Here is a 144,179-nt window from a genome sequence, read left to right on the forward strand (position 1 = left end):
GGAAAAAAGCATCTCATTTCAAGAAACTGTCATTGTGTTTCATGGGATTCAGACTCGGAGACATTTTATTTCTTATGCTTACTTGATTACCACCAATTTCCTGAGGTTTTCTCAGCATGTCTTTGAAACCACTTAAGTATTTATGTGTCAAGAAGGATGATAAATGATCTAGGTTATAGAGTACTGGTGTTCTGGATCCCATCCTTCCTTCAGCTGAACCTGATGCTTGGGGAAAAACATGGCATAGTAATAATATATAGAAGTACAAGTTCCACAGTTGCTGGTGATAATGGAAAAAGCTTTAGCCATGTGTTGGGTTTCCATAGCTGGAAAAAGAAACACTGTTAGAATTCACAAGATGAATCACAAGAATGGCTTAGCAACATCCAGAAGAAAAGATATTCTTTATTTGGATTTATTGAATATGTAAAAATTGATTCCAGAGACGTTTAGATGATAAAATACAAGTCTGAGTAGATCTAAGATGGAAGTAGATATAAGATGTAAAAGTATGACACACATCATTTTTACATGACATGGAACTGATGTTCTAAATCTTGTAACCCTACTTCTGTTAGTCTGCAATAATGCTTGCAAGATGGCTTTTCATAGTGAGAACATTATAGAGTTTTGCAGCACCTTGAAGACCAAAATATCTATTATGACATAAGCTACTTCATCCACTGCAGCATTCTGACTAGGGAGGTTCAAATTCAAATGGAATTTGGTAGGTCAATAAAGAGGCATTTTTAAAAATAACACTCTTTGAATAATTGTAAAGAATCAAGTGGTAAAGAGGCATGTTTTGCTGATCTCTGAAGACACTGTTGAAGTTAATTTTGAGATTAGATATCAGTAATGGTGCTTGAAACATAATCCTATATTTTAATTCCTCCCTCCAAAAAAAAAAAAAAAAAAAAAAGCCAAATGTGACTAATTTGGAAATAATACATTTCTCAGAGCTCCCTGTGCATGCTGCTGTAACAACACATTTCAGGGAAAATGAGAGAGTGGGAGATGGAGGGAAGATGAGAAACCTTCTTTCCAGCCATCCTCACTACTGCTTGTTTGTATCCAAAGTTGAAATTTATGAGTGTCAGCATCATCTTTAAATATTTAATAAGCCCCTAAGAACTTCAGAAGTTCAGCGAGCATAAGCTGATGGATTTGAATTATTTTTGCTGAGCAATATTCAGAAATAAACAGACACTAATAGGCATTTTATGTTATTCACTGAATGACGTAAATAACTTCACTGAGTTGAAGTTGCTTTTAGTTACCTCTTCTCTCTTTCCAATTTTCTTCTGTAAGCTGTTCCATAAGTTCTGAGGATCAGTCCTAAGAGCAGGCCAGAACAGCACTTTGTCTGCAGTTCAGCCAATTCCTGAAGTTCCTATATAGGGGAGATTTCATCCACCAGTGATTCCCTACTCATCCATATGGCTGATAGAAATGACTGCAGCCACATCATGTTTTCAGCTGTCAGGGCCAAACTACACATTACACATAAACATGTATACAGTGGTACCTCGGGTTACATATGCTTCAGGTTACATACGCTTCAGGTTACAGACTCCACTAACCCAGAAATATTACCTCGGGTTAAGAACTTTGCTTCAGGATGAGAACAGAAATCGTGCTCCGGCGACACGGCGGCAGCAGGAGGCCCCATTAGCTAAAGTAGTGCTTCAGGTTAAGAACAGTTTCAGGTTAAGAACGGACCTCCGGAACGAATAAAGTACTTTCCCGAGGTACTACTTCAGGACGGAGCAATGCTGTGTACATGCTATGAAGCACATTTGAAATGCATTTTTCACCTCAAATAATTCTGGGTGCTGTAGTTTGTTAAGGGTTGCTGGGAATTGTAACACTGTGAGGGGTAGACCACAATCCCCAGAATTCTTTGAGAAAAATAATGTGCTTTGAATGTGCTTTAAAGGTATACTGTGCATGCTTCCTCAGCAGAAGGAACAATGAGGTGTCTTACCTGTTCTTCACCTTCTACTTCCCTAGTTCAAATGGTCTCCTCAAATGGCATTTCCTCTGTGGTGTTCCAAACATGGGCTTGTCTAAAAGAACAAAGGAAAACACACTTTCTGGGGAAACAGAGGCTGGGAAAAAGAATTTCCCTTCTCCCAGCTGCTTCTCCAATCCCAATTACACCCCCCCCCCAAGTGTTGTGTTTATTTAAAGTATAAAAATACAGCAAAGGACTTAGGTTGCTGTATATAGCATTTCAGGCAGAACAAAGTTGAAGAGGGAGTCTCATTGTGTGTCCACTAATTCAGTTTGGTTGCTGGTGGCATCTTGCCAGCTATGTCCTGCCACCACATCTTCTCCTCCACAGACAGAAGAACAGATGAGACGTGTTCTGCATGAAGCAACACAATAAACCTGCCAATTTGGCATGGCGCTTCTTACGTTATTATATTTGACTTGCGGTTGGGAATGGAAGAAACTAAACTCCTGTAATTTAAACCTGAGTAGGACATTGTGCGCTCTTTCAAATGTTGCATAGCTCTTGGAAGATTTCAGCGGCTGCACACCATTATGGAAAGCGATGTAAGGCAAAAAGAGAAGAATGCTTTGAGTACTGCCTTTAAGTCACGATCAGAATCCTTGGGAGCATCTCTGAAATGTCACCACCAGCAGAATACTGAGACCTATAGTTTCATACAGATAAGAAAGGGAACAGGGGTAGCAGCAAACAGCTTAAACAGAACAGACGGAGGTAAAACTGTAACAAAAATGTTTTTGCACTGTTGTAATGATAAAGCCTTCTTGATTTAGGAAAAAAATGTAAAAGAGGTCCTCAGAGTGATTTGAATCCTGAACTCCTGACCTAGGACGCCAAGAGGGAAAGACACCCTTTACCCATTACCCATTTGCCAATACAGCGCCTGTAAAACATCAGGCAGGGACTGAGCTGAGACTGGCTAAGGGCAGTGGGCTGAATCTGACCAAGTGTTGTAACAAAAGCAAATGTTTCCTCTAACTGTGAGGTCAGATTTTAGCACAATTGCAGTGATTAAGTGATACTTTGGGGGTAGTTAAGGTTGAGAAAAAAGAAAGGGAAAAAGGATAAACCATGCCCCAAAAGCTAATAAAAAGAACAGAATTCTGAAGGAACTCAACCTGGGGAATCATAATTACTTGACATTTTCACTGAAAACCAAGCAGTATATTAACAAATGGGAGCATGTTTACTGAGAAGCAAATGCATTGTGAAATATTCTCAACTAGCAATCTATCCCAGGTATTTTTGCTGGATGAAACCATTGGATTTGTGTGCCATTTTTAGAGGTCTGCAGTGCACCAATGTTAATAGAGTTTTGTTATACTTCTGGTTTAATTTGTTCTGGACTTTATTAGCTTCCCCTTAACACATATGCTGTATTAATCTCTACTTATAAGTGACACTCAGGGCATTTATAGTGGACATTCTAGATATACTGGGAAAAGGCACAGGGAGCAGGATAAATAACATATAAAACAAATTCCAAAAGCTTGTCTTCTTTCAAGCTATAATTCCATAAAAACAAACTTGGTCAAAGAAAGTACAAGTATCTCACATGTGGTTATGGCTTGGGGATGCTTCTATGTAACAATATATCAGGATATTATTAAATATGCCTGTCTAGAAGATCTGGAATCCTCTCTATCACTCAGACCTCCCAAATTGTACTGAAAACCCAGAGATAATGCAAAGCAAAAACTACAAATCTTTTGGCTTTAAAATTGCACTAGTCTCTTAATAGGTAAAATATTTTCTGCACATCTTCCTTGGCCTTGATACTCTGTCCCTGGGAGATAGATGTCAGCTTTACTGATAGCAGATATATTTTCTTATTTTGCTCATTAATTACCTTTTTTGCTGTGTACCAAGGATACAGAATGATGTAGTGCAGAGATTTGCTACTGCTATCAGCTTCTGGAAAATAGGGTTACCTGTACCCAGGTGTACCTATTGTTGACAGTGTTGCACCATCTGTGATTTTTTTTAAGCCTATGTCACAGAGACGATCTGACATATGTCACTTATTTAGATAAGAGATATATAATCCATGCGGCTCATTGATCCAACAGGAGTATGAATCCCCAGGGCTCCTCCTTTGTGCAATTGCACAGTAGTGGAAAACAGCAGCTCTTTCATGACCAATGACGGACCCCTATGGCACCATGGTATGGCAATAGTCTGTTCCTCCCCAACTAGCCCACAGCTGCATAAAGTTCTTTTAGTGTCAACAAACAGCCTCATTGTGTTCCTTTTCTTTTCCTATCCTCTCTCATACAAAACCACAAGATGGTTTAGAGCATTCAACTAAAGGACCCCCCTAAAAAAAACACCTGGGAGGATACTAACAAGATTACTGTCCAGCTTTAAACACACTCAGTACCACCTTATCATCAATCATTAAAATATTTGCCAAGTTGGATAAGAAGCTCTTGCTTTTTGGAAAATGTTTGGCTGTGGCAGAAGTCCAAGGGCGAAAAGTTCCACTGTTAGTTGCCGTCTTGTGCAGATAAGATAGTCAAGCTGTCTTGGTTCATTGTAATGATCCCTATCTAACATAGTCATAGAAGCAGTCTCATTGACAAGTAGGGTATGATATATGCCTGCTTATTTACACTACGTGTAATTTAGATCCCACTGAAATCAGTTGGGCAAGTTAGTCATTCTTTAACTTAATTCTACTAAGTTCTACTAACTTAGTCTGGACCTAACCCTCTGTTCTGAAATTCTTTTTGATGTAAGCCACCGTATCTCATGTAGGCGATTCTGCCTGCCTCTCCTCAAGGAGATCTAAGGTACCTTGCACAATTATATGCCCAAGGAATAAATAATTTGTTTTATGCTATCACTCCCCACTGCACATGTTTGACTTGTGAGATTGATTTTCCTCATTTTAAATTTTCTTCACCTCCACACTTTGGAACCTTTGGTTCCAGACCATTAAATAAAAAGTTCATGCTTTGTAGAAATCCAAAAGAAAGAAAATGGCTGGGGAGGCAATTTCCGCTATCCTTTGTTATCCGTCAAGAAAAAGAAAAAAGAAAGAAAGGCCTCACACAGGGAAACATTCTGCCTTATACCCCAGTGTATTTTGTAACCACTTCTACAGAGAACACAGTTTTTAAACAAAAGAAAGTGCAAAGCAAATGCTTATTAGGCTGGTGTGGTTGTGCAGTTTATTAAAGGCTAAACCAAAAATAACATTGAGCCACCTCACAGAAAGGTAATGAGATCCAATTGAAACTGTTACTTTTGGCATTTCATTTAATCACTTATGCATAAGTCTGATGTCAATGTTTCTGGCATATTTTATTTTCTTTATTTTTGGAGTCTTAAAAAAAGAAGAAAAGAGCATGAATTATCTACTGGAACTCAAGCTAGTAGTTTGCCCCTGAGTGAGGGGCTGCAGGAACATTGGCCAGATATGGCACATTGGGCTTCCCTAACCAGCACACAACCTCCTCATCTTCCTTATATCTGTTATTTAGGTTTAGAAACAGCATTCAGTTAACACCAATAGACAACTACAGTGGTGCCCCGCAAGACGAATGTCTCGCAAGACGAAAGAGTTTTCCGTTTTGGAGGTGCTTCGCAAAAGGAATTTCCTATGGGCTTGCTTCGCAAGACGAAAATGTCTTGCGAGTTCCTGCGGGTTTTTTTCCCCTCCCCCCCTTTTTCTAAGCCGCTAAGCCGCTTATCCGCTAAGCCGATAAGCCGCTAAAAGCCGCTAAAAGCCACTAAACCGCTAATAGCTCTAATCCGCTAAGCCGTCAATGGGCTTGCTTCACAAGACGAATGAACCGCTAGATGAAGAGACTCGCGGAACGGATTCTTTCTCTCTTGCGAGGCACCACTGTATTTGCAAGCCTAATTCCAGTGTGGACGGGGTAGTGCAGCTGAAAAGGGAAGGGGGTACTCCTTCCCTCACTGCCCCCCCAACTCATTCTGCCCTTGCCCCAAGACTCTCCACCTGTGCTGGAATGGGGCTTAAAATTATGCTGGAGTTAGGCTACTGGTGTCAATAGAAGGCTGTTTTCAATGGGGAGAGGGTACAGTCTTCATGTACATGACAGCTGGGGAGAGAAAGGTCAGTTTGGCTCATCCTATTTCACTGCCGAAGTGGGGGGTTGTGCAGCTACAGTGTTGGCTTCTACGTTCTGGCAATGGCAGCGCCCTCTACCTCATGGGAGAAGCAGTAGTGGCCTCTGGTTTCCAGCAACATCTCACCAGAACCCAGAAGCCGCTGCCAATTCTCCTTGCATCTTCGGAGATGCGGGGGGGGGGAGGTGCCCACAGTGGTGCTAGGGAACCTATCCAGTGGCACCCCAAGTGTCCCCCGCTGCAGGAGAAGTGAGGGGAAGCACCATCACCACTTCTTGTTTTTCTGGTGGCGGCAGCAGCAGGTGGGTCACTCATGGGGTTCCACTGCCTGAGGCAGCTGCCTCCGTTTGCCTTAGGGGTAGACGGGCCCTGAGTTTACGGTCTAACATCTTTTAATTTTCCTCTGAACTTACTGTTCAGAAACACCCCAGCATCCAATAACACATCTGATGAAGTGCACTACAGTCCCCAAAAGGTGATGCCATAATGAATGCGTATGATTTTGAAGTTTCACAATGCTCTTTTTAAATTTTTGCTGCACAGCTACCTGTTTCAGAAGTATTCTGGTTACTTTTGTTTTTTTGTTTTTAAATGAGAAAAGCCAGACACAGTTCTCACTTGCACCTGTCCACTCCCAAGGCAAGGATTCATATTTTACTGGGTACATTAATGTGTGCTGACACTTTGCATCAACCATCGTTTCCCAAATTGATGCACTCCCTGCAATGGATGAGGGGATTAGGTAATGGCCAGCCGTAAATACCTGGGCACCTGGTTTTGGATTTGGATATGATGTGTCAGCCTATAGATAGTGTTGGGTTCCTTTTATCTGAGGGCAGTACATGTGTCCATTATCCTATATTTCGTTTATAACAACCCAGTGTGTTATTAGGCTGAGAAGTGGAACCTGACTCAGGATCACCACAGTCACCTAAGCGGGGATGTGAAGCCAGCTTTCTGCAGTCTAAGGTCATCACTATGCTCACTGCACCTCACTGGATGGAGCTCTGTCTCTTTTTCTTTGTCTGTCTCCCTCCTACATTCTAGCTAGTCCACCTTTTATCTACAACTGTCTGCTTACTTGGCATACCTAAAGGGCCATCAGAAGTGTATCTTTCACTTCAGTGGGCTGACCCTAGACAAGTAAAGCCTTGTGGTGATGGCCTGGGCAGAACTGCAACTTTCTTGGCCCTTTTGCAGCTTTGCAATTGGTGCAAGTTCATATAAATGCCCCTGCCCCTTGAAATAAAATTGATATACATCTATAGGAAATGCAATGGAAATATTTAGTGGTTGTATTTTAAGGCACCACCATAAAGCCAATAGGAAACTAATTATACAGTATATCTCTGTCTTGGTGGTTGCTACATATGCTAACTGATTTTTATTTATTATATTTATTTATTAATTTTGCTATTTTTGTCAGCTACAGGGAGGTTTTCCTTAGTATCTACAAGGAACGGAACATGCTAACAGGAACAGCTGCTTAATCTGGAAGTATCATCCAGCATTTTCTCCCCAGATTGTTCGGCTCTTCCTTGCTATGCATGGACTAACTGTGATTGTGAGTGTGCAAGGCTGGGAGGTCTGCAGAAAGGACGGGTGATTTCCTGGTATGACATACCTGATATGTATAGAGACTGGGTATGTTAAGATCTTGCAAGTGTACAAAAGTTAAAACTAGCTCCCCCGCACTCTGCACTTTATTAGGAGATGGTATGAATAGCGTCTGCTTCTGAAGGGGAAAATTTGTATGGAGAGATGGCAGGAAGCTGTTCTGATTTTTGATTAGTTTGTATCTCTTGCTGTATGCTGTGACCTCCCTGTTTGATATCTGTATTGATTGCTGATAGGTTGCGCCGAGCTATGTTATGAGTGGATTGTGTTTTAAGTGAGAAAGGTTCTGAGGTTTTGTTGATATTTCTGTGTTGCTTTTATGCTGTAAACTGCTCTGAACTGTCTCTTTGGAGGAAGGGCAAGGTTTAAATTTGACAAATAGAACAATAATAAAAAAAAATTAAAGAAAGCAGCCTGGGCCACTCCTCTCTCTGATTTGTAGGGAAGATCCAGGCTCTGTGCTGGAGTACATTCCACCAGCTGCAGACCAAATTCCCCAAGGGAGCCCAAGCAGGTGGTTTGAATTCCACTGACAGGTGTTGCTAGTTCCTGTGTTAAGGATAGCTGGCTTTCTACCTCTTGCTCAAATTCTGGAAGGAACATTTCAAAGCTAAGCAAATTTGTGTCTGTCACTGTCAACATTCTTATTCCCACCGTGGTGCTCATAATAGTTGTAATGACACTGTGGTGTTTTTGGTTTCTTTCTTTTTTTTAAATGCTAGTTCAGCAGCTCACATTGTACTTGTGGGATAATTAGATTTGTTTTGGCTTCCTTGCACTCGCTTGCTCAATAGTTCAAAAGTTGGCACTGAAAAGTGAGTTTGAGTTCAAACACATATCAGTTGGAGTTCACTATTCAAGCACATATGGAAGGCTTGCATCTGTGCGATATTTTTGAGGTTGCTATTAAAGAATGTTGTTAAAATAGCCCTGGCTAGAAATAGCTTTGCCTTTAATTTTAACTTCATTAAAATGGGATTGAAGAAAGAGGGGCAATAAATTATAAAGTTGTACAATGCTTTCTGGGAAGATGTACAGAATGCAGCTCATTTTTTGTTTTCCATTTATATAATAAGGACATTTTCACGCCCTTGGCAGCAGCAACTAAATGCACCGCTGTAGCCCAAACTACATTTTATGGGATTATGTGTGGGAGCTGCTGGCTCACATCTCCTTGGTAATGTTGAGTTGAAAAAAATGCACAACGTGATGTCATTGCGTTAGATTTCACCCGCCCATTCCCCTGCTCTGGTTCATTGGCTGCCACACTTCTTTTATTCTACAAGTTACCAGGGAGATATGGCAGTTGTTTTGGCTGAAGTAAGTGTGGTCACGTAGAATTAGGGCAGAACTATGTTTTATGAGCAAGGCCGGGATGCTGATGAAATGGCATCTCTGTTTTGAGCTGCCTTCTTTCCCATGTAATGTTTGGAAATGCCAACCTATGTTGTGGCACTGCCACACTGTGCCTTTTGCTATCCCTGCTCAGTATCATCCCCCCTCTCCCCCCTTTTAGGGAAGACAGACTAAAGGATTCTGCCCAAGGCCTAAAACCGCCAAAGCTGCGACAATTGCTATGGGGAAGGCAAAACCTGTGCGGCAGGGAAAATTCCTTCCCGGTTCTTTAACAGCAACCATCATAAGACTGTAGCAATGCCCTCTGACACGGAAGGAAAAAAGGTTAACCTGTAATCAAAGCATTAAACAGAGAGAGGGTTGGGTGGGTGAAGCTCTGAAGCCAACTGCACGCTCCCAGGTTGACGCCACCCCTCTCTTTATACCCCTAAAGTGGACTGGAGTGAAGCCTGCTCACTCTCGGTCCACTTGGTTGGCCCCACCTCCACCATCACCATGGGTTGGCTCATTTGAACTGGGGTTTAGCTGAAGCCCCAACGGTTGTGATGTGGGAAGGTGGGCCAGTGTGACCATCCAGTGAGTTCCAGCGGATCGGTGGTGCTGCATGCGGCCCCGCAAAGGGCGCCCACTGACGGATAGGTGAGCGATCATTATTGGTGGGGTGAAAGGCTCAGGATGATGATGTCACAAGTTGGGTAAGTGCATACCTTTTAAGTGTCCCGATTTGCCCAGGACATCCCTGGAATTACAGAAGTCATCTCAGCTTCTTATTTGACCCTGGAATGTCCCATTTCCCCTCTCTACCACCACCGCCACTGAACTCAGAGAGGAGGATGAGCCAGACAGGAGGATGAGGTTTGCGCTTGCAGTGGAACCATCATGAAGTGGAACCCTTGTGTGTGGGGGAGGCAGTTCCTTACTGAAGCAGAGGTGGAGGGCGGGTGCAGCGCTCTTGCCAATCCCTCTCTGCCACTGCCAAAGCTGCTACTGCTGTCAGGTGGCATGAGGTGCAGTGTGGGTGAAGGAAGCAAGGGAGGAGGGAAGGGAGTGGGCAGCTGCCAGGCAGAGTCTGTGGCAGAAGAGGCAGCCAGCAGATTTGCACAGCACCAAAAGACCCTCATCCTGTTTTTCAGCTGAAGAATGTTGGAGGGTATGTAAGTGTTATTACACATTATACAGAGGAGAGAGAGAGCTCAGCTCAGCATCCCTATGAAAATACATTATCAAAATTTTCTGGATTTTGTTTACCAAACAGAGCACTCAGTACCACTGCTTTGAATTACACTTCCCCTAAAAACTAGACCTGAATGAAAGAAGTGGGATAGCACTATCATACATAGACTGAGCATTATATCATGCGTATGATATCATACATATATTGAACAGCTGAGCAGTCTTAATAAATGCCGCTTTTATTAATATTGCTTGTGTAATATATTTCTGATCCAGTTTACTATTGAGTGTTGCAGCTTCACAGCCAAGTTGAAAATGTGTGGTAATATATGGTGATCTTACTCTTTAAAAATGCGAAAAGGATTTGTCACACTTTCCATCTCAAATAGGATTATATGAATTAAACCCTGTCCAGCATTTCCTCTTCCAGACTATATGCCTTGCGTAAGTAATTCAGAATTGCCTTTATCTCATATTTTGTTTGTAAAAGTCTGAAAGAAATAAAGATATTATCTTAAACCTTCCCCTGATGGACTATTTTCCAGTGTAAAGTTCTTTAGAGCTGCTGGAAATGTAAAATGAAAATGATGAGAAATTGTAATAAATCTCAGAAATACAATATCTCCATGGGAATAATAAAAAAGCAGAGACATGATTACACCAAATATCAGTCAATGAGAGTTCAAGTAAATCTCATATATGTTTGCCATAATGTTCCTTTCTTTTCATGTGGTAGTTAGTATGGCTGAATGTGTGGTGGCATCTATGAATATCTGTAAGTCTGATGAAGCCCAGTGAATATCCTTAGGTCAATCATTATCTCTCAGCCCATGATACATCACAGGGTTGTTGTGAGGAAAAAATAGAGAAGGGGAGAAGCATGTTCAGGAAATGTGATGATCATTATTCTTGTTCTCTTCTGAGTATCATGTAAAGTCTCATATTGTGGATAATGCACCCCATGAATTGAACTTCAGGGAAGAAATGAAATTCTCCCTTTCATACAAGACCTAGAAGCATGGGAGGAAAATGATTGACTCCCTTTAGAAAAGATGACAACGCTATCTTGATGAAAACCACCAAGCTGCTGTAAAAGATTTTAATAATGATTTTAAAGCAGTACATACACTTACACATTCAGAGGTCACCTTTGCTTGTTTAAACATGCCTTTTTGCTATCATTAGCATAATATACATTAACAAAACCTGAGAAACCACTGCGAATATCATTCAAATTACTGCCAACTTTCCTTTTGCTAGAGAAAGTGATCTTGGAGAAAGGTGACTTTGAGAAGTGAACTGGGGGGTACAGGGCAGTGAGGTAAAGTTTCACCCCATTGCTCCTGAAGGAGGGATGAGAACCTTCAGATGATGGACATCCATCATGCCTGACCACTGGCTGGGGCTGATGGGAGTTGTAGTTTAACAACAACTGAAGGGCCACTGGTTCCCCATCCCTGAACTAAAGGGTCTGTTGACAAGTTGTGTCACCATGGGTACATGGGACCAGATATCCCTTCTGCTTCTTAGTAAATATGAAGAGCCAAACCTAATAATAATAATAATAATACCCCGCTTTTCCCACTGATGGGACTCAAGGTAACTTACAGATAAAAACAATAAATGCTGAAAACATAGAGCAATAATTCAAATGCAATTAACCATTAAAATAGCCCTACTATTCAAGCATCCTGAAATCACAGACATAAAACTCCATTGAATTAATGTAACACTGACAGAACCTGACACACAGCCTGGAAATTCAGAGCTGTGGTTGGCATCCCCTTCTGAACTCAAGCCACTGTGCCTTTTATTTTCCACAGGAGCATTATTGCAGCTTTAAGTGTGGATTTCCTGGTTATTATTATTTTTATTTTCATCTGCATGTGTTTTCTGCCTTTATATTATTTAAATAATATAAATAATATAAAGGCACATCTACCACAAAAGAGAATGCATTGAAGTCTGACTCAGTGTTTGTATTGATAAAGCCGGTGTATAGATCAAGAAGCAAGACTAATATTGATCCAAACTAGGCCAAATCTTTCTAGATGGAAGGAAATCAAGGTAATTTGTTGTGCCGACATATAACACCAGTCAAAACCTTGAACACTATGTTCTGAGAAGCACAAGAAAGACATTTCCCACATCTTTATTTAGTATTGACTTCTACAAATGCAGACAATTTGGAAAGTTCAGTTAGGCATACCTTGGGTTCCATTCCAATATGCCCAGGTTATTGTTGTTGTTTTTTAGCTCTGAATTCTACATTGAATCTACCACCGAATCTCAGTAAACACAAGGCAAAATTAAGACCATCGTTCCCAATATGAATGCCGTTAGCTTTCATCTCCGCTATACAAAACTACCATGCTTCTTAGCAGCTAACAGATGAAGTACCAATATGATTGAGCAGGTTCACATAGATTATTTTCAAGGCCTCTTCCAGCTCAGAAAATCTGACTGTTCTGAAGTCTGATAGCCACAATTATTCCATAGTTATTCTTTTGAATACGCCTCACTGTCTCAAATTGAGACTTTTCTAATGATTAATCAGGTCCTCCCTTAAAGAGGGCACATATTGCAGTGAGACCTGGACAACCGACACCCTGTTTTGTGGGTGGGTTCAATTGGTTAGCCACAACACCCGATTGGTAGGTCCTTCAAAGCTGGGTACAATCTGGCCAATGGGACGCAGTCTAAACGGTTCGAGGGACCTATTTATGCCCATGCACGTGACCCAGAGCTTCCTCTTTCGGTGCGTGCATTCGGAACACCCACCCACCTCTCCCTACTTTTAGGGCTTGTTGCGCTTGACCTTGCTATGCCGTCGTGTGTCGTCTGTCGTTGGGACAGGGGCACGGCAGGAATTTTCCCCACTTGGCTGATAGGCTGTTGCCATTTGGGTTTCACCTGCCGCATAGCAAATTGTCACAACTTGTAAGGTTGCAGATAGGCTCTGATTCAGGTGATAGGGATGGGAGAAAGCTTTCACCATCCCTATGTGAAGGGTATACTGTTAAAGGAATCCAGGGACTCGATGGTTTGGTCAATCCCTGAGAGGGGGTTGGGCCCATGCCTGAGTCCAGGGGGACATTTGGGTGGCGGAGTTAGCCTGTGCCCGGCTTTCTGCTTACCCAGGTGTTCACCCTTGGCTGACCTATGCTGGTGCCCTGGGTCAGCGCTACCTGCATGCCAGGGAGCTAGTCAAACCAGAACCTATGCAACCAGTCACTTTCTGTAATCAATAAAATTGTGGCCTAAATTCTGCCAAAAACCAAACCAAAATTTTGAGTCAAGTGTGAATTTATTTAGGGGGGAGGTTTCTGGGTCTGAACACGCAATAATGGAAATACCTGAGTGCATAAGTGAGTATTTTACAACAGCTCTGTGTAATCATGGAAATCTGGCCACCATGAATTCCAGAATTAGTGAATGAGATGAATACATTTGCTGGGAGGCAACTCACCCTCATATCACACAATCATGCCCATATCATACTTCAGAATTGTTTGAATATTTATAAATCAATATTTACCCAATGCTTAACAAACTTCCTGACCCTCATAAATATACATTTCAGCTTTCCTTTAACTTACCCTTCCATTTTGAGTGAATTTTCTCCTTTTGAGATTAAATATGATTATGTTGAGTTTAATTGAGCAATTCCCTACTCACAGATATTGAATTTCGTAAAGCTGAGGCCACAAACAAGATCCTGGACACTATTTAAAACCAAGATCCTTCTATTTGTTTATATGGTTACTCAGGGCATATTATTTACACCACCTTGGTGGAGATGATAAAATCAGTGATACTTCCACTTCTAGAGGAACAGAGGAACTGAATGAACTGGTGAAGGCTGTTGGAACACGTTGTGTCTCTGAAGGCTATTTGCATCTTGAATTTTATATTTGTGCAAGTGTCTTTATATGTGACCTGTGTCTTTTACGTGATGACTTCCCATTTCCCATCCTTACCGTATCGGGTTGTATCTCACTGCTCAGCGGGTATTGTGTCAAGCTCAGAAATGCCTTAGGTTACGGGTTCTCTAGTCTCACTGATGACAATAAAATAAACTGTTGAGTTCGGAGCGCTGTGCATCCTGTCTGCTGAAGCCTTCTTCCTGTCTGTAGGAAGGCATTGTCTATCCCATGGGGAAAGTGTTTCTTGCCAGACAATGCAAAGCAGCTTCTCACCTTCCCCTTAGAACGAAAGAAAGGAAACCAGAGTGCTGCCAGCCAGAGATGAAGAGGAAAAACATGCCACATCATTTAGTGCTAATAATGACCAGAAATTCTTGATAGCTGCAAGGTATTCAGGGTATTCTCAGTTTTAAAAGAAGAAGGCGAATACTATGGTCAGATGGCTGCAAGTTTTAACACCCCTTTCCACTAGTGCTAATGTGGGACTTTTGATAGAAATTAGAATTCATAATAAATGCTTTGGGGATGTAGAACACTTCCTGAGCAAATAAATGAAGCTAGGGAGATGTAAAAATAATAGGATTGCTTTAAGAAAATGTTTTGTTTTGTATTTCTGTAGGATACAAAAAATGTCTCCGCTGCATCATACTAGCTTATTAGTTGTCTGCCATTGGATCCATTTCCTATGTCTTAGAGAAGAAAACAAGGAAAAGAGCAGATAATATTAAGATTTCAGATAGTATGCTGCTAATGTGAAAATATCCTAAGACCATTCATCATTATACTCCACCATTCAGTGGAAATGGGATAGAAACAATATTGAATGGGCTGATACCTAGGAAGACCATTGGTGATTTTATAATGGTGGATGATATTGGTTGCAAAGGCCAAATGGATCACAAGACCATCAGTCTAAATAAATGTATTTTCTTCTTTGTCTTTCCTCTGGCTAATAACTCTACAGAATTGGGAAATGGTTAGAAAGACTAAACTCTGCTAAGTGTTCTGATTGGTTATTCTTAGTGTCATACGGATGCCAATGAAGTCCGGTAAATCCACGGGCCTGTTTTCATTATTATGTAGAAATTCCATTTCATGACAGAAATAATATATTCCAGACAGAGAATTTCAGGGTGATAATTATACTTCTTGGGTGGTTAAAGTAACTCCACCTTAGTTGAGTGAGTAGATTTGCCTGCTGGCAAAAATGGCAAACCGTTTTTTGGTTTCAGCTGATTTTTTCTTTTAAGGAGAAAGGGAGGGAGTTTTGGTAATATATTTCAACATTATTGGCCAGATAAGAATAAAGTGATATTAGACCCTAGTATAAAAACTACATTTTTACTGACAATGTCAGCCTGCCCTTTACTTATAGAAATATCAGTCTTCCCTTTACGTAAAGGAGTTATACCTCCATAATGTCTGAACAATGGCTTGTGATGTAATCCAAAGTGGAAGTCAGCACTTTGGATGCAAAGTAAGCACTATAAATTATTGAGCTGCCATGAAAAGAAAAACCAAAACAGTTGTTGAAAATTTCCAAATCTCATTAATTTCCTATGCAATAAGAGGCATCATTCTGTATTTGTATTTAGAAGAAACAGGGGAAAGTGTGACAAATATATGAATTTAGTTTTACAACGGCATTTCTGATAAACTTTCTTAAGAATGCAAGAAGACCCAGCTGGATGAGGTCATCTGGTCCTGCATCCTGTTCTCACAGTGGCCAATCAGAAGCCTGCAGGAAACCCACAAGCAGGACCCAAGCACAAGAGCACTCGGCCCTCCTGCAGCTTCCAGCAACTTGTATTCAGAAGCATTATGACACCTGAGCAGGCAGGCAGAGCATAGCCATCATGGCTAGTACCTGTTGATGGCCTCCTCTTCCACGAGTTTCTCTAATTCTCTTTTAAAGTCATCTAACTTTTGCATTTAATGCTGCACAATATGCTGCCTTAACATGGACTCCACACAGCTGTGCACATGCATGTAATTAGGATATAGATAATCTCTGTCATGCAAAATGGTATACATTCCTCAACCCTTTTAAGTTAATAGGGGAACTCACATGGATTTAAATGAAGGAATCAAGATTGCATCCAAGGCCTTACATATCCTGGGCTGGCTTGGGGGCATATAAATTGCCCCATCAGCTGAGTTCTCTTCACGTGGTCCCAATCCTGATGTAGCACAACTTCCCACCCCATCCAGTGCATGGATGTGCACTGGTCAATGATGTCTCTATACATGAGCAGGCTTTCATGTGTTCTGGAACCCCAGTTGTGCAGGTTCCCACCAGAAAAGCTCTATGCCTAAGCTTTAGGTATGCAGGTTTCCCTTATGCAGAGGAAAATAGAACAGTGGTTTGCATACAATGGTTGATCTAACTTTTGCCAACCCTCTGCACCCTCAAACTGATTGCAGCCCTCTATATCATATCCTATATTATTCCAGAGGGTCCCTCTGTGTCACAGAGGGGCCAGGAAACTGCACGACACCTGGAGTGGGGCCAACAGCACAAGCCTACTGATGCTTATCTACACATGAATAAAATGTGAAAGGACTTTGGGCTGGATGGAAAAGTGGATTTCAGCACTTCAGAATTCTTCTAATCAAGAGTTAATTTCCCTCCCTTGTCCTCAAACACTCTGTGTTTCTCCTTTTTAGAGTTTCCTTCTTCAAGCTTTTAAGTCCAATGTTGAGAGTGATTAATGAGGGCAAAGATTACAATGAATGTAAAGTTCAAGAGTAAGGATGCTTATTTCTTTAAGATGGTTGTTTTTGAAGTGTTTTTCTCTATATTCAGCCCCATGGTTGGGCTGAAATACTACAGTACAGTCACTGGCCTATATGAATATTGTTTTGACAGGAAAGAATGCTTACAAACTGCAGAGCCAACTAATCAAAAGGTTCATGTTCTCAAAAGTAATTCCACATTTAGATAAACCATGCTCATAGTCCTGACTGTGGGGAGGGTGGTGGGGTGTGTACAGTTTTGTAGCCAGATTTAGATAGCAATGGGTGAGAAGCCCCAGAGGAATTTGCTTTGATTGCTGCTTTTAAATGTTTAGCAAAGTGACCAAGATGCTCTGCGTGTTCTGCATATTTTCCATCCTTTTTGTGATACGTACCGTATTTTTCGCTCTATAACATGCACCCGACCATAACACGCACATAGTTTTTAGAGGAGGAAAATCAGTAGGCATGTCACCCGTAGGCATTCCCTCCATAACACGCACAGACATTTCCCCTTACTTTTTAGGAGGAAAAAAGTGAGTGTTATGGTGCAAAAAATACGGTATTTCCTTCAAAAGTCACACTCTTTGCAATGTGCTAATTAGATTCACCTTTAAATGTGAACTGAAACAAATTTCTTCCCCATCCCTAACAACAGAACACAAGTTCTAAGAATAATGTAATATAGCATACACTGAGGAAATATATTTGGGAACCTTAGATCCGGTAAATAAAATCCCCTTAAAGTAGTGATGAGTGGGACCGGCAACAAAATGTTGCAGTGTGAAGTGCTCCTTGTTAGTGTTTCAGTCATCCAGTTATACCCTCTGCCATGATGTGTTAATCCGTTCCCCTTTCCACTCAGTTTTGCTTTCTTTGTTCCTAATGGTCAATTAGTGTTTCATGGCCACTGTATTTGCACAGTCCTCATTGTGCTATTTTGGGGGTTTCCACCCATTAGGCTTCTTTTCCTAAAGATCTTTTCTACTTTTGCAAACCTTGAGCTTCCCTGCCCCAAGACCACTGAAACCTCCTTCTTGGAAACAGATACTGTCATTTTGGCTACATAGTACTCACCTCTGAAAATTGGAAATAGAAGGAATGATATGATATGTGGTCCACCTCTGGCTCACATCGCCCTGCTCCCATCAAGCTCAAAGGTGTGTTTTTTTAAGCATTCTTGTTGGTTGAGGCTTAATTGGTTGAAACATGCTCCCACTTTCTGCCCCACCCCCTTTGCCTTCCTTGAGCAAAACTGGCCTTACCTTGAGGAAGGGGTAGTAAATGGTGGTGGTGGGAGCAGAGATAGGATGGTGATAGAAGGTGAGTACCATTTTGAGTTGAGCCTAGCTCAAAGTGGACTGAGACCAAGTCAGAATGAGGCTGGCTTATTTTGTGCCATGAGGAGATCGGTTTCCAAGCTTCTACTAACCAAGGGCTCACACCATCACTGTGATTAGTAACAGAGTCTTAAGCTACATTGCGTTGCGTTAAGCTGCCCCTGCCCAAATAGTTGCCTTGTAATTCTGCAGCAATCCTTCTAGAAAGGAATATAAAGTGATTCTTCACTTTCTTTTCTAGCAACTCAGTTCTCCACAGCGAATGCATTTACTTTGTGGAAATAATTGTTTAGACATAATGGTGTTGTTCTGTTTTCTTTCACTGGAAAACAGTTGTAATTGAAAATAAATTGTTATTCATCATTTCTGTATCCCCTCACATAATATATTGCTTCCTCTATTCTTTTCCAAACAGGCTAATTTAAATCAGGTTCCCTTCCCCATTTCAGTGCTTATTCAAATCACTGTCAGTGATTAGCTAAGGAAAGATTGTTTGGATGCTTCCAAATATAACTCTTTCTTCTTCTTCTTTTTTAAAAAGTTAGAATTCTTGTTCTTTTAATGGGTTGGTTGCCAGATTTCTTCAAAATTATAGCAGTTGCTTCCTGTTTTCAAAGGCTATCCCAAACCAGACGTGGAGACAGGCTAGCAAAACAAGATGCCTATATTAGGCTAAGCAATAATAGTTTTGTCCGACTGCAGGTGTCACAATGATTAGACACCCACCCACAGACAGCAAAGCAGGAGGCAGTTTCATTCAACCCTAAAGGGAGCTTATTGACCAGAGTTCATGCATCTGAGCTCATAAGGTCAGATTATACAAAAGAAGGCAAAGCTGCACTATTGAAGGCTGATAAACACCTTCCTTGCTTGATATTGTTCACTGTAACCATAAGAAAAGCAAAATACAAGTTGTTTTTTTGTTTTGTTTTAATGAGAGCTTTAATTTAAAAGTGATTGGGTTGTACCAGGTCAGTGCACATGTGCTTTTACAAAATAGGCACCCAATTTTTGCTCCCCTCCCTTGCAAGCTGCCCATAAGAGCCGAGGGACCCTCTGAAATAATATAGAATATGATATAGAGGGCTGCAATGGGTTTGAGGGTTCAGAGGGTTGGCAAAAGTTAGATCAACCATTGTATGCAAGCCACTGTTCTATTTTCCTCAACATGCACATGCCCGCACACACGCAGCTTTTCTGTGTCTTTCTTGGATAATATGATTGGATAGCCAATGTAGTGCTTTCCTGATTTCATTGGCCCACCAGCCCTAGTCAACATGGCCAACACTCAGTGCTGATAGGAGTTGTAGTCCAATAACATGGACTTTTGTACTTTCTAAATGTTCTGATGCAGTTCTCAGCTCAATGTATACACAAATACACAGTGAAGTGCATTTAAAAGTGAGTAATATTTTGAGAAGAAAATATATAGAGACATGCCCATTTTGGCAGAAAATATGTTTTTAAATACACATTTAAATGTGAATTTTCATATTTCTTTTTAAAAGGTTGGTCAAAGCAGAAATGAGACAGAATGTCCTTATGTGTACACACATGCCAAAATAACCTGTCGGGGAACAGATTAATATGCCTATCCCTTGATCCAGACTGATATAGTCAGTCATATAGTCATATAGTCAATACTGAAATAATTGTAAAACAATGGTTTTAGCAAATGCAGCTTGAGGAGGGGGCTAGACTTCTCAAAGGACCAACTGCTGTTTGTCAGGTGTACTGTAGAGAGGGTGTGTGGCTTTGAGAGAATCATGCCAAGCTTCAGCAATGATTTTTTTTTTTTTACAATCAACTCCTAAATATAAAGGTTGGTAATGAAGTTTTCACAGGATTCTTAATTCCAATGATGTCTTGATAATATTTATACTTATATTGTGCTCTTTATAAATGTATATGAATATTTCTTACTTGTCTTTTTCTATTTCTGTTCTAATGGGGCCCTTGATAAATGGGACCCACCCAAAAAGATGGGTTTTCTTCTGGCTACCAAATCTGATCAATCTGTTACTATTCTGTTAAAACAGCTCTTGACCCTTCTCTTCCCCTCACATCCAAAATAGCCCTCACTGCATTTGATGCAGTACAAGTTCTTTACAATGCAAAAAACTGTTCTTTTTTCATCTTCTTGAAATTAGCAACATTGTGTACTTACTGTTTTTAGGGGAGGTAAACCCTTTAAAAAGCCAATTTAAGCCTTAAAGGCAGCTTGTGGCAGCTGCCCTTACAGGTTTTGACAATTTAGTCCACTCCAAATAAACAGAGGAAAAGAAGAAACGTGTTTATTTAAGAACACTTGCAACACCAACAGCTTGTGTCAACCTGCTGATGAAAGTTCCCAAGGAAAGTGATTGCATAATTGTGATGGGGATTGACAGGGACTTCCTAGCCTTCCATTAAAGTCTCAAAGCATGGTGGCTCTACTAGCAGAACATGCTTACACTCATGCAAGATGGTCTCAAACATGCCTGGGACCATTTATCATTTTGACAGATATTGTCAATAGCCTGTGCAGGCCACTTGAAGGCATATGGAGTGAAACTTGGGTTTTTTTATGTGATATGATGGATTGGGCACATAATGTCCTCATTGTCTGAAATATTTACCATGAAGGATTTTTTTCTTTTTCTTTGCAGTGAAGCCTCAAAGTTCAAGGCAGGTTGGCGCTGTGAACTTACTTATACATATAGGCAGTGGCCATTTTTGGAGTGTCTGATATGTGCATGACCACATCTTTGCAGGGTTTTTCAATGGGTGTTCCTAGGGCATTGTGTTTATTGGCTTTACTGTGGTTCAGTAATGGTTGCTGTTTTCGGAGTCAGGAAGGATTTTGCCTGAAAACAGATTGGCCCTGTTTGCAGGTTTTGCTTTCCCCATAGCAATAGTCACAACTCTGGCGAATTGGGTGGAATACTTCTACTTTAACATCAGGCAGCAGGGTGTGGGGTGGGTGTGGGTGAAGTGGTTCATCCCCCCACCTCTGAACAGTGTGCTAACAGGGTACACCATTAGAGGGGTCTCACTGGAATTCTCTGCCCTAAAGCCAAGGTGTATGGCAGATGGGCCATAGAGCTTCCTTCAGAGGCTTGGATGGGTCATCTGTGTAGACCTGTGTCTTGCAGAGGAGCCATTAATCCTGGGTTTAACCCTGTCATGTGAGAGTGCTCCACCAGCAGGGCTGTGAGAGATATATACCCAATGCCTAAGCCAAGTCCAACCAACATCTGGAATCAATAAAGTTGCGGCCAATTTTAATCCCAGAACATTGTCCTGTCCAGTTTGTTCTCCTTCACAGGCTGGGCCTTGCTTCTGAGGGAGGGGACACCAAGAGAGGGTCTGCAATGGGCCCAAGTCCCTCATCCACCATCAAATACTACCCCCTCCACCTCTCAACCCTGGAAGGCTCCAGTTACTGAAGGTACTGTATGCTTTCACTGGGTGGGGTGGAGTTATAAAACTATTTCAGTAACTCCCATCCACAGATTCTTATCATAAACAGTATTGAACAACCCTGACAAATAACCAATGTCAATATTAGTAGTAACTAGAAATAGGCACAGACAGATATGATAGCAGATGCAAAACAAACACCAACCTCACTCTAGTGGTGTCCCCAAAGATATTTCAATATTCATGCACTTAAAAATTTTCTGTTTCCACTAAACTGAAATCTCATTTATTTAGTAAAGATGATGCATGTTGAGCTACCTGTTTTGTTATAAATGACAATCTCTCAGTCATCAGTTGTATCATGATATAGAATGGTTTTTCAGAAAATGTTGGCACACAGAATGCTCTGACATTTGGCCATTACTTTCTGACACGCCATTATGGGTTATTCTATAAATTGGTTATAGTTTCTCTCAGTCGTTCTTTCTTTTATACATTTGTATTATCTCTGGATTGTTATTGTATGTTTTCCCATTAAAGCCAAATACAGTATGTGGGAGTGAAGGATTTGGCAGCGAGTGGTCCAGTCCTATATGGTGCCGTGCTCACCTGAAGGCACTTGAGATGTTAGCTTCCTCTAGAGACACACTAGAACTTGATTTCTTGGCTTGCTTTTGTGTTTTTGTGCACACACGAAGTGTGTGTGTATGTGTGCACCTTAGCATGTTTAGGACACAAAAGCATTTCCAGATGAATGGATAATGTCCAAATGTTTGCTTTTTGACAGTTAACATTGAAAACAAGGAGGGTTTTTTTTTGTCACGGTCAGTCTCCTTTAATTATTTGCACCAAAAAGCTACAACAGTATTTGTTTTCCAACAAATCACAACCTTGTGATAACCAGTGGACCAGTGGAGCCTGAGGATACCAAGGTTCATCATTCTAGCACCTCTGTGAAATGTATAGGGTGAATCTTTGGATATTTCCCACCCTTTCAGGATTGCTGTACAGCTGTTTTTTATCATATGTCTACCATGCTATGTTGTTGTTGTTAAGAAAGAGAAAATCCAAATGGCTCACAAATTAAAAGAAAACATTAAAAACAATAACATGCAATAAAACAATATTAAAATATACAAGCTAAACAGCATGGAGACTACAAAATGGAAGAACCCAATAGGGGGATGCGAAGCACCAACCCTCTCTCTGCAAAGCCTTTTCAAGCAAAAGTGTCTTTTTTTTTATTTAATTTTTATTGATTTTCAATACATGTTGAAAAACAAAACAACACACCCATATAAACCAACGCATACATATCAACCAACAAAAACAGAAAACAAACAAACAAACAAAAAAAAAGAAAAAGAAAAAGAAAAAGAAAGAACAAAACACACCAATACAACATTACATTAAGGACTTCCCTCCATCACGGTTTGAGCTCTATTTTAACCTTATCTCCCTGCGGTTTGTTTTTACCATCTGTATCAATACCTCTCAGGCTTTATATTGTACCTACTGCAAAAGTGTCTTAATATAATGACATAAAGGTGTGAAGGGGCCACATAAAGGTGTGAAGGGGCAGGTGTGAAGGGGCCACATAGACATCCCAGGGGAGGCACAGGTGAGATAACAATTGCAATGCATTCTCTGCTCAGAAAAAATTCAATAGAAAGGAATAAAAATGTTAATAAGACCAAGTGTTAATAAGACCAAGTGTTTTAATACAGTACCTTTACTAATAGTTTCAAAATTCCAGATGGCCATTATAGCCAATTACCTGTTGATAGGCTAAGGAAGCAAATCTCATCATGAGCTCACTTCCTTCCGTGGGCATTGTTTCATACAAAAATAAATCTACATGTGCCCGTACAAATGTTCTTGCAAAGTCTGGCAAGTAAGTGTTAACAGGATAACTTTTGGAATGTTGCCTAACTTTAAAAAACAAAGTGCAATAATTTGTGAGTAGTGGCCAACAGAACAACCAGTTCTTACTGCACAAAGGCAAAGTATTGGAACCAGCATGGGCTGTGGAATCTGAATGGCTATATATCTGGTGTTGGTGGGAAGAAAAGAGAGTGCTTACTTTATGGTCACCAGTGGCAGGCTGCTGAAAGTGACCCATGCTTGGCTCATAATCTTTGGGAGTACTCGTGTGATCCTCCCTATGATATTTTGAGTCTGCAGGGACTCCCCCAGATGATCTGATTATGGGGCATTCATCTTCATTTTGCTTGCAAAAAACTTATGTGGCTATTATACAATACTGTCTCTTTACTGAGAATTCGTTTGGGTTTGTTCACAGGGAAGTTAGAGAACAATGACCATCCATCTTGATGTGCATGGGAGGAGATTGTCAAAGAGGAGGAACTTGTGGTGAGTCAGACCAAGGGATCCAGGGCCTTCAGGGGAAATGGCAATCTAGCCTTCCCTGGACAATACAGGCAGTTGCTTCTTAGACCATGAGGCAGATGCTACCAAGGCTGAAATGTTCCATATTGGTTGGGATGAACTCAGACTCGCCTTTGAATGTGGAGCGCTCGTAAAAATATGAAACTCAGCAATAATTCCCCCAAAGAGAATTGGTTTGTTGACATTTTCTAATGTTTTCAATGAACTTCTTTCTGTAGCATCTTATGCTGTTTTAATAGAGCTAATATAAAAAGAGGGGGGTGCACTACATTTCATATGTAATGCACACATACTGAAGAAATAGAAGCAGATGGCCAACAATTGCAATCAAAAAGAAATTAAGATGGTTGTCAAAACATTGTGCAAATGAGTGATCTTTTCTGGGCAAGCATACAAGAGGAAAATCTATTTAGACAAGCAATGCTTCTTAAAAATGGCTATAACATGAGGCCCTAAAAGCCAACCACTTTATAGCGTTCTTCTAATTTTGCACCTTTTTTCTGTCCTTTTTTCTTCTTACACTTGGCATAATCTGCACCATACACCACATGATTTTTCTCACCCCATTTAAATCTCAGTTTAACACAAATAGCACCAAAATGAAGCCACTCCCTACAACCATAGCACATGCATGCCAAGGCCTACCTATTTTCATGTGGATAAACAGGATTCAGCACAGAGTTTTGTTTTAAATCAAGACCTTCAGACATGGTATAATGTAAGAATCAGCAACCATAGAGCATCATGTCCCATAAATGCCTTATTTATTGTGCAGGGATTTCTTGCAGATTTACAGGAGGTCACCTTTTTTCTGATGGGAGCTGCATTTCCTCAGGGACATTCTGCTGGGGACTGCATATTGGAAATCAGCAGAACAGGAGCCCCAAGTGGGTGGGGCCCGGACCAAATATGGGTGGTGCCATTCCCTTTTATTTATTTCTGCCACTCCTTTGTTTTCCACTCTTTCTCTTTCTGCTAGCTACTTTCCCCTTCCTCCTCCTCCTTGCCAGACCTATGGCTCACTAAAACTGTGATAAGGGTTATGTGTTGTCCACCTGTCACCTACAGCATCAATCAAAGCGCCCTCTAAGTTCAGTGGATCTTATTCCACTCCTAAGCAAGTTTCCACAGGATTTCATGAACATAGGAAGTAGCCTTGTACTAAGTCAGACCATTGGCACATCTCACTTAGTACTGTCTACACTGACTGGTAGTGGCTTTCCAGGTTTCAGACAAGAGCCTACTGGGAGAGGCTGTATAATTGATAGACAAGAAATGCTTGAGAGGAGCACAGTTGCTCTTGGAAACCTAGCTCCAGGTTCTCAAAAGGTCCATTACCAAACTGGATATGGAACATAAACCAGTTTCCATAGTAGTAGTTAGCAATGTTTCAGCCAACAAGTCAAGGAGAGAAGAGATCAAATAAGCACCACATCTAGTATAAGGCTTACGTATTGGTCCTAGGAACCAGGCAAACAAAATCAAGAGGCATTTGTTCTTCAAAAACACAAAATGCCAACAGACAAAAGCAATCCTACAAGTCTAGGAATTAAGGAACAGCTTGTCCTCTATGCAACGCCTGTATTTTGCTTCCAGACATTTGTGAACATCTTTGAGGAAGTGCCAAATATTCCGGAAGTGGAGGAGTTATAGTCATCTCTGAAATATTGTGGGGAAAATAGGGGGGAGGGGAGGAGACTCTGGCTCAGATGAACAGGGAAAAACAGTTTTGTGGCAGGTCACTCTGGCTCTCGTTGACCTTGGCCCAGTTGCAAGAGTCATATTTCAGATACATTAGCTGCCCTTGAACAATTTCTCTAGTGTCTTATAGCTACAAACATCTTTTCTTCTGCATGAAATGTGCTGGTCTGTTTCTTCTTTCCTTCTCTACCTCTCCATCCTCTGCCAAGGTAATCCAGAGAATAATTCATGCTCCACTCACTGGATTTTCATTTCTGAGGATTCAGGAGACTTTAGAAAGGATTTTACTCTCCCCTGTAGGAAAGTAAGTGAAACATAAGACAATGGGTTGATGTTTATACCTTCTATCTGAGTTCCTGAAGAAGATGGCTGTCATTAACACACAATAATAGCTCAGTGGTCAAACATCTGCTTTGCATGTGGAAGGTCCCTGGTCCACTACCATGTTCATGTAGGCCTGGGAATATTCCCTGGCTGAAACCCTGTAGACAATACTGAGATAGATGGACCAATGGTCTGTCTCACTATAAGGCAATATCAGATGTTCCTATGTTACTACGACATCACAATATGTGTTGGAAATTCCCATATGTACACAATAATTCAGGGAGAAGAGAGAATTAATGTAATTTTACCCCCCTTCTCTGACAGGAGTGTTCTGTGAATAGAATTCCACTTACAGGAAATCTGGATCCAACACAAACACACAAATAAACTTTGAATTTTTTTTTTATAGAATATTTATTAAAGTTTTCAGAAATAATACAATAAAAAGCCAGAAAGAAAAAACAACAAAAATTCAAAAATACAAAAATAAAAACAACAAAAAACAACAACACATAAAGTTTCCATTCCTTATTTTCTTTTAACTTATTTTCCAGACCTCCTCATACCTCCCTTTCTTGTATTCCAATTGAAATTGTTAGTTCAGCAAATCCTCACCATTAGTTTTTATCTCTTAAACATTACAGCTGGAAACCACTTAATTTCTGTCCAACATCATTCTAACATTCATCAATTTTACAATATTTCTGTAAGTAATCTTTAAATTTCTTCCAGTCTTCTTCCGCCGACTCTTTTCCCTGGTCTCGGATTCTGCCGGTCATTTCTGCCAGTCCCATATAGTCCCATTATCTGATAATAATGAAGCCAATCTCGCACTTTGTTTTTTAGTTTCTCAAAGCTCTGCAATTTCAGTTTATTAAAGTTTGAAAATTTATGTCCCACAAAAGGTTCTGTGCCTCCCCTACCAGGCTTTGACATGGTGCCCCTTCAGCTCAGCACCCAGGGTGTGACTTTTGAGCCGAAGAGTGATATATACATAAATAAAAGCAATAACAGCAACATCAATGTAATGAACAAATTTCAAGAAAAATATAGTTAGTGATGGAAAAAAGAAAAGGCACATGAAATCTGCATGGCCAAGTCAATTTTATTTGCAGAATTCTAATTTGGGTCCAGTAGGTAGCTAATTTTAACCTGCCGGAGGTTAGTTATTTTGATTTCTCCCCCCTCCTAAAATACCAAAAAGGATTAAGCTGTAACATGGATTAAGCACTTGTCAAGAATAATTTTGTTAAGTGAAACAGTATGTATGAGGACTAGATGGCTCAGTGCTCTGGTGATGGGATAGCTTTCTAGGTCAGCGGTTCACAAATGTCCTAGTTCAGCTGCAAATCAAGTTAATCAGTACATTTTAAAAAGTCCCCTGCCCAGTGGTGTAAGCTGAATGAATTAGTGACCACAGTATGTTGCTAGCAGAATCCCCACATAAATGTATATCTGCCAAATGACCAGTTTCTTTTTTCTAGATAGATAGTAGAGATCAGATAGAACTTTTTTGCTTTTTATTAATAAGTCTTTATGTGCCCCTATCTGGCATTCATTAAAAGTGCATTATGGGAACATCTCCTCTGCTGCTAGATATGCCATGTGGTTCTGTGGCTGGGATCCTAAGAACTGTGCATGTACACTGCTATAAGTTTGCCTCCTCATTTTCCTGCAGCTGCTTCTACTGCAGAAGAGGCAACGGGTTTTTCAAACGGAAAAGTGGCTTGTCGCTTCGGCAATGATAACTGCTGCAGAAAAACCAGAAAGCAGATTTTTAGTTGTGCCTGTGGTTCTCTTCCAGGCACACACACCCTTCCAATGGATAATGTACATTTGGTATTGATATCATTCTAATTCTGAAATGAGAAATCTTTCTCAATGCAATTTAACATCAAGAGAAAAAGTGAAGCTGGATTTAAGGAAGCAAATTCAGATTCAAAGAAAAGCTGAACCTCTAGCTTTAACAAAAGCCTGCTGGGCAGTATCATGTTTCCTATGCTGAATCTCAACCAAAGATTATACATTGTTGGATAAAATGTGAGTTTTGTTTTGCTGTTGCTGATTTTTTTTTTAAATTTTAAAAAAACAACAACATTTGCGCTATTCTGGGTACATGGAAATCCTCTGGCCAAAACAGCTTTCCACCCATATCAGTGGAGGTAGCCAATATATATGTGCATTCTTCTGTGAAGGCAGATGGACTTCTTCTGTTGACATGAAGCAGGTTTTCTGCACACATAATATTAGTGCACTATGTGCATGTAAGTTTATATGCATATGCCGTATTGACCCAAATATAAACCGCACCTTTAAAATTGGAGGGGGGGGGGGAGGAGAAAAAAACCTGAAAATAAGCCGCTCCATTCCTCGCTGCTCCTGGCTGCATACTGGCAGTGGGGGGAGGGAGCAGTGCTGCGTTGCCAGCGGCCTTTCCTATTCCTTGCTCTCTCCCTTCCTGGCCTTGGGGGAGAGGATGGGGGACTATGTGTGGGGCAGGCACCACTTTGCTGCGCTTCTGGCGCCAGCCGTAAGGTCACAAATATAAGCTGCACTTTAACTTTTCACAGTCAGAATTTGGGGGAAAAGTAAGGCTTCTATTCAGACCAATACGGTAAGTGCGTATAAGTTTACATGGCTTTTGGGATTGGGAACTCTGATTCCTACATCCAAAAAGAAAGGATGGGGGGGGGAAAGAAACCACATCAGTTTCCTGCAACTGAGAAAAAGAAACAGAAATACAATTTAGCTGTTTGGCTGTACAAATCTAACTAGTTGGAAATTGCAAGGCTTAGCACAGCTTCTCCTTTAGAGCCATCTTCTGCTAGTAAAGCATGGGCATTAGAAGTCAGGGTCTGTTTTCTTGAAGAATTATTCATATCTCATTACATTTAATAGACAACATGCTTGCAAAATCCTAGGTAAAGGTAAAGGTAAAGGTACCCCTGCCCGTACGGGCCAGTCTTGACAGACTCTGGGGTTGTGCGCCCATCTCACTTAAGAGGCCGGGGGCCAGCGCTGTCCGGAGACACTTCCGGGTCACGTGGCCAGCGTGACATTGCTGCTCTGGCGAGCCAGAGCCGCACACGGAAATGCCGTTTACCTTCCCGCTGGTAAGCGGTCCCTATTTATCTACTTGCACCCGAAGGTGCTTTCGAACTGCTAGGTTGGCAGGCGCTGGGACCGAGCAGCGGGAGCGCACCCCGCCGCAGGGATTCAAACCGCCGACCTTTCGATCGGCAAGTCTTAGGCGCTGAGGCTTTAACCCACAGCGCCACCTGCGTCCCCGTGCAAAATCCTAGCCTTGCTAAAAAAGGTGTACATCAGATGTTCCTTCTCCATTCACATTGCTGCTGCATTACAGTGAGGCATAAAAAGGCAGACACTGTTTCAATATCAGGAATTGGGAAAGTGGTCCATGGATTTTAAGGAACAGGGCTACACACACACAAAGAGAGAGAGTCCTTGGATCTGGCTGAACTTCTCCTGGCACTGCAATTATTTTAAACAGGCAGTTGCTCTCAAAGGCCAGGTGTTGGCAACTCTATACAGGCGGGAATATTGTACTGGAATCAATGCATTCCTTGAAAGTGGAACTAGCGATGAGATGCAACCTCAGCTGAACTTGAACTAAGCAGGGAGAAGCCAGATTAATTCGGGTATTGTCATTTTATATACGAAGCTCACACACCTCAAAGCCGTCGCGAGACAATACTAACAGTAAACAAACCATAATGAATTCATTGCCGAGTGTCTAAACCTGGCTTTTAACAGCATTGTTAAAGCTCCAGTCTCAGACACTGTGAAGAGCTTTGTTGCTTCGTTCCCATGTTTCTAGGGGGATTTCCAGCTTTACTTTACCAAGAGTGATCCTGACAGCTTACTGTAATTGCTTTGCCAGTATGGCACAGTGAAGCTACTTGCTACAAAACCTGGTGCTTCTTGCAGAAACAGGTTATTTGTGTGAGTGCAACAAGTGTCTCCTTTCCTCCCTGAAAGAAGATTGAAGAGTGCCACAGGGGGGCACTCTTAAGAACAGATGTAGGTCATCTTTCAGGTGTGCTCCTTACCTGCGAACCAATCACATAGCACTTCAATGCATTTAGGTAGCAAAAGGGATGTACTGTCTGTACTATATGCCTTAATTTGGTGATTGGATTTCGGATAGGCTTTTTTTTTTAAAGGAAAAATAAAAAGATTAGGGTTTGACTCTCTGGTAGAGCTGCAGAAAATGCGTCATTGGAAAGGCAAAGCTCTTTCGGCTGTTCATCCCAAAGGGCAATGCCTGAGCTGTCCCCTGAGTCTGAGGCTGCCCCAGAGGTTTGATAGAACTCATCAAGGCTGAACAGTCAGTGCTTTGCAAAAGTTTATCTGTCATGTGATTCCAAATAATCCTTGAGTCTTGAGGGCTAATTGCAGGAAATGGTTTTTTGGCAGAGTTTTGGAATTTTTCCCTCACCCCCCAAACTACTAATCTAAGCTTTAGCTGGAAGTTTTTCCTTCCACCCCCTTAACAAATTTTGCATTATTAAATGTGGTAGGTAATATATCAAGGAGGAAAGAAATAGAGTAGGAACTAGGATCTGCAGCCAGGTTCTAATTAGATGGATTTTATGTGTTTGCATTGTGCAGATTTGAAAAGAGCATTTGTCTAACAGGAACTTATGGACCTACTTAAACTGCAATGGTGAAAAATAGAGGTGTGTGCCAATGCTGTTGAAATGTAGTTCTGTTTCTGAAAAGTGGGCAGAGCTAGGTTGGTTGACTTGTTTGAGCCACTCTGATAGAAAGTTTAATCCCTTCCCTTATGATTAGGAATGATCATGTTCATAGTCCACTGACTGCCCTGCCCTGATGTCACAGTGGGGCTAGGCAGGGAGAAATCATTGGCTCATCAGCTCTGATCTCACAGCAGGGCTAGGCAGCTAAGTGCTGAGGCATCATTTCATTGCTTAATCACATGAACTACTTAAAAACAACAACAGTTATGTATTTGGGGAGGGGACATAGCCTAGTGACATGCTTTGTATGTAGAGGGACCCAGGTTCAATCCTTGACGTCTTCACATAAAAAGGTTAGCAGGTACTCTGCGAGTCAGAGTAGACAACACTGGGCTAAATGGACAAGTAGTCTGCCATGGCTCAAAGCAGTTTCCTATGTATTGTCCTCAGGCTGTGGGCTTCTTGAACTATTGGTTCAAATTGTTCAAGCAGGTCTGGCACTATATAATGAACAGCTATTGGCCATATATACAAGCAGCAAACGATGTCTGTCTGTGATTGCCAGTGCAGATTTCTCAGGGATCCATCTTGTATGATCCACACACAAAATCACAGTTGCAAAGATGAGTATCATTTGAAAATAACCAATCCTTTATTCAACACCACGTTATAATGCGGTTGCAGATATTTGGTGCTGAAATTAAAATAGTAGTGACCAGCTAAGTTCCCACTATTTCTTTAATGTAATACATTTATATACCTGTTTTCTATTTTCAGAGCACTCTGATTGGCTTGTGTTAGTAAAAATGGCAATGCAACAATGGTCACCGTAAATGTATTTATATACCATATTTTGTACAAATATATCTGTGTTCAAAGTGGTTCACAAAAAAATTAAAACTGTCTAAATACAGTACTGCAACAATATGTAATAGAAAATATAATATCATTGCTATTAACCCTGCAACAATTAACAGTTCATTTAACATACATCCATATTTAAGTGAGCATAAGGTAAAAGGTAAAGGTACCCCTGCCTGTACGGGCCAGTCTTGACAGACTCTGGGGTTGTGCGCCCATCTCACTTAAGAGGCCAGGGGCCAGCGCTGTCCGGAGACACTTCCGGGTCACGTGGCCAGCGTGACATCGCTGCTCTGGCCAGAGCCAGAGCCAGAGCCAGAGCCGCACACGGAAACGCCGTTTACCTTCCCGCTGGTAAGCGGTCCCTATTTATCTACTTGCACCCGGAGGTGCTTTCGAACTGCTAGGTTGGCAGGCGCTGGGACCGAGCAGCGGGAGCGCACCCCGCCGCAGGGATTCGAACCGCCGACCTTTCGATCGGCAAGCCCTAGGCGCTGAGGCTTTAACCCACAGCGCCACCAGATTGCCAATAAATCAAGTAATATATAGATATATTCACATTCAAAAGTACCCCCAAAGCTAATGTCATTAGTATCTAGCACACATACAGACACCTTCATCATTTATCTTCAACCCCAAAGGGAAGAATGCTCCTTCAGAGCTTGTCTGGAACTAGCCCCCTTACAAAGGCTTCAGAGTGGAGCAAGGCAGGTGGAGACAGGTGGACTCAGAAATGTTGTAACTTCAGTTTAAAAGAGAGCATTGATGGAGTCAACTAGATTTAATTCAGGAGGCTGCTCCAGAGTGGTAGAACCACCACTGAGGAGTCCCTGTTGTTCATGTAAAATGAGCACTGTCTCCAAGTAGAATAATAGAATTTTAGCGTTGGAAGGAATGCTGAGGGTCATTTTGTCCAATACTCTGCAATGCATGACAGGAGACCATCTAACCTCTGGTTCAAAGCCTTCCTGATGTTTAGTTGGCATCTCCTTTCTTGTTACTTGAATTCATTGGTTCAGGCCCTACATTCTGGAGCAGGAGAAAACAAGCTTGCTCCATCTTCCACGTGACAGCCCTTTAGATATTTGAATGTATTTTAATATTCTGTTGGAATATGTTGGAATATGTGGCTGTGGAAACCCTATCAGATGGGCGGGGTATAAATATGATGATGATAATGATGATGGCTATCATATCTCCTAGTAAGAGCCTAAAGTCCAGGCAGATCCTTCTCTTACATTGCATTTCAGGGGGTTGGACTAGATTACCCTTGAGATCCCTTCCAGCTCTATGGCTGCTAAAGTCTGGTTGTTGGGTGTTTGGAAAGTGCTGCACAAGGGACTCTGACAGGTGTCAATCACATGTTGTCATCAGAAGATTGGCAGATATGTTATGTCTCAACTACCTGTCAAAATTGGCCCATTGGGGTGGAAGATCTCCACTCTTGCACTACAATGATGTTATGATCAAGTTAAAACTCATTGCTGATTTTAGGAGATAAAAGTTACAATGGATCCCCCCTCCCCCGCAATATTACACAGAGCTTTGATACAAGGGATATCTCTGCCTGGTTCATCTAGGGAGGTATGAAGATCCTATGGGTGTGTTTGAGAAATGGAATAGATTGGGATAATGCAGTTGCTTTCAGATCCTTGGTCAGTAGAAACCTTGCTGAAAGTATACAGTGGCTGCTCTTGCTTAAGATGGGTAGAGTTCATTGCTGGGTATCAGAAACTGGGCTTCCTGTCCATAAATTTGTAAGAAATTAGGAATTGCACAGGATTTCTGAAGTGGGGAATATGAAAAAATGAAAAGTGTAGAACGCTCTACTATAAAGAGCTTGGGATCACATCTTTAGCTGACATATATGAAGATAGAGCTTTGCAGCACATTACTTGCACTTGCAGAAAAGAGTGATCTCAGAGTATGCCAGTGTGCCGTCAAGACTTCAAAGGAGCAGGCAACATCATGTGATCTTTGCATGGTTTTGAAAAACATGGTTTACTTTACTGTGGTGGGTAAGGGCTGCAGCTCAGGGGCAGAGTATTCGCTTTCTATGCAGAAGCTCCTAGCTTCAATCCCTGGCATCTCCTTAGAGAGTAGCTGCCAGTCAGTGAATACAATATGAACTGGATGGACATATCAGGCAGTTTTCCCTTGTTCCTATTAGCTCTGAATCATGGTGCATCTGAAGACAAGACGTTTTCAAAAAAACGTCAGTAGAGTCCTAATGTGGTTTCCTATTTTGTCTACTTTTCCTTTAAGTCATCTTGTTTGCTTAGTCATTTCACTTGTCTATGTGTGTGAGCACAAGTACTTCTTCTTGACTCGCTTTGTCTGTCTCCCTGATTCCTGGAGTCAGCCAGCAACATGACAGGACTTGCTTGTTTACATAGCTCGGAGGGCTATGACAACATATCAGAATGTACAGGTGCCATGCAGTGATGCAGGATCCAATTATGATCAGCCAAACAGACAGTTTAATAGGGAATTTCTTAGCATTCAAACTCTTGCATCTCTCATTATGCTCAATGTAATAACCTGCTTACTTTGTGCCTTTTGTCTATTCCAAATGAATACTTTTTGTTGAAAAAAGCAAATGCGAAACAGTTGTGTTAATTGAGGAGAGAATAAAATTCATAAAACATGTGGTTAAGTGCAATTTCCTCATAATTGCAGCAAATGTGCTGCCAAGGCAATTGCAAAACACGTTTGTTTTGGTTTGGCCCATTCAGGGGCATTTCAGCCCAGCCTTGTTAACATCAGAAGTGGCCCCGGAAGGTATTGTTCAAATTCAGACGTGATTGAAGAATCCAGTAACACTTGTGACATAGACCCATTGTGAAAATTGCAGTATGTGCAGCTTCTAAGTAAGAATCAAAACAATCTTTCAGCTGGCAGCTTTATATGAAACAGGTGCAAGCAGATGGGATGGAGGAGGTGAACTGGTTATATAATAAGGAGATTAGAATAAGAGTACAAGTGTTTTGATTTGGTAGGGAACAAAATGTGCTTTTTATTGGTATAACTATAGCATGTTTAAGTATCAAATAACATTTTATTCTTACAGCAATTGATTCTCACAAAAGATAGGTTCAGCTGAGCTATAGAAAGCAGTCTGAATTGCTATCAGCCTGAACTGGCAAGTGGGGTGCGTGTGTGTAGGGTGCCAGGGCTATGTCTGCTGACACCACCCCCTCCAAAACCTATTATGTTTAGCACAAATATCTGAAACAGGCTTCTAAACACATTGGGCTGAAGCCTTCAAGCAGTATGGAACCCTGTGCTATTACAACATTAGAAGTGGTATGTGTGCCCCCAGCCCCCTTCCCACTCTTTGCCCTAGTGAACTCAGGGTTCACCTGTGAGCTTCAGTGTCAAAGAGGGTTTTGAAGGTGGGAATGGCATCTAAGGGCGTCTCTAGACTGGCGGATTTCTGTGAGTGTATTCTGCAACACGTTATTGATGCTATGGTTGCTATATGTCTGGTAATTCCTGGACATTTCCTCTTTTGGGGGTCCTACATACCCATCCAGGGGGAATTTTACATTTTAAGGCAAATGTCCTGGATTTTGGTTTTATTTTTATTTTTGTGTGTTTGTTCGTGGACGGTTCTGGTTCAGGCTCTGGGTCTGGCACAGGTGACCTGGCTTTGACATGGGTGGCTCAGGTTTGGTGGCGGCGGTGGAGGGGCTATCGGGTGATTGATGCAATAATTGTGTGTTAGTAGCGGCTTTGTACTGCACCGTCCACACATCATTCCACTTCATTAGTTCTGCAAAGCTTTCCCAACGTTACCCCATCACTGCCATCTGGAGGGACACTTTTGTGCAATAGCGCAACAAAAGCGTGACAAAACAACAAGACTCAGGACATTGGTGGGATAAAAAGCTGCAGGATTTCAGCAGGAAGCTACAGGACACACACCAACTGGAAACAAAGCAGCCTCAAAACTTTTGCAGGAGTAAACAGTATTAAAAACACAACAGTGTCTAACTGCCCCAATACCATCATTGACACATATGATCATGAATGCACAATACAACGGATGTCTAGGGGCAGGGGTGAAGGAAGACTAACTGTCCCCTGGTGTGGAGTGTCTGGGGCAGGTCAAACCGTTTGGCGCCACATACGTGTGCGCCGCATGTACAGCGCATGCTCACGCGCCGTATGTAGAGGTGGCGCACATGTGCCGCTGGGTGGTTTGCTGATGGCACTGGGATCTTCTGCTCACGGCTGCAGCGGTGGTGGAGGGATCCTTTGCATAGCTGTCAGCGTTTTCCCTTTTTAAAGGTAAATTCACTTATTACAAATAGGATTCCTCGCAGGAAAAGGGAAAAGTTGACAGCTATGATCCTCTGCACGCAGCTGCGGTGGCGCGATGGTGGCGGCTCGTGCCACCGTGCCTGGGGTCGGCAGGTCAAGCCCCCCGCGGGATGCCTACTTGTCACCCCCCTCAGAGATGGTACCCAGGGCGAACCGCCCCCTTCCTCCACCACTGTTTAGGGGGTCCCTTAGTGCAGTATCCTAACTACTTTGCTACTGAGAGGCTGTCTTGTGGCCAAGGAGAGAAAAAGTAAAAATGGCTTAAAATGTATAAGTGTCTTACTCCACATAGCTTCAGTGACAGAACGGTCTGTCTCTCTCTCTCTCTCTCTCTCTCTCTCTCTCTCTCTCTCTCTCACACACACACACACACACACACACACACACACTCTTGGAACCTGCTGCTGCAAATACTGGTGTGTTTGTGTGTGTGTGAGAGAAAAACAAGTGTCTTCATAGGAAGTGCAAAAAGAAGGGATGTGAGAAGAGGCTGAACAAACTGTAACATCACGAGGGGATTTTTACTCCAGGAAAGCACATGAAGAAGTTGCGTTGGGTGACATGCATGACCTCAATCTCCTCCCAGCTTGCTAAGATGTTTTATCAGGACATAGCATTCTAAACATTCAGCAGCTTTCAGATAGTAACGACTCAGCCGCATTTCAAATCATCTGACCCTTTTATTGAAATAAAATATAAAATAAAAAGCCTGACTGTTACTCATACCAGCAAGGGCAGGTACTGAAAAAATGTGTGCAGGTCAGTGCCTGTCTCAAGGTGCTGCTGAGCTTGAGCAATAATATGCAAGACGAATTTGGCTACTTCTGTCTTTTTTTCAGGTAGGTGGTGGCAAACTTGTTCCTGGGTACACTCAGTGCTGAGCAAAAAAATAAAGAAAGAAACTAACGTGCCTCTTGCAAGCTGGATTTCTCCTCCTGATCCACTCTGTCTTCTACGTTTGTGTACAGTGGTACCTCGGGTTACATATGCTTCAGGTTACATATGCTTCAGGTTACAGACTCCGCTAACCCAGAAATAGTGCTTCAGGTTAAGAACTTTGCTTCAGAAGTGGAATACAAGAAAGGGAGGTGGGTGGAAGTCAGGAAAATAAGTTTATGAATGATAAGAATTTGAAAAGAGGTTTTTTTTTTGTTAAATTTCTTAATTTTTTTGCTTCTGTTATATTTTTTCTTTTTTGTTGTGTTTTAACTGTTTGTATTCGTTGGTGTTTTGATGTCTGCTGTATGTTTGATATGTATTGTTTCTTTTTTGTATTGCTTTTCTCTTGTAAAACTTAATAAAATATTATTCCAAAAAAAAAAAAAAGAACTTTGCTTGAGGATGAGAACAGAAATCGTGCTCCGGCAGCGCAGCGGTAGCAGGAGGCCCCATTAGCTAAAGTGGTGCTTCAGGTTAAGAACAGTTTCAGGTTAAGAACGGACCTCTGGAACGAATTAAGTACTTAACCTGAGGTAGCACTGTATGTATATTTGCGTGCATATGTGTGTGTCTGCTACAGTAATTTATATAGCTGCCGCTTTTGAACCCCACTGGACAACGTTGCAAGATCTGTCACCACTCTGAATCAGGTAGCTAACAGGGAACAGTTTATTACTTTGCTGATAGGTGTCATTAATAAAACTGCACTTGTTAGTCTCTGCAGGCCAAAACTGGATATGACTTCCCCACCCCTGCCCCATTTAACCACGCAGATTTTAAAACACAAAAAACCACCAACTGAGAGAACTGATAAATGATCAGGGTTCCACAAAGTTTGGAGGCAAGGGGAGCGATTTGTTTAACCCCTTTCCTCCCCTGCTGCATTTGAGGAAAATCGCTGCCCTGAAGCCACTCTTTGTTCTGTGGGGTGGAAAATCTCCTCTTGTAGCTAATATGGAATTTGCTCTCAAATGTATGCTGCATCTTCCAAGGAGGAATTTTCCTAAGGACTGTAGTGGGGGAGGAAAGGGCAAGATAAATCTCACTTTCATGCCTGCTGCAAACCTGATAAAAAGCCACTCCCAGCTGATGCTGCTTGTATTTTTTTTTTTAATACATTTTCAGTGAGTGAAAAGCCTCTAGTTGTCCATAGCTCTGACACAGCAATGCATTCTACATATTTTTATGCCCTTTGGCAGTTTTCTGTCATTTATAAAATTTCAGCAGAACTTCCTTCGTGCTAAAGCTGGGGTGGGGTGGGGATAACTAAGCTTCTAACATGCTCTGAGGCACCAATATGGGGTGCACAGCAGGTGCATTTTTTAACTGTCTGCTTCCCCTTTCTTCCTCCACCTGTTGTGGGGCAAACCTACCGGTCACATCTTATTTTCATACCAAATCTGTAATGTCAGTTCAGCTATGGATGGATGGATCAGTCCTGGTCTGGTCTGTGACAATTTCACATGTGCACATTCATAAATCAGTTCTACACTGACTACACTCAAACCCTCCAAGTGTCCCTATTTTACAGGGACAGTCCCGGATTTACAGAAGCTGTCCCAGTTTCTGATTTGATTCCGGAATGTCCCGCTTTTCCTTAGGACGTCCCTATTTTCATTAGTGAAATGTTGGAGGGTATGGAATAGGACCTCCAGAGCACACTTGGGTGGTACATAGTCAGAAGAGAGGAAAGGGAAGTCCCATTGGCTGAGTGGGTCTCTATGCACACGGCATTGGAAGCAGCCCATTGTATGGGATTATCTGTGTGGTAAAGCTAAAGGTAAAGAAAGGTAAAGGGACCCCTGTCCATTAGGTCCAGTCGTGGGCGACTCTGGGGTTGCAGCGCTCATCTTGCTTTATTGGCCAAGGGAGCCGGCGTACAGCTTTCGGGTCATGTGGCCAGCATGACTAAGCCGCTTCTGGAGAACCAGAGCAGCGCACAGAAACACTGTTTACCTTCCCACCGGAGCGGTACCTATTTATCTACTTGCACTTTGCCGTGCTTTTGAACTGCTAGGTTGGCAGTAACAGGGACCGAGCAATGGGAGCTCATCCCGTTGCGGGGATTCGAACTGCCGACCTTCTGATCAGTAAGCCCTAGGCTCTGTGGTTTAACCCACAGTGCCACCTGCGTCCCCTTTTATCTGTGTGATAGTTACATGTTAAGAAAAGCAGTAACATTTGTGTAAAATAAATAAATAAGTAAGTAAATAACCCTTGGAGCTTGCATCTGTGTGAAGATCAAGCAGAATCTTTTCTTCTTCCTGCCTTTAAGTTATGCTGTGATGATACGAGACCACCCTTTAGAGGGGAATACAGATGCTTCTTAAAACTGTGCAGGCAACCTATTTAAAATTCAGAGTTGTGGCCAACTGTCTTCCCTTGTTAACTCAGTGTGCCAAGTTAGGTAGATGAATACATTTCCCAGACGTGTTTTTTTTAAAAGCTCCTTTGCCATAATATCACTGATTTTGGAGCTTTTATAAAGCTTCTAGTTTTATACAGTCTCTTTGTTCTTTATCACCGGCACTCAAATCCTTGCAAACCACAGCCTTGCTTACAGGCAAAGAAAAGGCGGAACCTTAAGCATTTGGGTGGAAGGGAGTGAGCAGGCAAGATGGTGGCGCTGGTGCTGGTGCTGGGGAGGGAAGGCAATGAATAATTGTTGAGAAGATTTAAAACATGTCCCAACAGTTTCTGCAGATTCCCCCCCCCCTTTCTCGAGGCAATCAGAGCACTGCCTGAATTTTGCACCTGCCATAGGCAAGTGTCTGTGTCTTTCAGTGAAATAACTGGGTGAATGCATTTCAGTGCAGGCCCTGGCCTGCTCCGTATCCTGCTTTACGCAAATGATTATATCTTCTTTACTTCTCAATAGCCTTTGAAAAGAAAAGCTGTCACTCGGATATCTGCCATTCGATATCTGGCAATCCTATTAGGACAAACAGAAAAGAAAGCACTCAGCCCCCCATTCCTGAATGCCAGTTGGCATGATTCCACTTGTTTCTCTCCAGGACATGATATTCAAAATCCTTTCCTTATTAAGGTTATTTGAATTGCAGCCTAACTAACCTGACCCAGATGACGGCACTGTCCATGTTGTTTATCGGGCATGGAGGAAGCTGTTTAATGAATACAGCCACAAGATTACGACTTTTATACATGTGCTTTGAAGCCAACCACCATGCAGAGAGCTATCAATACGTTTGGAATTGGGTTATGGAGAACAAAATCATTGCAATTTCAGGGTTGGAAGATATAGTTGGATAAGAAGGGTTCTGCCACCAAAGAGAAGCTTGTGCTATACTGTGAAAAGAACCTACTCACATCAAATTTTCCCAAGATCAGAAGTCAGGGCTGGTGGTGAAAATGATCTAGACTCCAGTTCATTGAATAAATCTCAATGCATTAATTTGGGCTTACTATTAAGTACAGGTTTATAGGATTACACCCTTGCAGTGCAGTCTTATGGATATCTACCCTCACATTAGACCCTCTGTGTTCCGTGGAACTCATTCTCAGGAAAGCGTGCATATGATTGCAGCTTTAAGTCGCTGCCTTTAGGCTTCCCTTTTAAAAACTTGGCCCAAGGCTTTCAAGGGCATGGAGCAATTCTTTTTCACAGTTCACTGTCAGAACCTGTTTTAAGTTGGTGGTAAAAGTTTTCATTTGGCCTCCCAAAGAGTGGCCCTACCAACAGTATAAAACACTCCCAGTTCTATAATCTTGGCATTAATTATCCTAATCTTTTCCTTCTCCTTCTTCTAATGTTCAAGCTGTTAATTTAATGATGTTGTCTAAACTTGTATTGGAAATGGGGCTGGATTTGTTTCTTTGCAAGAGCAGGCAAAAAAAGAGCTGAAGGTTACCTATCAAAGGGAGTTCAAGATAACAGAAGCATGCCTGTGTAAAATTAGCAGATATTTACGATCTACTTTCCCAGATTGGCAAAGATATACCTTAAAGGCAGGTGTAACTGTTACGAAGATCTTCAAAACCAATACAAGATGAAGTATTCTGACATATGTCTCTTAGCCTGTGCTTAAACCTATCTGACATTTAAAAAGCATGCTGTAGACTGCATGTAGCTCTGTACAGAGGTTGTACTTCTATAAGCCCCAGCCAGCATGCTCAATGGTCAGGGATGATGGAGCTGCAGTCCCAGGTATCTGGAGGGCATCACATGGGTTACTGTAGTATTTTTAAAGAGCATACTAATCTGCTGAGTTCTGTTTTTATTGATTCTTCCAAAAGACCCAGCTATAATTATGGGAAAGCTCAGCTTGATTTGAGCATGGCTCAGTGTTCAAACTTCAGAGTCAGAGAAGAAAATATCTAAAAAATGATCCCTGGATTTGTAATACAGCCAGACCTTGTGAGCTTGGCAGCTTCAACCATCAAATCAAGTAGTTATGAATTTCAACACCAGTCAGAACCCTCTCGGGCCCAGAAATTGGGTGTCTGTGAGGAACCATTCATACTCAACTGAAGTATGTGACCCTGAAGAAGGTACTGTGGCTTCTCCATGACAAGTTACTTGAATGCATTGCTGCCTACCTCCTGCTCCTTGTCTTGTCTTACTGGACTCTCCATTGCTATGTTGTATCCTCCAACACATTGGTTGCTACCTCCACCTGTAGATGGTAGCTAAGGAGATGCCCAGCCTTGGGAAGGAGGCACAGGGGCTCTAGGACCCTGACAGAGCGTCATGCCTCCTTCCCAAAGCCCAGTGTTTTGCTTACTAGGCTTTTAGATGGCACCCCCTTGGCTCAGCACCCCATGCGTGTGCACCACTCACATCCACTTAATCCACCTCTGCTACCTTCTTACCTACAGCCAGTCATTGGCTCTGGATCCACGTTCTGTTGCTATCCCTGCCTTCTGCCCTACCAGTCCCAGTGGGCCCAACCAGTCCCCACTGTCTATCCTACATATTTTGCAGCAGCCTGTATCTTCTGCCCCAGAAGCTCTCCACCATCTCCAAAGCCTGATTCTGCAAAAGCTTAGGCATCAAGGACCAGACAAAAACATGAGTGGATTTATTATAATTTTTTACTTTAGCCCATGGAATAAGATACAGGTGGTTTCTACTGCCTATTTCTGTAGTGCTTTGGTGACCTTAAGTTCCCCCAAAAAGTTGCTGGAGGAAGGAATTCATAGACCAACAGTGTGCACATGAGGGGATATACACCATGGCACCCTCCTTTAGTAAGAAGATCCATGTTGCTGATTTCAGTTAATGTTTAAGGTATTCTAGCTGGACTTCCTGATGCCAGGAAGATGTCAGGTGGGGGGTAACAGATGAACAACAAAATCAAATGGGATTGGCGGAGGGGGGGGGAGGCAGTGATTTTATGCCACTGTCTCCTTTCATACATAAAGTCTGTGTTTCTGCTCTAAGTGTTGCTGTTGGCGGCTGTTCCAGTACAAATGAAAGAAAGAATGTGGCTCCCAACGCCTACACCCAGGAGCTTTCAAAACAGGAGGCTGCTACACCTGTGGGGATAGAACAAGTGTATCAGTGTCCCGGGCTCTGCCTCAGCTCGTCCGCCTTTGTTAGCTGGAATGTGCCGATGAGACAATCAGGTGCAGCAGGCGCGTGGCAGCCTGCTCCAAGGCTGCGTCTCTGGAGACAGGGAGGGGCCTGTGACTCATGGAGCCAGGTAAGCTCATGATAACCATTTCCAACTGCTGCAGTGATTTAGGGCAGAAGGGAACGTTTTGTGGCATTAGATGGGATTGGTCTGCTGCTGCACTGCTCTCTTGTACCAAAACACGGAGGAAGGGAAGAGGTGCATGCAGGATAAAAGTAGGAGAAGACTTGGGGTGGGGAAAAAAGAATTTGGGGTGTGTCAGAGATTTCGTGGCTGCCAAAAGATAATGCACTGGAAAATTACTTGGGCTACCTTTATTATTTATTTCATTATGACATTTATACCCTGCCCTTTCCTCTGAGGGAGGCATACATAATTCTCTCCCTCCCCATTTTATCCTCCCAACTACCCTGTGTGGTACTGTAGGTTAGGCTAAGAGATGGTGGCTGACACAAGGTCACCCAGTTAGCTTCATGGCTTAGTGGGGATTCGAACCCTTATTTCCCATGTCCTAGTTCAACACTCTAACCACTACACCATACCCTTGGGAACTTGTGACTGGGCTTTTTGAAATGGTTGCATAGTTCCCATTCATTTTGATGCAGCTTGCTTGGGAGAACGTCCCATATTATTGTGCTCCATCTGTGTCTGGTACAATTTGGCTCCAGGTGATTCTGTTTTAAGGTTGATCGTATCTCCTTGTCTAGACATCCTCCTTGTGAATCCTTCATTGTATCGTCCTTCACAACTGTTGACAAACTTTAGGTTCTATAAAATAAGAAACTGTACAACATTCATATCCCTACATTCTCAATATCTTCATGAGCACATGCACACACACACACAATTTGTACAAAGGAAGTATATCTTAATGGTACCCAACTACCTAGCATTAAAATTTAGCAGAGCATGCTCTTTCTCTCTCCTGATAATGTAGATGCAGCTAATTCAGAAGTAAAATGTAAATAAATTTAAATATATAAGAATGGGAGAAGGAAAAAAGGTAGACAGAAAGATTCAAATGGTTCTCAGAGCACAGAGAAGCAGTAATTTTACCCCCAAAAGAAAGGGGACCTGATTAAAAAATTGAGGCATGATTATAGAAGGAGAGAAACAGCAGCAGAAATGGGCAATTTAGCAGAGCAATTTGATATGTCATAATCAGGGCAACAATCTGCTTTTATGAAGGCAGGGCAGATTCCCAATAATTCCTGGATTTAGTAAAAGTTAAAATTAACCAAGGTTTGATTAAACCCCCTGGATTTAGTTACAGATAGGTAGCCGTGTTGGTCTGCCATAGTCAAAACAAAATAAAAAAATAAAAAAAATAAAAAAATTCCTTCCAGTAGCACCTTAAAGACCAACTAAGTTAGTTCTTGGTATGAGCTTTCGTGTGCATGCACACTTCTTCAGATACACTGAAGAATCTGAAGTATCTGAAGAAGTGTGCATGCACACGAAAGCTCATACCAAGAACTAACTTAGTTGGGCTTTAAGGTGCCCCTGGATTTAGTGATACTAAAAGCAGCTCAGCAGAGCTAGCTGGATGGGCCATTAGCACGGGACAAAGGCCAGTGATGGACCATCAAGGAAACCATCAGAGGGCAAGACTGCTAGGCAAGGGGGAGCAGGGCCCCTTCTTTGCTGAGTACTAGCAGGCAGAGCCAAAGGCCAGGTTTAGGCGTAGGCTAGGGGAAGGTCCTTGGAGTCAGCAGCGAGACTGAGAAAGAGGGGCAGAACTCCATGTGAGCTGAGTGTGGCAGGCTGGAACTGAGAGACACAGAGGATGGCTTATTGCTGTCCTCTGAATCCAATGCTGCCCTTAAGAGCGAAGCCAGACCCTTGTAGGATGTGAATGCTCTGCAATCCCTCCATCTAGGTGCAGGCTGTATATATGTGTAAATAAAACTATATTTCATTAAGACACCACAGTCTCCTCTGTGCCACATTGTCCCCAAAGGGAAAACAGACCCTGGTAAGCAAGCCTGCACACCTTGGAATCTTGCACTGCTCATGGAGATTGAGGTGTCGTGTATCACTACTTTTACACAATTTATGGTCCTGCCCTGTTGGCTTTCTGAAGTTTTTCTTTTTTAAACAAACAAACAAACATTGCTCTCTGAGTACAGTGTGAGCGCTTTCCTTTAATGTGCAAACAGGATCAGCAGACGGGTTATTAGATCACTTAAATTGTTTTCCTTGCAAGAAAAGTGCCCCAAAGCAGTAGTATTCTTTCGGTATCAGAAGCCATGCTTGCGGTGGCCAAATTACATGTTAGCTACAAAAAAATATATCCTCAAAGCGTGGGTAGAAAAGTGCTCCTGATTAACATGAAAAGGATGAATGGGACAGATTTCTGTTAATGTGTAGCAGAGACTTCACAGTTCAGTGGCTCCATGGTTCCATTGGTCTGATTCAGTTATAAGGCAGTTGCATAAGTAAACTTGGCACCAGCGCCAGAAATACAGCCCCAGTGCCAGAATCATCCTTGACATAAACCAGGCTCCTCTGTGCATCAAGTACCCCTTGGAAAGCCACTGTCACTGTATCAGGCTGCAATAGAGGAGGGGAGAGAAGTGATGCAGGGCCACTTTCCTCTCCACTAAAAAGCCAGGATCCGCCTCCAAGTGTCACTTGGAAGCTGCAGCACAGGAAAAGGGAAAAGGGATGCGGGACTACTCTGCTGATGCAGCCAACAGACCAGAAATTTTTGGTGCCTCCTCTCCTTGAACTTTTCCATCTCAGCTGGTTAAGAAAACAACTTGTAACTCAGAATTTGAACCTAAGCTTGCTTATTTCCTCCTCCTTCCCTTTTTAGATTATATGTCTCTGGGTAGGAACTACTTCTTTTTAATGGATATGTAACCTTACAAGCTTCTTTGGGAGTCTTTTTTGGCTGAAAGGAAGGAGAACAAATAAAAATAATAGATAAATAATCTACTCCTGTGCTAGTTCTGTTGAAATGAACAAACAAGTCACAGAAGTTACTAGGTGTGATGTCCCATATTCTGGCAGAGAATGTCATAAATAAACCTGGAGTGTTAGTTTTTCACACTAACACTCCAATTCAAATTATTTTGGTTGAATGGGGCATTTGAATATGCATACAACAATAGAAATAGATTAGCCTCTGAACTGCAAATGACCAGTTCTTTTTTTTAAAGGAGGAGGTGAATGGGATGATAACAAAAACACAAACTCACTGGAATCTTGAATGCAACTTAAATCATTTCACTAGGGTGGGGAGTGGGAAATCTTGTAACGACTGTATATAAAAATATGGGCAGCTGTTGGTGCAGATGGAAACCCCTTCCAGGCTTTACATGCTTTGCTTGTGCCAATTTATTTAAGTACCACCTTTTCCAGCATGCTGAGTATATATTACTGTCAAGCCCTAGTATTAGGAGAAGGAGCATGCAAGCCTGCACTAGCAGTTAGCAGCAAGTTTATAAGAAGAGTCAACAGCTCTGAGCAAGGATGGTCCATAGGCATCTTTCTGTAAGTTTGCTTAGGCACATACGCATCATATGATGTAATGTGTTCTCATTTTACAAGCTGAAAATGGAGGGCCAATCAGATGCACCTCCAAGAAATAGAAACTATGATACAGAAAGGATATACTAGACAGCTACACACAGATCTGGATAAATTCACTCATCTGAGATAACAGAGGTAGAGCAAGCTCAGAATAATATTTCTTCAGAAAATGAATGTGGGAGGGAATCATGTTCTTCACTACCTTTTGCTGCAGTTATAGAGCAAAAATAGTATTTTACAACCATTTACTTTCCTTCATTATAGCAGTGTTCATGGCTATATTATCCTACCAGTGAACTCATAGCTTTGTTTTCCTTCTTACAAATTAATGTTTATTACTCTTACTTGAAAAAAGAGGGATTGTGCTGTAGTTGTTAGAGTGTTGGACCTGGGAGACCAGAGTTTGAATCCTGACTCAGCCATGAAACTCACTGGGTGACCTTGGGCCAGTCATTGCTTCTCAGTCTAACCTACCTCGCAGGATTGGTGTTGGGATTAATTGGGAGGGGAAGATGCATGGATGCTACCTTGAGCCACTTGGAGAAAAAGGTGGGATTATAAATGCAATGAATAATAAAAAAGGGTTTTAATCAAGATATTGGAATTCTGGATAAGCTTTGCTAATTAACACCCCAATATTCTATTACATGAAAACACACATTTTAACTCTTTCAATTTTCTACCTCCTGCTATTTTTGTTAAAATTAATGTATAGCATTTTCTCCAGGCCTCAATCCACAATTGTGCATCCTCTCAACATCATTAACCTCCAGCAATTCCCAAGTAAATGAATGGAAAAGTTGTGCAGACTCTGAGCATTTATATGCCAGATTGGGGCATATAAGTCTATTCATGCATTAACCCACATATTTCATTATTTTCAATTAGTACAGCTGCACCGGGTGCGCCTACAAAAATGGCCCACTTATTCATGTTACTTAATTAACATAATAGGAAACCCAGGCTGGTCCATTGTTCCCTGGTGAAAGACGCCATAGTTCAGGGTGTGATGTAGAAATGAAGCTGCATCTTTCTGCCACAGCTCAGTGGTAAACCATCTACTTTGAATTCAGAAGGTCTGAGGTTCAAGGTCTCCAGATAGAGTAGAGCTGCTACTAGTCAGTGCAGACCAGAGGTAGCCAACTCAGTGCCCTCCAGATGTTGTGAACTACAACTCCCATCAGCTCCAGCCAGCATGGCCAATGATCAGGGATAATGGGAGTTGGAGTTCAAAACATCTGGAGAGCACCACATTGGCTAACTCTGGTGTAGACACTACTGAACTAAAGGGACCAATGGCCTGACTCAGTATAAGCTAGTTCTTATTAAGGTACCCAAAAAAAGAAAAAGAAGAATCAAAATGTTTTCATCAAGTAACAGCAGCTAAATAGCAAGAGAAATCAAGCTGCTAATTTTTTTCCATATGAAGAGAATTAATTTTGTTTAGAAATCCAGAGTTCCCCTTTCTATTTATTCTGTGTATCTATGAGAGTGACATTGGATTAATTTTACTCTCTCGATATAGAATTGTTTGGGATGAATCTACAGAAAGGCAATTAGCAGCCTAAGTGAGCACACTATTTAAATATTTTAAAACATTGCTCTACAGGGCAAAGGAAAGTTTGGCTTTGGTGTAGAATTACATGGCAGTAATGACAGAGGTTTTCTGTTGAGTCACCCTTGATTCAGGTACTAAACCCCCTCAATTAAGAGACAGTGTAATTATTCCTGAATCACGTTAGCAGGTGGCTCCAATTAGTTCAGCAAAATAAAATGGAAAAGGAGGAAAGTTGAGATGGACTTTAGCTTTGTACAAGAGGCGTCTTGGACCATGGACATTCATGTATCAACCTCTACAACGCTCATGCAAAAACAGAAGCAAGCACAGTAGATATTTATTCTGTTGTGGACCAACTTGCAATGACCCCCACAAAGGCCTAGACAATGATAGGGTAACAAACTGCACAATACAACATTCTGGGATTTAAAATTGGACACAAGTTTTATTGATTACAGTTGTAGGTAAGCTTTGGCTCAGGCATTGGGTGTATATCCATTGTCAGCCTCTAGTTAAATGGCTGATGCATGAGCCAGGTTGTGCTTGTGAGTAGGGGACCTCCTCAAAATGTGGGTCTACCTAGTTGGCCCCCTGAGGCCACTGCCAGAAGCTCTATGGCCTGTCCGCCCCCATGCTTGGCTTCTGGACAGAGTCTTCCCACTAGACCCCTTTAATGGGGTACCGTGTCATCGCAGCTGGTTGCATAGGGGTGATGCACCACTTCACCCCAACCCGATATTAGACTAATGATTGCACCTAATGCCTTATCCACCAAAAGTTGTGAATATTTGCTATGAGGAAGGCAAAACATCCAAACGGGGCCAATCTGTTTGCAGGAAAATTCCTTTCTGGCTCTGAATACGGCAAACATTAATGAACCACAGCAAGGTCAATTAGTGGTGCAAGGAAGAAAAAAGGTCAGCATACAAATAACCACAGCATAGAGGGCGGATAGGCGAGTTTTACCTGTAGATATATTGTGTGCTTCGAGATTGTCACTATTTTTGGGTAGGATCCAATCACATATCAGCAAATTCAGCTTGCACAATTAAAGAGCTCTTGTGCATCAAGCTCACTTCTTCCACCCCCGCCCTCCATTCAAAATGGACTCTTTGCGATACGGAAAGCAGTGGGGCAATAATATCCTGCAAAGTGTTAAATAGTGCTTGGTGCCACTTCCTATAACTGCCCCATAAATCAGAATGAAGGCTCAATAAATAACTGGTGTTGTCTAATCTACCCATAACCACTATGCACAAGCCAATCAGGATCAGTGCTCAATGAACAGGTTGTCTAGAAGTGGACATGGTCTTTTTTCCTTGTTTCCCTTGTTCTGCTTTGCTACGTTTCAAAACCAAGGCATCTACTGCAACTCTGCCAGGCTATGCCATTTCCTAACGTAGTTTCCTGAGGAAATATTTTGCATAGCCATTAAAGCATCAGCCATAAAATACTGCAGATGTATAACCTAGTCTTTCATTAAAATGAATAATTCTCAGCTGCTGAAAGTACACACTGTCCTCGCACTATCAATGTGTTATCTGAGGCTCCTTGAGAGATGTCTGTAAATAGTAATGCCTAATATTTGTTGTTAAGAGACAGGCAGCGAGGGCTCAATGGAGCTTAAATGGCAGTAGAAATCAGATACATTCTTGTTCAGAGCTACGTATCGAACCTCCATCAGACACACTCAACATTTTACTGTTTCCTCTCTCGCCCCTTCTTAAATTTCATCACCTCGAGTGCTGTTCTTAGATACCATGCCTTACACAAAAGAACTGTCATAAGATGAATCTATGAAATTTTGTCAGCCTTTGTCATCGGACAAGTCCGACATTTGTCTGAATCTGTGGACAATTTTCTTTTACACATTTCATAACTCTTTGTCATTGTTCTTGTTAAAGGATTCTGTGATTCAACTGCGATTCAGGTATGACCATTCACAAAAATGCACAGCTTTTCCAGATGAAAAGCAGGGTGTAAATGCCATAAATAAGTAAATGAATGCATGCATCAAACATGCTGGATTGCCTACACTTCTGTGTTGGAAAAAGCTTACAGGCATACAGAAGACAGTTACATTCCACAACATCAGAAGGGTCAATTTTGCTATGTAATTAGTTGTTGTAAATGTGGTAGCCACCTCCAATAGCCACCTCCAGTAGCAGTTTCCAGCCCAGGTTTTCAGTGAAAAGGACTATGTGTGATCATCACATGATAATCTACACATGACACGCTTGCTATGTCTTGTGCATGTAGGAAGTGGATCATGTCTGAAGTATCCCTAAAAGCCAGTACAGTTGACATTTACTCTTATTGGTCAGAGGGGGAGCTCTCTGTGGAACCCCAGAATTATGACATCAGTATTACATAAAAGCTTACACTGGTTAGTTATTGGGCAATCAGTTATATGTGAATTACACAAAATCTATAATTGTCATAGAGCCTATCATGGTTAGTTTGCCCTGAAGAATACTTGAGGGCATATTTGGTTGCTGAAAAAACCATAGCTGCCCTTGGGACAAGGCAAATGCAGAGTGAGATGAAGAATGTCTTATCTGTACAACAGTATTTCTTCACTGCCTCTATTGCATCTGCAGAAAACAGCAGCAGGAGACTTTTTCAGGTGGTTCACAATTTAGCGGAACCACCTGCAACATCGGGGCCCAGTACGGGCCACATGATCTCCTGCAATGATTTTGCAAAGTTTTTTGCAGATAAAATCGCTCAGATTCGGGAAGAAATAGACTCCACCATGGGAGCAGGGCCGGGGCGGGAGAGTGCTAGAGTTTTGTCTTGTCAAGTTGCGTGGGATCAATTCCAATCTGTTACCTCCGAGGATGTGGACAGGCTGCTTGGACGAGTGAAACCAACCACCTGTCTACTGGATCCTTGCCCATCCTGGCTTATAAAAGCTAGCCGGGAAGGACTGGGCGATGGGCTTCGTGAGGTGGTGAATGCTTCCCTCCGTGAGGGAGCCTTCCCAGACCCGCTGAAAGAGGCGGTTATAAAACCGCTTCTTAAAAAACCATCTTTAGATGCGGCCACGATGGCCAGTTATCGCCCAGTCTCAAATCTTCCATTCTTGGGCAAGGTGATTGAGCGAGTGGTTGCTAAACAACTCCAGGCACGCCTGGAAGAAGCGGACCATTTGGATCCCTTCCAGTCGGGATTCAGGCCTCATCATGGGACTGAAACTGCCTTGGTCGCACTGGTTGATGATCTCCAGCGGGCTAGGGACAAAGGTGAGAGCTGTTTCCTAGTTCTGCTGGATCTCTCAGCGGCATTTGATACCATCGACCATAACATCCTTCTGGACCGTCTTGAGGGGCTGGGAGCTGGGGGCACTGTCATACAGTGGTTCCGCTCCTTCCTCCTGGGCCGTGTTCAGAAAGTGGTGGTGGGGGATGAATGTTCAGACCCCTGGGCTCTCACTTGTGGGGTGCCTCAGGGTTCTGTCCTCTCTCCCATGCTTTTCAACATTTACATGCAGCCGCTGGGAGAGATCATCAGGAGGTTTGGGCTGGGTGTTCATCAGTATGCGGATGATACCCAGCTCTACCTCTCTTTTAAATCAGAACCAGTGAAGGCGGTGAAGGTCCTGTGTGAATGTCTGGAGGCGGTTGGAGGATGGATGGCGGCTAACAGATTGAGGCTGAATCCTGACAAGACAGAAGTACTGTTTTTGGGGGACAGGAGGCGGGCAGGTGTGGAGGATTCCCTGGTCCTGAATGGGGTAACTGTGCCCCTGAAGGACCAGGTGTGCAGCCTGGGAGTCATTTTGGACTCACAGCTGTCCATGGAGGCACAGGTCAAATCTGTGTCCAGGGCAGCTGTTTACCAGCTCCATCTGGTACGTAGGCTGAGACCCTATCTGCCTGCGGACTGTCTTGCCAGAGTGGTGCATGCTCTGGTTATCTCCCACTTGGACTACTGCAATGCACTCTACGTGGGGCTACCTTTGAAGGTGACTCGGAAACTACAACTAATCCAGCATGCGGCAGCTAGACTGGTGACTGGGAGCAGCCGCCGAGACCATATAACACCGCTCTTGAAAGACCTACATTGGCTCCCAGTACGTTTCCGAGCACCAAAGTGTTGGTGCTGACCTTTAAAGCCCTAAACGGCCTTGGTCCAGTATACCTGAAGGAGCGTCTCCACCCCCATCGTTCTGCCCGGACGCTGAGGTCCAGCGTCGAGGGCCTTCTGGCGGTTTCCTCATTGAGAGAAGCAAAGCTACAGGGAACCAGGCAGAGGGCCTTCTTGGTAGTGGCACCCGCCCTGTGGAATGCCCTTCCAGCAGATGTCAAAGTGATAAACAACTACCTGACATTCAGAAGACATCTTAAGGCAGCCCTGTTCAGGGAAATTTTAAACGTGTGATATTTTAGTGTATTTTTGGTTTCTATGGAAGCCGCCCAGAGTTGCTGGGGAGGCCCAGCCAGATGGGCGGGGTATAAATAATAAATTATTATTATTATTATTATTAGTAGTAGTAGTAGTAGTAGTAGTAGTATGTTTCTTAGCTTTATGCGACAATGGATTCCTGGGTGTATATTTTCATGTGATGATAGGCAACCCAAAATAATTTGCTTGGGTGATGTTCCATGCAGCCAGGGCACAGTCCCATAGCAAAGTTATGCTCAGAAATGAGTCTCACTGAGATCAATGGGGCTTACTTCTAGATAGGTGTGTATGGGATTACTGCCTAAGGCAGCCTTTTCTACATCATTGTTATGAATAGTTTAGGAACATAGGACACAAGTCAGATCAAACTTTACATTGATTTTTATGGCACTGGATCGCCATCTTAGATTTATAACCTTCCTTATATATGTATAATTGTAACCAGATAAAGATTCACTTGTTTGAATCAAAACTACTCTTCATGCAATGGAACTGGTTCATGTGTTTTGCTTTTGGAGGAGGTGGAATAATACACTTCACAGCATTGCTCTGGAGAACTGACAAGCTCAGCATGGAAGGGAAGCAAGTTTTATTTTATTTTTTTAAGGCTTAGCTGCCTAAAAAAAAAAATTAAAAAAAAAAATTCAACTCCCAGCCATTATAACAGCACCAATTCTTTCAGGGGTTACCATAGGCACTAGATCAAAAAAAGACGTCTGCTCTGGTGATCCTGAATAGGAACACACTTCACGCTAAATGGAAATACATAGTAAAGGATTTGTCACTTGACCATACTCTCTTAACATCTCTTGAAAATTGTTATTTAATAAGGAAACTCTCCAAAAGGAAATATAAGCCACAGTTTTTTCCATAAAGGATATATCTGTTCCAGGCCAGTTGGATTTTCTGTGGGTACTGCCATTACAAAAAGGCTGCAAATATCATTACAGTGTTTGCATGTCAGAAAGTCAGCAATTGTCAGTGCTAGTTGCTGCTTCCATTTCTTTTTTTGCAGAAGAAGAATTGTTTTATTTTGGTATGAGCACAATCTTATTATCGTACAGACTATGCTCTGCCTGATTCTTCCAATAAAATTTCCTGTGCATGAAAAACTCACTGTTGCTGCTGTTCTAACCTCACTCAAGAGTAAGCCCCCTTGAGAGAATTCATGGGGTTGTATCCTTGTGCCTGATTAAGTGGGATTTAGTTTTAAGTAAATATTCATAGGATCAGGCTGTAAATAACATGTAACCTAAACCCCATCGGTTTCAATGGGACTTGCAACCAATTAGTATTTCCTAGGTTGTGCTTTCTGTACCTTAAGAAATGCTGAATAACTGAGATCTGTCATTTGCGGTTTCACTCAATTTCTCATTTCCCCAATCTTAAAAACAAGTTGTGCACATTTCCACATCAGCTTGTGATTTATTCTTTTTTTTTCAGTTCTCATGAAAATTCACCAGCAGATTTTCCTTAATATATACATTATTGCAAGCACTTTTCACTAAAACAATGCATTTTTATGCTATTTTTGTAAACATAAATGCATTTTTATGCACACTTTAGCCCCAATGTGTGCATTTTTGTACACTTTACTTGGCTGTGGAACTGCATTGCAAAATTCAGAGTACTGTGAATTTTGAAGATTGGCTGCATTTTTGTTTGTTTTAGGAAATGCAAATTTCATAGGTTCTCCTGTAAATGAGAACTGAAATAAATTTATCCCCATCCTTAATACTCAATGAGAGATGCTGTAGTTTTGAAAATTAACTTGCTGGGCTTCCGGGTTGGCGCCATCGCCGAATGGCGGACTCCCTCCGAGCTCCGGAGGGAGCCTGCTCGGCAGGGGCTGGGTCCTACCGCGCCGGCGACGCGGGGACCCTCAAAAACCATGGGCGCTGAAACCCATGGACATGGTGACTCAGCTGGCACCTTTTGCGCCCCCCGACCCGCGAAGGAGCCTTTTTAAAGGCTGCGGAGCGGGTGACGGGGGGTGGTGCTTTGAGTCCTCCGCTTCCCCTGCTGAGCGAAGCCGCATGCCATTCGATGGAGAGCGCTGACTTCTTCTATTGAAAATCTGGACTTAAAAGAATAACCCGTGAGTAATCGGAACCTGGACTAAAAAGGGGGATAAATTTTTTTAAAAATTTGGAGCGAGCGGGGGAGGCGCAAAAGGGAAGTCAGCCCCCCCCTGTTGTAGAAGAGTTAAAGCAAAGGATTTGACAACTAAGATCGAGTGCAACTCTACTTTGACAAAGTTATTAACTTCGCGAGGGAAAATTATAAGACTGAGCTGGAGGAGAAAAGTGGAATTGAATTGAATTAAAAAGCAACCCCCCCCCCCGGAACCCTGGGAGCGATTTGTGAGAGCGCCGGGAGAAGAGAAATAGAGGTTTTGACAGCTGTCAAAGAGCTGTCAAAGCGGAAGAATAAAATAGAGAACTTTGTTACGAGGACTTTGCCGGTTACATTTGTTACAAATTGGATACAAATTGTTTTAAATAAGGAATAACAAGTTATTTTGACTGGTGGACGTGATCTGGAAGGGAATTCGGTTATTGCAAACCACCTAGAGGAGCTGAGGGATATTACAAGTATTGTTGGCGTGGAATTTGACCAGAACTTTCTATCTCCTGGGAAACTGCAGAAATGGAACACTATTTTGTCTACAGAGGTCTACACACTAAAGGAGACAATAGATTTATCTATTGAAGAATGAAAGGGACTTGACGTAATGTTTTGTTCCTGAATAACAAGCCTCTGCAGAGGAATTAGAAGCTTTTGGAATTAGAACATTTGTGCAGGAGAGCAGGAAAAAAAAAAAAAAGGGAGGAGTGAGATCAACAAGAATAACAAAAATAATAAGAACTGGACAAAGCTGGAAGTGGGAACATTTGAGACATCCAGATTTGACAGGCTTAAAGAAATAAAATTGGAGTTTTTACTCCTAGATATAAAAATCTGGATGGAAGAAATGGGCCTTTTTTGAGACAGATTCCTTCCAAGATTGGACATTCAAAATTAAAGATGACTGGTAAAGGACTATGGCTTAGAGAGATGTGGGAACTCCAGGAAGACATCAGACGTTGAGGAACATTGGGAACGCAACCAGGAAAGGGGGGAGGGAAATTTGGAATCCAAAGGGTGTAAAATTATTTTTTTACCTTTTTCTATTTTAATCTGTATTGCATATTAAAGGGGGGAACTCGTGGAAGGGAACAGGTCGATTTTAGGGGATGGGAAAATATTTTTAAAATTGGGTCAATGATAATAAGTTTAAATTTGGGATGAGAACTTGTTGAATTTATTTGTTTATTTGTAAGAATTGGAATACAAGAGGGGGAGGGGAGGGGAAGTCCCGGAAAGATGTTATTGGGAAAAAGATTTTAAAATTGGATGTTTTGTTTTTTTTTGTTTTTTTTGTTGTAATTGGAAAACCTTAATAAATATCATTTAAAAAAAAATAAAATGTGAAATTGCACGTGCAAAAAAAAAAGAAAAGAAAATTAACTTGCTAACAGTAATTCTTTGCTTTTATAATCTTCTGTGACAAGACTAGTTCATGGATATACAGTTGTGGGAGGGGGAGTACACCCTCTTTGAATTCTGTAGTTATACATTTGAGCACATAATAACAATCATCTGTTCCTTAGCAAGTCTTAAAACTAGGTAAATACAACCTCAGATCAGATGAACATTCTTTTGCAACTAACTTTATGCTCTGCATAGCTGTGAGATAGCAGCTACCTTTCTTGATGAGATGAAAGAAAAATCCAAATTCCCATTCCCAGATGTGATGGCTAATACATGTTCTGATTTTTTTTTTTTAAGGGTTCATTATACATTGTCAATCCACTCTGATCTTGTTTCAGTGACCTGGCTATGGATATCAAGCTTGTAGAGATTACGGTAATATCCGATCTGGCTCTCAGATACATTTTGTTTCACAAAATACCCTTAGTCTCAGCTAATTTGTATTGCACACACATCCGCTTCTCCCTTTTAAGGAAATAAAGTCCTTATGTTTTATGCCAGGGGAGGGTACTTTAGAAAATTTTCATTTCTCCATGGTGTGTGTGTGTGTGTGTCTGTTGTGTACATTTTCCTTGGTGGCAATGAACAAAGTCCTCTTCTGTGGCGGCTCCTCTCCTGTCTCCTTCAGCAGACTCAGTGTCTGTACAGGGAATTCCTGTTCCTCGACCAAACCCACAGGCCCTCGGCACTGAAGAACGAGGTCAGGCATCTCACACATACACTCTTCTCCTGCTGCTGATAGCCGATCTGTGCTCCTGAGACATATGGTAATGAAACATACACATAACAAGTGTGTGCACGCACGTGCAAAAATGCACACACATACAACAGAGCCATTGCCTCCTTGAATGGAAGGTGGAGTTGCTTTTTAAAGCAAACTCTCTTTATTCAATAAAAATGCATGCCAAATTGTGATAGCTACATTTCTATTGAGCCAAATAATGTGTCGAAACCTTGCATCATTTTACTGCTTCTAATAGAAGCAGTTGGATTCCAATACTGATTTCAGACCTTTCTCTGTACTTTGTTTTGTAATTCCTTACTGAAAGAAGACGATGCTGGCAGAGAGCGTGGCTTATGTATACTTCAGTCAAAACACTCAAGCACTGTATTTTAGAGTTATTTGTTTTATGTTGTCAGAGGAATGCAGGTGCTTTCATAAAAATCAATTGTATCCTTAAATGCACCCCAGTTAGTCAGTAGTTCAGGAAATATCCGCAGGTCTTTAGAGTTTTGGCGTAGCTTTAGGAAGAGCCACAATCACATTTTTCTTGCATTGGATGCCCAAATCTAAAGCCAGTGATTTATGTTCACAATTAATGGAATAGTATCAAAGAATCCAGTACATGAAGCATGATAGGATATAATGTCACAACCATTTCTTTTGAGTTTCTCTTCAGCTCATTGTTACTATTCACAAGTGCTGAAAAATAATTAAAAATCATGGTTAGTTTTCAGCTAAATAACTGCACTAATATGACTTTCATTTGCATAACAGGACGCCATACTCTCCCCTCTCTACCATGATTATATTGAAATATATATTTACAAACATACTTAGGTATGCATTTTATCACAAAATAAGTATTTAAATAAGTACCTTATCTCAATGTGCTTTGTGTTTTTATGTTGTATTTTTATATTGTGAACCGCCCTGGAATCTATGGATGAAGGGTATACAAATTTAATCAATCAATCAATAATAATTCTACATACATTTGATCCCAAAATCCACATTTTAAAATCCACTTTGGTACATTTTTTGAACCAAGAAGTGTTTCACAAAATTTGGAAATGTGCAAAATCTGAAGGATAATTATGTTCTGATTCATATATTAGTGCAGAAGGTTTGAATTAGATCACATCACTTAAAAATACAGACCAAATAAAATTTTCTTCCATTCCTGCTGAGCAAATGTGTGCTCCCAACCCACAATTAATACCATTGCAATCAGAAAGAAGTGAAGAGCTGGTGGTCAGGGTTGCTTCGTTCATTCCATGCCCATCAATTCTTCCCAGAAATGACTCCTATGACCATTTTCTCTCTTGCCAGTCATACTTCTGGTTTCAGAGATTGGAAAGGATTTTAAAATGGGGGCATTTCCCCTGGGGAGAATCAGTGGGTAAGGCAGAAATAAGTTTGCCTTCCCAACTGCTGTTTCTCTTCTCTGTCCACATTTGCCTTGTGTAATGTGCAGTTCTCCTTTGAGGGATTTTAACTTGTCCAAGGCCACCCAGCGAGCAGCATGGCTGACCAAGGACATGAACCTCGGTCTCACATGTCCCCATCTAAACCTTTCTGCCTGACCATAAGGCTGTAAATAATTTGAGAGCTGTGTACAGTTGTTGTTAGTCCCTGCATCTCAATGACACACTATGTTCAAGCTTGGCTGGTAGAAAGTCAAATAAGCCTTCAACATTTTTTGAACCTTTAGCTTTATAAAGAATGCCGAAAGACACACACAAAGTGTGAAATTGGCTTATTGTATTTAATCTCACTGGTGGTGACTTACTTTACATGTAAAGTAAGATAATGGCACACGTATCTTTCCACCAGAGCAGAATGACCAAAGGCTGCTGCTTTTGCCCCTGCATCCCAGTATCTGCCACCTGAGGCAGTCTCTTCACTTTGTCTAATTGTAGGGCCAGGTCTTACTGCTCTTGAAGATTTGATGTGAACCTCTGCCCTATTCCACTGCAGCAGGTTGAAAGTGTTTTTACTTTTCTCCCATAACGTTCTTGTTCTGAGCAATCTCCTCTGTTTCTGAGCTGGAACATCCAAACAGCAGACAGGTCCAGTACTGCAACTGTGCTTCCAAGATTTGCTAACCTGGACGATTAGTGGCGGAACTGAATTATTTCATATTTATAAATCAGGCCCTTTTGATTCTCGCTCCTCATCATCAGCTTAAGGTGCCAGAAACATTCTAGCCCTTTTGCAGCAAGAGGAGTTGCTCTGTCCTTTTGTGTTTGTTTTGCTAATGTTGCTAGTTAGGAATATCTTCTGCTATAACAGAACATGAAGCCGGCTGTCTGATGAGCTATCACTCCACAAAATGCTGATTGTAATCAGATGGCTTGCCGAAGGCCTTGGCTCTGCATGTTTGTGTGTGTGCACACATGCGTCATTCTGTGTGAATGCATATTCAGGGTGGTAATTTCCTGTACTTGGCTCTTTAGCACTCTGCACGTAGTAATGTATCTGTGTGCACCCAAGCACTCATGCTATATGCTTCTTCCTGATAACACAATCTGCAAAAGCTGCAAGTAGGAGTAGTGAGTGACGAATTAGAGTGAAGAAATTAGGGGGGGGGTGTTTTGGTGGGGAAGGGGTTGTGGATTGTGCCCCTGTTAAAATCAAAGGGGGCTTTGCTACTGATCTCACTGGAAGAAGAGCTGCATATTTGGTGCAATATGAGCAACCAGAGAAGGATTTAGTTTGATTGGTCTGTTGCAGAAGCTCAGAAAGCTGTTTGGCCCACTCAGAACAATACTGCAAAGACCCAGACCTAAAGCATTAATGACTGGCTGTCCAACTGAAGGCAGAGAACTCTTGATTGGCAAGGCATGTGCTAAACAGGAGCATGCTGCTGACAACGCCAATGTTGCAGGTTCAATTCCCTTAAAGGACAGCTGCATATTCCTGCACTGCAGGAGGTTGGACTAGATGATCCTCAGGGTCCCTTCCAACTCTATGATTCTATGAGATAGCCCCTCTACTTCTATGAGTGATATCAGATGATGAACATACAGTATGAAGCTGCCTTCCACTGAGTTGGACCATTGATCAATCTACTCTGCCTTATTGTAGCTCCTGGGAGGAGTCTTAGATTCTTCCAAAATCATCTCCCTAAGATCCTTTTAACTTGTTATATGACAGGTAACTTCTGCTGGGGTCCATGTTTCCATGCATGGATCAGCAGGGCTGTCCCAATATAGCTTGCTGTCAGAAGTGAAGGACAAGATGGCACCTCTTACCATTCCATATATACAGTGGTACCTCGGGTTAAGAACTTTGCTTCAGGATGAGAACAGAAATCGTGCGGCGGCAGAGGTAGCGGGAGGCCCCATTAGCTAAAGTGGTACCTCAGGTTAAGAAGTTTCAGGTTAAGAACGGACCTCCAGAACGAATTAAGTTCTTAACCCGAGGTACCACTGTAGAAGCCAACTGGACTGGCAGTTCAATTTGACGGGCAAGAGGATAGTGTCCTCCAATGCTTGTTTGGGGTGCCAGAGTATGTGGCATACACAAATCCGTCCTTCACTATAAGGGAATAGCTGGAGGTTCAGGAGGAACGGCCAGGGAGCTGTCTTACCTACCCCTAGCGTCTGCTCCCTGAGGCAATCATCTTGCTCTGGCCTAATGGTAGGGCTGGCCCTGCCTGCAGGGCTAAACCAGAACTATGCTAGCGAAGCTGCCAGACATTCTCTTCATCTCTTTCCCACTCTTTAGCATAGTAAAGTGCCATATTGTATTAGACAGTTTTAATCATTGCTCCTTCTAATTGTAATTATGGTGGTTCCTCAGTCTCTCTAACATCTAATAAAATATTTCTTCATGAAAATTCAGAATATTGTGTTTGGGATTGCTAGTGTAGACACTGCAATAAATTGCATCTATAAAGCTTCTGCTACAAACTGCACCTAAGTCCTCACATCCTGTTACTATTCTCTGTGCTATGTCTAAGCTGCTTGCTGGTCCCATTTGCATTCTTGACTCATCCATCTCCTTAGAAGAACTTGGATCTTAACCAGTTTTATAGATTATGTGCATTGCCTTCTGCAAGCATTGAGTCTTCTGAATGCTCCAGAATATTTTGGAGGAGTTGACCCCTGCATCACCTGACCTTGAGGTCAAGACAACCTCTAATGCCTGTTGCTTTGTCAGTATTTCATTTTGCCAAGACTTCTCTGTTTGGCCTTGATCCTCAAAAAGTAGCTTATATCCTAAGCTTAGTCATCCTATTGATGTTCATAACCATTCCACGAAGTGCACCAGACACATTGCCCAGAACAGGTATTCTGCTTCACCAAGCTTTTTTCTTTTCTTTAGAAACTATCATTGTTGAACCTAAACATAGGGACTTAAGATCTGAAATGTGGTTTCAAGGGATCAGTGATGCTCAGTGATGTCTACAAATGAATGCAGCCCACTAGTATGAGTTGAGTCAGGAGTCACTGTGAGTCAGAGGCACACCTCTAGAGAGTCACATTTCCTCACCTATCTTTTCATTGTTCCAGAAAGGGTTGTAATTTTATAATAGGAAATTACCATGCCTCTCCCTTCTTCACACAGCATTATCTACCGAGTGCAGGAATGAATAAGGCAGGGCACAGTAACCATCCAGCCTTAATCTGGAGGGGTTGTATTAACCACAGAGCCTGTCTCTGTAGAAAAGGTGTCAACTGTGAGGTGGTTCACATGACCTTCAGTTACATGTTCAAAGGGGTGTGTGTTGAATTCTTTCCAGGATTCACTCACATAGTGAAGAGCCCTAGGTGTCTATATTGGTCCCCTTCATACATAAGACCTCTTCACATGGTGGTGGTAACAATGGTGATTTTGCATAAGTCAGAACCTTATTGTTGTGTTTGTGATTCACCAGCTTTCCTTGTTGTAGTCAAGAGTAAGGATACAAATGAACCCTCAGGGTCCCTTCCAACTCTACAGTTCCATGATTCTAATGTATAACTTGCCACTGCAGCAAGTTGGAGGCATTATCAGCTGCTTGCATGCATATTTGGTGGCATACTTGTAGAGGAAGAAGATTCTGGAACTTTGTGCATCTTTAAGACCACAATCCCCATAATGCAGTGCATTCTTGATTGAAATCATTGTGTGAGAATCAGCTACAGTTTGGTTTTGACACTGTGGGAATCTGTTGCCTGGGGCTTGGAAAACCGACTAAGGAACATCTTTATGTTTAATATTTGTTAGGTTTTATTAAGTTTATTTTGAATTCCTTTTGCATATTGTTTTAAAATATTTTGTTACTTTTGGTGCCTACTTTCAATTGTGGGATTGGGTATGCTACAAATCTAAATGCATCTTCAGCACCTAAGGGTCCACACCTGAGACCTTCCGCATGCAAAGCAGATACTCTGTCACTGAGCTATGGCCCTTTTATGTACACATTTATAATAATTTTATATTACAACTGTGTTGTATGTGAGCATTTTCCAGATAACAACAAAGTTAAGCCTTCCTCAGAAGCTGCCTACTACATGTTGACTAATCGTGTGGAAGGAAGCTGTGCCTCCTTAAAAGGTAAAGGGACCCCTGACCATTAGGTCCAGTTGTGGCCGACTCTGGGGTTGCGGCGCTCATCTCGCTTTATTGGCCGAGGGAGCCGGCTATGCCCAATGCTGAAAATCCCCTTGGCTGCACTCCTTAGAACATGACACATTGAGCATGATGTCTGCAGAGGGAAAGCTTAAGCATGTGCATGCCTGTAACCTTTCAGGCATCCAGTTGTGTGGAAGTCTATGCATTTGTAGGCTTCTCCAAGTATACATTTCAATGTACCAATGCCCACATGGTGGGGTGGATGTTGTGTGTGATGTTAAGGGACAGGTCAATAAGCCCCAACCTGCTCCATATGGTTAGCCCTATGTGGGGAACAGTGAGTGCTCACTGGAAGGACAGATTGTGAAGCTGAGGCTCCAATACTTTGGCCACCTCATGAGAAGAGAAGACTCCCTGGAAAAGACCCTGATGTTGGGAAAGATGGAGGGCACAAGGAGAAGGGGATGACAGAGGGTGAGATGGTTGGATAGTGTTTGAGTTTGACCAAACTGTGGGAGGCAGTGGAAGACAGGAGTGCCTGGCGTGCTCTGGTCCATGGGGTCACGAAGAGTCGGACATGACTAAACAACAACAAATGTGGGGAACACAAGGTCAAAAGAGAGATTTAGACGTTAAGCATATGCGGAATGGTTCTGGGAGTGGAGTTGATGTTACCCTATGAAAAGAAATCAGCAGTGTCATGATTCTGTAAGCTCCCAAAGATCAAATGCTGGCAACTTTATATATGTAAATTATTTCTCAAAGGATTGTAATGAAATAACATTACCCATAAGCTGAGGACTCACACTAGCTCCACAGTAGCCTCTTTCTGAAAAGCCTTTATATAAGGAGATGTTGTTTGAGTTGAAGTCATGTTGCTCAGCAACTGATGTGTTTAACTTTTTTTTATATAACATTTCATAGCTCATGGGATTTTCAGCATTAGAGCTAATTTATAAGAAGGCTCCAGTGTAGTTTTCTGAAGTTTACTTTACCATAAGAAAACATTTCCAAATAAATGGTGTAATCTCCATGATATGTATATTATTTGTAGGCTCCTTGACTAGCATTATTATTGAAGCTTTGATGGATGGGGTAGGCTCTCACTGAAAGACCTAAGGTGACAGGTTAGAGTTTTTGTGTCCCCATCCCCACCCCACTTCCAGTTCAGCTCACTCTTCTCCTCCCCCTCCATCCCAAACTGAAAGATATGTACAGGCCTTTTACTATTTTGGTTAATTAATTATCTTTATACATTTTGTACAGAATAACTAATATCCTGGCTGGAAGGTACATAGCTAAATGAACTCTTTGTGGGTTGACTAGAAAACTGTAGACACAAATATTCAACACAAGTATTCAGACAGAATACTCCCCCTTCCAGTTAAATAAAAATAATCCCTTCTGTATTTTCAATGTCTTTCCCCCAGGCTTAACAGAATTCAAGATTAGTCTGTGTTGCTCACAATCTGGATATCTGGATTTCTTTTTGCATGTGTGTGTGTGTGTGTGTGTGTGTGCGCGTGTGTGTGTGCAGACTGGCAATGTACTCTCAATGGGCCTCGTCACCCTAGCCCTGAAAATTCAGTACAATGTGTACACTGTGATGAAGTTGGGGCAGTGGGCCTTTTGCTGTTTGAGGTACTCAGCACCTGCCCAAATTTCCCGTCTTCCAAAGTTGCTTTCTCCTATCACTACAGTTATAGACTCTTGAGAGTCCCATGGACTGCAAGAAGATCAAGCCCATCCATTTTTAAGGAAATCAGCCCTGAGTGCTCACTGGAAGGACAGATCCTGAAGCTGAGGCGCCAATACTTTGGCCACCTCATGGGAAGACTCCCTAGAAAAGACCCTGATGTTGGGAAAGATGGAGGGTGCAAGGAGAAGGGGACGACAGAGGATGAGATGGTTGGGCAGTTTTCTCGAAGCTTCCAACATGAGTTTGACCAAACTGCGGGAGGCAGTGGAAGACAGAAGTGCTTGGCGTGCTCTAGTCCATGGGGTCAAGAAGAGTCAGACACGACTAAATGACTAAACAACAACAACAACAATAACTACAGTTTAATAATAATAATAATAATAATAATAATAATAATAATAATAATAATTTATTTCTACCCCACCCATCTGGCTGGGTTTTCCTGTTAACATGCATATAATAATGAGAGGCTGACTATCTTGGGGTACAATTGAGAGTATTGGGTGATGTTTTGGCTAGGGTGATTAGAGTTGGCTGTACCCACCTTTTCTATCCCTCGTCTGCCTTCTGGAAGTCATCCTAAATTCTCTGGCCAAATGTCTTATATGACCCACTATCTCCACTGCTCGTTTTCATCTAGAGCTGAGCAAACACGGGGAGAAAAATATGTTCATAAACATTTGCTCAAATAAACACCACAATTTGCTTACCTGGTACCCACAGACCCTTTTATTCCCTTTTGCCAAATACTGGGATGATAAAATGTTTGTTTCACAAACATACTTGCCTTAATGGAAAGTGTCTTGAATTCTTGATGATACTTATGGCTGTGAGAGGGAGTTTGTGTGGCTATCTTGAAAACACTTTTGGAGTTTCATAGTTATCTCCTCAGGGATCAGTGTGGTACTCAGAGACATTGCTATAGTGTCAAAAACTAGATTCTGACTACAACTTTTAAATAGGACATAGTGAACTAGTTCTGCAATGTATAGTTGAATAAACTAGCTGCCGTATAATTAATTTTTCAGTGACAAATTCATTGGATGCAAATGTGAAAATATGTGGGGGAAAATGATAGCTAAATTAATTGAAAACATCCCTGCAAATATTTGAACAGTTAGAACCAGTTGACAATCAGTAGATAAAAGTCTGTGGGCCAGAAGTGGTTGTCACTTCCTTCTGGATGGAAATAAACATGATGGCCTTTTTTAAAAAAATAAAGCCTTTGAGCCTGGTAAAATTATCAGCCATTTTTGTCATCGGCAATGAGTAGTTTTCACCTGCACAGCAACACTTTCATGATGTAAAAAATAAAATAAAATAGTCATGAATACATAGGGTGGTGTTCAACTAAGCTTTACTCAAGGTAGACCTACTGAAATTCATGCTCCTCCATTTCATTGGCTCTACTCTGACTACACTTTAGCTGAGTAACAGCCAATATATCCCATTTTTGACAGGAACAGAGTATCCTGGGAGAGAGCATGGTGGACTAGCTAGAACTTCGGAGTACTCACATTGTAAAAAAAAAAAATACAAATTCCAGGTCCTATTTGGTGGTTTTATTTGCTAACTCTTAATTTCCTTTTGGAAGAAAGGCAGGACATACATTTTAAAAAGTAAGCTATACAGCAGTTGTCATCATAAAAAATTGGCCGTTATAAATGTATCTTTATCAGAGTGGGACTTGGTGGGTCTGACATAATCTCATTATAGAATTATGTTGACAGCTAGCAATCACTCTGCTTTCTTCTAAAAGCTTGAAATTTACTCATCTTGCTCTAGTATATTTCCATGTCCGTAAGTCAAACTAATGAGTCTATATTAGGTATTTTCCACTTGCCTGGGCCCACACAGGTTTCCCACTATTTCTCTGATATGCTAACAGGTGGCCTAGCTAACTCCTTCAGGATCCTTTGGTAATGACATCAGGTTCAAGTGATTTTTATTCCTTCAGACTAAGCAAGTATTATTGGATACTTACATTATCAAGGGTAATAACAAATGCAGCACACAGCTGCTCTACGGTTAGGCAGGGAATTCATTTCTTTTATTTCTGTCTGATGTGAATTTCTGTTGGAACTTCTAGGTTTATCTTTTAGCAGGTTTTATATTCTGTCCAGAAGGATTTCTCTTCACTTTGTGAATATACAATATACCCCCTGTCTCAAGTCTGTGAACCATACCACTTTTAATGGCTATTTTAGGAAACCACCAAACTTTTTGTTAAGCAAGCTAAGTCAATCATAGAAGCGATGGGGAGGTGGAAGATAAAATGCATTACTTTGTGCATTGTCCCTTGTACAGAGATTTCAGAGCTTGTGTTTTGAGAGACCTTCTGACAGCAAGAGGTGGCCGGACCAGGACTGATATTGCCTGTGATATGTTGGCAAAGGGACAAAGCAAAAAGTAATGCACTATTATATTTCACCTCGGCAGTACCACAAACACATGTTTGCTGGGCACAGGGAATCCCTTTATGCTTTCCTCCAAATAGTCTGAAGGCATTCTTTGGGAACAAAGTGCAGCCAAAGCTTTTATGAGGATGACAGAAGTTAGATCTTGAAAGGATTTTTGAAAATATTGGTCAACAAATTAAACCAATGGGAAATGGGGCACTGCCCACCCTCCCCAGTCTTAATTCCTCCAAGCTCACCTGCCTTTTTCCTTAGGACCAGTCCAGGGGGTGGCAGTACCTCTCTGCTTCGTTTTAGCATTGCCCTTGTAGGAGCCAACTCCTGGGGGCTGTGGGGCTTCAGCCCCACAATAAAATATTTGTTGGCATTCCCATTCAAATGGTGTGTGTGTGTGCACTATGTCATGTGGGGCGGAGCTTATCTGGGCACCCACAATATTTTATTCAAGTTGGCACCCCTACTCAGCAGAGAGGAGGATAGGGACAAACAAGAATTAGTTGGTTCTTCCTGTCATTGGCTGTAGCTATTCTTGTCACTGGCTCTGGCATTGCCTACTGATGACCTCCTTGTTTTCTGTCCTACGAGCCCTAATTGGCAACAGCCACTGCTGAGGCCCAAAAATACTGGGAAAGATTTCTGGAAGTAATTAAAGAAATGACAAATGAGGGCAAAATTGATAGTAAATAATGTGATAACAGAAGAAATTAAAATATCAAAAGGTACCAGACAGGGTTGCCCACTCTCACCACTATTATTTATAATGGTCCTCGAGGTATTTCTGGACTCAATTAGGAAAAATGAGAGCATAAAGGGGGTGACAGTAGGCCAAAATCAATATAAAGTTAAAGCCTTTGCCGACGATTTGGTTCTAACGGTGGAAGAACCGATGGAGAATGCAGCTGAGATATTGGAGGAAATTGAAAAATTTGGAGAGGTGGCAGGTTTCATAATAAACAGGAAGGAAACTAAAATTATAGCTAAAAATATGGAAAAAAACAATGATAGAAGCATTGCAACAACAAACGGGTATTGAAATTGCTAAAAAGGTTAAGTATTTGGGAATATGGTTAACTCCAAAAAACATTGACTTGTTCCAAAACAACTATGTTCCGGTGTAGAATGGAATTAAGAAGGACCTGGAGGTATGGGGAAGGCTAAAATTATCCCTTTGGGGTAGAATTTCAATGATCAAGATGTCGGTGCTACCAAAGATGTTATTTTTATTTCAGATGATTCCAATAATAAAAGGAGTGGCGATTTTTAAAGAATGGCAAAGAATGATTTCGAGATATATCTGGCAGGGCAAAAAGCCGAGAATTAAATATAAATTACTAACAGATGCAAAAGAAAGAGGAGGCTTTGCCCTGCCAGATCTGAAGTTATATTACGAGGCATCATGTCTTTGCTGGTTAAAAGAATGGATAAAACTTAAAAACACAAAGCTCCTGGATTTGGAAGGATTTGATAACAGATTTGGGTGGCATGCGCATCTTTGGAAAGATAAGAAAAAGGGTTATAAATCGTTTGAAAACCATATCTTCCGGAGATCGTTAATCGAAATTTGGGACAGATACAAAAATATACTAGAAACGGGGGTTCCACACTGGTTATCCCCATTAGAGGTTATAGGTGTCAAAAAAACTAATATGAGAAGCGAATGGATTACTTATGGAGATTTGGTGGTGAAAGAAGGTGGGAAATGGAGATTGAAACCATATGAACAAGTAAAACAACACGTGTATGACTGGTTGCATTACTATCAGATAAGTGAAATGTTTAAAAAGGATGTGAAAGAAAAAGGGTATAAAGAAAAAGAGTCAAAATTTCAAACAGAAATTGTTAATAGTGATTGTAAGATAATTTCAAAAATGTACAAAATCTTATTGGAATGGCATACAATGGATGAGGCAGTAAAAGCGGTAATGATTCAATGGGCCAGAGATTTAGGACATAACATAGATATGGATGATTGGCAAAAAATATGGAACGAAAATTTGAAGTTTACAGCATATATCACACTAAAAGAAAATGTCATGAAAATGGTATATAGGTGGTATATGACACCAGTAAAATTAGCAAAAATGTACAAAACTTGTAATAAATGTTGGAAATGTAAGGAGAAAGAAGGTACATTTATGCATATGTGGTGGGATTGTAAGAAAGTAAAGGGGTTCTGGGAGATGATATACAATGAACTAAAGAAAATGCTGAAATACAGCTTTGTTAAGAAACCAGAAACCTTTTTGCTGGGAATAACAAGAATGGATATAAATAGGAGGGACTGTAAACTTTTTCAATATGCAATAACAGCAGCAAGAATATTGATGGCTCAAAAATGGAAACAAGAAGAAGTACCGACTTTGGAAGAATGGAGAACAAAATTAACAGATTATGCAGAACTGGACAAACTGACTGGAAAAATTAGATTTCAAAAGGACCATAAGTTTCTTGCGGACTGGGGAAAATTTACTGAGTATTTGGAAACTGTTTGTGAGGAATATACAACGCTAGTGTGCTTTAAAGAAGCTTTGTGAAAATATAAGGAATATTGTAAGAAAGTAAATGAGGATAGAAATATGGTATTTAAAGGCAATACTAAAATTAAGGAATGTGAAGATAGGAATTTAATTACAAATGATTGTCAGAGAAGTTGAGGGAGGTCCAATAAGCTAAAATATGTGATGTGGAAATTTGTATGATTGGAGTTTCTATGGAAAAAATTAATAAAAAAATTTATATAAAAAAAAGACAAATGAACACTTACGTTGTGATAGGCTGGTGTATCTTTTAAATTCCCCATCCTCTAAAAAAGGAAACCAGGATCACCAAGCCATGAGCTTTGGCTGGTATTAAATCTATTAATAGTGGCTAGAATAACATATGCCAGATACTAGAAAGATCAAACAGAATCCGAAAGAACTGTTAAAAGTAAGGGAAACAACTGAACTGATAAAATGAGCAGCTTACAGGAAGCTATATGTTAAAAGTAGGTGGAATATCAAGAATGGTTGTGAGCTGGGTACTTGACTGATGACAGGACCAAGTGCTGGAACAAAATACTATAATATATCTTCTGTGATATTATGCAATTAGTTAGTACAAGAGCTCAATCCTACACTCTTTTTACATTTACTGGAAAGTCTTAGCATCCCAAGAAAGCGATGCTGAAATTACACCAGTGTATGTTGCTTGCCAGTGAAGTGGGACTATTGGATTGCTCTACTTAATATTTTAGTTTCCTGTTGCTTTATGAGTGTGGGTGTGCAGATTTTATTATGAATGCAGTTTTGTGCCTGTTTTATCATCATTTGTCCAGAGATGCCAAATTAATTGTTTGTTGACATAAAATCTCTCTCTCTCTCTCTCTCTCTCTCTCTCTCTCCATCTCTCTCTCTCTCTCACTCACACACACACACAGAGTGTAAACCCATATGAAGGTTGCAAAGTGAACATTTAAGCTTAAACTCCTAAAGACAATTATTTGGAAAATTATTTGGAAATTGGTTCCAATGAAAGCATTGAAACCCCCCCCCCCTACTATGCTTAAGATTAGGATGGAGGAGTATAAATCAAGCATACACCAGAAGATGTTTTGCTTAAAGGACTCTGTATTCAACATGTGACACATTAACAGACAAAGAAACCTTGTTCCTCCATAATGTAATCAGCATATCCTATGGTCTCCTCAGGCTTTTCAGCATTCACTTTCTCATTTCCATAAACAAGGCTACAAGACTGTTTCACTCAGTCCTAGGAAACCCTGAGGTTAAACCAAGAACTCCTTTCTAGAACGCATTATGCTGTGTTAAGTACATTTCTTCCTTGCTATTAATTTACTGTGGCATGGCATGAAGAAGATTGCATCACAATTACAGTGTACAGTTTCAGGAATATTTTGCCTGCATGTTGGTATGGAATAACACTTGGCTTAGAATTTGGTCTGATCTCCAACCAATCCTTGCTTCATATTTTGTATGATTACAGCCATATATCCAAAACAGGCGAGTGCATAATATCCTCACTTTGGAGGTGTGTGTAGCCTGGTGGGGGGTGGGATGGACAAAGGGCAGTTGCTAAAAACCAGTTTTTGCTTAGCCCTTGGATATGTATGCAGAAAACAATGTATCCACAAAACATTTCTTGTCCTGGGATTTTGCTTGAGAGCCAGAGAAAATCTGCTTAGGAAGCAAAAGGCCCCCTTCCAGGTTTGTGTTGCTTCAGAGGGGGGGAAATATTCAGAATCTCAAAGATTTATTATTAAGGCACTGTTTTTGATTTGCCCAAAACACAGGCCAACACATAAAACTGCAGCCTGGACCTGGCTGACATTTTCATGGTTAAGCAGCAATGAGTCACCAGCAAAAGAAATGGCCAAAATTAAGCCTTACCTAAAACAGGGCTGCTTTCAGATGTCTTCTAAAAGTCAGGTAATTGTTTATTTCCTTGTTTATTTCCTGATGGTAGGGCATTCCACAGGGAGGGTGCCACTACTGAGAAGGCCCTCTGCCTGGTTTCCTGTAACCTCACTTCTCACAGGGAGGGAACTGCCAGAAGGCTCTTGGTGCTGGACCTCAGCTGAACAATGGAGGTGGAGATGCTCCTTCAGGTATACTGGGCCGAGGCCATTTAGGGCTTTAAAGGTCAGCACCAACACTTTGAATTGTGCTTGGAAACGTACTGGGAGCCAATGTAGATCTTTCAAGACCAGTGTTATATGGTCTCAGTGGCCACTCCCAGCCACCACATTCTGCCACATTCTGGCTGTCACATTCTGGATTAGTTGTAGTTTCTGGGTCACCTTCAAAGGTAGCCCCACGTAGAGCTCATTGCAGTAATCCAAGCGGGAGATAACTAGAGCATGCACCACTCTGGCGAGACAGTCTGTGGGCAGGTAGGGTCTCAGCCTGCGTACCAGAAGGAGCTGGTAGACAGCTGCCCTGACACAGAATTGACCTGCACCTCCATGGACAGCTGTGAGTCCAAAATGACTCCCGGGCTGCACACCTGGACTTTCAGGGGCACAGTTACCCCATTCAAGACCAGGGAGTTCCACCCACCTGTTCGCCCCCGTCCCCCAGAAACAGTACTTCTGTCTTGTCAGGATTCAGCATCAATCTGTTAGCCACCATCTATCCTCCAACCACTTTCAGGCACCCACACAGTACCTTCACTGCTTTCACTGGTGCTGATTTGAAACAGAGATAGAGCTGGGTGTCCGCATACTGATGAACACCCAGCCCAAATCCCCTGATGATCTCTCCCAGTGGCTTCATATAGATGTTAAAAAGCATGGGGGAAGAGGGTGGAACTCTGCAGCACCCCACAATTGAGAGCTTGTTTGTTTGTTTTGCTTTTACTTAATGTCAGATCACCCACATCCATAGAGGTAAACACCAGGTCTAAGGCATGTCCATGACTGAGTTGGACCAAACTTATTCAGGGACAACCCCATGAGGGCCATGGTTTCCATGAAGTCCGAAGCGCCTCCTTGTAAGGTTGTGTCAGCATGGATGTTAATATCCCCTAGGACAACCAAACTAGGTGTCTCCAGGAGCACATCCGCCATGACCTGAAGCAGCTTGGGCAGGGAATCCTTGGTGCAGCGGGGAGGTCGGTACACCAAAAGGAATCCTGTACTGCCCCTATTGCCCAACTTCCAGAACATGCATTCAGAGAACTGGGTCTTCCCAATAGGTCTTCCCAATAGTATGCCTGGTGTAAACTAATGACTTCCTAAAAATCACTGCAAGCCCCACCCATATGACCTGGGTTGCTGTGTGTAAGAGAAACCTGGTGGACAAGCAGCAGCAAGAACAGGCCCATCTGCTTCATCCAACCAAGTCTCTGTCACACATGCCAGGTTGAGTCCTCCATCTACGATCAAGTCATGGATGGCAGTGGTCTTATTAATCATTGACCTGGCATTGCACAGCAGTACCTTAAGGTCCTATGGGTCTCCCTTGCTGATTCTGGTATCCCTCCAGTCAAGACCAGACCTGGAGGCAGAGATGGTCTTCAAACAATGACTAAACCTGCCTCCTCGGTAATGACATAGTCTGACCTTAGCCTAACTCCTCCTCCTACCCGTGATCACTGAGATCAGGCATCTCAGTGCACCCCGCCCCCGTGGAACCTGCCCCAGCCATTCTGTTGTTGCGGCCCACTCCCAGGCAGCCCTGACCCTCTCCCCTTAAGAACAAAATATAAATTATGTACTACACCAATAAAACTGTAGAAACTAAACAAATAACCAAAAAACCCTAAAATGAGACTAATTTCTAGCCCCAACTAAACATTTAGCCCACCATCAACATAGCAAAAAACAAAAGCAAACCAAACAAACAACAACAACAACAAAAAAACCAATTAACATTTAAGACTATGTTAAAACGTTTTAAAACATTTTTGATTGATGCTGCCTCTCAGGGGCTGGGCCTTGGTGCAGGGAGCGGTCCTCCCTCCACACCCACAGCAGCAGCAGCAGTGTCCCGATGGCCTCCTGGAGCCTTTTGGCTGTTTAGGAACATGTGGACCCTGCTTCCTAGGTCAGATGGAGAAAGGCCTTGCAGTAGGGCATGGTCTTTCCTCCACACTCACAGCAGCAGCAGATGATCAGCAGCTACGTTACAGTCTTGCCACATGGCATCTGTAACTGCAGGGGGAGGTTATTATCTGAGGCCCCTAGATTGTAACTATGTGAAACAAACTTCTACTAACTAACTTTTGTTTGGGATACATTGTACCATAACCATTTCGCTATGCTTAACTCCATGAGAATTCACCTGCATGTTAGATTCTCCTAGTAAGTGCATTTTGCACTTTTCATATGCATCATATTAATACACAGATTTTTGCAAAGCGATTTCCCATAACGTAACACATTTCTGTATGTAATTTTTGTGTTTTTCATGCACAATAGTATATGCCCTATTGTACACATCACTGATTGGAGAACGGCATTGTAAGCGTTGGAGAAGTGCAAATTTCACAGAATAACGGTGATTCAGTTTGCATATTGTTTCGGAAAGTGTGAATTAGATAGGTTTGCCTTTAAATGCAAATAAATTTCCTCCCTCATCCTTAGTAACCACACAGCAACTGGTAATCTGATTTTACCCCCCAAGAGGTTGTGTTCATGGATTTGAGGCTGCACTATGGGAATATGCGTGCAGAATGAAGTCCTGCCATAACTGCATTCTAGGATTAATATAGTTGGTTAACTTCATGATGATGATGAATGTATTCCCTAAGGTCCCAGAGTAATATAACAGTATAAGTGATATTTGATTGTGCCCGTTGACTTGCTGGCAGACACAGCACACTCATAAACCCAAAGAGAGCTGATGGGATCATCTGAGAATTACCAGATGTAAAGGTGTTTGTTTACATTTAGCAAAAACTGGACCATTAATAGAACTAATGGATGGTACCCATTTGGTTGTGTATGGCAGAAGGGGAAATCCAGCATCATTGAAATGAAACAGAAATTAATAAAGGCCATGAGAAGAAGTCCAATAGAATTAGATCAAAGTTATGAGAGAGGGAAAGAGAGGGAGAGTAGAATGATGTGCAGAATTTTAGTACTTTGCATTATGACTTTTGTTACTGGTTCCTTTAAAGCTCCAAGGAACACTTTATAATGTCAAATAAAATCTCATCTGGTCCTCTTGTGGTATTTTCACCATTTGAGAACTGAAATCCCATGAGGAGGCCAAATGTCACGTTACATCAGCCCTTTAAATGTTGGAATGCAGCAAACACTGTGTAAAGAACTCCAAATCATGGGATTGGCAAGATTTTCATGCTCATGATGATCTTCTCTTCCGTTGACAAGGCATATTTCTTCAAAGATTTTGTAAACGTCTCGTAAGGCATGCATAGCATCACACGGGCCCTTGGAGTGGCAGACTCTCTCAAGGCAAGAAATGTGTTAGCAACGGGACACATTTCTGGTTTCTGTTGGTTTCTGATGCTTTCTTTTGAGTGGACAGCCAGTTTTTAAACAGTTTGTTCCAGTTCTAACTGGGACTACATGTCCAAAAATGTAACAAAGCACCACCTCTATATCAAACATCATGAAGACATTTTCCTGTTTTCAGCATTTGAATCTGGATCCTGTGCCCAGATACTTGCTAGAAACTCCCACAGAGCTCAGTGAAACTTCCAAATCAATGTATGTTTACTCAAAAGCACTACTAAATTCAAATTGGTCATGCAGCCCTAGTATGCTGAAGACTGCATCCTTCACTAAACTATTGTCACTTAGAGCATGATGTTACCCCATTGCTGTGGACTGAGCTTAGCATCTAGTGCTTACCGTAAGGTCCCTGCCCGCTGTTGGGGGCCAGTTGGATCGACTTCCACCTCTGTTTTCCCACCGTCTTTTCTTCTGAAATGATACTATGCTGAGATGTTGTCTCACTCCATGCCAACCATGGGGTGTGTGTGTGTGTGTGTGTGTGTGTGGTGGTTTACCGAGTCACCAATAGCAGCTCCATCACTGTTTGTGGTAGTGGGCAAGCTTTGATTCCCCCCCCCCTATAAAAGAACAAGAAATACAAGTTGCAGCCCCACTTGTTTGGCTCAGGTGGCGGGTAGGCACTGGAGTAATCAGTTGGAGGGGAGGGGAGGTGGCAGCCAGCACCCACCCCTCCTATTTCAAGAGTATTCTGTTAAAGGAATCTGGGGGGGGGCGTGTCCTCTGTCCAAAGCCCAGACGGGGGCCAGGGCCATAGCACTACCCCTATCGGTGACCCTGGGGGAATTCCTAGTTGATGTGCATCAACAGGGCTCCCCCTATCGGTAGTTAACCCTTATTAGACTCCCAGCAGGCTGGCAGGAATCAGATATAGTCATTGGTTCTAATGTCTAACCCAATACAGTGGTACCTCGGGTTAAGTACTTAATTCATTCCAGAGGTCCGTTCTTAACCTGAAACTGTTCTTAACCTAAAGCACCACTTTAGCTAATGGGGCCTCCTGCTGCTGCTGCGCCGCCAGAGCACGATTTCTGTTCTCATCCTGAAGCAAAGTTCTTAACCTGAAGCACTATTTCTGGGTTAGCAGAGTCTGTAACCTGAAGCGTATGTAACCTTAAGCGTATGTAACCCGAGGTACCACTGTACCACTCACATTCTGTAATCAATAAAGTTGTGGCCTTTTTTCAGCCCATTAACCTTAATTCTGGTGTCAGGTATCATTATTCTACAATGGAGGAGGGTTCAGGACCTTGCCATGCAAGTCAATTTTTCAGCATTAGCTACATCATATTAACAAGCTGGTTATTGAAGCAAATGGGCATTAAAGTTACATTAAACATCTTTAAACACACATGCTTTAGAGCTTCCCCAAATATTCTACCATTTTGATTTGGGGGCAGGGTAGAAATGTGGCATTTGAGGATGATAGAAATCCCCCATCAAAAAACACATAGATTGTACAACTATTGGCTTTCCTCAGTCCTGTTTGCAATAGCAAGCAGTGGGGAGGCACTTAGCTGACCTCCCATCAGTTGTTGCTCCTGCTTAACAGGAAGGAGACGTGGAGGGGTGAAGTGGCAGGAGATGTCACAGTGCAAACATACCTGCAAGAGCACTGGATTGGCTCTGCTGGTACATTTGCACTATGCAGGCCTCACCCCTTCATCTCCCCTCCTGGTAAGCAGCAGGGACTTACTTGCTGGGAGGTCAGGTAAACACCTCTTCCCCACCACACCATCCACTATTGCCTGTTTGGCAACGAGACATTCCTTAGTTGTTGCTGTTTTGGCACCATTATCCCCCTCCCCCATATTGCCTTTTCTTTCCCAAAATAGTCATATACCCGATTCCTCCGAATCAAGGAGTGAATGGGATGATGCCACAGTGCTACACAGCCAATCAGATTCTGACACTTGTGACATCACTGATGCAATTGCTGGTAAAGTAGTATGGAGGCAATGTAGATGAAGAAGTAGATAGTCCATCCCCCCATGATTGCCAAAAATTGTTGAAAAGGGGAGGAGGTTTTTTTAGCACCACTGCTGTTGGTGTAAAAGGTTTAAGTAGTTTTAGTGAAGCTCGTTTATTCCACAAAGTCTCAGTGATGCTATTAGCAGAATCCCCATGAGAGGATATTGAGGCAGAGAACTAAGGAAACTGGCACAAGGACACACAGGAAGGAAGCGGCACATCTGGAATGAGAATCAGGGTTGCATGAATTCCTACAGGCCCACTCCTTTTCCTGATTGAGGTTAGAGTTACAACAGGTCTGGGTGCCCCAATAGGCACATCCTTCTGTCAAAGAAAGCAAACTTCATTTGTAGTAGATGACTCATGAATGCGTAAAGGAATAAATATCTGGAGAAGAGATCAATCATTCCAGGCAATTGTTTTTTTCCTGTCTTCATATTTTTTCTCCTGCAGAATTCTTCTCAATCAATTTATTTCAAGTATCTTGGCATAGTTGGCACCACACGTCTAGTTTGGGAGCTGTCAGCAGTGAAAGGCAGAGCAAAAGAACAAACAGTGCTAAGTCCCTTTGTAGTGGTTTATAGCTGAAGTGTGCCTGGCATGTTTACTTGTCTAATTTCCAAGAAAAGGCAGAGTATGGTATGACAAGCAGACATGGTCACAGCAGGTACTACTAAACAATGTCATCAGAAATCAGGCAATTTCCTCCTTGATTCATTTCTCCAACTAGGTGACTCACAACATCCTGTTTCAGAGCTTTAATCCTTTTGCTACATAGGTATTGAATAATTAAAGTTAGAAGAAGAGAAAAGGTAAGGAAGATATCCTACTTGGCTCCACCCTGTGTATGTTTACATGGAAGTAGGTCCTACTGAGTTCAATGCATCTTCCTTCCTAGGAACTGTGCACAGGATTGCAGGCTTAATGGGCCAACAATAGTTGCTGAAAATAGGCTGCGACTTATGTGGGGATTATGTTCCAGAGATTGTGCCTAAAGCCAACATTGTGTATAGTCAAAATACACAGGGTTCAATGGCAGGTGGGATTGACAAAGTGTTTTTCCCCAGAGGCCCGGCCCCTTCCCACCCCTTTAAAAAAACAAATTAAACAATTTTGTCAAGTGTGTAAAGCTGAACACGCAGAAGTTAAATGTGCATAGGTTGTGGGCTTACTGTATTCTAATGAAGTGATATTTTTAAAAACATATCCTGTGCTTCTGTTTAAGTTGAACCAGCACAGCAACATGCCATCCTTAAAAATTGACATGAAAAATGATGGCAAGTTTTGAAGAATTACAATAATCCTGAGACCTATTGCTATCAGGTAGAACAATGGTAGCTAATGGGATGCCCTCCAGATGTTCCATCATTCCTCATCATTGACCTTGCTGGGTGGGTCTGACAGAAGTTGGAGTTCAACAACCTCTGGAGGGCACTTTGGCTACTCCTGAGCTAGAACCTAGAGATCTTTATAGCAAAAGTGTGAAGTGTGCAATACGTTGGTTCCAATGTAATGTCAATGCTAGCTGCTATATGAATAATTTTGGGGGTTACCTTGTCCACAGACCAAGATTGCAACCCAGTGTTGAAGTAGGTTGTGATCCAGATATGTGGTCAAACTGGGTTGTTACTAAAGTGGAAGGAAGGGGAGGATTCCAACTGTATGTGTAGGTTGTAGGAGAGGTATTATGTAGGCACACAGCTCATTATGGAGCTGAGTTACTCCTTAAGTGACTTGGTGTTTAATATGTAAGGAAATTTAGAACAACAGAATACAAATCCTTTTTGGCAAACTTTCTCTGTGTAAGGAATGTGAATGCTCAACTCAGAAGATGCTTCTGGAAGGTGGAGGGTTCTTGTATCATCTGTACCTCTTTCTCATGCAGCTGTAATGTATGGAAGCACATTAAAATGTTAGCGTGGTGGTGGTAATTCTATTTTTCCTTAGAGCAAAGGCTAGATTACTTCACTGCATTATATTCAGAACTTCAGCTGGTTCAGAACGTGGTGGCCAAATTATTAACAGGGGTTGAACAAAGAGCACATCACACCAGTACTCAAGGAGCTACACTGACTAACTAGTGTGCTGTTTTTGTAATCTCTTTAAAGCTCTAAATAGCACTGGACTCGATAGCTAAAGAACTGCCTTAGTTCACTGGCCAATGTCTCCTTCAGCTATCTTCTAAATAGAAGTACATAGGTTTACATATGAGAAATAGAGATATATTAATTGTTTAGAATTAACTATCATTTTTCTCTGACCTTGCTCCTGTGTTTTTAACAATAGCAATGCACCACCATTTTGCAGAAGAAGTTTTTCCCAGCAGGGAAATAAAGTGAGGAAAGCTTCATTTCTGCATTTCATGCTGCTGTTACAGGCATAGAAGCAAGGCCTGAAAAAGTAGGCAGGCCTAGCTTAACGACTTGGCATCCTACATCAGGGATGGGGAATCTGTGCAGCCCTCCAGATGTTGTTGGACTTCAGCTCCCATCACCCCTGACCATCTGGGTGTGCTGGCTGGTGCTAATGGGGGTTCTGCTCTTCTGCCCTATAGAAAAAGGAAGTGTAGACTGAATACATTGGACGGGAGGCAGGGATACAACATTTGTCAGAAACAGCGTTTCCTCAAATACGATGTTTTTAAATGTGTCAAACTCTCAGGTAGGTGGAAGATCTTTAGTAGGTATTTTGGAGATGCAAGGTCAATGATAGTCAAGCGAGGAATGAATGGACAATGAAGCTTTCGCAGTCAATTCGGCAGAGCATTACTTCATCTTGTTATTATGCTCTTTGGACTCAGTCCTATGTGTGATTCTCTAACGCATCCCCAGTCCTATTGAAATCACCATATTGGATATTTGCCCTTACTGCTGGGCCAGGCCTAATGTGTCTCCAGGTTATAGATGTGTTTTTATATGCTATCGAGCATTTGACTGATGAGGAAACTGGCCACCTTGCAGGGATTGCTGAAACATTGCAGAGCTGAATTCTCTGAGGAAAAAGAAGTTCACATAATTGCAAAAAGGTGCATCCAAAAGTCTATGAGTAAATTGCATCCCCCACAACATGTACTTTTGGCTTTAAAGCTATTGCAATTCCTCTTTGTGGTTATCTTTTCCACCCAAGCAACAATACTGCAATGAGCAAAAAACTTGGCTCTCCCAGGCACAGGCCATCCACTTTCCACTTCTCCTTTTTGCACCTTATTCAAGCCATTTCTTCTTGCCTCTAATTGCTACCAACCTGAACATGTCAAGTATACCCTCCCAGAAACAGGCTAATATATAAACAGAGCCCAGCCGAACTTCAAAGCCTTAAACAAACTGCTAAGTCTCCCTTGATTTATTTTTAAGGCTGAGAGAGAGAGGTGTGTGTTTGGACTGGGAGATGCACATGTGGAGCAGAAGAGCACCTGCTGGCTTGTGATCTGACCAGGCCATTTGGCTTGAAAGGCTCAAAGAGAAGAGAGAGAGAGAGAATATGTCTGTATGAATGAGAGACAGAGAGAGACTCAGAGAAAAGGGGGAATCCATTTGGAATTTGAAAACCAGCAGGGGAGATGCAGAAGAACAAAAGGTCTCTGCAGGCATAACGTGTGCTGCTTTTCGTCTGCTCAGTATCACATTCCCTGCCACAGCATGGCAGACAAATATGAGGCCAGATGATGTGATGGAGATCAGTCCTTTTCTGAGGGGGTCTGTGCCTGTATCGTATGATAGCAGCAGATGCTGATTCAGTGTGGATATAGATGCAGGATGCCTTTTAGGAAAAGCAGTGCTCTGTCTGCCTAAGTGCCTGTGGAAGGTGTCGCAACCCTGCTGTCTGCATCTGATGGGCAGTGGCAAAACTGGCGTTGATTATTCTTGGATGGGACTGATTGAAAGAACTATGCGGGTAGCACTCTGCACCCATGGAGCCCTTTGAGGTTATTTTTTCTTGAATGCTTGCCTCCCCCCACCCCCACATACCAAATGTCCAAAGCCCTTGGGTGCCCCTGAGCTTCTTAGATTGAAGCCTTAATATGGATCTTGTGGACTTTATTTTATTTTATTTTTTCATTTATCCCAGCCTCCCTCTAAGGTGCTCAGGAGGATTCTCCCTCGACCCACAACATTATCTTTGCAAAGAGATGGAGGAAGGCGGGGGGGGGGGGAGGTAATGATTGGCCCATGGTCATCCAAGTCTTGTTTTCAGCTTCTCTCCATGTACACTTGGGAAGTGGGACCACATCCCCAGACCTGGACCTCAACGGTTGCAGAGGAAGATGCAAAAGGGGCTCTGTGCATTAAATGTATGTTATGTACATAGGCCTGGTGCACACAACCAGGGACCCCAAATGGGATGGTGGGAAAGAGCTTACATGCATAACATTGTATGTGAATGGAGTCCCTTTTGCACCTTTAACTGCCAAGGTAGCCTTGTAGCCGATTGGAAATTTTAAGCCAGGAATTCTGCCCTAAATCCATTACTCTAGCCACTGCACGAGGGGTCACCAACCTTATTAAGCTTGTGGGCACCACACATACATACCTACACAATGACATTTCTCAATTATTGTAGAGCTAGACTGAAAAATCCACAGAACTCAGATTCATTGTAATTTGGCTTGTTCAGTGGCCCAGTTCAGATGTCTTTTGCTGTGAGAACTGCATAGGTTCACACAGGCATTTCTCAGACAAAAGGACTGAACCCATCACAGCAAGGTCTCAGATGATCAGGTCCCATGATGTCATGTCACAGCTTGCCAGGAAAAGCATCAAGAGAAGTGACACAAGAAAATAAAGGTCAGAGTCCTGGGAAAGTTCTCAGAAGCTTTCTATAAATCTATCTATCTATATATTTTAAAAAAGGTGTCACAGCCACACATTATCATTAAATCACAGAAAAAACTCTTATTTATTTCAAATTCTTCTGGTTTTAGTGCTCCTGAAACATTATATATTGTGAACTGCAGTCCATTCTTATCTAGAGAGGGTTGCAGGCTTTTAAATCTTGAATTTCACAAAATCTTCCAATGCTCACATGGAAGGTGTTAATGCAAACCCATTACATCTCTAGGTTAAATCCCAGATCTTAGCAATTTCAGCATTTTAGCTTTGTTACTTTAGTTTTTTGATCCTCCCCCACCCTCAGTGAGAGCATCTTGACATTTTTAAATTGCTTTCTTTAAGGTATCACAGTTTTAACCTAGCCATAATGATGCTTTAGGGTCCACTGGTATTAGATGATCATTGGGCATGTTCTTCATACCCACTGTTTTTAAAAAGTGACAATACCTAAGGCTGCAATCCTAAACTCATTTGCCTGGGAATGGATCATAGTAGGGCTTAACTCTGAGTTAAGATGCATACAGCTGTGCTGTATGGCTGCAGTCTTAGAATAGCTCAGTCAGTAGAGCATGCAGCTCTTAATGTCAGGGCCATGGGTTCAAGCCCCATGTTGCAAAAAATATCCCTGTATTGTAGGGGGTAGAACTTGATGACCCCTGGGGTCCCTTCCAACTCTACAATTCCATACACATTTACTTTGGAGAAACTTGATCAGAGTAAATTTGCTAAGGTTTGACCTCTTAAAATTTTTGTAATGTATACTAGGCACAAACGAACCAAGCAGTCTTTGTGTTTTGCCTACACTTATTAAAATGGGGTTCTCTATGGAAAGGAATAGATTTCTGCAGGAGACCTGATTGTGTTGATTGCACAGCCAGTTCGTTTTAATGAAAAAATCATTAATGTGCAGAAAATTTGATTCTAGCACATCCTTGACCAGCTGGGATCATAGTTTTATAGTGATAGAGTCATCAGATGAAAAATGTGCTTCCTATTAAGACATACTATATTTGCATGAAAGGAAACAGTAACTGTTCCACACAACCAAATTCTCTCGTAACAGTTACATTTAACCAAGTGATCCAAACCTGAAGCCAGGGGGTCTCAATAACTTATGGCAATGCTGAGGTCACTTGGTTGAGTAGCTCTGCTTGTTGGAATTATCCTTCTCATGGAAAGTGATAACTAAGGAATAAATCCTTCACATTGTTTTTCCTTTTCCAGCAGAAGACAGAGGATAGGAATGCTAGCATATTTTGTTAATTGTCAAAATGGAGGGTTGTCTTTTGCTCTTTCCAGTGCCAGGAACTACAGACTTCCTTGGATACTGTGGCTATAAATCTGTTTTAATTGAAATCATTAGCAGCTTTGCAGCCCATTCCTAGCCATAATTGTCTAAATGTAAGCCCTAGTTAGCTCAGTCTTCATAGAATTCTGTTCACTTGCGTGTTATCAGTCCAGGTTGACATAGACATTCCTATTGGGTGTAGGGGTGGTCAATGTTTGCTTAACCTTGGTTTATTCATAGAACCCCCTCCATTCCATTTCTGCATCATTCTGCAATTTAAAAAAGAAACATGAACATTCACAGTTCTGGTTAACATTTTCCTTTAAAATATGCAATTTTTGAACACTTTGTAACCTAAAATGCCTATTTTATATGCTTAGTTGAGAATTGTTTCACTCAATTTAGAGAAGTACAAGAACCAAAGGATAAATGTATTCTGATCTGCATATTAGTTCAGGAAGTGCAGATCAGGACAATTCAAATGTGGACCAAACATGGTTTTTTTTAGTATCCTTAAGTAAGACTTTTTTTAAAAAGGAAAAGCAATTCTGATTTTGTACTCCCTAGGAAAGTCCACATCACTTACTAATCCCTAGGAGCCAGAATTTAATAGCAACGGGAGGAGGATACATCCTTGCTGTCTGCTAGCTCTGAAACTGGGATATTGCCAGATTATGCTTCATCTTTAGCTAAGAGGACTCATCATGTTTCTGGAGCAAAACAAGAGTCATGGGATATGAAATTTATGTTTGCTCTGTTGCATCCAGAAATATAAAGAATAAGCTTTGGCTGCCAGACATTTGCTTTTTAGAATGCAGAGAGTATATGCTTGTGACTTTATTCAAGAAATGAAGTTGTATAATATATCAGATATAATTCAATGTTGGCATCTGAAAATATATGCAACTGTATCTCCATAATGTCCCTAGATAGGTATTTCTTGACAGTAAGACCATATTTATCAAAATGGATATCAATTCAGGTTTGTGCTATTGGGGGAGATTGGGTGGACCATGTGGTATACGTGAAGTGACTAAAAGGAAAGAGACTAAAAAAGAGACAGAGGACAAGCTCTTATTTCATAAAGCAAGGAGGGCGGCTGTTGCCAAACTGGAAAGATCTGAGTTAGGGCTACTATTAAATGGAGACATGAATCTATGGGGTCAGTGTGCATCAACTGTGAAAAATGCAAAGTCTATGCTTGGGATCATTAGGAAATGGAACATAAAACTCCCAATATGATAATGCCATATATGGTGCAACCAGACTTGGAATGCTGCGTATAGCTCTGGTTACTCCACCTGAAACCTCTCTGTTGGACCTAACTACTAAGTGTTTGACAGCAGGGGGCTAAAGCTCCTTAGAGGTGGAATCAGGAGGGAATTCTTGAGACACTCTGGCCAGTAAGGTTTTACTCACTTCCCGAACAGTAAACACCACTGAGCTCAGTGAGGACTTGCTTAGACATGTATAGGATTGTGCTGAAAAGGTAAAAATCAGCACTTTGAATTGAACCCAGGAATGAATTGGCAGCCAGCATAGAGAATGGAATAATAATAATATTATTATAATAATATAATAGTTTATTATTTATACCCTGCCCATCTGGCTTGGCTTCCCCAACCACTCTGGGAGACTCCCAGTAGAATATTAAAAACTCAATAAATACATCAAACATTAAAAACTTCCCTAAACAGGGCTGCCTTCAGATGTCAGAAGTCAGGTAATTGTTTATTTCCTTGACATCTGATGGGAGGGCATTCCACAGGGTGGGCGCCACTACCAAGAAGGCCCTCTGCCTGGTTCCCTGTAATCTCACTTCTCGCAGAGAGGGAACCACCAGAAGGCCCTCGGTGCTGGATCTCAGTGTCCAGGCTGAACGATGGGGGTGGAGACGCTCCTTCAGGTATACTGGGCCAAGGCTGTTTAGAGCTTTAAAGGTCAGCACCAACACTTTGAATTGTGCTGGGAAATGTACTGATGTGATATAATTTGCAAATTGCAGGTAAAATATTAGCAGCTGGCTTTTGAACCAACTGAAGCTTTCACAATATCTTCCAAGGCAACCACACACAGAGCAAATTTCTGTAATCTAATGTGGAAGTGATGCAGACTGCAAACTCATACATCAGGAATGGGGAACCTGTGTACTCTCAGACATTATTGGACTCTAACTCCCAGCTAGCATGGACAATGGTGGAGGATGATGGGAGTTGTAGTCCAGGAACATCTGGAGGGCTTCAGTTCCATCACCCCAGGTATCTATATCTATATCTATATCTATATCTATATCTATATCTATATCTATATCTATATCTATATCTATATCTATATCTATATCTATATCTATATCTATATCTATATCTATATCTATATCTATCTATATGGCAGTAAGTTTCATTGAACTCAGTGGGGCTCTTTTCTGAGTAGACCTATATAGGATTGCAATGTAATACATGTATGACCGAGGCTTAGTCTGCCTCCCCAATGAGGTGCCCTCAGCCTGCCAGGTCAGTGGTCAGGGATGATAGACGTTGTAGTCCAAAACATCTGGGAGAACAACAGGCTAGGGAAAGCTAGGTTATACATATACCTTCATATAGTCATGAAGGTTTCACAGAATCATAGAACTGTAGAGTTGGAAGGGATCCCAAGGATCATCTAGTCCAGGGGTCTGCAACCTTTAAGACAAAAAGAGCCACTTGGACCCGTTTCCGAAGAAAAAAATACTGGGAGCCACAGAACTCGTCATTATAAAAATAACTTTTTTGTCACCTTTTTATTATTTCTTTGTTTGACCCCCTCAGAATTACTCCTCCTCATAGAAATAAACGTTAAATTAACAAGTTACCTTTGTGTGTGTGTGTGTTCTTCACTCCCCTTTAAAACAGTGACCAGCGTACATGCCCCTTACAATGTAGCGGGTGGGTGGGCAGGAAGGTGACGTCGGGATGGTGCTTGACTAACGCACGCACCACCCCCATGCGACGTCACAGCCAGTACAGCGCGCGCCACAGTGGGGAGTGTCGGGGCACACAATGCGCCTCCTCCCCTCGCTAGTATCCACCCCGGAGCCACGGCAAAGGTGTAAAAGAGCCACATGCGGCTCCGGAGCCACGGGTTGCAGACCCCTGATCTAGTCCAACCCCCTGCAATGCAGAAATCTCAGTTAAAGCAACCATGACAGATGACCATCCAACCATCAGTATATTATTATATTCAAATTACACACACACACACACACACACACACACAGACTCCTATCTCTGCAGCTAGTTTATTTCCTCCCAAATTTTGCCCTACCATATTCTATTATTATATACATTATGATGTCAGCCCAGAAAGAAATATATTTTATTTGTCCATCTGTGTGTCAAAAAGCCTTTATTCTTAAATTTGTTTTATTGCAGAGTTTTATTGCAAATGTGAAGGCAAAGCATTTTCCATGATATAATCTTAAAACAATAGAACAGATCATGAATCCACCCTTTAGGAAAATGTGAGTGTCTTAACCTGCCAGGTCGGATAGTCCTGAAGACATCAAGAGTCACTGGAAATCTTTTGATTCTCTTCTCTTCATGGGCTCCTATCCAGTAAAAAGTGAGTAGAGGGGGGAACGTCTTATGGAAATTATATTGCCACTTCTACGATTTAAATCAGTGGCTCTTACAATATTATTCAGGCAGACCCATCAATCATATTTAGCCTGTGAAAGGTCACTGGTCGCTTCTTTCATGACAATAAAGGTCCTCTCATTGGCCATTTATTCCAGTACTGTGCCAAAATCTGTCCCCTAGTACAATGAGCATTTTCTTCTTCTGCAAAACAGGCTTCCATTTTTTCTCTCCCTCTTTTTCAGGGCCCTTGTGAATTTCTGGAGATCTTTGGTCTGTGTGAGGTCTCCGCATTCCTGTCCTCCCCCTTCATGTTTTCATTTTAGTGCATTGTTTGTTTGTTTTAGAATAAAATTTTCTTGAATTTTCAAAAGTTTTACATATATACTTCAACACATGATAAATTTGTCTTTTCCTGCCTTCCTGCCCCATTTTCCATGGTGTTTTAATTTCCTCCCTCCACAATAATTTCTATTTCTTATATCAACACATCAATACTGTATTACCTAATTCTTTTGTTGCTCATTTTTCATATTTCAAACATTTATGCTTCAGGTTCTGAACTTGTATGGTGAACCCAGACCCTGGTCTGACCTGTACTAAAATCTTAGGTGGCAAAGTTGGCCAATGGATTTACTATATTTTATACCATAGTAATTGTTGCGTGCATTGCAAACTGTGCTCAGACCCTACACAAGCCCATTTCTCCAAAGTGCTCTCTGTGCATGCCTGTGTAGTTCTTAGGCAGTGATCTGCTGCAGTCCTTTGCTGTCCTCTGTTCAACTATCCATGATTCATCTAGCTTAACTGATTCTTGTTCTGAGTCTGCTGGAGTCTGACTACCTGCCTTTCTCTTCTTTGTGAAAGAATCTAGAGTAGCCATTATTTATAGGACTGAGGATTTGCAGAATAAGTCCTGTCTTTCTTGAATTGACAACAGCACTTAAAGTTTGCTACTATTTATACTTAGTTTGTTTTTTCACTGATAAATCTGTTTGAGTCAGGCTGCCCTAGGGATTCTCATCTCATTCCTTTTCAAAAACTAGTTAATAACCATTCATAACTTTAGGCACTCCAAAAGCAAATTAGATTATGCTTTCCAAACTCATTTATTCACTCAATGGAGTTAGATTACCATTATTTTATTTTTCTTGTACACTAGTGCTACAGAAGGAAACCCAAATCCAAAATTCCAGCCCCTCCGGGCTGAATACTGTGTTTCTTCACCTGATGTGCCAAGATGTTGGGTTTCTGTTTTCTTTTGCAACCTGCAGGGAATATAGGGTAATGGAAATTTAAGAGAGTGAGGAGTATAGTATAGTATAGTATAGTATAGTATAGTATAGTATAGTATAGTATAGTATAGTATAGTATCCTAATGGCCAAAAAGTTGTTGTGAGTCATGTCCTGAGATCTAAATGTTTATTTCCTCCATGTGGGTCTAGTTGATTCCTTATTGTTTCCTTTCCGGAGTGGTTCCATGCTGCTTTGTGGTATCACTGACTGGTTGTGTTTTTTTGGCTGCACAAGTCCTGGCATGGACTGCAGATCTTGGTATTTACAAATGGTTTCATTGACCTAGTTAAACAGACTAAGGGGTTGATTCTTCTCTTCCCCTTTACATTTTTAGAGCAGTATATTTCCATTGCCCTAAGCAGAGGGTCCAGGCAATTTACATAGTAGTGCAAGGGAAATAAAATACTTGTGGAGGCTGGGGGTGAGGGGCGGGGGGAAGAGATTGGAAAAATACTAGGACAATGAGCAGGGCCAGCCCAATACATTTTGACACCTGAGGCAAACCGCAAAATGGCAATCCCCCCCCCCCCCCGCCAGAGAAGAAGGGATGAGTGAATATCTACATCAGGAATATAGTGAAAAAGCTGGCAGGTCTAATTTATTTTTATTTCCTAAAAGTTTAATACCATTTGATTGTAGAAAACCTCAAAGATTGTAAATAGCAATGAACACCCAATGTTTTCTCCATTGGCCCCAAGAATTGCTTTCTTATGGTTTTTAAACGCTGCACAAACTCTCATGTATAATTTTTAGTAGGCTTTATTCAAGAGCCTACTAAAGCTCCCATATTTTTTTCCTGATTCTGCTGATATTTAATGTCAAAGCTCCCCCATATATTCTGTCAGGCTGATCTATTTGGTTTCAAGATTCTATGTTTTAAAATTAGTTATCTGACTTTTTAGCATCTGTATTCATCTGCAATTCATCAAGTGGCAGAAAGTCTCAATAATGTCTTGTCTCTCAAGCAATACTTTAATTGAAAGTAATGAAAAATTATGGAAGATTGCAAGTCAAATTAATATGCATTGCTGAAGAAAGCAAAAAAAGAGTTCAGGTTCTCTGTTTATATGTTTTATGGTGTGGTTGCAGCTGAAGTTTAGTTGCCTTTTTCATAATTTAATTTATCTTTTTACATTTTGTTTATGCCAGTGTGCCTAGGGTTTACCCCAAAAGTCCAGGGAATGTATCACTAAAACAAGACAGTATTTCACAGAAACCTTAAATTAGCACTTTGATCCAATGCAAATATAATATGAATCAGCATCTTGTATCTAAAACTCCAAGAGTGTATGCAGTACAGCTTGCGGACAAGTTTTGTGGGAAGTTAATGAGCATCTAAATACATCAGGTTTATGCATATATTTGCTTGTATTTTGGCACTGAGAGCGTCATAAAAAAGTTAGCATTGATATAGTCCACTTCTCACTATCTGGTTTATGTATCAAATGAATACCCTGCCATTCATCCAAGGTACACACAGTTTGCCCATTTCATCTTCACAACAACTCAATGAGGCTGGTCAAGCTGAGAAATTATGGCTTCTCTTGGATCACCCAATGAGCTTCAGTGATAAACGAGGGTTTGAAACCACTCTTCTGCATGTGGTCTATTTGGAAAAACAGGGTAGAGTGGGGGGAGTTTGCCTTTGATAGCTGGGTGGAGGGCATGCCATGAACCACCTCCTATTGTCAACCAGCTTGGGGCTCTCAGGGCCTGGCATGTGCCACCTGCTGAATGCTGAGCAGTGAGAGACACCTGGGACCTGCTGGGCCACACACCTATGGCTTATCTTTAAGGGAATATTGTTTTTGCCTCCCTTCATGACAGCTGGGGTGAGGAAGTTGTTCTAGGGTGGTTTGGCCCTTAGTGGTAGGGTTGAAACTTTCTGCTAACACAGGCTATGCCTGCCCACATTTCTATTTGGTGTGGTTTGGTTTGGTGTAAGCATTTAACGACTATAACCTCTTACCATGATCCCTGTCTTGGGTCTTCATTCCAGATGTAGAGCAGAAGTCTTATACACTATCCCACAGTGTCTCTCCAATATTATTTTAGCAATTCTTTCAACACCTGTACAGTACAACACAGACCAATATTATTGAGTACAAATGGCTACTGACAATGATGCCTGTATATACTGCATGCAGTACCAGAGGTGGGATGCCTCAGAATACCAAACACTGGAAAACCCAAGTGAGGAGGGTCCTGTTGCAATCATGTCTTGCTATATAGGCTTCCCATAGGCTTCTGGCTGGCCACTGTGACAACAGGATGCAGGACAAGGTGGGTCATTGGCCTGATCCTGCAGGGCTCATCTAACATTCTTATGAGGTTGAATCATAGGGGCTTTCTAAAGCTACAAGTGAACTGAAGAAAGGGCGAGGTTTGAGCCCTAGATTTCCAGCTCATAGATTTAATCACAGCATTACAGCAGCTCAGACTAATAGGGAGACTAATTATAGCATTTCATAATCCAGAAGGCTGTAGATAATTACGCCTATATGTAGATGTGCATTCATATTGCCTGCAGCAGTAGTTTGCAACTGCGTTATCTCCAGCACTGTTTGTTGCACTGCTTGTTGCACTGTATACAGGTCCACTATTCAACATGGAGTTGGACAGCAGAGCAACCGGGATGCAAAGATGGCACAGATTTGCAGGGCAAGAGCAGCTTGTGAAAGAGACAAGGAAAGCTGCACCTGCTGCAATTCTTCCTTCTGCACAACAGTTATATGAGAGAGCAGGATCAAAAGTTTATCGAGGACTGGAAAAAGTTGGTGGACTATTGGGAAGGTATAAGTGATAGAGAAATAACGTTAGTGGCATTTAAAGAAGCTCTGTAAAAGTTAAAGAAATATTGCAAAAAAGAAAAATAGGTTTCAAATGGTTTTCGAAAGGCAATAGCGAATTTAAGAACTGTGTACTTAAAAATTAAATTTGGATGATTGTCAGAGAGGCTGAAGGAAGTCCAAAATTGGAAAATCTGTTAAAGTTGAAACTGTGATGTGTTAAATATATTCTTTTTTGTGGAAATTAATAAAAAATTATATTAATATATATATATATATATATATATATATATATATATATATATGAGAGAGCAGGAACCTTTTCAGCTAATGTGACTGGATGCCACTTCATATTCTCTTGCATTTATACTAAGGCTGAATACACACCATACATTTGAAGCACAAGTAAAGCACATATCTTCCCCAAAGAATCAGGGGAACTATAGTTTACCCTGCTCAGAGGTGCAGTTCCTAGAAGCCTTAACAAACTACAGTTCCCAGGTTTATTTAGGGGATGCCTTGTGCTTTAAATGTGTGGTGTGTACATAGCCTAAGGGAGTATAGAAAGCAGAGGGGAAATTGCAGTTATCAGAGCCAGTGTGCTTTCAGTGATTGACTGACGGGAGAAATCTGGCTTCAAATTTCAATGCAGCCATAAATCTCTCTCCCCCCACCTCCCGCCTAACCTACCTCACATGATTATTGTGAGGATAAAATAGGAGAAAGCAACTGCTTGATGTGTCAGGGGTCAGAAATGGGAAGAGGTATGTAGGATAGCAGTGGCACGCACAAAAGGAGCTAAGTATAGCTTCCCTTTTCTGCTGTCTGTTGCCATCTTGGGGAAGGGCCACAGCTTTGCTTGCAGAAGGTCCCAGGTTCAATTTCTGCTGTCTCCAGGTAGGGCTTGGGAAGTCCTGGAGAGCCACTGCCAGTAGTGCAGTGAACTACATGAACTAATGATCTGATTTGGTGTAAGGCCTATGCTCCCTTCCCCCCACTTCAGTGCTACATAATAGGCTTGAACCTCACAATGTTCTTCAGGGGAGCCACACATGATTATTCCTCAAAATTATTCAACAAGTGTGCTAGAAACACTCTACTTATTTCAGTTATTTTCCCTTAACAATTTTTAGTTTGGTAAATACAACAAATAACAGAACAAATAATAAACAAAAAGGAAGGACATCTGTGGTTACTTTTGCCAGAAAATATGTTACATTTTATATGAATAAAAATAGTTGGGGTGCTTCCAGATGGGGGCTTAATACCACAAACATGTCACTCAGCTATCACAAACGGGTCATTCGGAGCAGTTTTTTAATCAGATTTTCTATAGAACGGGTAAATCTGGATTAAATTAGTGGGGGGGGGGCGAGACGGGTTGGCATTTCTATTGTTCATGATGTTATGTGGATGCTGTGAAAAGTGTGCATGAGTTGGAGCACCAATCCTACATCTGTCTTGACATGCCAACATTCAATATTTCCTGATGTTGTCCTTCATAAATTAGAGTTCTATTCCAATATGTCAAAAGAAGCTTCCAACTGCCCCATTAGTGTGGACCAATGCTCTTGAAGTGAGGAATTTTTTTATCATTACCAAAGTCTGTCAAGCATTTCAAAGCCTGTTTTTAGTAAGTTCTGTTTCTTCCATCTTTTTTATTTTATTTTATTTTATTTTATTTTATTTTATTTTATTTTATTTTATTTTATTTTATTTTATTTTATTTTATTTATTTTATTTTATTTATTTTTGCAATTATCCCTGCTGTAATAACCAAAGTTGGTATTTTGTTTTTAATAGGTTGTTCAAACAGTCCCAGCAACAAAGCTTCAGTTTTGAAATATATTGTTTCTTCTGGTATATCTTTGATAGCATTTACAATGTGTTTCCAGAAGGCCATTCTTTGTGATCATGACCACAAGATACTTTTCAAACCTGCGTTTTGTTACTTCTATCTTCAACAGCATGAAGTAGTTAAATCATTTTTTAAAGAAATATTTCAGAAAGCCATGTCTAATTTTTAACACCTCTAAAAGCATTTGTATATATGAACCTTTCTCTCAGTTTCAAACCTGAAATTGGTCTCCTATACTTTATCTGGAAATGGTTGTAATGCAGAATCAACACACATTTCTGTTCTGGTACTTTGGCCTTGGTCAGCTCACATTCCCTGTGCTACAGAATTATGAATCACAATCACAGAAGTATTTTCACCAGATCCTATAAACTGTTTTGCCAGCTCAGCAGCTCATAGGCGACCTGGTCAGAAGAACAAAAAGACTGAAAAAATCCTGGGGAAAGCAGCTAGTATCTGAATAAATTTATAATGGCATTTCCCTCTCACTTCCTAAAATGTGTTAGTCCTTGAACCTGGTTCATTCTATGAATGTGGTTATACTTAGAGCCTTATAGTGCCTTTGATCCTACACTTTAATCATGGAAATTAGAGATGGAAAAGGCCTGTTCAGCCCTCTAGTCAGTTTCCTGCTGGTGCTCATATTTCTCACTGAGATCAAGAGCAGTTCTTCTTCCAGATCAAGGGCTGCACATGGATCATAACTTCTAAAATACTATGCTGCATTGTATTTTGAGAAGCAATGTACAATGAATGATTTAAAAACAGCAAAACAACCTAAGCCCATTCTTCTTGAACTGTCCAGTCCAAAGCAATGGGTAGAGGTTCTAGGCGTGATTGTGATGTGTTAAAAAGAGAGGTAAATTTGTTTTATATGTGCACATGGGTAGCACTGAAGACTTTTCTAGTGTTTATATAATGTGTCCTTTTGTAGTAGAAGAATCGGTTGGTCCCCAACCAGCAGTCTATTCCTGCTCCGGTTTCTGTTTAATAGTGTTGACTTTTATTTAGTGGCTGTTGCCCCAATCCAGTGAAGCAGATTTGTGCCCAGAAGTCAACTCCTGTGCAAACAGGAGCTCATCCAGGCTGCAAAAAATGGACTGACTCAATATATCAGAAGCACTCTAGAAAAGAGATTTGAATTGAACATTAGGAAGAACTTTCTAAGGGGAAAGAGCCTTTTGACGGCAGAATGGATGATCTCAGAAGGTGGCAGACTCTCCTTTGTTGGAGAGGTTAGGTGGCCACCTGTCGGGGAGTCTTTAGCAATGGCTCCTGCACTAGATGACGCCTGGAGGTCCCTTCCAACTCTACAATTCTTTGATTCTATGATCTTTATGGATTTACACATTACACTAGCCATAGTGACTAGTGGTAAGCGACTAGTTACAGCTAGAGGTGAACTGTGGCTAATAATCCTGGGTACATCTTTAACAACCACACTGGAGATGCTGAACCACTTTGATTGACATAAGGTTCCCACACAATTATCAATGTCACCAAAGTTCATAGTTAGGAGTATGTATCCCATAATGCTCACCTTCGGTATGAAGGTGGCTATTACGATGAGCTAACTCAGGCAAGGATTCTTAACTCTCTTCTGCCCTGACTCACTCAGCCAGCCAGCCACTTTACTCTCACTTTCCATTTACCTGGCTGCTCCCTCCTTTGATGTGCACATTAGGCAGCTTGAGAAAGTTGAACATACCAGGGTTGCACATGGGCCACTCTATAACAATAGTCCATATTTGAGGGGATTGGGGAAAGAGATGGGTACTTGCAGGTAGATTGAAGGAGGGATGCAGGTGTGTTTGAGCAAAGGATGCAGACACCATTACATACTTGTTGGCATCATCACCGGACCACAGTGGAATCTAAACATGTTCACCATTAGGATCAGAAATAACTTAGCAAATTTCTAACATGAATTGAGCTCTCTCTCTCTCTCTCCCTCTCTCTCTCTGTGTGTGTGGGTGTAGGAATGTTGCTCATCTCTTCACACCATGTCAGTGATGGTCCTGCCATTTTTAAACCATGCACCCTGTGTCTTGCACTAAGCAGAATTAGCTCCTGCAATGTGCTTGGGGAAACACTGTTTTAATTGTTGACTCTTGCACCATCGTTGAGAATAGTGTTCAGTGCCAGCAATTGCATAGAAACAGTGCAGATTTCTCTTTCTTCTGTGCCTTTGGGGGAGGATGACTCTGAGGGCTGAAGTCAAAGACCCCACTCAACAGAATGAGCAGGAGGGCTCCCAAATGCAGCATGACTGATTTGACAGATTTTGATACACAATAATATGCATTATCGTCTGAAGAGCAAGCACTGGCATCTTGTCACTTGTTTTGGTCCTGGCTGGTGGCTCATCATAGGTCAGGGCCACAATTCTTCCTCCGTGATCCTTCATAAATTATTCAGGCCCTGTGCTGAATTCTGTACGGAGGTGAAATCACTGTGGATTACATAAATCTTACAGATATGAAATGAAAGAGGAGGAAGAAGAAGCTATATGCAAATTCAACCTCTAGTTCTGGAGAGATAAATTACAGCAAGATTTTCTTTTTGTTGTTGTTACTTGAATGTGGAACAATCCTTGAGAGTTACTTCCACTCCTCAGTTCTCTCAATCTCTCAGATACATTGCAAAGCCAGCGAATAATCCTACGATCAAAATTATTTTTCTCTTTCTTTTTACTAGCCTACCTGGTACACTTCACGTGGCATTTTCTTTCATGTATGGAACTCTTCAGTGTAATTAAACTGTTAAGTCACAACACGAAAGAGCCTGAATTCAACTGCTAGGCATGTATTTTGTGGCAAGTTTTGCAGGAACATTTGTAATGATGATGCACTGCTGCCATGGGGTTTGCAGAGTGGAAGCCTTGCCAAGCTGTTTTTTTAATATCCTCCGTAGTAGTTTTAATTCATATAATTTTCAACAGAAGGGCATGAATGAGTAAATTAGAAATGAATCAAAACGCCAAGGGAGATATAAAAATGCTCTGCTGAGTTGCAAAATCCAAACGGGAGTCTTAACCTGCTGCTAGCTCACCTTAGCTGGCATTTATTGGCCCATATGGAAAGGCTCTATCTCATCTACCTTTTGTTTTTATAACCCAGATAGAGGAAAAGCCACCTTAGAAGAGTAGGATCAACAGAGATGACTTCCTGGAATCAGCCTCTCCAAAGAGCCACCCATTTAGAAAGAACATCTCCGCTTGATTTGGGGGCTGTGTTGCACTGGCTTCTAATATGCATGTTGACTGGAGCTGGGGTAAGTGCATGGATTGCTCCTGCATGGGCAAAATCTAACACAATACATTCACATGTGTAAGAGTCTTTTTTAAGACATAATTTATGGATTTTCACAAGTTTTACTTATATTTCAATAAACGTTTTTCTTAAAAAATTGACTTCCCACCCTTACTTCCATGATCTTTATATTCCCACCTTATACCTCTGGCTTTATATGACATACTTTAATCTAATACACTTATATTCTGTTTCACTTATCATTGTTTTCATTCTGCTGCTCATAATTTGATCCCTGCTGCATTCTCATTTGACTATAACAGTTCTTCAAATAGTTCAAAAAAGGGTCTCCACTCTTCCATAAACAGTTTGTCTCTTTTTTTTTGCTCTCAGTTTCACCATTTTCACATAGTCCATTAAGTTTTGAAGCCATTTCTCCTTAGTTGGTCCTCACATGTGCAAGAGCCTTGATTTCAGTGGCCTTGGGAAGCTTACCTCTCTGTTGGATTGCGGCTCACATATTTTATACAATTGTGCCCCAAACTGGTACCCTCCACCTGTTTCAGACTCCACCCCACATCTTGAACATTCAGGCTTTCACTGCTGTTGGTAGAAGACTTTGACAAGGCTCAAGATATTGCATTTATTTGCAAGAATGGATGTACCACCTTATCTGCATAATTGATTGGCAGCCAAGGAGCAAGCTTCTGTAGAGGAGGAAGTCTTAATTAGCATAATGTATCACAAAACATTTGCTAGTGAAAGAAGAATTTAAATGTTTGACCCAGCCTGAAAAAGGCTGTTAAACTAGACAATCACTTTTCTTTAGATAGAAGAAAAAAAACTTCACTTATTATACTCAGCTGCTTCCTCCTATGATAGGAGGCTGTAATTAGTTTCCCATGCAAAACCTTGGCAGCTAAGTCAGTCACTGTAAGGAGGACCAGGTTCCACAGAGTATTGAGGAAGTTTCCTGCTCTCTTTAGAGTGTTGTGTTTTACAGATGGCTAAAACGGTTTACTGAATGATCTTACACACTAGTTCTGTTTGGTGGGTGAGAGATAGACACGACACCAGTGAAACAGCCACCATCTTAATCCACTCCTCCAGAAGTATCTGGTTGTTTATCAGCTGAGCCCTCTGGTCTGGCAGTGCTAATGCCAGATTGGTCTGCAATAACACCATGCTAATCAACAACTGGGAAGTGGGTGGCGCTGTGGGTTAAACCACAGAGCCTAGGATTTGCCAATCAGAAGGTCGGCAGTTTGAATCCCCGCGACTGGGTGAGCTCCCGTTGCTCAGTCCCTGCTCCTGCAAACCTAGCAGTTCGAAAGCATGTCAAAGTGCAAGTAGATAAATAGGTATCGCTCCAGCGGGAAGGTAAACGGTGTTTCCGTGCACTGCTCTGGTTCGCCAGAAGTGGCTTAGTCATGCTGGCCACATGATCCGGAAGCTGTATGCCGGCTCCCTCGGCCAGCAAAGCGAGATGAGCGCCGCAACTGGACCTAATGGTCCTAATGGATCTTTAATCAACAACTTGAACACTGATGTAGGGACAAGCCTGGCATGCGCTGCTGAGACCTGACCTTACTTAGGTACTTGGCCCACCCAGGTACTTGGTGAAACACCAGCCCACACCAGAAGGTCAGATGGAGTGTCACCATTGTCCATAGGAGTTGCATCTACTGGAAAACTTCTTGTTCTTGAGACAGGCTTAGAGGATTTGTATCTGGTGTTGGGCCAGAATGGGGATGCTGCTGGTGCACTGACCACCCTGGTGCCCAGTGCCTTCCTGGGTGTTGGAACCCCAGAACAGTAGTCCTGTGTTGCTTTAATGTTCACGTGGTGGCTGCTATTGGGCCAACTTCATGGCTTCTATGAAAACCACGAGGCTGTCTCAAATGGTCATCACTTGCACATAGTCTTTGCCCCAAGTGTAAGGGACTGGCTGGATGACCAGGAGTGGTGGGAGGCACCAGCCAAGCAAACCCCAAAGGAGAAAGGCTCAGAGCCAGGAGATTGGTGGTGGGACAGTGAGGAGAGGTCAGAGGAAGAAGAGTAGGGGGAGTTGTTGGATGCTGAAGAGGCAACAGAATTTAGTGAGCAAGGAGAGCCTGTGAAATGGAGCAGTTTATACTCAGATACTGAAGAAGAGGAGGAAGGGGCAAGAGGCTGCAGAAGAATCTCAGGAGTTTGCTTCTCCTACTGCAACACGCTTTCCTCCCCACTTGTCTCCAAGGACATGCAGGCTGATGTGTAGAACAGAACAGAGAGCACAGGTGCCCAGATGCAGTCTGAGGCTGCTTGGGAGACATCTACCATAGTGGAGGTAGAAGGAAGGGAGACTCAGTCCTGGCAACTGCTCTATAAAGGCAAGACCTGCCCGGAATTGTTGTTGAACTGTATGCTGTTTTCTTGACAGCACTGCACTGACTTTGGTTCTTGTGGGCTGACCTGCAACTGGACCCAGTGATGTTTATGCAATACCTTGCTAATGTGAGTAGCCCTGGATGTCCCAAATGAGCACTACACCAACTACTCATAAACAGTTTCCTCATGGGAAGCGATGCACAAATGAAATTATTATATATATACTACTATTATTGCCAGCACCACTATTACTGCTTGTGGGCAGAATCTAACAAAGTCCCTCATTCTGTCAAGGCAAGAACTGCATTGTAAGTTGGGAGGCCACAATTATTGGTTAGTTTTAGTAGCAACTTCTGTAGTCTTGAATATACTTTCCCCAATCTCCAAGACCACAGAAAGTGCTGCCAGTCAATGACCGCCAGCACCCAAGTCACATGTTGCATTTACTTGTTCAAGTTTACACTCTGAGACAGGCAGGTGATCTGTTAACCAGCTTACAGAAACAGAATGAAGATAAAGAAATCTAGATAATCTCTGGTATTTAGACAGAAGGCCATCATGTCATTGCTTTATGAGTTGCAATGACACTTTTCTATCAATAAGAAAGCTTTTTGGACCAACTACTTTAATTAAACAATCTGACTCCGTGTAGGTTTGGCAGTTAGAAACCCTGCCCAAAATGGCTATTTATGAGAACCACGGGATGCAAAACTGAATAATAGAGGTTTGTTCTTAGCAAATGGTATTCAGGCTAGTAGATGACCGCACCCGGAAAGCATGATGCGCTTCATTACTGATGATGTTTCAACAAACAACTGATTATCTGATATTTGTTACTGAATCCTCCAGGCTAATTTTTGGCCTTCTATTGCATCAGAGCAACTTGTAGTGGGGCAGACTTGGTATAGCAATTTTAGGGGGAAGACATGGAAGAACTGCCCATTGGCTTTCCAAATGACAATTCCCTCCCACTGCAAATAGTGTGTACTGATATGGATCAGAACTCTGTTGGGTGCAAATGGTTAAAATTCCTCCTCTCTGTACACCATGGTCCTAATTGAAGTTGTGCCTCCCAACATTGGCTACTTAGTGAAAGTAAAATCAGCCATGCAAGGACTAAGGGCAGTGTTTTTTTCTGGGGGTACTCAGGGGTACGCATATCCCTAAACATTTTGTGAATCTTTGGATTTTTGTTCATTTACTGTATTTATTTTTCCTAATTTGAACTATAAAACTGTGATTTTCTTGAGTCAAAATGACAGTACCCCTAAACATTTTTTAAAATGAAAAAAAGCACCAAGCAATGCCATGTCTAATTTTGCCCTAAGCCTTGGAAAGCTCTTCCTTCTCTTTTGCACTGCATTCAACTGCAGAGAACAATGTTTGCTTCCGCTTATTAATAGTTGAAGAAGGAAAAGCAAGAATTACAGCAAAATTGCTTACAGGAATGTAAAATACACCAACTTTGATTCTTTATCACATATATAAAGGTAAAGGTAAAGGGGCCCCTGACCATTAGGTCCAGTCGTGACCGACTCTGCAGTTGCGGCACTCATCTCGCTTTATTGGCCAGGGGAGCCGGCATATAGCTTCCAGGTCATGTGGCCAGCATGACTAAGCCACTTCTGGCGAGCCAGAGCAGTGCACGGAAACACCGTTTACCTTCCTACCGGAGCGGTACCTATTTATCTACTTGCACTTTGACATGCTTTCGAACTGCTAGGTTGGCAGGAGCAGGGACCGAGCAACGGGCGCTCACCCCGTCTCAGGGATTAGAACCGCGACCTTCTGATTGGCAAGTCCTAGGCCCTGTGGAGCGCCACCCACATCCCTTCATCACATATATAGTGTTGTTTAATTTTGTTCGTGCTGAAAAATTAAAGCCAATTTGCTTACTAGCCCAAAGGCTACACAAGGCACACGTGGAACTTTGGAATCCAGGTTTCCCAGATCCAGATTTAATTTTCTACCCACTGAACCAAACTGGGGAGACAGTACAATGGCTGCCTTTGGCCATGCATATATGCTAATGTTAAACTACTCCAGAAGTTCCCCAAATGCTCTCTTCCAGCAATATGTTCACTTCCTTCTGCTGAAGTTATGCATTAACAACTCAGTGTGGGATCACAGCTTAATTCTTTGTATTCGCTTTGCACACTGATTAGTGAAATCACAGTTGTCCATGTGCAAAAAGAGTAATGTGAATTGACCCTTATTGTTCCTTTCATCACGGTTTTTTGATAGATAATTGTGTCTCCACTTTTAAAAACTGGCAACTAAAACCCATCACTGAAATGAGAGATTTGCCAAGGAAATAATGCATTTTTTTTTTTGGGGGGGGGGGGGAATCTAGAAAATGTCCAGGCAAACTAATGAAATGGTGATGTTTGGAGCTTCTAAACTTCCATGCATTATTCTTTCAGAGCCCATTCTACATAAGAAGAAAACTGAAACTTCTGCACATTAAAAATATTGGCCTGGCTTTCAGAGATTCCAAAAGAATACTTGAAATTATGTAAGCGTGATATTTGTGATTTCCAACATGAAGGGACTCCCAGACAAGTGTGTGGATCAGAATTAAATTGTACACTGCATTTCACACTTCAATAATGTTCTGGCACAGTTCTCGGCTCATAAAATATTTAAAAATGTGTATTTCAAGAGAAAATATGTTTAGGAATGTTTGTTTAAATGCAGAATTTTGTCTGGAAACAGATTCAACTATTCACCCATACCAGAAATGCAACATAAAACAAGAAATGCTGAAACAGATCAAGAAAATAACTGCTACAAAGCAATATACTTGCAAGGGATATTTTGAAGTATTGGTGGTCTCTGATTGAGAAGGAATTTTTGATGCAATTGTGCAAACATTCCCCCCCCCCTACTGAGAATTAGAAGAAGTTCAATAGCACATATCTTCCTTCTGGCAAAATATTTAATAATAATAATAATAATAATAATAATAACAACAACAACAACAACAACAATAATTTATTATTTATACCCCGTCCATCTGGCTGGGTTTCCCCAGCCACTCTGGGCAGCTTCCAACAAATTTTTAAAAGACAATAATTAATCAAATATTAAAAGCTTTCCTAAACAGGGCTGCCTTCAGCTTTTTTGTTCCTTCCTCCCTGAGGATTATTCTCAGAGGAAGGGACACTTTTCCTGCAAAAAGGAACACTTGTGACAGCTTATTGTAATGAATGCATTTTTGTTTGTAATTATGCAATGCAATCCTACATTATATCACATTGTGCAATGTATCAGGTAACATGAGTGAATTGTCTTAAGTTAGCAGAGAGTTCTTGGACATTCAAGCAGTTCTAGGCTCATTGTAGTAAACTGCTTGAATTTGTGGGAATCATATATTATTATCAAGGCAGAATGGAACCTGCCAGAAGAGATGAAAGAAGGAAAGAGCTTTTGAATGCTGGGCAGGCAGCAACTAAGAAGGATAGCATTAGATAGCGGAATTTTTCCTATAAAGTGATTTGAAATTTTAAATCCTGAGATAATTCCCCCACCCACATGGATCTAACAAGCCTCTCTTGATTTCCTATACCAATAGTTAAAGAATTTTATAAAGTTATAAAGAACTTTATAACTAGGCCAAGTTGCCTGTGCAACATTTTCAGAAGCACATGAATCTGACCTTTGGAGAGTTTGTAAGTAAATCATTTTTTTAAACATACCAAAGGTGTGTCCCCCCCCCCCATGCTGGGGGAAGAGAGGAACTTTAAAAGGAACTTGAAAGAGCACAGATTAAATAAATAATAATAATTTATTTCCACACTTTGCTGCATATTTTGTGATTTTAAGTCTCTGCTGGAGTTCTCTTACCAAAGACTACTTGCCCCAAACTTGAATCTTGGCATTCAGAAATTCTCCTTTTTATACCTGTTTTCCCCCGTGAACTAACAGCTTGGGTCATAACAATTGCTTTTCTAGAGACTCTTTCTGATGTTTAACATTAAGATGCCAAGCCACTTTACAGGAAAAGTGTCCCTTCCTCTGAGAATAATCCTCAGGGAGGAAGGAACAAAAAAGCTGGAAAGAGGTTCCAAGACGCTATCAGTTTTGCCTGTCCTTCCAAAGGACCCAGGAATTGTTATTTTGTGACTTGTTAGGAGGAAATGGCGGCTTTTGTTGCTTTTTGTTTTGTTTTGTTAGCATTGCATCCTAATTTAGGATCAGTTGAAGATTCTCCACACATTTCAATATTGTGCTACTTCAGCAATCCAGAATCATAGTGGTGGTGCATTGCAAGCCATAGGACTGCAAGGCACCACAAGCATCTTCAGGCTTTATAGCAAATAGTATTCAAAAAGGACCCAATGAGAATATTAAGCAACACGATGCAAAACTGTTAGAATGCAATCCTGTACTCACTGACCTGGGCTGGAAAAATGTTCGATTTTCTATCTGCTAGGTGGAAATGCACAAATCTTTGGCTGAAATAGGAATTTCACATTTGGTGTGTCTGTCTCAATCGTTATTGACTTTCAGGAATTTTTTTAAAAAAATTCCAGTTTACCCAGGCATTTGATGGCTGCAAGATACTGACCATTGCAATGTTGAAATTAGCACCTGCGAGGCTATGTGGTTGCTTTTCAATATTCCAAATGTTTTGAAATGTTCTTAGTTGATTTTTAAATGCTTTTAATATGGCTTTATTTTATTTTAAAGGTTATTTTAAGTTTTTGATTTTTACTGCTCTGGACTTGGACTTATTTGGGGGGAAGGGTGGGATGGAAATTCAAACAACAAGAAGAGCAACCACATAATTCAGAATTTTGGAGTTGGAAGGGTCTTTGCATTTTATCTAATCTGAATCTACTGTGCAATAGATTCAGGTGTTGGTGCTGGCCCTTAAAGCCCTAAACGGCCTCGGTCCTGTATACCTGAAGGAGTGTCTCCACCCCCATCGTTCAGCCTGGACACTGAGGTCCAGTGCAGAGGGCCTTCTGGTGGTTCCCTCTCTGTGAGAAGTGAGGTTACAGGGAACCAGGCAGAGGGCCTTCTCGGTAGTGGTGCCCACCCTGTGGAATGCCCTTCCATCAGATTTCAAAGAAATAACCATCTTACTTTTAAAAGACATCTGAAGGCAGCCCTGTTTAGGGAAGTTTTTAATGTTTTAAGTTTTATTGTTGTCAGAGCTGCCTCTAGGTCCCAGCTCACAGAGGACCAACGCTAGGCTGTCGTAATGTACAAAAGTCTATATTGAAGTTCAATTTCCATTTCAAAGCCGCAGCGCGCAGCCCTACATCTTAAACCCTAGATCGGCGAAGTCCCGTCTGAATCTCCTCCCCTCTGACACCAGTTTAAGATCCTAGCCCTGCTCCACCTTTTCCGCTGCTCTCTTCTCCTCTGGGTCCTCCTGCCCGCTGGGGCATTCCCCTTTCTTGACTCCTCTGACGCTGAGTCGCTTAGCTCCTCCCCCTGCCTCCGGCGGGCTTTAGGACCCGGTTCCCAATCCTCATTCTCTGCTGTCCCACGCTCCTGTACATTTGAACTTGCCTCTCGCGCCAACCCAGTGACCTTCCTCCTGACCGTTACACTACTTCTGTCACTGCTTCCCTCTTCCGGGATACTGGCTGGATCTGACCTCCCCTCCGTTGTCTGACTCTCCGATGGAGGCGTGGTCAGCCCTGACTCCTCTCCTCTCCCTGCTGGGGGAGACGCTACTCCCGATACCTGTGACTCTTCCCCCCCACTATGCTCTGGTGGGGAAGCTGGTCCTGATTTCCAACTGCTGCTCTGGGAGTCCCCGCTGGCCCCTTGCTTCTGGGGTGTCCCCCTTGGGACCCCCTTGCCCTGGCCACCGGCACCCCCTTCTGTGAATCTTCCGATTCGCTGGAGAGGCTCATGGAATCCCTCGGTCCACTGTCCTCTTCTCCTACGCTCCCCTCAGATTCTTCTCCTTCGCTCTCCATCTCCTCTCTTCCCTGTGCCTCTGCTCCTGAGCCCCTAGCAATTGTGTTTTTAATGTTCTATTGAAAGCCGCCCAGAGTGGCTGGGGAAGCCAAGCCAGATGGGCGGGGTAAAAGGTAAAGGTAAAGGGACCCCTGACCATTAGGTCCAGTTGTGGTTGACTCTGGGGTTGTGGTGCTCATCTTGCTTTATTGGCCGAGGGAGCTGGCGTACAGCTTCCGGATCATGTGGCCAACATGACTAAGCCGCTTCTGGCAAACCAGAGCAGTGCACGGAAATGCCATTTACCTTCCTGCCTATTTATCTACTTGCACTTTGACGTGCTTTCGAACTTATTATTTAATACAGATCTGCAATGCAGGATGCATCTCTAGAGGAGCAACTCTGACATACTATTTCCCAGGATATGCCTAAATATTTCTAGCAAATGAACCATTTCCCCAGGTAGCAAGTTACTATTAGCAAGTTTCTCCTTAAGCTTAGCAGGTTTCCTGCCTTGTAATTTCCCACCCATCCGAGTTCATCTAAGAACATAAGAGCCTGCTGGATTGGGCCAATGGCCCATCTAGTCCAGTGTCCTGTTCTCACAGTGGCCAACCAGATGCTTATGGGAAATCCTCAAGCAGGGACCTGAGCACAAGAGTCCTCTCCCCTCCTGCTCTTTCCAGCAACTGGTACTCAGAAGCATATCTGCCTCCAACCATGGAGCAACAGACAGCAAAGTCCACTCCATCACCTGTATAGCAACCCTTCAGATAGACCATCATAATGTCCCCACTTTAATCTGGGCTAAAGAAGCCCAACTCTTTTCAGCTTTCCTTGTCGTGCTTGGTTTTCCAGACCCTCGCCAGCTTGGATGACTTCCAGCTACTTTCATTTGTTCCTAACTACTAAATCACTTTTAAAAATGCTAGTTTGGTGCATTAGCAAATTATGTTACTGTGTTACAAAGAATAGTGGTAACTTCTTGATGCAGTAGGTTAGTTTGCATTCCATCTAAAGTTTATTTCTCTTTGAATGATACGAAGCAACATGGTTATGGTAATGTAGCGTATGTAAACTTTCCCTTGCTTTTACCATCTGGCACACTGTATGATTCCACAAAGGAGAAATGAATTTGCGACTAACATCCAGTTTCCTGTTTATGCCACTGACAGGCTTAAAATAATGTTGTGAAAATGTACCTAATCCTCCTTTGGTGCCTGATTTTTGAAAGCTGTTTCCTGTAGCCATTCTTTATCTGCACTGGTGCAAGTGAGGTCCAATTCACATGAAAATTTTGAGATATTAGGGTGTGCTTTTGACTCCCCCCCCCCTTTCTGAAGATGTGGTGAAGAGCTTGTGTGTTTGCTTCAGGACAAACCCAGATTCTGATTTTCCATTTTGTTTTACTGCGTAACCCTGGGGCTATTATTGTAACTTTACTCAACACACTTTCCTGGCTTCTTTTTGTGTTACCATGCTAACATGCAGGGTGCTGACTGCTGCATGTTTATGGAGTTGCTCTTCATGGAAGTTGTAGTAGCATTTGTCTACTTTTTATCACGTGAAACAACCTGATCTCACAAAGTATGTCCAAAATCAGCACCAGTGGCTGCCATAGCAAAAAATAAAATACATATTCAATTTCTTAAAACAAGAATTTATGTGACAAGTAGAATGACACCAACTCTACAAAGATCTGGAACCTGATCCAACCCCTCTGTAGGTGCAGGACCTGCATGTTGTTCCATACAGTAAAGCCCTGTTCCATTTTCTTCCAGAGCTGAAGGAGGTTGCTGGAAGAGCACACAGACATCTCATTCTCCATAATGCCCCACTGAGCATTATATGCATTATTCAGACTGAAGGGAACCCAGTCTGTGCTATGCTTGCAACGAGGACAGATCATGGCCTTGACATTCACTTTTGTTTCATATTTAGGTTTTTAGTGAAATACATGGGCAGATACATGTAATTTTCCAGTTAATTTAACAATTTTTTGGATGTATTTGAAACTCCTGAACATTTGCAAAAGGAAAAGACTGTTGAAAACTAACAGTAGTTCTTTTGCATTAAAGCCATTCTTTGGAAGATGCCAACATTCTGTCTTAGGAAATGGAAACGGAATAGGAGCAGAGTTCACGGACAGCTTTGAGCTGGAGACATCTCTCCAGACATGTTTATTATCATTTTGTACTGACTTGACTTCAGGTTTAAGAGCAAAGCATAAAAGCTGTTCCATTTAAAGGAAGATGTAACTCATTTCGTGATCAGCACACCATCTAACCCCAAGCAGCTGCTCCCATATGGTGCTACTATCAGAACCAAAGCTTTGTTCCATGGCATCCTTAAGATTAAAACAAGCACTGTAAAATAAACACAAGGCAAGAGTGAGATAATTAAACACAGGGATCTTCTCCAGTGGCAGACAAAATTTATTTTGCATAAGGATGTGATGAGGCTACGTGACCCAGACAGAGTGTTCTAGTGTTGGCTAACACTCGTTTGCGTGATATTCTGAGGTACTGTAGCAGGTCAAGAACCCTATGGAACAAAGAATTAAATCCACTTTGACTTACTCTGGTTTTTAACCACAATGAATAGTCAAGTCTGGTTTAGGTGTGATCTTCTTGAATATAAGCAAAAGCATAGATTTGCATGGCTGTATTAGCAATACAACATCTTAAACCAGGAGTCGCTAACTGACAGCCTTCCAGATGCTGTTGACCTACAAGTCCCTTACCATTAGCTATGCTGGCTGTGGCTGATGGGAGTTTATATAGATTTATGACCAGTAGAAGTAAAGTAGTACAGCTGGAAAGCAGCACAGCACCCTATGAAGGCCCGTGCAAATAAAGAAAGCTTTAGTTGGCCTTTACATATATATATACTGCTGACTCTTGGTGATCCCAATACCAATCTTCTGAAGCCAGTGGCAGACCTACATTTTGGGGGCCCTGCAGCTTGAACTGTCATGGGGCCCCCTTCGCAACCAGCAGTGAGGTCTGGGTGACCACTGTTATCTTTTTCAGTGAGGTTATTCCATGGCAGATCACCGCACCTTTACAGCATCTGTGCTGCTGCCTCTCAAACTTTGGGGTTGTTGATATATACAACAAATAATTAATCAATTTGAGTTATGCGGATCCTATTGGGTCTAATAGACCCCAAAATTTTAAGTGGACTAAAATCACTATTGGGGTCCCTCCAGGATTTGGGGCCCTGAAGCTTAAGCTTCATTGGTTTCATAGTAGAGCTGCTCCTGCCTGAAGCCAACTCCAGGAGTTAAAAAAAGACTTCATGTGGCTTCAGAAAGATGTTCAAGCTCTGGCTTTCATGAGCTTCCAAAGGAAAAGTGGTCTGACCATAATTGTGGGGAAGCCACTCCGAAGATCTCTATAAATTGATGCTGAAATACGGTACATAGATGATACTAGTAAGGAAATGTTGTGGGCTAATCTTAGGTCTTGCAAGGGAATGCAGGGGAGGATAGATGTATTTTCTTAGCACAGATCTCATATTCTCTGAACAATTTTCCATATTCTTTCAACCTAAAGATTTATTCAGTTTAACTGTTACCATAAAATTGCTGCAATGTTGGCGTGAGATATCCCAATGCTGCACATGTGCAAGGACAGCTTATATTTCCAGAGTCTTCAGGATAGATCATTTTTCTGTTTCCTCTCCACCTCCTGCTAAAATATATTTCCAAATCCAAACTCATAAAAGGGGAAGTCACCCAATCCACCTGTTAGGAATGTGAGCCAGTTGATGGCTTCTTGGTAGCTGCTCTCTTGTAAAGGGAGAGGTTTAAAGAGTCCTGGAACTAGATTTTTCAAAAGCAGTGTGGTCCCCTCTGAATGCATGCAGTGCTAAATCACTTTGAAAATATTTGGTGAATGCTGCAAGCCCTATTAAACTTTCTTCCAGTAAAACATACAGCAGATTAGGCCATAAATTTTGAGATGATCCACTATTTTAAAATTTATTTTGGAGAAACGGGCATGCTGAGATGGGGGTGTTTCTGATTATATCTGTCCCTATGTGCACCCATTGCACTCTATTGTTATTTATTTATTTATTTATTTATTTATTTTAATGATAATTGCTATGGTGACGATGAGGATCTTACAACATCCTGCAGTGGAGGAACCTGACTTCCATTTTTTAAAGGCATCTCAGAAGTATCCAAGGAGAATTGTGCATCACACATGCATCCTTTACAGATGTATGAAAGCCCACAAAGCAGTCAGAGTTGGGTTTAGGGTAAAAAGCATCACTTCAGTGTGCTTTTAAAATGATATTCAATAGCATATTTGTTCCTTTGTGCCACTCTGTTTACCCCATGATAAGAGGAGTCCATTCTCTAATCATGCTGCATTTTCTGGCTAAGCTTCCTGCTTTCGAGTGTTGTTTGCATTAAGGCTGATTTTCCAACATACTCTCTCTAAGAATATTTGTTTATCAACTAGCTTGGTGAAAAAGAGAAGGGGGAAATATACCTAACTCATTATTTTGCTCTCCATTAGCTTGCATGCAAAGCCCTCTTTCTGTTTTTGTTTAAAGGCCAAGCTTTGGGGACGTCACTGAAAGAACTTAAATGCATCAAACAAATCCCTTGGCACAAACAGACGGGGACATAAAGAAAGTAGGCTTCTAGTCTAGAACATCTTTCCCTAGCCCTTTCTATCGTGTTCCAATTCTGACTTCCTCTCCACCTCCCAAGCTCCATCCCAGTCTCCAGAACCACAGCCTAAGGAAGGCTCCTCCCCTCCCCTTGAGCAGGAGGGTATGTGACTTATCATCTCTGTGCCTCATTTACAATGAGGCTTAGCAGCTGCTTCACAACCATGTGATACATTGAGCTTTGTATAACAGTTCACTTGAAGGTCTTTGCACAGTTCAGGCATGTCAGCTGAGTAACTTCAAGCAGTGCAGGGACTTGTAATTAGACGGCCCTGAGGCTGCTATCTTCTCTGAGGAGGCTTTGTTTCCTGCTGATTATCCAATTGGCATCCTGTTTCTCCGAGAACCTCTGTCAGAAGGCTCTAATGGAAGGCTGGTGAGGTGGGGGGAGCCAAAAATATGTAAGGAGCTGCAAACAGGTATGAACACTCAAGCCTAGACAAGAGGGCTTGTTAGTCACTCCGACACAGAGCATGCAGCACCTTGCCTCTTTGTCAAGAGTGTGCAGCAGGTAAACAGTTAGAGCCGGGCTGCATCAGCCCCAAGACTCAGTCCAAAACAAATACATCCACCAGGTTTGCCATTAATGATTTTCCTCCCATCAGTTGAGCACAATAAGTGTCAAACCTTATAGGCAGGATGTTTAGGTAATCCCAGTGCCATTTTAGTTAAGAAGGAAGAGCCTGTAAAGATATATCCCTCCTCTTATGCTCATGAGGACCAGAAATTAAAGGAAAGTTTTAAGAAACTGGTTAAGTGAGAGGTGCCTTTTTAAAAACTGTCACTTCTATCTTTCATAGTAAAATCGCAGTACAGCCTTGAAAGGAACATACAGAAGCCTAAAGGCCACACCAGACCGATGGGGTTTTTTTGCAGGTGTTTTTTGAAACATGTCACTGACACACTAAAGGGACGTTAGGGGTGGGTTTGTACTGGACTGTCCACACACATCATTTTACTTTATTCATTGTTCTACAATACATCCTCCATGGTATCACATTTTTGCAGTTGTGAGGGGACACGATAGTGCAACAAAAGTGAGACACCACTACCTTTGAGAACATTTGCAGCTTAAAACGTTTTGGAATTTCAACAGGAAGCTACAGTATGGGACATGCACTGACTGGAAATGAAGCAGTATGTCCAGCCCAAAATATTTCCTGGTGCAAATAGTGTTGAATGTGGGACCACATATAACCATCTCAATACCATCATGAGCCCACATTAACATGAATACACAAGAAAAAGCCTGAGTTGGCATGCTTACATATTATAATATAGCCTATATTATTTGTCCTAATATTTATTTCAAATTATTGGGGATGGGGAGAATATGTTTAATAACATTTCTCATCAAATTTCCCATTTCACTATTATCTGTATTCATGTGGGGGGATACTAGAAAAGCGTAACCTCAAGACTATTTTAGGCAACTGCTGGAAAGATAGATTTTCCACGTGCATTCTGGTCAATGGCAGAGAAAGTTTTTGAAGACCAAATCTGTTTTTATCCCGGGATGGGCTTTTTTGGGACCCATTAGCATCCCAACATTTTGCCATGAGAACTGCACTCAATCAGTGTAGAAGATATTTAAAAAGTCATGTATGCTGGTTTGTGTGATTTGTGGTGAGGCTAACCAATAGAGACATATTAAAGAGGATTAGACAGATTTATGGACTAGATGGCTATCAAAAGCTACTCATCATGATGGCTATGCTCTGCCTTCCCATTTGAAGGCAATAATGCTTTGGAAAACCAGTTTCTGGAAACCACAGGAGGGGAGGAGGCTCTTGTGCTCGGATCCAATTTTGTGTTTCATAAAAGCATCTGTTTGGCCACTGTGAGAACAGGACACTGGACTAGATGGACCATTGCCTGATCCTGCAGGCTCTTCTTATGTTCTTGTGTTCTTAAGAGTGGCTAAGCTTTGGCCTTCTAGATTTTGCTGAATTCCACCAGTCCTCACCATGGATGATGCAGACTGGGGTTAATGGGAGTTCAACAAGCTTTGAAGGATCACAGATTAGCCACTCTAGTACGGAGCTATACTTCAGTGTCTCTCCAAGTTCCCTAAAGTGATGGACGAGTTCCCCACAGCTCATTTCAGAAAGAACACAATGTCACTAATGCACTGAATGTGGCAGCACCGTGCGTTGTTGTGCATGCACTCATGCACACACATATTTGTATGCCATCTTGAGAACTAGCATTAATTGGTAGGATATATGTAAATATCTTAAATAAACCAACACACTGGTTGCATAGTAGCTCCATTATGCCAATAATGCCTGGCAGGACATAAAATTGAAGAATGGGAGCCAAGTGGCCAGGAGGCAGTTCTTCTTCTCCAAGTCCCCATCCCATGGGCTGTGCTAGTGACAGCAGCAGCAGCAGCAGCAGCAGCAGCAGCAGCAGCAGCAGCAGCACAGGCAGCAGTATCAAGGGCAGCCCCAGTGGGAGTCTAGCCCAGGATTCCTGAAGGCAGCCAATGATGAGACAAGCCTTTTCCACGCACCAGGTCACCTGGAGCTTGAGTGCCTGGAGTTTTGCCCTGCTGGAGCATATATGCCCCACATCACTATCTGCTTTGAGTAAATTGCATGTACGCTTTAGAAGTGACACGTCTATAATATCTGATACCAGAATGAAGGCAGGCAGACATGGGTTTTGCACATTTTAAAGCAGTGGCAGGGAATCCCTTCCAGCCTGAGAGACACCTTCTCTTCTTCCCAGGGCAATATGGTGGGCAACAAAAGTAAATGTTAGCTGTGTATATAATAGGCTGGTTTCTGCACACAGTCTCACATCCTTCATCCAGGTAAGCAGGAGGCATTGTCAGAGCACAGGGACACATCCAGGCAGGGCAAACTTACTTGGGGTTGAAGCAGGGATAGTGAGGGGTGTGACCGGAGAGAGTTCTGGAGGCCAGATGGAGAGATCCAGAGGGCTGCATCAGCCCTCAGTCTGATGCCCCACACCCCTGATTTAAAGCAAACTTGATGGCAGACCTAGACGGCCATGACCACTGACCCAGAACCTTTGGCCAAATATAAGTTTCATATGTTCTGTAGTTACTTACGTGAGAGAAGTGCTCTGACTTTGTGCTTGGTCCTTTGCCTCAACATAAGCAGTTTCAGGGATTGCATAGAATTATTATTTTTCTCTGTGTTCTATGTCTTCCCCCAGTTTTGCACTCCCCCTGCCCAGGTTCTTGAATTTGTAATGGGTTGTAGCATCAGGAATGGAAATCTTGTGTAATATTTTGAGTCTGCTGCCATTTGTTTATAAACACGAGCATCCTGGATCTTAGCTCATTGTACTGTCACATGGCCAACTTTGCTTTCAGATGCTAGATTTTAATGAAATTCTATCTAGACATGCTTTTCCTAGCTTCAGAAGCGTCTCGAAACGGCAGTTTCAGTACAAAGCCTTCACCTTTCCCAAATTGGACATCATTTTTAAAAGTGAAAATGTATTCCATTGATGCCTTTGACATTTGTAACACACAGAAGCAGGGCTGGACCCCTGACATCTTCCACTGGCTTTCTCAACAGGCGCCAATAAAACTGTGCAACATTACAGTTCAGTTTCCCATGGACCAACTTTGTCCCATGATTTCGATACTTGCAGTTTACTTGAATCCCTTTCTCTTCTCATCAACAAAGCATTACGCTGAATTACGGCTTTGTTACTGAAGGGGAGTTGTGTGATTGAGGTATATTTTTCAGGGGGCCTGCTGGCTAAGTGGATGAGGTATTAATATGAGAAAGTATAAACAAAGCTTGCTTTTCTAAACTGCAACAGAGTGATGGGCTCAATTTGTTTCTCTACTGCCATCTTGAAAACTAAACTCCAGCATCCAAATTAAACAGGAGATGTAAATACTAGCCAGATGTTCCCTGGTGTTTGAACCTGGTCTGCTGTGTTAGTTCTATTAAATGGGTACATTCTGCAGGCAACATAATGCACTCTGTTTTGCTTTCCAGTTCTGGGCTAATGGCTTCTAGCATATGATTATGATCTCATCCAATCATGTAAGTGTCATGAGATGCTTTTCAGCTTAGCTGGAGAGCCAGATGTCAAGCAGCTTAGGTGAGGGTGGGCCGTTTGTCCAACTGTCTTAAAGTGGGCACTAAGCTCTCCGTTTCTGTATGAAATGCTATCTGAGGCTCCAGGTGACCTTGCCAAGCAAAACACAACACCAGCCACATACTCAGACATGTTAAAGCTCCCTGACACCAGTTACAAAGGCAGATAGAATACTTCTTTTCTCTATAGACGATGCAGCAGGTACTTGCTGCAAGAAGAAGCCTTTACTGAAGAAAGATAGTAAATACATGAACATAGGGCATTGCCTGATGCTAAGTGAGATCATTAGTCCATCTAGAATTGCCTTCAGACGTTCAGTATTTTGTGGAAGCATATATCAGAAATTTTGGTTTGTGCAATTAAAGAGGCAATTAAATGCTCCCTGTTGTCCTAGTGCAGCAAAAGGGGGACTTTTTGTGATTTGGAAAGTGACAGAGAAATGCTCTGAAATGTATAGGACAAACAAAATATTAATGGGAAGACTGCAGGCAAATCAGAATGAATGCTCATTGTTATACACTCTCCCCACAAGCAAATCAGAAGGATTGATCAATAAACCCTGGAAGCAGACATAGGGGCCCCTCTGGATTGGTGTTTTATTGTTTTATTGTATTCTGTAACATGTTCTTGACACAACAATAGTGCATCAGTGGTGGATTTATTCTGCTCTATTAATTGTTCTGCGATGTTTCCCAAATGCTATCATGTTATTGCTATCTGGAGGGCTATAGTGCAACAGAGGTGGGACAAAACACTTGCACAATTTTTGTGGTATATGAAAGTTACAGGATTTCAGCAGCAAGTTATTGATTGGAAAGGAAGCCACCCCAAAACTTTTGCAGGCACAGATAGTGCCAAAAGCAAGGTCACCTATTACCATCCCAATATCGTCATGAGCAAAGATAACCATGAATGTGCAATAAAAATATTTTTTGGGAGGGCCCTACCCTCTGCATAAGGGAAACGGGTGACACTGTGGGTTAAACCACAGAGCCTAGGACTTGCCAATCAGAAGGTTGGTGGTTCGAATCCCCGCGACGGGGTGAGCTGCCAACCTAGCAGTTTGAAAGCATGTCAAAGTGCAAGTAGATAAATAGGTATCACGCTGGCGGGAAGGTAAACGGCGTTTCCATGCGCTGCTCTGGTTCGCCAGAAGTGGCTTAGTCATGCTGGCCACATGACCCGGAAGCTGTACGCCAGCTCCCTTGGCCAGTAAAGTGAGATGAGCGCCGCTACCCCAGAGTCGTCCATGACTGGATCTAACGGTCAGGGGTCCCTTTACCTTTACCATCCGCATAAGCTTTGTGCAACCAAATGAAAGTTCAGTAAACAGGATCATCCAGAAGATCTGTTGTTCAGTATCATCTACACTGACTGGCAGCAGCCTTCCAGGATTTCAGAGAGTAGTTGCCACAGACTGGCAGGATACAGAGGAGTGGTGGGAGGCACCAGCTGGGGAACCCCCAAAGGAAGCCCCAGGGCAAGAAGGCTCTGGGCCAGGGGATCGGTGGTGGGATGACAATGAGTGGTCAGAGGGAGAAGAGGGAGCAGACAAAAATTATGCTATTTAGTATTGCTGATTGCTCATTGGTTGTTATGCAGCATTGACTGACGAGTAAACAGCCAACATTTAGAATTTTAGAAACAGAACTTGTTTGTTTACCTCTTCAAAATGTGCTTATGTTGCTTTTCAGTGTTTACACAGACCTCTGATGTATATATCTTTGTGTCAACCACAAAGTGTGTTCCGCACCATTTGCACAGGAAGTGGAGAGATGAGATACAATAGGGAGACTTTCCCATAATGAAACACCCATCATTTCTTTTTTGAAATATTTGTGCACAAATATTCTGAAAGCAGAATCCTTCGTGGGAATTGCCATGTGGTTGCACTTCTGGAATAACCATAATTAAACTGTTTAAAAGTTTTCCCTTTCAGTGTAAAGGCATCTCTATCAATGCTTTGTATCTGCCTACTTCTGGAAAAACATCATCCTCTGTTTCTACGATTAAGGAACCAATGCAATCATTATTTGTCTCAGCTGAGTGTACACCAGCAAAACAGTTTGAAACCCAAGGTAAATGTGCATAAGTTGTGCATTGCTTTGTCACATAATAATTAAATAAAGTCACAGAAAATGAATTGTTGGTCTCATATCTGCAGCTTCTAGACATATGTAAAACCTGAATACGTTTCCCCATATCAGCATATTTTCTTATATACTGTACATACTTTTTTTCTCTCTTTTAAGACCTCACTGTGTGAGAAGCTTGTAGTCACCCATGTGTTGGTGTTCAGAAAGAGCACCCAATTAAATGCCTTGCTGAATCATGTTTCAATTAATGGAGCTTTGCAACAAGCAATGCATTCATTAGGGGAGCACCTAATTTATTGCCTAGTAACATAGTGTGTCAAAAGTTGTGCGAAACATGGAAAGTATCTGTCCCCTCCCAATAAATGAATACTTGGCCTGCACTCTTATGTTTTGCTTTGAGTTACCCTAATGTGTATTTAAACCAGGTCTACTGAAGTTACTCTGAATTTATCACGCCCTCCAACATTTGGCAGAGGAAAACAGGTACACTTGTTTATGTTAAATGGACAGAGAGTTCACAATCTGACAGTGAGCAACTCAAATGAATGTTCTGCTTCCTTGGATCTTTGTTGAGATGCTGCCACCAAAGACATTTTGAAAAGTTCAAAATATACATTTATCTACAATCCAGAAAGCATGTGTTTGTATTTATATGCCATCAATTTGTGATTTTAACAGTTGCAAGTTTTAATTTTTTTGGCATTGTTAATGAGGGACCATTTCAAAAGTAGTACACAGTATAATGCTAATTGTTAAGATGGACAACATGAAGCCAGTCCAATAGTTTTGGATGGCAAGAGAACTACAATATTAGGAACAAATTGGGTAGACACTAGAAACCTGTGCACACAGTGAGAGAGAAAAAGAGTAGTGTGCTTGTTAAGTAGGTACAGCCAGGTGTGAGAAACCTTTGGTCCTCCAGATGTTGCTGAGCTACAGCTACCATAATCACTGGCCATTGGCTTTGCTTTCTGGGGCTGATGGGAGTTGTAGTTCAGCAACAGCTGGTTGGCCAAATGTTTCCCATTCCTGGTATAAGCAGAGGATAGCTAGACATATGTATCAGTATTAGCAGGGAAGCTTCTGCTTATGAATCTCTAGCCCACTGCCTGGCCAGATGATCGCAGATCCAAAGGCATCTGGTTCAAGCCCCAGTGGCTTTTTAACAACTATTCACTAGCTAGTTCAAATTTCTATAATTGAAGCTGTGGTTTAGTAAAGGTTTTGCTTACAGTTTTTCATAAGATGTTGCAGATCTGAGCTCTGAACATTGAACAACTTTATGCTTCATCTTAAGATTTGACCTACCACTGGAATCATCCAATGAAAACAGCATTAAATATAGTCAACACAGACTGGTACTGTCTTTTGGTAGTTACCCTACAGGCACTGGAAATGGAGCCCAGAAAACAATTTGTTTATTATAAGCAAGTCAGTTCCTCTAAGAGACTCATGGAATCATGCAGTGAGACAGAACAATCACAGTACTGAAATAGTGGGTAATTTTATTTGTTCCACTTGTTGGTCACAGTGGCATCATGCTAGCCAATTATTCTTAAGTCAGCAGGTTTCAGAGGTTAAGGCCTCCCTGTGGATTGCAACACTGCAGGCAAAGTAGCTAGGCCAGAATGAAAAATGTTCAAGCTAGGAGACACCAGGCATCTTCTCCCTTGGAGGCTTCCTGCACTCTCTGCAGCCAAGGCATACATGAGATACAATAGGCACATCTCTTGTATGCAGACAGCTTAAATGTGGCAAATGTTGAAACACCACCAGCAAATAAAGACAAAAGTGTTAATGAAGGAGGTAGACAGTGACACCTGAAGAAAATGAAATCTTGTAAACTCTTGGTTTTGTTTAATTGAAAACTCAGATCATTCCAGGCACATGCCGAGGTTTGAAAGTGGCTGGAACGTTTGCAATATTCTCATTACTTTTTTAACGAGGGCAAACATTCTATAGTTACTTCTTCGTCAATGCCTCTGAGGGGCAGAAAATTATATACAAATGATAAGGATGTGGAATTTCCATACCTCCTTTTCCCCACCATCAATCAATATCAATGAAATCACTTTTAGACTGCAATCCCTATACCCACTTAACTAGGAGAAAACCCCAGTGAACTCATTAGGATGTACATCTGAGTAGAAATGAACAGGATTGCACTGTTGAAGTAATAAGATAGTACCACACTAGTAAATATCCTAATAAACATCGGGAAAGGTGTGATAACAGAGGGACATGTTTACATATTCTCAACTATATAAATGGACTTTATATGGTCCATTACAGGTTCCACAATCAGTTGAAACCACTTACCATTCTGTTGATTTACTTAGAGAAAGTGAATTTCCCAAGTACACAGTGTGAATTAAAAGGCCTTTTATTAACAGTGTCTATGAAAACGTCTCCAGCTACGTATGCTTTGCACCCTATTTGCAAGGATGATTTCTTGGGGAAATGGTTTTCATTTTTTGGGTAAATGTTGAGATAAACACACACAAACACATGTACACTGGGTTTGATCTCTGGTATCTCTGAAAAGAGAATATGTAAGTGAAAATTGGTGTTAAGTTTGAAACAAGTCCTTAATGTAATGTTGGTGAATTAAATGTATTGCTCTTTTGTAATTGCAAAGCAAACAAACTTGAAATAAAGTGTGTTTCTACCTATATCTATGTATAGATATAGAGGAATGGACACACACACACATGTATTTTCATTAGCTCCAGGTTTGTCCATGAGACAACTGTGCAGAGGAGGAGATACGAAATCCAAACACCCAGAGACTTTGAGAAGTAATGTGGACATAGCTGAAACTATTCCTTTGAGTTTCCCCACTGATGAAATTCATACACAGACTTGGGAAAGGGCACAGGCAGGAAAGGAAATGGGATGTTTTAATTACTTGCTGTTGTAATTTTGGAACAGAGGAAGTTGTTCTCAGCCTATCTTTTAAAATTCACTGTGTGTGTGACATTCCAACCCTAATGCATGTACAGCACATACTTCCTGTCAAAAGCTGCAATGTGAGAGTGTTTCATTATCTGGAATATGCAAAGGAGAAGGAAGGCCAAGGCCTGAGTTATAAAGTTTCTAACCAATATTATGCCTGTTTGTGGTTCCTGGATAATGTTCACAGAGTTTTAGGAACAGGATATACATAGATTATGAAGATGAATAGCACTGCCATTAAGTCAAGACAGAATCTTGGGAACAAAGAAATGATAAGCAGTATTCTGTGCTCTTTCAAGATGGAAACATTTCAAAGCCAGGCCCCACATGAACCTAGTGGGGATGCTTACAAGATGATGAATGTTAGAATACTAATTTGTGTTATGCCATTGCTGGATTATCCCAGATAATGAGGATCTGTATTGGTGTGCTGAAGAAAACTTTGATTTGCATATATTACATGGTGTAATGGTATTGAGTTGTATAGAACCTACCTGGGACCAAATTTTCTTAAATTTTCTTTTCACCCTCTGGGTCCCATACCAGCTTACAACCTAAACCAAAACAAAAACAGGGATGATGAATGGCAGGTTCTAAATGCCAACCAACCAACCAACCAACCAACCAACCAACCAATAAACACTCATTGCAACAAATGGGAGCTGCAAAGAGCAAGAAGCAGCTGATGCACAGTGTCCATTCAGTTCAGTTGGTCTTATGCCTTCCTGGTGGATTTTATGCCTAAAGAGTAAGTTCAGTGGTGCACTAATGTGATACTGCATGTGATGTCAAATGTCTCTTTGCATCTAATGGGTAGATTTTTATATTTATTTTAAATCCAAATTGCATCTTGAGCGGGACTTAATAATCACCACCCTCCAAGTGTCCCTATTTTCCAGGGACTTCTCTGATTTAGAGAAGCTGTTCCAGTTGCTGATTTGATCCTAGAATATCCCACTTTTCCTTAGGATGTCCCTATTTTCATCAGACAAATGTTGGAGGGTATGCAGTTATCCAACCCCCAAGCTGTCTGAAGGCAATCCTGTATAGGGCAGTTTTTTTAAAAAAATGTTTAATGTTTTATTATGTTTTTATATATGTTGGAAGCTGCCCAGAGTGCTGGGGCAACCCAATAAGATGTGTGGGGGATAAATACTAAAATTATCATTAAGAAATGGGATTTCCCTATTTTCATTGGATAAATGTTGAGGAGTATGTTATCATAAGAAGAGCCTGCTGGAATAGGCTACTAGCCCACATAAGTCCAGCATCCTGTTCTTCCAGGGGCCAACCAGGTGACTGGGAAACCCACAAGCAGGTTTAAAGCACAAGAGTGTACTCTCCTCCTGTGATTTCCAACAGCTGGTATTCAGAAGCACTGCTGCCTTCACCCATGGAAGCACAGCATAGTCACCATGAGCCATGAGCCATTAGTTGGTGGATCCAACTAATGATCCAAATGCAGAACAGAGTAGCATGCACTGGCTGAGGAAGAGGAGTGCACCGCCCACGGCAGCGCGATCCCGGTGGGGTGACATCTTGGCTGCCCCCCTGCCTGCGCTGGGTGCCATGCCTCTGCAGGCAGCATGCCCCATCCTCAGGATGTGTGCCAGCACTGTGCCCCCACCTGCTCTCCGCCCCCCGGTGCCGGAGTATGAAGCTCTGCCACTGGTAGCATGGGGGAGGGGTAAGGCAAATCCTGCTTCCCTTGCTGTGGCCCTGAGGAAAATTCATTTTCTAAATTTAGTATTTGCTTTGGGGTGAAAACTGCCCATTGGTGTCCTGTGCATCTGTGGCATCTATGCGTAGACAATCCTCCACTACGTATCACACACACAATCTAATCCTCTTACTTTCTGGTCTTTGATACTAACTTGATTTTTCAACTCCCTTAGCCACAGGCTTAGGTATCACACAAGGATATCCTGCAACATTTTGTTGTGGGTCACTACTTGTACATATAGTGGTGCCTCTAGTTAAGAACTTAATTCGTTCCGGAGGTCCGTTCTTAACCTGAAACTGTTCTTAACTAGAGGCGTGCTTTCACTAATGGGGACTCTTGCTGCCGCTGCGATTTCTGTTCTCATCCTGGGGCAAAGTTCTCAACTCGAGGTAACTTTTCCAGGTTAGCGGAGTTTGTAACCTGAAGCATTTGTAACCTGAGGCGTTTGTAACTCGAGGTACCACTGTACTAATGGTGATCTCAGTTCTCTGACTGTAATCCTTATATCGGACAAGGTGTAGCAGTAAAACTGTTAGCACATTTCAAAGCTAAGCAGGGTCTGGTGTGGTTTCAAATTGGATGGTGGACTGAGTGTTGAGATGGCTGCTTTGCAGGGGGTTGGACCAGATGACCCCCAGGATCCCTTCCAACTCTACAATTCTATGATTCTATGAAGGAAAAACAACAACAAAGGCAGCAGGCTCCAGTGCTCAATAGTGCAAGTTCTTAAAATTCAGAGAGAATCTTTGCTCTACCACTTTTTCAGGTCCCTAGTTTTTGAGTGGTTTGGATTTTAAGAATGAGGCATCTCTAAATTCTGAGGACTTGCCAGCTTTTCAAGCTCTTGCAGGAGGAGTTTCTGCTCTGAAAGGCACAGAACTCTAATAAAAAGCATTGTACCAGTGATCACCAGAGCCTGTTCCCCTCTGCTTTGTGTTTTTGTCACCTTTATAAGTGCAGCCGAAATGGCAGCACTCAAGCACAAGAGAGAAATATTGCAATGATTAGGGGAGCCCCAAGGTTGCAGAAGTTTAAAAGACTTTAAGAAAAACCCTTAGGGGGCAATGATCCCCAAAACAATCCAGAAAGGACTGAGCATGCTCAGTGAGGAAATAATGGCAGATTGAAGGCGGGACAATGGAGTGGAGTGTCTGGAACCCTGATCAGGAGCACTCAGTACTGTAGGAGGTTGCTAACTTTTATAGGCCTGTGAGCACATTTAGATTTTTGACTGAGTGCTGTGGGTTCCACCCCCTCTCGCCATTTCCCCCCCTTTCCCCCGGAGCAGCCCTCTGCCCCTTAGGACACAGAAAGAGAAAGTGCACACATACGCTTCACTTTTCCAAGTGACCTGGGTAAGAGCTGGATTTGGTAATGAAAAGCACATATAGTGGTACCTCGGTTTAAGAACAGTCCAGTTTAAGAATGATTTGGTTTACAAACTCTGCAAAACTGGAAATAGTGTCTTGGTTTGAGAACTTTACCTCAGTCTACAAACGGAAGCCGAACGGTGAAAGGGCACCGGTGGCGGGAGGCCTCATTAGGGAAAGCGCGCCTTGGTTTAAGAACGGTTTTGGTTTAAGAACGGACTTCTGGAACGGATTATGTTCATAAACCGAGGTACCACTGTGTAGTTGAAAGAGGAAATGGGGAAGAGTGCAACTGCTTCAACTTCCTCTTTCAGCTCTATGTGCATTTCAAGGGAGAAAAAGATAGGCAGCTCTACCACACATGAACAATAGGGTAGTGAGAGGGGCTCAGAGACTTCACAGGTGCCACGGGCACCATGTTGGTGCCTCTGCCATAATGCAACTCCCCCCCCCCGGCCCCACTTTTTATTTACTGTCTGGCAGATAATGTGACCCTATTGACAACTTGGTATTTAGGAATAGCTTGCTCTTTATACTGTGAAAGAGCCTACAAGAGAAGTATTTGTATAGTTTCAAAAAAGAGAGTACTATTGAGAAAATATATATATATATATTTAAGAAAAACAAATCACAGCTAGGAAATAGGATCTGCTGCAACAGATCTCCTGCTTAAAAAAAAGAAAGAAATATGTGAAAGGTTAATTGTGAAATATATTTTATTTTAATTTTCCATTCCCGCTTTACTATTTTCCCCACGAAAGGGGGACGGGGAACACAAAAGATCCTTGTATGATTCAGATATATTTACAAAAAATAACAAAGCAGAATCATAGGGGCTGACTTGTCAGCTGATGTTAGGAAAGAGAAATCTGCAGCTAATCAGCCCGGCTGAAGCAGCAAAGGTCACAGCAGTCATGATGAGTTATTGCAGAGGTGTTACGCCATATAGTCGGTCTCTTCACTAAAAGCAGTCATGAAGAAAACAAAATTGCAGACAGATAAAAAGACATTTTCTTCTTTCGTCATTTCATGCATCAGTGTTCCACCACAAATTTGTCTTTCTCTGCTGTCATCCATCATGTCACATTCCTATTTGTGAGCAATTGTTACAGTGCAAAAAAGAGATTTTTTCTTTTAAGGTGTGGAGGTTGGGAGAGGAACTGACTTATATTTTAAGGCCTAGTACTGACATAGGGTAAGCCAACAACAGATTCCTTGCTGAACTCCTAGAATAATGCAAGCACAACATTTTTGTGGCCAGAATATCTCTCATATTTTTTATGAGATGGAGAAAAGTGAAGATGGTTACTACTATAATAGTACAGCATCTTTCACCCTCCAGGTCTGTTGAGTGGAGTTGAGGGGAGTGTATTCAGGGCAGCTACAAATGGAAATTAAAAAATTGGTGGGATGTAATTGTAGCAGAGGGGACCAATTCTCTTGAAGACGGTTTATTCTTTCAGACGCTCACCAATGAAATGAACATTTCGTATAAAGTTCGGTTGGTGGTAACCTTGGCATTTTGGCTGTTTTTCTTTTTCTTCACCACAGCTCACTTCCAGTTAAGCGTGCCTCTTTCCCTGCAAGCTTTCATAGGCATGGTTCAATTTTCTCATAAATTTAACCCCAGTTAAACTTGCCAAAATATACCATTTGTCTGATAATAAATGTTGGAAATGTAAAGAACATGAAGGAACATTCTTTCACCTCTGGTGGACTTGCCCTAGAGTGAAGGCCTTCTGGGAGATGATATATAATGAGTTGAAAAAGGTATTTAAGTATACCTTTACTAAGAAACCAGAGGCCTTCCTTCTGGGCATTGTCGGCCAGAAGGTGTTAAAGAAGGACCGAACATTCTTTATGTATGCAACAACGGCAGCAAGGATACTCATCGCTAAGAGCTGGAAAACTCAAGATCTACCCACACTGGAAGAATGGCAGATGCAGCTGATGGACTATATGCAACTGGCCGAGATGACTGGTAGAATTCGAGACCTGGGAGAAGAGAGGGTTGAAGAAGACTGGAAGAAATTCAAGATTTATTTACAAAAGTATTGTAATTTGGCAGAAGACTAAGAAGGATGCTAGATCATAAATAACTGCCTACCATTGAATTAGATTTGAATTTGACGATAAGTGAGATTGAGGAAAATATAAAATTTCTGGAGAATTATTAGATTAAATTAATTGAACGAGATTTAAGAATGTAAACAAGATGATAAATTGCTGGAAAAAGGTTATAATGATGTAAGTGGGAGCGGGAGACGTGAGGGAGTCCAAAGAAGTTATGAAAAAACCTGTTATGATCCATGTTATATTGTTTATCATTTTTGCATTTTGTATTTATTTAAAAATTTCAATAAATATTTATAAAAAAACAAAACAATTTTCTCATAAATTTATTTGCAACATTGACTTGTGCTGCATGCATGCTTCACTGCCACCTGTTCATTGGTGGTGACAAACAGCTTCATCTCTTTTCCTCATGACCTTTCCCCTTTCACCCACATCCGTGCTTCCACCTGCCTCTTCAATATTTTTTGCCTGCCTGACTCACCAAAGTCTCACTTTCAGCATGCCCAAACTAGATCTTCATTCCAAGCTGTGTCTCAGATGTTGATGTCTCCAGCCCTGTCTGAGAGGAATTAGCCAGAGCAGTGCTGGCCAGCCCATGCACACATGAACTCACATGGAGCCTGTGCTCCAGCTGATCTCTGTTATTTGGGACTAACTTAAGCAGAAAAACCCTGTACAGTGGTACCTCTGGTTACAAACTTAATTTGTTCTGGAGGTCGGTTCTTAACCCGAAACTGTTCTTAACCTGAGGTACCACTTTAGCTAAAGGGGCCTCCTGCTGCCCTCCGCACTGCGATGCCGCGATTTCTGTTCTCATCCTGAGGTAAAGTTCTTAACCTGACTTCCGGGTTAGCGGAGTCTGTAACCCGAGGTGTTTGTAACCCGAGGCACCACTGTAATTGTTCTTGGAGTGGAGGAGGGAAGCTTTCGTTCCAACAGATCCTGCCACTTTCTGCAACTACTGGTACCTTGCTGACCTCTTTTGCCACAACTTTATGGAAGCATCCAGACAGCATCATAGTCTTTTGCTACTGCAGAGCTTGTCATGCGCTGCAGCTTTTAGGAATATGGGCGGCTTGGCGTCCTTCACGTCATGAGTACTTTAAATAGGTTGCTGAAACTTCTGTGCCAGAGCTGATCTTCCAGAATTCCTGCCTCAGAACTTGGTTTACAAGGTCTCCAGTTGACTGACGTTCAGGGAAATATATTCTTCAAAGTGTACAGAACACTGCCATTGTATTAACTTAATGTCATCTTATTCCTGAAAGCTTTTTCAAGGGGCTTGAAGATCAATTCAAACATTTTCTCAGTTTGGTCATGGGCTTCAAGGAGCAGAAGGACAGCTGCCTACCACTTGTGTACCTTGTCCTGCTATAACACTCCATCTGATTGTTACTGGCAATTTTGACACATAACACAGCAGTGGGTGGCATTGTGATGCACAGCCACTCACCTGACCCCTTCTAAAGCATTGCTGATGCTTACCACAAGATAAGTGGGGAGGGACAAAGTGGCAGCAAGTTTGGCTCTGTTCTGTGCTAAAGCACCAGATGGATGCAAAAGTTCTTCAGGAGAGTGGAAAGCCAGACTGGATAAATGTGGCCTAGAGAGATGGGGTGTGACATGGGGAGTCCCTACACCTGCTATATTCATACATATTCTTTTAAAATGTTATGTACCCCACCTTTGAAAATACAAGAAACTAATGGCCACATGGGAATTGGTAGGCATACTTTTTAAAGAGTATGTTAACTATTTTAGGTTAGTGGCTAATTTTAAATGGATGTGGCTCTATTGTTGTAGCTGAAATGTCGCTAAAACAGTGAACTATCCTTTCTGCCACCCCTTCATGCCCATTCATTCTCCGCCTGTTTTCTGTGGCAGAAAAAACTTATTGGAAGTTCACGCAAACTGCAGCAGGAAATTGCCTTTGCAGAACTGAAGCAAACCAAAATGTCTCCAAAGCAGATAGGAAACAATGCTACACTGAGCCTCTGTCGATGCTGTCACTTTCACACAGGTTTACTGTTTAGAAATTGTCATGGAAAGGAAAAGCTGACACAAACAGAAAGTGATTGGAAACCTTAGAATATCAAAGTGATTAGCTCCAACATGTAGAGCAGCTCAACAAAGTACCTAACATTTCTAAAGCAATTTGGGTAGCTTCACACTGATTTTTATTTTAATAATAACCAACAATTTATATTATGTGCATTTGAGGTAACAGTATTTTTTGATTAGAATCCTAACAGAATGGTAATTGTAGGCAGACTCTTTATGGCTCAGAATTAATTGCTTTCCATTCTTCTTGATGAATGAAGAGTTCAGAACAGAAGTTGGCCTGATAAAAGGCATTCCCTGTTCTTCACCTTTGGGATCAAATGCTAGCAACACTTCTAAACTCATATTGCTCGTGGGTATTTGCCGTTTTAATATTCTGGTGCCTTATTCCACCCTTGCTGGGCTGAATGACAACATTGTCCAAAATCCAGTGAGAGGATTTTATTTAACAAACAATAAAACTAGAACATCAGTGTTTGTTTAGTTTGCAATATGTTAACTGCACGTCACACTTAACAATGTAAAATATTGGAAGACTTGACTAATGTGGATGATTGATTGGCTGCGAAGTGCCAGGCAAACTGAGATGATATTAAAAATAATTCTGGGAAATAAGACGCTTTAGATTCATGGACACTACTTCTTGTACTGGGGTGGGATTAAATCATATGAAGAAGCTCTCCAAGAAATACCAAACAGTATTTAATTGATTTTATTTATTTTCTTACATTGATTCATGTGCTCTCAGACCATACCCTAGTTGCAACTTTCCTGCTGGTGGGATATTTAAATTAATTTTTATGAAAATAAACATTGTTATGGGACAAGTGAAGCCATATTGAACTGTCATGGATTCACTGACAGCAGTGGGATGAAATTGGTTCACACGCCCATGAAAATGGCTTGTGGGCTTCAACCACTATTTCTCGGAGCTACGATGCGCTGTTTGGAATGGTAAGTACTGCATTCTTATTTGTTGTGGATCAAAACTAAAATCCTGCTTCTGTCCTTACCTGCTAATGTACAGAGTAACAGATGGGGGTGTTTCAACCGCCATGCGACCATGTGATCTGAAACACAATGGTAATGAAATGACATCTCATGGAAGAAACCAGATGCTTTGTGTTCAGTCTCATCTGCTTTCTTTACTGACCTACTTTTTAACTCTTCTTAGGACTGCAGAGCAGATGCTGCGGCCCTGACTCATGCCTATGTAATTTGATCCGGGGCACGTAAAAGCGTTATTCACACTTCTGATACAGGGTTTGCTTGTGTCATTCACCATGCCACAATGACAGAGTCAAATCCTGGAAAACATAAGTCAAGCCACTAATTTTTTTTTTTAAAAAAAACCCTGTGTTTACAACTGCTTTGTGGTTTAGTGTCTCTGGCTAGTTCTCTGATGAAATGCTAGCTCATAGACTGAGCCTGGGAACCCCTTGGACCTTTGAGCAAGTTACGCCACCCACTTCCTTGTGCTGAAGTAGCAGGAGCCACTGCTAGTATTGTGTCCCTGCTGGAACTTGTGGCCTGGAAATGACCGGAAATGATGGCAGCTCTACCAGAGGTACAGCAGAGCTGCTAAGCGCATAAGGTGTGAGATGGATGGTCCCCAGTTCAACTTTGAGATCTACATGGTCTCAGGCAATCTGGTTACCTTTCAGGCTCAGCTCTCTGTATGTAATATGGGGATATGCAGGGTTGTTATATGGATCACAGGGTGGCCGAAAACATGCATGTATTTGCGCCTAGGGAATGAAATACAGTGTCTAAGGTTAAAGTCCTAATGGTTAAAATGGGAGAATTAAACACATGTTTAAATCTCTTGGCTTGAAATCAATGAGACTTAAAAGGTCCTCTATTTTTGCTGAACCACATTACATTTTTTTCTGATGATTTAATCCGGAAGGCCAGCCACTACAATGGGAATTATTGTTGTTATTATTGTTCATGTCACAATACAATCAGAATGCTTTTGATGGTCATGGAGTGTCTCAAGCATAAAAGGTACAAGTTACAGGAGGCTGCTTTCAATCATCTTCAGACTGAACCTGCATTCAAAGTAATCATGCTCCCTAATCCTATAGATATCTGCAGATGTGAGGAATGTCATCAGCTCTAAAGATCATTGCTACAACAGCATTATTTGGTGGGGAAACTGAGCAGTTCCATCTTGCTGGGCATCCATTGCAATCCCACTTAAATGGCTTATTTGCCATATTTCAGGCACAAAAATGGGCTACAAAAATACTGTCCCTTTCATGAAGGTGCCTAACAAAGCAATGTTCACAACGATCATATTTTGATTTAAATTGTTGCATTTATTGCTTGGAAAGAACACTTAAAAATTTGGAAATAAGCTTTTAAAAAGGGGTTGGAGGTATTGCTGATTAATGTGAAATCAAGCATTCGCAGTAAGAAATTAGTTTCAGGGCCAGTGAGCTTTGATATAGCAAGGGAAATCCCAAGTGTAGAAATCAGAAGCACATCAGTCAATGCAATTGTGCTTCTGGATGTGCATTTAAATCCACAGTTCATTTGGAGCCATCAGATTGGCTTGATATGTCCTTTGACCACTTGGTGTGTAGTGAGACCAGTGTACAGTCAGATGGCATACTTTTATTTATCCTTAATTATGCAACAATATGTTTTGTAATCAAGATAAAATGGCTAGTTGCTTTTAACAAAGGACTTCATATCAGTTTGCTACAGTTATGAGGAACGGATTTCAAGATTGGCACTTACATAGTTTACTTCATTTTCATATTTTACTGCATTTTCTCCAGGGAACCCAGAGGTGCAAGATTTCATTTCTAAGATCATATCCTCACTGGTTACTAGCATGACTCTGTTAAACTTCAGAGATGGCATTTTTATCAGGGTCTTGAAGACTGTTCTTTGATCAGCCCTTAGCCATAGAGATTAAGACCTACAGACCTAGTTAACACTGACTCCAGCCTGTACACAGAGATCCCACCCCCACTTGTCATGCTTTCCTACTGACAATCAGCATCAGAGTCCATGTGTGTGTTGGGGTGTGTGGGGAGACGTGGGTGCAGATGGGACTCTGGGTCTCCTAATGGAGGAGAAATTGCACAGGTATTTCTTAAAAATGTTTATTTATACAAAAATTATTTCTAGAAAACAATACAATTTGTATCCATACTTTCTTCAAGATATCTATAGACGTGGCTATAGATAATATTTTGATTCGGAACACATTCAGCCATATAAAAATAAAACTATTTACATTATGTCAATAAACAAAGGTATTCGTTTTCTTTTTTTAAAAAAAAGGCACTGGAGGGTATTACTCAGGCTATTGCATTTCCTTTGTGCATTTAGGAAAAAAATCTCTTAAGAAATCCATTGTCAAAATCCCATTAACCCTCATGCTTGCACTTATTCCCATTTTTTTTATAAAAACAACAACAACATCACAAGTTAACAATCACAATAGATTTTTAAAAAAGAAGTGTGTATCAAGCATGTGCCTAGGAATGTCTGCAGTGACAGTTTTACTAAGGCACATACTGTTAAGACAACTGGACATACATTCTTGTTCTCTTCTAATGATGACATCTGAAGACAATTCAGGGTGCTGATCAAGAAGCACACTATTCTAAGAAATACCATGGTCCTATTCACCACATAATGACTGGATATAGAAGACATTGAAAAGCACCTGTGATATTTGGTATCTGGCAAAACTTAGTTTTGGAATGTAAATTTTTTTTTTTTAAAAAAGTTGTCCATTTGGCTTTTCCATCTTCCCGTATTTAAGATCTTTTGATTTCCTTTGTATCACACAATTGTCAAGCTTAACAATTGAACTAAAAAGCAATTTGATGTTATTTGCATCTTCCAGTGGAGTTGTTGAGTTGGGAAGTAAAATATAAACTGCCTCCAGGGCTGAGGGTTCCTCCTGTTCTGTTGAAAAGGAGTAGAGAAATGTTCAGAGCCCAGGCAAATTCAGTGAGCTACACAGCAGCCAGATTCCTCATGTTTGTGCAGAAGAGACATTCGGGAGAAAGTTTTTGAACAGTTTTTGCATTGGTATTTCTTCACATCCGAATGGGTCTGCAAGTGGGCCCTCAAATTTGACCTGTCTGCAAATGCTCTGTTGCAATGAGGGCACGAAAAAGGCTTCTCTCCTGGAAAGAAATACACAAAAGAGGTTTAATCATTTTAAAGCTCAAGTAAGGAACTTTCTGTATAAATGGGACAAGTCGTTTTGCAGAGGAATAAAAAAAAAATTGTGCCTGTGAAAATGGTGTTTGGGTTCTATATATTATTAAAGGGTCCATTCATTACACTGTAGGCTGTCCATTCATTATTTCATACTTTTCAGAGTTTGCAGGATTCATGGTGCATTGAATGACAAGCCACTGACACTTTCTGCTTCAGCAGGTGCAGCCAGTGCCTGCAGGCTGGGCTCCACCCAGCATTTTCATATGTTCCTTCCATTCATTTACTGTATCCTGTGCAACGCCTACTGCTGCCCAAGGCTGTAGTTTACATGCCATTGGTGTGAATGGCAGAATTCCCATCAGATTGAATGCTTCAACACTGCACTCTGCTTCCTTGGAACAGAGGCAGGACAAGGAGTAGCAAGAGGACTCACTTGCACATGATCAATAAAAGTTTGCAATTAATGCACAAGCTGCTCAAGTCTGTGAACATTTTTGACTTACACTCTGGCCCTAGGCATTGTTCACAGAAGTAAGTGCAGCTGAGTTTAGTGGGGCTTAAAGGCTATGCAGCCAAATTCTCTTTGGAAATTAGGCTGGCTGTCCTCAGTGGAGCTTCCCCCTACTGAATGAAGCACAGGAATGCAACTTTAAGGTGTTTAGTACCATTGAAGAAAATCAGAAATTCTTTCTATGATAAGTGTTTAAATCAGAGTGTAATTTGTCTTAAGGTTAACTTTTGTTGCTCACAGTGACATTCATCTTGTATTAAGTTCAATGGGACTTACTCCTAGGTAACTGTACATAAAATTCCAGCTTTGGATTGCAGTTTGCAGATTCGTCTATGCCTTCAAACCCATTAATCTGGAATCCAGTTGCACTGTCAATGGAATGGAACTTCTATTTGAAATACAATCCTTAATTCCCATTTATTTCTGTGGGATTTACTTCATGAGATCAGGTCCTTTGTGTTTAGCACTGAGATGCCAGATCTTCTAAATGACTTTCTACAGTACACATATTTCTTACATGTAAGACTTATTGCTTTCTGTGGAACTCATTTCCAAGAACTACACACTTGATTAGAGTGCAAAATTCTGTGCCTATATGCTGACTAAGGGGGTTTACTGTGTGCATTGCTTAGCTACAATGCCTGACTGCAGATTATTGCATAGGGAACCTGGTATTTCTGCTTACTTCCTTCTCTCTTGTTTGCTGTCTGATCTGTCTACCTTGCACCTGCATTCCTTCCAAAAGCGTGTTCCAACACTCATGTTGAAGCATGGAATTCTTAGGTTCAAATGGATCCCTGTCTTGTGACAGCTTGCCGAAGCAAACTTTAAGTTCTCTAAAGTGAAAAAGTGTTACACCAGTACATAAGCTGACCCACTCATAAATGATTTAAAAAGAAAAGGAGTCTGGTGAACATTTAGCAGAGCAAACAGTATAACTGGAAAACATGAAATTGACCATAAAGCCCTATGGATTTTTAAAAACGGAATTATTGCAGCAATACATGCTATGCACAATCACATTTCCCCTCTTACCAGTATGTGTTCTGATGTGTCCTTGAAGTAACCATGGTCTAGAGAAAGCCTTGCCACAGATCTTGCAGACACAAGGTAGTGTGTGGGTCCTGATGTGCATCTTAAGAGCTCCTAGGCTCACGTATTCCTTGTCACAGTATTTACAGCTGAAAGATTTCCTAGACTGGGCATCACAGTGCAACTGCTTATGCTTCGCCAGTCCAGAGAAAGTTGAATAGGTCTTATTGCATAAGCTGCATTGAAATTTCTCTGCTTCAGTTGCATGAGGGTCGGAAAGTTTGGACTGGATCCTCTCTTCTTCATCACTAATGGGACTCTCCGAGCCACTGTGATCCTTGGATGAAGTGTCAGAATGTGGAGGTGGGCTGACTCTTCCCAAAGACGAAGGGTATCCGGAGAGAGGTGAGAGGTCACTGGGTAAAGGGGAAGGCAGCAGCCCAGTTGTAGTCCACACTGTGATGGGGTTGTAAGCAACTGAGCTCAGGATCTCAGGCTGTGGAATGATAGGCATGGGGTAGCTCTCATAAAGGTATGGGGAAATGATCACTGGAAGAAAAGAAAAAGAGAGAATCATTTTAAGACAACAGAGATTTTTCTCTTTATAACAGCAGTACAATATATCCAATACTCATGGAGATTGGAAGTGATGAAATCCTACTGACATTTGTCTGCTCCAATGAAACACACAGAATGAATGTAACATTCTGTAACTTTAGATAAAACTTTACATAAGTTGGGAGGTCTGCTCAAAGTCACAGCTTTCCTCCCCAAGCCTCTGCTGCAGCCAGAGGAAATCCAGCAGTAAAATCCACACCATTCTCTTACATTTCCAAGTCACTCGTTTTGCAACAGAGAGAAATTTTTTTTTCCAGCAATGAAGCAAACTCCTAAGTTGAAGTTTTAATTCTGTTGGCACTGACATTTTTTAGGGGGGAGGAAGAGAGAGAGGGGGGGGAGAGAGAGAGATCTGTAAAAAAAGTTTGTTAAAAGTTTGCACCAGACTATGAAAAGTCCCACTTCAGCAACAACAATCAGAGCAGTTAGAATACAGCTTTCAGCCTTGGATTACCTGTGTGAGTATCCAGTTCACCATAGTTTGGCTTTTTGGAAGAGTTGAAATGTTTCTTGACCAAGAAGGATCGTGGCATCTTGAAATGCAGGGCTGCCTTCTTCCTGAAACCTCCTTTCAGCTTCAGAATAACGGTCCCCAGCTTTTGGGCAGCAGCAGCAGACAGAATCACTGCTTGCACATTGGTCCTCTACAGCATTGTCCTCTCTGCTCACCCCATGCAGTAAAATTGTGTAGTGCAGGGCTCTTTGCAAAGTGCTGTAAATACCCACTCGTCAGGTGCAGGAGGGGAGGGTCAGGGGTTTCCTTTTCATCCAATCACTCCTGATTTGCTGAAGTTCTTTTACAAACTCTGCCTGTTTGGCCAAGAGACTTATTCCTTGCTCTTCGCAAGGAGGATCCAATCCCTTCTAGGAGCTGAGGACTTGGGTCAGGTTTCAACTCCTCCCACTTGGATAGCTGTGAAGAACAGAGGAAGAAGAATCTCTTGTCAGAGGGAGCCTAGAAAATGTCTTAGAATTCCTGCCTACTAGTGGGGCTAATTTAAGTAGGTTCAGTAAGGGATAAGTTTAGATTTCACTGTACTTCCTCACCTTTTCTGAAGTGCCTTGCATCCCAACAAAGTGAACATTAATTCTTTCAAAAAACAAGGCTGCTTTCCAGATGTGGGATAATGAAAATGCTAAAGACAAACTGTTCATTATGAGGGGCAAAGGGCAGAGGGTAGAGGGGAAGTTATTCCAAGATAAACAGTCCAGTTTTTTTAGACACTAAGGAGAGAGTCTTTGGCTTGTCATGTGGGGCTTGCTATTTTTGGAAGTGAAGAGGAGTTGAGCCAAGATGCTTAATAGATTAAGGAAATATTTTGTGTTTGCTGTTGAAGAACTGGCAATGAGGTGCCGTGGCCCCGATCCAACTAAAATTAGTTCCGTTTAAGACCCATTGCTGTAATTGTGCACTGATTTTTAGCTGGATCAGGGACATTTTGTAAGACAAAACATATACACAACTCAGACACAAAACAGGAAGACAGTAATTGAGATATGCAGAATTCACAAAAGGGCTGCAACCATTTGCACGCTGATTACTCAGAAGTAAGTTGTGTTGACCTCAGTTGGACTTGCGTCTGAGTAAATATGCAATGGATGAAGCTGCACAGGACTTTTTCCAATTTCTCAGTGCAATGTTGCACATTTCCCTTCTGGAGGAAATTGAGCCACTCCCGTAAATGGAAATTATTTGGCTGCACATATTTAATTCTGTGCTCATTTTCAATTAGCTGACAGTGACTGAGGAATGCACAAAGGACGGGCAAGAATATGATCCCAGCACATTCAAGCTCCCCTTTCCTAAAGGAATGGCTAAGACAGCCACTTTCTTCAGCTTCAGTTGAAAGATATCATTCCTGTTTCATCTTAGCCAGCACAGAATATTCAAAGGTTCATGCTTTAGTTTGGAGTAGCTTGATGTATCATGTGGTATCTTCTTGCTTGTCCAGTAAACTTATTTGCTGTGGTCATACACAGTACCAGTCTCATTTGCTGCTGCTTTTTTGGGTCAACAGCTTCAGCTATTGCAGGGAGTTGGACTAGATGACCCTTCCGGGTCCCTCCCAATTCAATGATTCTGTGAACCAACAAACCTATAGGCATGGAAAGGATTTGAGCAACACAAGCACAGATTCATCCTGTTTAAACATTTAAAATTCATTCAGAGGGCAGGGAATATTTGCACTTCTGAGTGCACTTGAAACCTATATTTTCCTACTCAGCTGTACTACAAAATGTACCAGTAGACTGAGGGCTATAAAACGGGTGTATATATAGAATGAAGGAAGTGTGGAGGGAAGTTGCATTGAGACCACCCCAGCCTTCTCTGCAACAGGTGTTGGAATGAAGACATGGGGGGAAAATCTCTGTGGTTCTGTTAAGACTTGTAAGAGCAAAGTGCTTTGTCAAGCTGCATAACTTCTTTATCTGGGAGATGCCAAAACAAGTGCAGAAGTAAAGTTATCTGCTTTCATGTAGCAATTCAACTGTTAACAGGCTCCAAGGCTGGTGTTTATCCATGAGTAGTTTACATTGATATTTTTTTTCTTTAAGAACACCTATGCTGAAAAATCGTCAGTGTGTTTTCTTTATAGCAAAGTGCACAGGTTTTTTTTTTTTTTAAAAAAAAATACTTTAAAAACACACAGAAGCTATGGTCTATTCAGTTCAATTGGGAGGATCGAGACGGGGTGCAAGTATAAAGCCCAGTTCTAAGCATTTTTACTCCCAAGTAAATATGTACACACATACAGCCCAACATTACTTTGGGGTGTTGGATCGCCTCTCTCACCCCTGAAATCTCAGTTTGAAATCTGCTTCTTTGGCAGCAGCTTCCCTGCTTTTTCATTGCTTCATCCTTGTGTGTGTTCTGCTCCAAACTTAGAATTTCATGCTCAAGCTAGGTTCACGTTCTTCGCCATTTTCTCTCTTGTTTTACACTAGGGCTAGGAAACATATGGCCCTCCAGATGTTAGGCAACAATTCCCATCATCCACGACCTCCAGTCATGCTGGCAGAAGTTGATGGTAGCTGGAGTCCAACAACATCAGAATTATAGAACCATATGGGTTAAAGCCTCAGCGCCTAGGACTTGCCGATCGAAAGGTCGGCAGTTCGAATCCCTGCGGCGGGGTGCGCTCCCGCTGCTCGGTCCCAGCGCCTGCCAACCTAGCAGTTCGAAAGCACCTCCGGGTGCAAGTAGATAAATAGGGACCGCTTACCGGCGGGAAGGTAAACGGCGTTTCTGTGTGCGGCTCTGGCTCGCCAGAGCAGCGATGTCACGCTGGCCACGTGACCCGGAAGTGTCTCCGGACAGCGCTGGCCCCTGGCCTCTTAAGTGAGATGGGCGCACAACCCCAGAGTCTGTCAAGACTGGCCCGTACGGGCAGGGGTACCTTTACCTTTACCTTATAACTTCAGGAGGATGACAAGATGTAAATGAAACATAGGTGAATCCCTGACATATGGCCATCCAACTTCTGTTTAAAGACCTTCAATGAAGGAGAGATCACGACCTTCCATGACAGTCCACTGTTGAACAGCTCTGACTGTCAGAAAGTTCTTCCTGATATTTAGTTGGAATCTCCTTTCTTGTAACAATGACTCTATTGGTTTGGGTCCTAGCCTCTGGAGCAGGACAAAACAAGCATGCTCCATCTTCCATGTAACAGCCCTTGATATATTTGAAGATGGCTATCATATCTCCTTTCCGTCTCCTCTTATTCAGGCCAAACATACCCAACTCCTTCAACTGTTCCTCATAAGGCTTGGTTTCCAGACCCTTGGTCATCTTGGGTGCCTTCCTCTGTACACATTCCAGCTTGTCAATATCCTTCTTAAACTGTGATGCCCAAAAGTGGACACGTATTCCAGGTGGGTTCCGACCAAGGCAGAATAGAGTGGTACTATTCCTCCCATTGATCTGAACACTATCCCTCTGGATCACCACAGGTTTCCCAGTTCTGTCATTTAAACCACATTTCTCTTGGTAAATCCCTTCAAAATGAAACAGGTGCGGCCTTACATTAAGTCAGACCAGTGGTCTATCTTGCTCACTGTTGTCTGCAGTGACTGACAGTGGCTTCAGACAGAGGACATTACCAGCTCTACCTGGAGATGCTTGGGATGGAACCTGGGACCTTCTGCATGCAAAGCAGATGTTCTCCCACTGAGCTATAGCCCTTTCAAAAGTAAGCAGCTTCTGAATATCATTGTTAGATTAGTGGGCAGAATAGTGTCTCCTCTGTCTTTGGCACAGGTCTTGCCATGTGGCTGATGCTAAATACACATTAAGTAGCAGGATTGGTTGATGCCCCCCCCCCCCGAGACACAGCCACTTACTCCTTCCTTAATGGAATGTGTGAAAGTCCTCAGTAGACTACCAATAACAGAAAGATACATTCAGAAAATATATCTGCTGTGTGGGGTACTTTAAAAGCTTGCCCTTTTGCTGAATGTCTACAACTATTTAATTCTGGAAAGTGCAGTAACTTCTGCAGAAAATACCTCTGGGATCAAGACACTTTACACTGTGGGTACGATTCCAGAGAAGTGCCAGTCTGTTCAGTTATGCCAGCTAACACTGAGATAGGCTTGTACATGCCACACAAAAGGCATAAATGCTCTCATTTTCCATTGCCTCGTGCCAAATGCAGTTGCGCCAGTACAGCAGTGTAGTAATGCCTTGGTGAATTAGGCCCTTGGGCTCCCCTGTTCAGACTTCTGTATAAATCATAATGTTTTGACATGTCAGCCAAGTGGCTAGGCTAAAACGAATAGCACCGGGCACTGGGTGCAAGGCATGTCATTACATGGTTTTGAAATGGTATTAGCATGACTCTTGTTGCCTGAGTGGGGTTTTCTGTTTTTCTTTTTTCTTTTTCTTTAAACAACCCAGTGAGTTTGTATGAAGATGGCCAGAGATACCATAGTGCCAGAAAGATGAAGTAGGGTGAAGGAAAAAGATCATAGTTGAAAGGAAATCAGAGGGAAAAGCAGATCTCTCTTTTCATTTGGAAAGCTGGAGGAGGAAACGTTTTCATGGACCCTCAGGCTGCTCTTTTAATTCTGAAGCATTGCATCAGCTTCCTGAAAATCTGAGATCAAACCACCCATCGTGTTATCAATGGATTGAGCTTGGACAACAGCAGCCAATGCTTTGTTAGGGACAGTGTACATTTCTCAACTTTTAAAACCAGTCAGCTGAGCAATTGATAGACTTCACCTTAACAGGAGCGATTGCCAGTGGCTGTTCTTGATCTACTGTTCTTCACCAGTGATGAAGCAAAAAGGAAGATTTGGAGCTGGGATCTCAGGGTCTATGCTTAGTTTCCAGTTAGATTGGTGTGGAAAGAGGAAACTGCAAATACAGTCCTTCCTGTGCAGGCAGAAAGAACCCTCTTCCCATTCTTCACCTGCTGCATCATCTATAAACTCACATTGGCTGGATTATCTTGGAAGGCGGGAGGGTTGGCTATCGTGAACTATACTTCAACTTAAGTTGAATGCAGAGAACAGGTTGCTCCATTTTTATGGGTAAAGGGACATAGCTTCTTCTTTTAACCCAGGCTGGCTAATTATGACAGATTTGTGTGCAACGAGCAAATGAATAGGCATGCCAAACATCATAATGCATTGTCAGAGTAGCCAAAAAACTGAGCATCTCAGGAAATGAAGGGATCTTAGTGCAGAGTTATATGCTATGGTTAATATGAGAATGCCACTGAAAATGGGTTCTTCTTCCATGATGTGTAGGGTCACTTTTCTCTCATTGTAAAATGATCACATTGTACGTACTGTAGAGCTAGGGCAGAGAAAGGCACAGCACGATGTTGTCAGGACAAGGGTGATGTCAGGAGAAAGTAACACAGGTAAACTGTTTTTTGAGGCAGCCCCAAGTTGAGCATAAAGGGTAACTCTATGCTTGGTGAAGCAGGATCTGAGATCTTACCTAAATCAACAAAAGCACCCAGTTCTGTCTCAACTTCATGCTTATGCCTTTAACAGAAGGGAGAATTTGTATAGTTTACAGCTTCTCCCATCAGAACTTAACTTTTATGTGGAAAGCTATATCTGTTCAACCTCCCTTTGACACACAGTTATTAATGACCCTCAGTGTCAAAGCCGAGAGCCTATTCTCACACATTTGGATGTCCAAAGATGTTACCAAGTAGACATCAATATAGAAGAATTTGATACAGTTGCTCTCATTATACAAGATGGAGTTATGGGAGGGGCAGGGGAGACACATTTTGACATATCAGTGACTGACAGTATTATTTTATTTTATTTTCAATGCATGTGTATGTTTTTGCATTCCAGACAAAAAGAGTCAGGTGAAAAAAATGAATGTTAAAAATCACAAACTACTAGTTGGCTCATGAAACGCACTCCTATGTTTGGCCACTCATTACTATATCCTATTGTGTTCAGTGAGGCTTACTTCCAGGAAATGACGTATTGGATTCAAGCCTGAAGGTTGGTTAATGTTACTCATTTATTTTACTATCAAATTACAGGAAAACATATTGAACAGGTAGATGAAACTTTGATTGTAAAGGGCAATTGTCTATTGTTCATATAAGGGTGAAGTAACATTTAACATGTTACATCTTGAGTAATTAGGTGATTTACGTATCTTTCCTCCGCTTTTAGAAGCCGCACAGCTTCTGACGGTTAACTTCTGGAATGGGGCCAGTGACAGAAATCAGAGAAAGTGACTATAGGGAAGCACACCCACACCCACACACCCACACACACCACAGCTGCAATTCTAGAGAGATAGCTTATCTTCTATTCAATCAGTTAGCAGCATCATGTACTTGGTCATTATGTACTTGTAAACCATAATTAACAATATCATGAAACTATTAACTGGCCACTACTGACATCTGACAAGAGAACAGGGATTGGTGCTTTGTATCCATCCGTTTACCCTAGTCCAGAGGAAACTGAAATGATGGGACTTAACATGGTTACAACTAGTTTGTTCTATTGATTTCAATGCAACTTAAGCACAAATGTTTCTGGAGGGAGTCACACTTTTTTGTTGTGTCAGCACTCAGTAGATAGGATCCAGTAGACAGGATTACATGGTCAATGGTTAAAACAAGAAATTCAGTACCATAGACAAAGAAAAAGGACTAGGTCATGATCCCAGCAGTGTGTAGAAATAATTATAACACACTGATAAATTTCCTCCTACCTGTTTGAACTCAGATATTTTAATTTTTCCTTCCAAATCTAAACGTTCTTGAAATTTAACCTGAAAAACACAGCAACTCTAGCTAGCTAATTGATAGCTAATTAAGCTGTAAAGCATCTATCCAGTTCTATAATAAATAACCAAGTTTCATTATATCATCATTCTGTGTCTGTGGAAGCAGCAAGTTCTAGAAATGAACGAGAGCCCTGGGATGGGAGGACTACCCCACCTTTGTGTGACTGTAGGAATAGACCTGCCTCTAAAAATGAAACTGTCCAAGAAAGTCATTTGCAGAAACATTTCCAGCACATTCACCAACCAGTGAGGCTGGAGCAAAGCAATTTGCATCATGGGTATGCAAGCTGAACATTATGAGTGCAGTTTTCCCCCTTTACTTCACAAATGCTTAAGGCGTCACCATAGATGTGTTATCAGCGAATGTGTGCACCAGCTATGCATCCTCCTGTCCTACGAAAGGCTCTAGAAGTCCAGCCGTTACCATGAATCCACTGTGGCTTTCCCAAGGCAGCCTATTGCTCTGTGGAGCCATCAGGCAACTGGATGCTGATCCTTTTATGCACATTTATTGGATATTGTTATTTTTTCATCAGCATTGCCCTTTATGAACCACCCTGAGCATTCCTTGAGACACAAATGCAAGTTATACTATGATGTTAGGAACTGCCCAGGCTCAAAGTCGGAACCTTTGGTCAGGGATGGTGGGGTGTTGTAGTGTTGTAGGACTAGAGAATTATAAAACAATGCCGTTAAATTCTGCTAGGCTCTTCCATACATGTGGGCTTAATTAATGACAAGAAAATGTACTGTGGAGCAATGAGCTGGTTAGATAGTATTCTAAGCATCATATTGTCTTTTCCTAAGCTTCTTATGTAAGCAGTTGTCCAGGAAGACAGCAATAATGTTGAAAAGGCTATTTTTCTGCCCTACTGAGTGAAATAGGCATTTCAGGGATTATTATATGGTTAGGAAGAGACACCTACTGGACATATCCATACTCTGCAACCACAACCTTTGTTGTTCTTTAAAGAATGTTTGCCCGGAGAAAAAGAGATCAAGTTATGTCACCAAGTGGCCAATAAATGAATTTCACTTAGAAGGAACCTTAAGATTTTTGTCAGCCTCTGGAATAATGGAGACACTATGCTGATTTGAGAACGACTTGAAACCTGTAAAAAGCACCTCAGAATACTCCTAGCTCAATAAAGCAAGAAAATATCTGTTAGTTTTATTAAGTAATAAATAGTTTCTTTATATGCAGCATCATATGATTTCATGCAATCAATGCCTTCCTTATACAGTCTAAGAATTAAAAATAGTTCATGTACAGTACAAATATTGCAAACAGGATGTATTTAAATAACAAACAACAAATATTAAATACTTTGCATTTCATAGTCTTCTAAAAATATTTTTCTCACATTATATTACATTATAACATTAACAAATAATCTGCTCTACTCACAGCTATTCCAAGTTCCTTTATAATATATTGTACAACCTGCCTTCATCTATTCAATTATTTTTATTTTTATTTTTTATTATGGTCCTGAGCATTCTTTTACTGATGCTTTAATCCTATTTAGGATTGTGGCATTAAACCCCTATCTTGAATTCCCGATGATACCAAAATAAAGTCTAAACAAACAAACAGACACACACAGGGTGAGATTTTAAGCATATGCATCTATTGGGCACAATCTGTGATGATGTTATTTTGTGCATTCTCCACTTTAAGTGAAAGAAGCTGGGTAACAGCTCAGCATGGATCAGGCCTGCTTAGATCAGGCTAGCATCGGCTTTCCCCTGCAGACACCCAGGACTTAAGGATTGGATCAAGGAGGCAGGTGACCTCATGGAGGGGGCCCAGGGGGGTCCAACAGCCCTCTTTTATGCATGATGTGATTCACACATCATGGGGTCTGTTGAAGGGACTCAAAGCAAGCCATGGATATATGACAGAGGTAAAGATTTTGGGTAATCAGTTGCTCTTTTAGGAAGTTAGGATGCCTGACTTTGAGAACTGTGTCCTTTTTCACATTCTGTATCATGGGCATAGCTGTCAACGTTTCCCATTTTTTAAGGGAAATTCCCTTATTCTGAATAGGATTCCTTGCAAGAAAAGGGAAAAGTTGACAGCTATGATCATGGGAGTTTTTGAATAGCATACTCTGGCCGAAGCATGTGAGCAATATCTATGAGGGCACAGTAGTGCTGAAAGGTACATTATTTGAATAGGTCTAACAAAATTACCAGTGTAGATGGACCAGTAAAATCTGTGATAATTAATAACATGAAATTATGAGTCAATTTTAGCCTCAATTTATATTAATTCCCCAAGTGGATGTAATCAGTATATATTCACTCCATGCTGTATTTGGATTATGTAATATGCATATAATTCATGTAATGTATAAGCAATGGAACCTGAGGAAAGGAGTGAATATGCACTGATTACATTAATTTTTAGATTGAAAGGAAATTACGGTACGTCTCTGCTAGTGCATTACACCCAATCAGTTGTAAAAATGCTAGTTCTAAAATGAAATCAGAGCTTTATTAAAAGATTAATGAACATGTTGAATGTTTTAAAGGCAGATTCTGGGGGGAGGTGGTAGTAGAATTTCAAACTTCAAGATTCCTAGAACTGCTTGCCTCTAGTCCTTCTGATAAATTTAAGGAACTGAGAAGCAGACGGTCACATGGCACTGCCGTGTTGTGGAGAGAATTCAAAGGTGGACAACTTACTGTGGTTCCCTCACTGCGAGAAGTGAGGTTACAGGGAACCAGGGACAGGGCCTTATCGGTAGCGGCGCCAGCCCTGTGGAATGCCCTCCCATCAGATGTCAAGGAAATCATAGAATCATAGAATCATAGAGTTGGAAGAGACCACAAGGGCCATCGAGTCCAACCCCCTGCCAAGCAGGAAACACCATCAGAGCACTCCTGACATATGGTTGTCAAGCCTCTGCTTAAAGACCTCCAAAGAAGGAGACTCCACCACACTCCTTGGCAGCAAATTCCACTGTCGAACAGCTCTTACTGTCAGGAAGTTCTTCCTAATGTTTAGGTGGAATCTTTTTTCTTGTAGTTTGGAACCATTGCTCCGTGTCCGCTTCTCTGGAGCAGCAGAAAACAACCTTTCTCCCTCCTCTATGTGACATCCTTTTATATATTTGAACATGGCTATCATATCACCCCTTAACCTCCTCTTCTCCAGGCTAAACATGCCCAGCTCCCTTAGCCGTTCCTCATAAGGCATCGTTTCCAGGCCTTTGACCATTTTGGTTGCCCTCCTCTGGACACGTTCCAGTTTGTCAGTGTCCTTCTTGAACTGTGGTGCCCAGAACTGGACACAGTACTCCAGGTGAGGTCTGACCAGAGCAGAATACAGTGGCATTACTACTTCCCTTGATCTAGATGCTATACTCCTATTGATGCAGCCCAGAATTGCATTGGCTTTTTTAGCTGCCGCGTCACACTGTTGGCTCATGTCAAGTTTGCGGTCAACCAAGACTCCTAGATCCTTTTCACATATACTGCTCTCAAGCCAGGTGTCACCCATCTTGTATTTGTGCCTCTCATTTTTTTTGCCCAAGTGCAATACTTTACATTTCTCCCTGTTAAAATTCATCTTGTTTGTTTTGGCCCAGTTCTCTAATCTGTCAAGGTCGTTTTGAAGTGTGATCCTGTCCTCTGGGGTGTTAGCCACCCCTCCCAGTTTGGTGTCATCTGCAAATTTGATCAGGATGCCCTTGAGTCCATTATCCAAGTCGTTGATAAAGATGTTGAATAAGACCGGGCCCAAGACAGAACCCTGTGGCACCCCACTAGTCACTCTTCTCCAGGATGAAGAGGAACCATTGATGAGCACCCTTTGGGTTCCGTCAGTCAGCCAGTTACAAATCCACTGAGTGGTAGCATAGTCAAGTCCACATATTACCAGCTTCTTTACAAGAATATCATGGGGCACCTTGTCAAATGCCTTGCTGAAATCAAGGTAGGCTACATCCACTGTGTTCCCTTCATCTACCAGGCTTGTAATTCTGTCAAAAAATGAGATCACGTTAGTCTGACATGACTTATTTTTCAGAATTCCATGCTGACTATTGGTGATCACAGTATTCCTTTCTAGGTGCTCACAGACTGTTTGCTTAATGATCTGCTCCAGAATCTTCCCTGGTATTGATGTCAGACTGACTGGGCGGTAATTATTTGGGTCCTCTCTTTTCCCCTTTTTGAAAATAGGGACAACATTTGCCCTCCTCCAGTCTGCCGGGACTTCACCTGTTCTCCAGGAATTCTCAAAGATGACTGCCAGTGGTTCTGAGATCACATCTGCCAGTTCTTTTAATACTCTTGGATGCAGTTCATCTGGCCCTGGAGACTTGAATACATCTAAACTAGCCAAGTATTCTTGTACTATCTCCTTAGTTATTCTGGGCTGTGTTTCCTCTGCTGAATCATTTGCTCCAAATTCTTCAGGTCGGGCATTGTTTTCTTTATCGGAGAAGACTGAGGCAAAGAAGGCATTGAGGAGTTCAGCCCTTTCTGTGTCCCCTGTTTGCATTTCACCATCTTCTCCTCTGAGTGACCCCACTGTTTCTTTGTTCTTCCTTTTGCTACGAACATACCCATAAAAGCCTTTTTTGTTGCTTTTAACCTCTCTAGCAAGCCTGAGTTCATTCTGTGCTTTAGCTTTTCTGACTTTGTGTCTACACATGCTGGCTATTTGTTTGAATTCCTCTTTGGTGGTTTCCCCCCTTTTCCATTTTTTGTACACATCCTTTTTTAATCTTAACTCAGTTAAAAGTTCTTTAGATAGCCACCCTGGCTTCTTTAGGCACCTTCCATGTTTCCGTCTCATTGGTATTGCCTGAAGTTGTGCTTTTACTATCTTCCTCTTAACAAACTCCCAGCCATCATGAACTCCCTTTCCTTTTAGTATTACTGTCCATGGGATCTCACCCAGCACTTCCCTAAGTTTTATGAAGTCGGCTTTCTTAAAGTCAAGAAATTGAGTCCTAGTAAATAAACAACGATCTGACTTTTAGAAGACATCTTAAGGCAGCCCTGTTTAGAGAAGTTTTTAATGTTTGATTCTATTTTTAATATTCTGTTGGGAGCTGCCCAGAGTGGCTGGGGAAACCCAGCCAGATGGGCGGGGTATAAATAAATTGTTGTTGTTGCTGTTAATCTTGCATACTTGTGTCAAAATTTTGCAGTCATTGGCCATGATCTAACTATACATGCATATAGCCCCATAGTAGATTATCAGTGATAGTGCACCTCATCTGTTTGGATAGTAAAGGATATTGAATCCAGAGACTGTATAGCTCTGTAGTTCAGTTGCAAGCATGGACACTCTTGTATATGATTTATGCTAAGAGGCAGAGGATAGATACCAGATAAGAAATCTGTTTCATCCTGGAAAGCCAGTGTATACTGAAAAGGCCTATTGGAGTGACAGTAGTACTTCATTTGTTATCCATATGTAACACTAGTAGTTGAGGGCAAACATGTGGCCCTACAATTCAACACACCATTTTATTCATGTCATAAGACAATAATCTGGAAGAGAAGTGAAACTGCACTCTAGAGACATCACCTAATGTATTTATTACCTGACTTTCACCAGCAAGTCCCAGGACAAGTTACTTTAATTTAAAATTCAGTATTAAAAGCAGTTAAAAACAGTTTACAGTGGTACCTCGGGTTAAGTACTTAATTCATTCTGGAGGTCCGTACTTAACCTGGAACTGTTCTTAACCTGAAGCACCACTTTAGTCAATGGGGCCTCCTGCTGCTGCCGTGCTGCTGGAGCGCAATTTCTGTTCTCATCCTGAAGCAAAGTTCTTAACCTGAAGCACTATTTCTGGGTTAGCGGAGTATGTAACCTGAAGCGTATGTAACCTGAGGTACCCCTGTATAGTCACAGGAATTGGGAAGACCAGTGGGCCAGGATATTGGAAGTTTCCTCAGCATCAGGGAGAGGGATGGGGTGGAGATCTGACATTGGCTCTCTCCATCCAATGTGGGAGAGGGAAATCTGACATGCTATGGCCTCCAGATGTTCTCCCAGGGACTATACAACTGCAGCTTGAATTTACCATTTATTTTATTTTTTTAAAAGTCCTTCATGTTAAATTGGAGCTTTGTGTCAGCTTATCCAGCTATGATTAGAGTTGCCAGCTTTTTGTTGTGAACTAGGCCTGCTTGTGTGCTTCTGACATCAGCCTGACATGCAAAAATCTTGCATGTGATTTCTCTCTCTGTGACTTGGCCTGTCAGCATATAAATCATTTGTTCATTGGTATCAGACTGCAACAAAAGGGGCAGGAACAGTGATAGTAGAAACCTACTAATATGTTGTTATTATTGTTGTTGATGATGATGATGTTG

At 41.7% G+C, this 144,179-nt stretch overlaps 1 protein-coding gene and 2 long non-coding RNA genes across 4 annotated transcripts in view; 2 read left to right on the top strand and 1 right to left on the bottom strand.

Moving 5' to 3' along the window:
- Positions 1-24,223, top strand: part of LOC307219886 — a 50,936-nt gene extending 26,713 nt beyond the window's left edge. The window contains exon 3 of the long non-coding RNA XR_013840638.1: positions 23,968-24,223. This is a non-coding gene — a long non-coding RNA (uncharacterized lncRNA). The remainder of the gene's footprint in view (positions 1-23,967) is intronic.
- Positions 24,224-42,488: 18,265 nt separating this feature from the next.
- On the top strand, positions 42,489-100,027 carry LOC307219887. 2 transcript variants are annotated; one of them, XR_013840639.1, is made up of 4 exons: positions 42,489-42,612; positions 94,724-94,877; positions 97,278-97,351; positions 99,649-100,027. It is a non-coding gene; the product is annotated as an uncharacterized lncRNA (long non-coding RNA). The 2 variants fall into 2 exon arrangements; XR_013840640.1 differs by lacking the exon at positions 97,278-97,351.
- Positions 100,028-127,302: 27,275 nt separating this feature from the next.
- SNAI2 (snail family transcriptional repressor 2) lies at positions 127,303-131,360 on the bottom strand. Its single transcript, XM_079983421.1, has 3 exons — positions 131,007-131,360; positions 129,938-130,483; positions 127,303-128,354 (listed from the first exon to the last, which is right to left on the bottom strand). Exons 1-3 carry the CDS (start codon positions 131,083-131,085, stop codon positions 128,173-128,175), a joined length of 807 nt encoding a protein of 268 aa, XP_079839547.1. The 5' UTR covers positions 131,086-131,360; the 3' UTR covers positions 127,303-128,172.
- Between the last annotated feature and the right edge of the window lie 12,819 nt (positions 131,361-144,179).

This window comes from Podarcis cretensis (genome assembly GCF_951804945.1).
Source record: "Podarcis cretensis genome assembly, chromosome: 7".
Taxonomy (NCBI): Eukaryota; Metazoa; Chordata; class Lepidosauria; order Squamata; family Lacertidae; genus Podarcis; species Podarcis cretensis.

Coding starts and splice junctions, on each gene's coding strand:
- SNAI2 (XM_079983421.1), bottom strand. CDS start 131,085: ATGCCACGATCCTTCTTGGTCAAGAAACATTTCAACTCTTCCAAAAAG. Junction 130,484..131,006: donor TGAACTGGATACTCACACAG/GTAATCCAAGGC, acceptor CTTTTCTTCCAG/TGATCATTTCCCCATACCTT. Junction 128,355..129,937: donor ACACATCAGAACACATACTG/GTAAGAGGGGAA, acceptor ATTTCTTTCCAG/GAGAGAAGCCTTTTTCGTGC.